This window comes from Narcine bancroftii, chromosome 6 (genome assembly GCF_036971445.1).
Source record: "Narcine bancroftii isolate sNarBan1 chromosome 6, sNarBan1.hap1, whole genome shotgun sequence".
Taxonomy (NCBI): Eukaryota; Metazoa; Chordata; class Chondrichthyes; order Torpediniformes; family Narcinidae; genus Narcine; species Narcine bancroftii.
Window position 1 is genome coordinate 207,088,365 of NC_091474.1, and position 123,785 is coordinate 207,212,149.

Here is a 123,785-nt window from a genome sequence, read left to right on the forward strand (position 1 = left end):
AGCAAGGGACTAGGAGCCGCTGAACTCAGCGGGGTGCACCACCTCCGATGTCCCTCTTCTCGCCTCCCCTCACGGCCGGAGTGTAGATCCCGGACGAGCCCCCATTTGTCAGAAATAAAACTTCTCACACATGAGTCTCTTTAAAACTGATGACACGACAAGCTTTATTTACAAGTCTGCAGAGTTGGACTCAACTGGCTTCTCACCAGTTAAGCCCCGATACATACAGTGCATTGATTTTTATACCCTTGTTGTTTGCCCTTCCCCTTCTTATTAATACTGTTTTAATTGGTTAGTATTGCAAAAGCATTCTAAGTACAACTGCATTTTTAATTATCACGTTCGTTACGTACGCTGCGAACTCTACATACACTAAATTCTGTTTCTCACCCTTCTTATCAATCTTTTGTCTCCTGCATGTCTCTCACTATGACCATGAAAAGATATGTTTAAAAAAAAAACATATCCAGCTGAACTTTTTGTCCTTGGCTGCTAGTAAGCTCCCTGTCCGTTCTGGCTTCCCTTTTTATGATTAATCATCACATTTTAACTTAAGCCATTTTAACCTAAATTCTCTATCTATAACAACAACTGCAATTGGTTCCTTGACTTCCTCGTCAGAAGATCATGGTCAGCACGAATTAGAAGCAACATCTCCTCCTCACTGACAATCAATACAGGCGAATGAAATTTCCTTTAGTCTGTGCAAGGCAAAAAGTCTCCATTAGTATTGTCTATTGTCCTTACAGTAAGAGAAAGAGAAGTCAGTGTCATTACGCCCTTTCATTCCCAGGCTCTGCCTGGAGACCAGCTGCAAGTGCAGAGGGAAAAATATAAATGTATCTTTCATGGAGCAGAAGGCTGCTCTTGTGTCACGTTCACGTTGAGCAACACCAGAGCCAATGGAGGCATGGCGACTAGAGCCGTGGCGCCGCCTGTCCTAAATACGCGGCAGAGCAATGGCTGTCTTCCCTACCCATAATCCCTCATGCAGTTGGGACTGCTCTGTGTTTCCCAGAACGATCCCAGCTGTGTGCTGGGAATTACTCTGACACGTTTTGAGCTGCTAACAAGTAGCCCCGAAGGCGGAAGCGGACCGGCGAAGTGCCAGGGCAGCCAGCGGGACTGACACGGTCACAGGCTGCCCTGACGGCCCCTGCCCAAGTGGGTCATGGAGGGAGGGTATGAGTGGGGAGATGGGTCGCGGGCTGCCAGTGTCAATGCGAAATCATCAGCCCGTCCCTAGCCGGCAGGTTGCAGCGACGTGTCATTCATGTGAGGCGGTGTACCGCAGCACTTCGCCAATGATCCCTCCCTGAGAGGGATTGCAGTCAGCGCCATGGCGTATTCACAGGGGTAATTCTCCCAATGTCAGGGCGGAGAATCTCTGCCTTTACGTTGGACTTTTTCACTGCATGAAAGGGCCTACTAAGTTCTGTGGATGTCTCCAATGCTCTCACAGCTTCTGCAGCCCCTATTCTATCTATTGGCAACTCACTGATCCAAACCTCCAATACAATCAGGAAGTCTTCATCATCCTAAGCCCTGGTTGAGCCCTTCTTGCCCCCAGCATCCCCTCTAATCCTGGTTCGGATACCTGGCTCCCAGGGGCCAGTCTCCAGCGGCCCACAGCAATGGTGCTCACAGCCCACAAGTGTGTGCGTCCCCTTCGACTGCTGAGCTCCTAACTTGTCAGCTGGAGGGTCACCTCCTAGTCTTTCTCCTCAGCAGGGTTCTCCCCATTTTCTGGCGCCCTGTGCCGTTCCAGTGCTCACCCGGAGGCCGCTCCCATTGCAGGTGCCACCATCCCGTGTGCAGTCCTCCCTGGTTGAGATTTTTAAATAATAAGCACGGTATGATGCACCCACGGGCCGTTGAAAGCCTGTGCGGAGCCGTCGGGATTAAACCCGTACGTTTGGACCCTGCGGAGGAGCGCAGTCTCCCCGCTCCCCCTTTCCCCGGGTCCTGCCGTTCCAACTCATGTGAGTACCAACATTCTTGTTCTGACTGCCATGTCTATTGGGTTCATGCACAGAAATACGACGCAGCAAAGGCCCGGACACAGCAAGCCAGCTAGCGTGTGACATGGCGCAGCCGCGACGCCCTCTCTTTGCGGTCGCTTTTCATTGGTGGAGGCGCTCGAGCCCGTCCTGAGCCACGTTGAAAAGACCCAACAAGCTACTCCGCCTCTCACGTGGGGAGATGCGAGACGCCTCCGCGGAGAGCGAGCGGGCTTCGGGGGTTGTGACGTCGTCACGTCTCGCGAGAGCCCGTGGCCGGGGGTGTCGACGTCAGCAGGATCAACATGGAGGTTCAGTACAACCTGAGAAACCCGGGTGAGTGATGCCGACGTTTTGAATCCCAACCGGTGTTCCTCGTCCTCCTTTCCCGGGTCGATCGATTGCGGGAGAATGTAACTCAATCGACTAGTGACTTCGCTGCCCCTAGTGACCGAGTGGACGGGCCCAGCGGCTGGATCCCTTTGGCACTGGGAGGAGGTTCGGAGAGTCCACCTCCAATCCAATTTATTGACATGTCTCATTCAAGCCTTTCATCTCGGTGACACTTGGGTTCACTTCTCCACGCGGCCTCCTCCGGCTCATCAGGCCGAACAGATTCGCTGGATAAACTTTCAGTTAAACATCTGTGAAGTTAAATCCATTCTCTTCGGTTGTTCCAGCCACTTGCCATCTACTTCCAAGCGTTGATTGGAGTAAACTACCCCCCCCCCCCCACTCTCAAAACCTTAAGTAATCCCTTACTGGAATGCTGTAGGTGCTCCGTGGTTAGTAAAGGATTACTTAAGGTTGTATGTGAGTAGGGGGCGGGGGGTGGGGGGGGAGGAGAGAGAGGGGGGGGGGGGTGTTGAGACCACTGGAGTAAACTGATCACCATATGATCAATTGTAAGGTGAAATTTCGGTCCCATGTACTTACCATAGCCATATAACCACTTACAGCACAGAAGAGGCCAGTTCGGCCCTAATAGTCCATGCCGTAGCAACTTGCAAGTCTAAAGCCGAGTACTTTATATCCTGAGACTTAATTCTTTTTTAAACTTCATCTACCCAATTGTTAACAATATCTTATTGTTTATGAAAGTGTACAAATTTTTGGATACTTCATATTTTGCTTTTGTGCAAAATTTCTAGGAATGTGTTGTTTTATATCTGTCTGACATTTTATCAACCTATTTTAAAAATCTGCTCTCCTCAGTCTTTTCCATTCATCCCTTAGTTTGTTCTACAGTTTTAGAATTTTGATCAATGTTTATTGTCCAAGAGCATAAGAAAATAGGAGCTTCAGCCAGCCCTATCTAGGGAGGAGGGTGGGGGGGGGGGGGGGGTTGTGGGTGGCAGAAATTTCTAAACATCTCAGTTTAGAATATTTGGCTCTTGTTTTGGAGTCTGTATTCTGGATTATTTCACTAGTGAAAACAACTCAATGTCAAGTCTGTCTATTGTCTTGTATGTTTGAACACCTGTCTTATAAACTCCAAAGAATAAAGAGCCAAACCATCCAGCTTCTCTTCCTGGGACAATCCTCTTATTACAAGAATTAGCTTCTGGTGAATACGCTTTGCCTCACGGACACCGTGTACAACACCGATTTTTTTTAACCTTTCTATTCGTAATTTTTCTTAATTACGGATTACATAATTTGCTGCCTAATCTGCCTTCTAACCTTTTGCAATTCATCGGCTAGAATACCTGAATGCATCTGAAATGTGCTCATTTGCTGCTTCTCTCTATTTAGATAATAATTGATCTTTTCTTTTACTAAAGCTCTTGACCTTGCATTTGCCCAGATTAAACTCCAATTGTCAGGTTTTCAACAATCTCCCAATCTTTCTATCTCCGATTGCAGAATCACAATGTCCTCGACACAACATGTCCTTCTCCCGATTTTCATATTTTCTTCTTGAACTTTGCTAAACAGAAATTAATGTTTTAGGTCACTAGATCTCATGGTGAAGCTATCAATAATGCAGTATTAAATGAATCTTACAGTTCATTCACATTATGTTACACTTGAAAAATAAATTATTTTTAAAATGTTCAGAAAAAATTGCTGTATTTTTGCATAGGTTTTATTTTTAGAACAGTACAGAATAGGAACAGGCCTTTTGGTCCACAATAAAGTTTCAGTTTCAAATTCTAATAGAAACAGATGCTGAGAAAACAGTAGTGAGTCATTCACTAATATAAATTTGTCTACATGAGAATAAATTTGATTATGATGATGTTGCAGGAAAATGCATTGGCAGCTTGTAATTGGCAGCTGGAATCAAGCATCTTAATTTTGTTCATTCCAGTTGACTACCTTTCATTTTATTAAATTCAATTAATAAATTGTATTAAGTGTGAGAGGTGAGCAGATCATAAAATTCAGCAAAATTGGATATATCAGAAAAAGGGTTTTAAAATTTTGAGGTGATTTATTAAAAAAAATCAACAATCACCATTTGCTGCTATTTCCAGAATTTGCAATATTTTGATATTTAGTTATTTTTGATATTTCTAATCTGAAAATCTTGTAAAATGGTAAGTTTTTTTATTTATTGCATTTTAGAAATAGTAATTTCTCAATGGAATCTGAATTAAAAGGATTAGGAAGTTGGCAAATGGATTTTCAACACACCATAACCAAGAGATGAAAAAAAAACCCTGGAAATAATTAGAATGCATTATCCAAATATCAGATTTTTGTATGTCCTCTGTCTTGGTATTCCTTATCAATCAGAAGTTGTAATGCTCCAGCAGAGTTTAAAGAAAACATCTTGCTAAATTGACTGCAGCTCAAATAATCAGGCATTGCATGTGCTGCTATTGGGATTGTTGGAATACTTATTTTAAGATCACTCAATAGATAGTGTTAATTGGATGCTATTAGTCCAATAGTAAATTGGTTTCAACATTAGTTTGGTTTAAATTGTCAGGGTACCTACATGACATCACATACAACCCTGAGGTTCTTTTTTTCATGTAGGTGAGGCAGAATTACCACCTATTGGTAGTGCAAAAAAAAACTAATGCAGAATGAAAAAAGATCAATAAAATGCACAAGTAAGAGTCCTTAAATGAGTCCTTGATTGAGTTTGTTGTTGAGGCGACTGATGGTAGAAGGGTAACAGCTGTTCCTGAACCTGGTGGTGCGAGTTTTGTGGCACCTATACCGCTTTCCTTATGGTAGCAGTGAAAACAGATGTGCTAGGTGATGTGGATCTTTGATGATTGCTCCTGCTGTCCAATGGCACCCTGTAGGTGTTCTCAGTGGTGGGGAGGGTTTTGCCTGTGATGTCCTGGCCTGTGTCCACTATCTTTTGCAGGGCTTTACCATCAATAATTTGCTGCAGCTTCTACCAGTTTAAGTCTTGTGAAGAACTTTAATATAGTTTGCGTGTACTGGTTCAGAAAAAAAAGTTCCATGTTGTGTGACTGGTTGGACAATGTACAAGTTTGAGAAGTCTGTGGTCAGCTACAGCTGGAGCTAAGCAGCACAGTATAAATTCTTCAGCCAGCCAAGTTTATTTTTATCCAAGTAAAAATAGCTTTTTGGTAATGATTTTCTTTCTAGTCTAATTGCTGTTGGACATTTTTTTTAAAATTAAAAAAAATTGCATTTGATTAGAAGATCAATATAAAGAAATAGTTTTTCCTTATCCATCCCAATATAACGTACTTCCTCAATATCCAATATAAAGATCATTTGCTTCATTGGAAAATAATTATTCTGAGTGGATTATGTTGGCCACTTTGAATAGAGAATCTTTTGCATTGTAATTATGAAAGAAAGCATGGCCTCATTTGGATACTCAAGTGCCCAGCAATGCAGAAGGCTATAGGACATTGCAAACCTAGCCGCATTCATCACAGTCGTGGAGTTCTTGTCCATTGAAGATGTAGAAATTTTAAGAGAGATGTCAATAATTGTTTTCCTACAGAGTGGTGGATACTGGTATTCTTTGCCAGGGATGATGATGGTTTAATAGGGAGATTCAAAAGACTCTTGGATGGGCCAGAAGACCTATTCTGTGCTGTAATATTCTATGTTTGATAAGACCGTCAACACCGTAAAGGATATCTATCACTGTGCTCAAAATCACTTTTGCTGCCATCTTCAGAAAGATGGTGCAGAAGTACAAAGTCCATTACTTTTAGGATCAAAAACAGTTTTTCAACAGCTAACAAGCTCTTGAACTTTCTTGTTCTACTCTAACCCAACCAGAAACTACTCTACAACTGATTCTCATTGATTAACATTTCAACAGCATTGAACTGTACAATTTGCATTTACCAAGTCCTCTTCATCACATTCCCACCCTTGAGATTGACTTGCTTGACTACCAGTTAATCTATGCTCCTGGATAACCCAACTTTCAGAAAAATCGAAAGAAAAATCTTTATAAATGCCTCATAATTTATGTTTCTCAAATCTATTGAACATTAAAGTAAATTGTGTATAATTGCATTTAAAAGTAATAAGTTTTTTTAAAAAAAAACAAATATAATTACACATTTTTTTTCCTTTGCTGCCATTTTTCTCCGTTCAGATGAATGGGGTCAGTGAATTTGTACCAGATCTAATCTGGTGTAATTTCAGCAGCTATTAAGGAAAACTAGGAACTTTGTGGAAGTTGATAATATCCTCCCTCTTCAGTCCAATGGATGGTTCTGGCGTTTCGGGAAGTAAATTGAAAAGAGTCTTCGTGATATGAGCTGCTCCCAGAAGAAACAGACTAAAAATTTACCATTCCCAAGAATTTCTGCAGGTTTTTAACTGTAACAGGTCTTGAGTATTTGGTAATGGCCTCAACTTTGGATGGCAGTGGAGACACCTTCCTGAATAATCCTATGCCCCAAGAAATAAACCATTTCTTGTCCTAAAATTCATTTATCTGGATTGATGGTCAGTCAAAAGTTTTGAAGACGAATAAAAAGTGTACGAAGATGTTCCAAATGTTCTTCCTTAGTCCCACTGGCCACTAAAATGTCGACATAATGAAGACATTTGTTATACCATGTCCTAAAGCATCCATGACCTGTTGAAATGATTGAGCAGCATTCTGAAACCGAATGGCATTTGTAAAAATTCGAACCACCCAAACGAGGTAATTATTGCTATTTTTGGAATGTCTTCTGGCTCTGCTGGTACTTGGTGAAAGCCACACACTGTCTGTTTTGTAGTAATCTCAGGGAAATCTTCCAGCAGCTTGAAGAATTCATCCACTAGTTTACTTAATGCTTAAAGGCGCAGAGCAGGGGTATAGGCGTCTGCCAGGGGAATAGTCTGAAAAGTAGTTCCATCTCTAATCGATGCCCTTTTAAGTTGACGAGGAATGCATGAGCCTGAAGAAATTCTGCACCAAACAAAGGTTGAGATATTGCTGCTATAATAAACGCTGAAGTGTAGAGATGATTCTTGAACTTGACATTCATCTTCCTGGTGCCAGAGGTTGGAATGTTGGAACTGTTAACTGGTTATAGTTGGATGTCCAAGGTAGGATGGTGTGTGTCAAAACCAGTGGGTTGGAAATACCCTAACTTCTGAACCTGTGTCCACAAGTAATTTTTGCTGGGACAGCTGGTCTCGTGTATACAGTTTGCTTGCAGGTTTCTTGCTAACTGCTGCAGCTCTTACTGGCGGTTGGCCTGGGCATTTCCCGCAAACAGGCAGGGTGGAAGGCACTTGTAGGCATTTACTCCCCAACTCCTGTGGTAATAACACCAAGACAAGGTGTCCCAGGCTGCTTGTTTGTTTTGTGGCATTGCCCGCTTGTAGGGAGTGATGTGCTAAGAGCACTAGAGTGACATGGGGTCAATATTGGAGGGGTTGGTTGTGCAGACTTGTCTTTGATTGTTGTGCTTTTTAGCCAGCCATAAAATGTCTGCCTCCGCTGCTACAGCCCTCGGGTCTTCAAATAAATACTTGGATAACAAGAGTCTAATTTCATCTGGTATTAGCTCTAAAAAGAGCTGCTTGAATAACATATTGGGCCTTTTGCCAGCTGCCAGGAACAGCATTTCATCCATTAGTTCTGATGGGGCGCGGTCTCCCAACCCATTGAAATATAGTAGTTTGGCTGCCCTTTCCCAATGGGAGATGTCATATACATGTAATAAAAGTGTTTTTAAAGTGTCATACTTGCTGGTATGTGGTGGATCCCATAGGAATTTGCCAACCCTCTTAGCAACGGCCAGGTCCAAGACACTGACAAGATGTTAATAACGACTGGTGTCCAATTTGACTTTGCAAAGGTGAAGTTGTGCTTCAGCCTGTTGGAAACACAGTTCAAGCTCAGCTGTCCTGAAAGGTGGTAGCTTCACAGCAATGGCAGCAGAATCCATGTTTGTCCCATTGTAGTCACCTTTTGTGGCCACTGGAATTGCAGTGGACATGACAAAATAACCACACAAGGTGTTTTTAGAGTGAATCAAACAAATTTACTCTTCATCACCTGCTCAACTTTTTAAAAGCCCGAATCACCACTCGACCCGTGCTGACATCACACACTAACATCACATGGCTGGTTTGATGCTTTCTGGGAGTTGTAATGCTGCCATAGCACTGCTACAAGCAGGTATTAAGGAAAATTAGGAAATCTGTGAAGTTGATCATATCCTCCCTGAATAAGGCAATGTGCAATCTCCAGCAATGAACTGAGAAAGTTATACTTCCAGTTTCACCCAACTAACCCAGCATGGTTAGCGCAATGCTATTACATCAAAGAAGAGGTACAAGGACTGCCTAAAGAAATCTCTTGGTGCCTGCCACATTGACCACCGCCAGTGGGCTGATATCGCCTCAAACCGTGCATCTTGGCGCCTCACAGTTCGGCGGGCAGCAACCTCCTTTGAAGAAGACCGCAGAGCCCACCTCACTGACAAAAGACAAAGGAGGAAAAACCCAACACCCAACCCCAACCAACCAATTTTCCCTTGCAACCGCTGCAACCGTGTCTGCCTGTCCCGCATCGGACTTGTCAGCCACAAACGAGCCTGCAGCTGACGTGGACATTTACCCCTCCATAAATCTTCGTCCGCGAAGCCAAGCCAAAGAAAGATTACAGTGCCAAAGTCCTTGGTTTGAATCTGGTGCTCTCTGGAATGATTTGGACATTCTCCCTGTGTCTGCATGGGTTTCCTCTGGGATATTTGGGTTGCACAGGCTGATGGGCTGCAAGTGCCCGTTACCCTGCTGTATGTTTGAATGAAGCAGACAAGGCCACCTGCCACCATTACTTCATCCATCGATAAGAGCTCTATCAAGAGTATCCTGCCCAGCTGCAACATAGTTTCTGCGGAGAAATGGATTGGAGGTTAATCCACAGGACTGTAAGAATGGCAGAGAGGATGACTGGAGTCTCCCTTCTCACCCTCCCCAAAAAAAAATCGATGTGATCTACTGGGATAATTGTCTGAAGAGGGTGCGCAAAATCATTGAGGAGCCCTTCCACCCTGCACACAGCATCTTCCAGCTGTTTCTGTCAGGTAAGAGATACTGGAGTATCAGAGCCAGCACTTCTAGGCTGAGGAACAGTTTCTCTCCACGGGCAATGAGAATGCTGAACGACCAAAGGAACTGCTCCCACGAACCATCCGAAACTCTCATATGTACAAAACAATATTTATGTATTTACATAGATGTACTTTTCCTACATATATATTTGTGATGCTCCAGATTTCTCTGCAATTCAGAGAGATGTAGAATTGGAGGAGTTGATGGGAACATGGGGCAAATAAAATAGGATTGGTGCAAATGTTGCTTGATGGTTCATCTGGATGGTGCACGTTTATTGTTGTATGACTTTTATGACACTAATTAATCTTACTGACATATTTTAGAGGGACTAATAGGGTGGATATTGTTAGGAGGTTTTCCTTATTGGGAAGGAGGAATTTCTTCTGACAGTCAAATTTTTGAGATTCTCTATTTGAAGAGTTATGGTCACAGAGTAATTGATTATACTTGATGAGACAGATAATTGAACTACAAGAAAAAAGCGAGAAACGGGGAGAATACAAATATGTAGTATGGAGGTAAATACTTGATCAGCAAGATCCTGGAAGTCAGCCTGAAGAAAACTGAGGTCCTCCATCAGCCAGCTCCCCACCATGACTACCAGCCCCCCCACATCTCCATCGGGCACACAAAACTCAAAACAGTCAATCAGTTTACCTATCTCGGCTGCACCATTTCATCGGATGCAAGGATCGACAACAAGATAGACAACAGACTCGCCAAGGCAAATAGCTCCTTTGGAAGACTACACAAAAGAGTCTGGAAAAACAACCAACTGAAAAACCTCACGAAGATTAGCGTATACAGAGCCGTTGTCATACCCACACTCCTCTTCGGCTCCGAATCATGGGTCCTTTACCGGCATCACCTACGGCTTCTAGAACGCTTCCACCAGCGTTGTCTCCGCTCCATCCTCAACATTCATTGGAGCGACTTCATCTCCAACATCGAAGTACTCGAGATACCAGAGGCCGACAGCATCGAATCCACGCTGCTGAAGATCCAACTGTGCTGGGTAGGTCACGTCTCCAGAATGGAGAACCATTGCCTTCCCAAGATCGTGTTATATGGCGAGCTCTCCACTGGCCACCGAGACAGAGGTGCACCAAAGAAGAGGTACAAGGACTGCCTAAAGAAATCTCTTGGTGCCTGCCACATTGACCACCGCCAGTGGGCTGATATCACCTCAAACCATGCATCTTGGCGCCTCACAGTTTGGCGGGCAGCAACCTCCTTTGAAGAAGACTGCAGAGCCCACCTCATTGACAAAAGACAAAGGAGGAAAAACCCAACACCCAACCCCAACCAACCAATTTTCCCTTGCAACCGCTGCAACCGTGTCTGCCTGTCCCGCATCAGACTGGTCAGCCACAAACGAGCCTGCAGCTGACATGGACATTATCCCTCCATAAATCTTCATCTGCGAAGCCAAGCCAAAGAAGAAGACATTTCTGTCAACCTATTTTCTTTGCCTCTCGTTTCAGCAATGTTTCTTTTCCTCCTGTTTTTATATATCTTCCTATATTTACATCTCCTCCAGACAAATCAGTAACACTGAACAGATCCTGAGCTGTCATCAGCTTCTCTTGTCATGAAGCAAGCTTGATAGAGATAGGGCTTTGCCCTTTGGAGCAATAAAGGTTAAGAGGTGACTCAATAGAGGTATGTAAAATTTATGAGAAGCTTTGATGGGGTAGTCAGCCAGCACCCTTTTGTTTGTGTGTGGCAGGAGCAATAGCAATTACCAGAGGACTTTGGTTTAAGATGTGTGGAGAAAAGTTTAGTGGAAATGTCAGAAGTAGTTTTTTTACTCGAAGTTGTGGTTGCTTGAAATGCATTGCCAGGATTGGCGGTAGAGACTAGTACAATTGGGACATTGAAAAGACTCTTACATTGGCACATGAATGTAAGAAAAATAGGCAATGGGTGTGGGGTTGGTAAAAATTAGATTGTTGTGGAATGGGTTTCCACAGCTCGGCACATCATGGTGGACTAAAGGGTCTGTACTGTGTTGTAAAGTTCTCTGATGGAATGAAGACTTTTTGTTTCCTACCTCCCATTTGCTATATGAAATGTTTGTTTTCCTTTTTGTCCTGGTTCCAATGAAAGGTTATCAATCTAAAATATTGGCTTCCAGATGTTAAAACAGCTGGAGAAACTCAGCAGGTCTTGCAGCATCTGTTGGATGTAAAGATAGCTGCATTCACAGACCTTTGTGTTTTGCTCCCAGATGTTGCCTGACCTGTTGAATGTTTCTTGCATTTTTCTATTGATTTTTCAGATTTTCAGTGTTTTATTGTTTTCATATAATTAGATATAATTTGACCAGTATTTATTTCCTAGTTTTACTAACTTTTAATTTATTGCATTCAGACTGTTAGGAAATAGTATGTGAAATTTATGATTGCTTTGGTATGCTGGGAGGATGGCATTTCAAGCTAAAATGTAATGTTTTTCTTTGCCTATTGTCAAAATTGGCAACAATGACTTGCAGAAAAAATTGATTCTAGGTACAGTTAAAACCCCTTGTATTCATCACTTGTGCAGATTAGTAGATGCTGGATAAGTGAATTTTCCAGTTGCTGAGATTGTTTCACATGATTGTGAATTTTCAATGCTAATTTTAAACCTCTGTATTTTTTACCTATTTATTTTCCAACTTTTTTTGCTGGTTGCTTGAATTCCAGATTACGGGTGTTTTACTGTGTTTAGCATTTATTGACTATGCCTATTTGCTATTGAGAGGGTGGCAATGAGTTGGTTTCTCAAGCTATTTTCAGTCTGTAGTGGTGGTGTTTTAAAATGCTTTTAGATAGCAGTGTTGAGAGCAGTGCTGACTTGGTACCATACCCTCCTTCCTGGGCAACTTGCTGGAAAAGTGCCTTTTTATGAGGGAGTTTCTCTGAAATATGTCCTTGGCCAGCTTGTTATTTGTACCATACATTTTCCAATGATCTCCAACTTTGACTTGTCTTGGATGTAATTCTAATACATGTGATTCCTTTAGCTTTCAATATTTTCACCTTTACTATTCAGCACTGATCAGTTTCCCTTTCTTGAAATCTTTGATTTCATCCATATGGGTTGCTCAGGCTGAAGCTCTTTCACCTTTGCACCTGGGATTCTCTTGTGTGACTTGCAGCTATTTTGTCTCTTTGATTATTAATCAAATCTAAAGTATTTCCTAAACTAATAAATGTAACTGCCTTCTGGGTCAGAATATCCTGAACTCTTTCTCTCTTTGTTGCATTCTATATATCTGTACCTCATAGATCCTTGAGTTGCAGATGCTTAAGATACGTCAAATTTGTTTGCTTGAGAAGTTTGCATTCGACATATTCATTTAGAATTAAGTTGTCCATTTGTGGAAAGTTGGAATGGCTAATCTAGATGTGTTGTAAATGTATTAATTGAATTCAGTCATTGTTGATTGACACTGGCAGTGGCTACAGCTACATCAAAAGTTTTCATTCTTTTGAACCATTGAAGTATCAAGGTGCTTCACAGAAGTATCAAAATAAATTTGATACGAAGCCTTAAGAATATTTCAAAGTTTAGTTGAAGAGGGAGGGTGTCTAGTATTTTGGAAGAGAGAGCTGGAAAGATTTCAGATTTATTGTTAGAGTACATACTTGACCTATCAGAAGTCAAGCAAATGTTTCAAAGCTTGTGGGTAGGAGAACATTGTAGTTGGGTAGGGAATTGAAAAGGAAGAAAAGAAAACATCTCCATTTAAAATTATTATGGTTTTGTGGTGGCCTGCCACTGCGGAGATTGAGCCGGCACATCGCGCGGCCCGTGTGGTAGTAAAACACACTGTCTTCTTCTTTGGCTTGGCTTCGCGGACGAAGATTTATGGAGGGGGTAAATGTCCACGTCAGCTGCAGGCTCGTTTGTGGCTGACAAGTCCGATGCGGGACAGGCAGACACGGTTGCAGGGGAAAATTGGTTGGTTGGGTGTTGGGTTTTTCCTCCTTTGTCTTTTGTCAGTGAGGTGGGCTCTGCGGTCTTCTTCAAAGGAGGTTGCTGCCCGCCGAACTGTGAGGTGCCAAGATGCACGGTTTGAAGCGATATCAGTCCACTGGCGGTGGTCAATGTGGCAGGCACCAAGAGATTTCTTTAGGCAGTCCTTGTACCTCTTCTTTGGTGCACCTCTGTCACGGTGGCCAGTGGAGAGCTCGCCATATAACACGATCTTGGGAAGACGACGGTCCTCCATTCTGGAGACGTGACCCACCCAGCGCAGCTGGATCTTCAGCAGTGTGGACTCGATGCTGTCGACCTCTGCCATCTCGAGTACTTCGACATTAGGGATGAAGGCGCACTGTAACACATCCCTTAACATAGCGAACCAGTGCGGTTGAAAGCTGGAGCAGTACAAGACTATGGTGCTGGCCAAACTGCCCAGCTAACAGATCAGTAACAGGCTGGGAAAGAAGGGTATTCGCATGAAAGAATGTTCTCACCTGCTATTGTTATTCATGTGGCTGATGTCAGCCAATCAAACAAACGGTAGGAACTTCACTGTATAAAAGGAGCCTTTCCAGCCTCAATAAATCTCAGCTTAACCTCTCACACTGTGTGTGTTGTGTGTCTTTGTTCTTTGTAGCAGTCAGCTATAATAAAAAATCAGCTTTGCATGTATGCTGAGTCCTTATGTGAGACAAGATGCAGAATGCTGAACTTTGGATCAATGCAGGCTGGATATGAAGACGTTCAAGACAGCAGCACGATAGTAGCTTAAAAGTACACAAAGATTTCAACAGGGTTAGATGCAAGAAGCAGGACAAACAAGTTAGCAAAGAAGGAAACTTCCAGTTTATTGAGAAATATTTGCATGGTGTCAGTTTATCTATATCAGCAGTATGGCGTAGTTAGAGCTCACATAATTTTGCTTGTATTGATTCTTGTTGGGTTTGAACCGTTTAGAGATGAAAATGGCAGTGTGATATACAGCTAATCCCTTGTAATCACAGTCATTTTAATTGTTTTCTGTTTTTAAATAAAGTGATTAAGTTACCAAATGTATTCTCTTGTTCTAAATCCAAATCAGGCCTTTTTAAAAATAGTGCAGAATTTAGTCTTTAAAATATGATTGAATATTTGGTTAAACACAACAAACTTTCAGTTGCTTATTTGTAGCCATTGTCTAATTTTTTTTTACTTGATGAACTTTAAAAATTTGGATTATTTTTAAGCTGTCAAACGTCTAATGAAAGAAGCACAGGAACTAAGAGACCCCACAGAACAGTACCATGCTCAGCCTTTGGAGGTAAGACTTTTAAAACTCTTGTGTGCATTTAGCTCATGGTATGGAGAAATGAAATTTATGCTCTTGGTTTACAATTGCTAAGTGGTCTAACAGGAGAATCTTTTGTTGTCAGGGTGCTGTTTAAGGTTTAAAGGTTTTGAATGTTTATATTTCCTTTTCTCCTCACGTGTCATGAAAGTGCATCCAGATTTTGTATTTTTAAATTAAAACTTTCATTGGGTTGGTTTGAGTAACCTGCAATGAAGGACATAGTTTATAATTTAAGAATCAGAATTTATCGTCGTGAACAAGTCACAAAATCCGTTAGTTTGCGGCAGCATAACGTAAACTACCTTAAAAATAGTGCACGAAAGGTCAAAGTAAGGCAGTGTCTTTGGTTCATTGATCATTCAGGAATCTGACGGCAGTGGGGAAGAAGCTGTCATTTTGCCATGGAGTGCTCATCTTTAGACTCCTGTACCTTTTTCCCCGATTGTAACTTGGCCTGGGAGGTGGGGGCCCTTGAGGATAGAGGCTGCTTTCTTAAAACACTGCCTTTTGTAGATCTCCTCGATGGAGTGATGTTGCAGACCAAGTTAACAACCCTTAGGAGTTTTTTTTCTTGTCCTGAGGCTTGATGCCTCCATACCAGGCAGTGATGCAATTAGCCAGAATGCTCTCCATGGTAAACCTGTAGAAATTTTCAAGAGTCTTTGGGACATGTCGAATCCCCTCAAGCACCTCACAAAGTATAGCCACTGGAGAGCCTTTTACATGATTGCATCGATATGGAGGCTCCAGGACAGATCCTTGAAGATGTTGACCCCTCAAGGAATTTGAAGTTCTTGACCCTCACCACAACTGAGCCATGGATGAGGGCTGGTTCATGTTCTCCTGACTTCCTCCTGAAGACTACAATCACTTCCTTGGTTTTGGTAACGTTGAGCGTAAGGTTGTTGGTGTGATACCACTCCACAAACTGATCCATCTCCCTCCTGAACACTTCCTCATTGCTGCTTGTTATTCTGCCAACAACTGTGGTGTCATTGGCAAATTTGTAGATGGCACTGGAATTGTGCCTGGGAATACAGTCATGGGTATATAGTGAGTAGAGCAGTGGGCTAAGCACACATCCTAGAGACACGCCTGTGTTGATAGTGTGGGGGAAGAGACATTATTTCCAATTTGTACTGCCTGTGTACTTCCAGTGAGGAAGTCGAGGATCCAATTGCAGCAGGGTGCAGAGGCCCAGGGTTTGGAATATGTTGACCAGCACTGAGGGAATAATGGCATTGAAGGCTGAGCTGTAGTTGATGAAGAGCAGCTGTGTGAAGGAGTTGCTCTTTTTGAGGTGATCCAGAGCTGAGTGGAGAGCCAGTGATATTATGTCTGGTGTGGAACAATTGTGACAATGGGTGAATTGCAGTACGTCCAGTCCTTTTAGTCATTCTTGGAATAATTTAATGTAGACATTTAGCATGGTAACAGGACCACTTTAGCATGGGCCATTCAGCATGGTAACAGGGCCACTTTAGCATGGGCCATTCAGCATGGTAACAGGGCCACTTTAGCATGGGCCATTCAGCATGGTAACAGGGCCACTTTAGCATGGGCCATTCAGCATGGTAACAGGGCCACTTTAGCATGGGCCATTCAGCATGGTAACAGGGCCACTTTAGCATGGGCCATTCAGCATGGTAACAGGGCCACTTTAGCATGGACCATTCAGCATGGTGTCAGGGCCACTTTAGCATGGGCCATTCAGCATGGTAACAGGGCCCATTTAGCATGGGCCATTCAGCTTGGTAACAGGGCCCATTTAGCATGGGCCATTCAGCTTGGTAACAGGGCCCATTTAGCATGGGCCATTCAGTTTGGCAGGGGCCTGTTTGGCAGGGGCCTGTTTGGCAGGGGCCCGTTTGGCAGGGGCCCGTTTGGCAGGGGCCCGTTTGGCAGGGGCCCGTTTGGCAGGGGCCCGTTTGGCAGGGGCCCGTTTGGCAGGGGCCCGTTTGGCAGGGGCCCGTTTGGCAGGGGCCCGTTTGGCAGGGGCCCGTTTGGCAGGGGCCCGTTTGGCAGGGGCCCGTTTGGCAGGGGCCCGTTTGGCAGGGGCCCGTTTGGCAGGGGCCCGTTTGGCAGGGGCCCGTTTGGCAGGGGCCCGTTTGGCAGGGGCCCGTTTGGCAGGGGCCCGTTTGGCAGGGGCCCGTTTGGCAGGGGCCCGTTTGGCAGGGGCCCGTTTTGCCCTATGAGCCCATGCCACCAAATTGACCTACCACCCCCAGTATTTTTCTTTTGAAAGTTGGGAGGAAACAGGAGCACCCAGAGGAAACCCGTGCCGACATGGGGAGTATGTACAAACTCCTTACGGACAGCTCACAATTTGATATCTGGTCCCAGTCGTTGGCACTGACAGCATTGCGCTAAGCGTGCTGCTGTGAATTGTATAGTCTATTGTGCTGGAATATGTTCAAAATTAATTTCTCTCTGTATTTCAGGAGCTATTATTTACAACAACCATTCTCAATGGGGTGGGGGTACAGCACATTTAAGTGAAAGACTGGTTTTCTTTTTACTCCGTGTAACATTAATGTTTTTATGTAGTTGGGAGGAAAGTATGGGGGAAAAAAAACAAAACTTGCTGCTTTACAGGGAAGGGGGGGGGAACGACAAAAATTTAGAGTAAGTTTTAACGGGGCCACAGCCATGAAACAGTTGAGATTGGCTGGCTTACAGGATCATACCAACCTTGTTCAACCTTGTGTTGAAATGTTATTTAATTAGTGGAGATCTCTGTGGATAAACTTGTGCAGTGAACCACAAACACTGCTATGGGAAGCTGTCTTTTGCCACAGGCGGAAAAGTAAAAGCCATGGATATAGCTGGTTCTTGCCATAGTCAGTAAGCTATCTTTGCTGTTTGGATGTACATCATGTGCTCTCTCATTGAGTATCAGTAGCCTCTTCTTCTGAGTGCAAAAATCAACCAAGGATTCCACCACTAATTTCTGAACACTAACTCTGGTGATCTGGATGTGAGCGATTAAAATGTGTTGGATAAATTCTGTATAGCTCGAATTAGTCTACACACAAGATCACTGTCTTGGGAGGGTGATTGAGTGGACAGGGACCACAGAAGGAGAGTGGGAAGCTTGGATCTTTTGGTGCTGATAAATTATTGGGAATTTAAGTTGGTGCTGCCTGGATCATCTGTAGCAGGGGCCATTTGTGAAGCAAGGCCTGGGAGATCCTCCAGGACAGCCATTCTCAGCGGTGGCCCTATGGCTCCCCTGGGGTCACAGCACATTCAAGTCAAAGTCGTCTTTTCGCATCAGTTAACATAAATATTTTGTTTTTGCTGTAGTTGATAGGAGATAAGTAGGGAAGAAACCAAAACTTAGCGGCCTCACAGGGAAGGGGGCCCATAAACTTTGACCAGAGTCCTAAGGGGCCATAGCCAAAAAAGATTGAGAATGACTGCTCCAGAATACTGAGCTCTGAGCCTGGTGTAATCAAAAGATTTACCACAGTGGTTTATACAAGTTAAAGTGGGTATTATTCATCTCCTGAGGTGGATAAATGCTGAAGAAATATACTAAGTTTCTACCTTTAATGACTTTGGCTTCTTGTCACTACATGATGCCATTTGTACCTTATTTTGTTTTTAGGATAATCTATTTGAATGGCATTTTACTGTCCGAGGTCCTCCAGATTCTGACTTTGATGGTGGCGTATACCATGGTCGAATTGTGCTTCCACCAGAATATCCCATGAAACCACCCAGCATTATTCTTCTAACAGTAAGACATTAAGTTCTTCTACATGTTATTCACCTCGTGTCAGCATACCTGTACTTAACACAATTGAACCTTTGGACTATTGCCTGGTTTCAATCAATTAAAGCAGGTTAATTAGAAATGATTCCATTTGGTTGAGGGATCAAACCAGATTGGTGCATTCAGCAAACTCTTTCCTCCAAGTAATATAATGGGATCCTTTACACCTACCTTGACAGGCAAGCTGATTCTTGAATGTCTCATGGATGTTGTGGTGAAATGTTGAGCTATATTGTGTATGCCATATCCTATGTGGGACTTGCTCCCCTATGCATCTGAGGTGGTTACTTAAGAGTGAGAATGAACAGAGGGACTTGGAGTCCAAATCCATGCATCCCTCAAAGTTGTCACACAGGTTGATAGGATAGTTAAGAAGGCCTGTGGGATGCTGGGCGTCATTCATAGGGAGATTGAATTCAAGAGTAGAGCAGTTGTTGCAACTTGACAAATCTCTTGTGAGACCACACTTAGAGTATTGTGTTCAGTTCTGGTCACATCATCAGGAAGGATTTGGAGGCTATGTATGGAGAGGGTACAGAGGAGATTTACTAGGATGTTACCTGGATTGGAAATTAAGTCTTGTGTAACCGGGTTAGCAGAGCTGGGACTTTTTTCTTTGATGTATAGAAGGATGAGAGGAGACTTAATAGAGGCCTACAAGATTATGAGAGACATAGATAGGGTGGACAGCAGCTTCTTTTTCCCTGGGCAGGAATAACAAATACATGGGACATGAGAATAAAGGGAGGGAAGTTTAGGAGAGACAACAGGGGTAAGTTTTTTTTTACACCGAGAGTTATGGGTGCCTGGAATGGTGGTGGAGGCTGAAGCATTAGGGTAATTTAAGAGACTCTTTATGCTTTCACACTTCCTCTGAAAGCCAGTATTTATTTGCCTTTTTTTTTAAAACCATTTCATTTACCTGTTTGAACATGACCAACAGGTATAGGGGTACTTTTCATCCCCTGTACTTACCCACCAAAGTAAGTAGTATCAGAGCCGATGTGTTTTGCATCAGCTCCATTGTAAAAGCTTGCCCGCCTTCCCCGGATGCCAACACTTTAAAGCTGCAGGTTTTGACTCCTTTTGCACTGGGATGGCGGGCCCCTATGTAAAAGATCACCGTGAACTGGCTTATCTTGGCTCAGTGAACTCTCTGATCTGACCCAGCTTTAAACACTGATTATTGCCATGCCAATTTACTGGGATCTCAGTGTGAAAGCACCTTACTTAGACAGGAACATGGATGGAAGAAAAAGAGGGTTACAGGTTAGGGAGGGTTTAGTACTTTTTTAAAGGAATATATAGATTGGCACAGCATCAAGGGCATTTGAGATGCTGTGTTGAGATGTCAGGTGAACCAAACTAACAATTGTTTTTGAAACCTAACCACTTTGAGAGGGTACAGATGGAAGAGATTTAATTTTCTGCTGGCAAAATAGCTGAATGATGATGAAAAATTGTTTTAAAAAAAACAAAATTTAAAAAAAAAAATTATTGGGTAATTTTCAAAAAAATGTCTTCATACGCAGATGCTGAATTCTAGGTGCATTGTATTTGCATTTATTCTAATCAGTATCACTCTTCATGACCTGGTGTATTGTACAGCAGGATTTCAACTGAATTCACTTTCTGTACATGCCATAGTTTGGCCTGCAATTGTAAGCCAGGTAATAGCGCAGTACCCATTGCTGTTAGTTACAAAATTTTTTTTGTTCTAACGTGGAGGATTTATTCAATGTTTCAATTCAAGTTTATTGTCTTGTACGCAAGTATATTAGTGCACCAAAATTCTGTCATGATAAAAAGGTAACCCAGCGAAATCTGATCACACTCTTGTTCATAGACTCACTTGTGTTTTAGTTTTAATCTTTCTGTCACATTATTTAAGAAGCAGGGTAATCTATCCTTTGTATCATTTCCTTGTACTTGCTGGCAATATTAAGTATCAACTGAAACCCAAAAATGGTTCCTGAAGTATCCCGTTAGTTAACAAATATGAGAAAATTCTCTTTTCATCCATCAGAGATTGTGTTGATTGACTTTTAACCATATAACCATTTACAGCACAGAAGGGCCATGTCGGCCCTTCAAGTCCCTACTGGTTCACTTAAACAACTCCACTAGCTCCTCCGCAAACTCCTGAGGAAGTAGAGGCTTTTTTCATGATGCCATTGGTGTGTTGATTGGCATGAGGCTGAGAGGTTTCCAGGGATTATGGTTACAATCAGATCAACCATTACCTAGTTCAAGTTTATTGTCACATGTACCAAGGGTTACTGAGTCTGGAGAATTTGATCAAACAATTGATTCAGCAAATTTTCTAATAGAAATTTTAAGTATTGTTATTACAGGTGCCTAACCTTTTATCCGGGATCGTCGAGACCTGACAACTGCTATTGTTTAGAATCTTCTGGATTTTGGAATCATTTTAATTTCGTCGCTTTAAGCAAAATGCCTCGGTCCTAGCCCCCAGCCCTTTGTCGTGCTTCTTCCCCACCCCCCCAACCAAAAGCTGGTCCTAAACTATTTTGCACCTTTGGCCAGGCTGAACGTGGGGGTGGGATGCTGGCCGGGGTGAGCATGGTTCAATGTGTGCCATACAGGAGGCTCTTGACCAGCGTGTTGGTCAGGTGGAGGTCGGAGTCGGCAGTGGCCCGGGAACTCTTCTGAAAAAGCAGCCATCCTTAGCTGCTCGGAGCCAGTGGCCAAACGGAGCAGAAGGCTGGACACGAGTTGCAGAAGGGGCAGGCCATCAGTACGATGGAGCCGCACGCTGGTGACTTTCAGGCACTCCACCAGCTCATCCCAGCAGCGCAGTACCCTCCACTACCCCCCCCCCCCCCACCCCCACTAAAACTAACTCCTGATGCTGCAGCAGGTGTGAAGAGGCTGGAGTTCACATCACTCTGGATTGTGGCAACGACTCAATGCAGGAGCAATGGCTGTCAGCCCCAGAGTGGTTCTAGCTGTGTGGGGGTGGGGGGGGGGGGGCGGAATTGTAGGTAAGAAAGATTGCTATTGCTGCCACATTGAGCCAGCTGCTGCCTGCTTCTCTCCCACCAGGTCCTGGGAGCTGAGAGTTATCTCCACTGAAGGTAAGAAAGGGCTTCCATGAGGGTGAGGACAGGGACTTATGGGGGAGGATCTCCCACTGAAAACGGAGAATTTGTGGCAGAAAATTAACATTACTTATGTGTAATGCCATCTACTGAAAAAAGTGCTGGTGTTTGGAATCCCTGATAATAAGTTAGGCACCTGTATATTTCTTTGATTGTTTTGGAAATGTTAAAGATAATTGGAAAAGATCAGAAATTTTGCAAAAATCCACCAGGTTCTTTTTTGTTTCAGCCAAATGGAAGGTTTGAAGTAGGAAAGAAGATTTGTCTGAGCATTTCTGGACATCATCCTGAAACCTGGCAACCATCCTGGAGCAGTGAGTATCATCTAAAATCTAAGTTCTAAATGTAAATGAGCACTTCCAAAGATGTTGTATCGTGGGACATGAACATTGTGTTTTATTGTGTTGTAGTGCATCTTTCGTTGTCGATCCTTGCATCCGATGAAATGGTGCAGCCAAGATAGGTAAACTAGTTGACCGTTTTGAGTTTTGTATGCCCGATGGAGATGTGGGGGGGGCTGGTACATTTACCACCGCCAGTGGGCTGATATCGCCTCAAACCGTGCATCTTGGCGCCTCACAGTTCGGCGGGCAGCAACCTCCTTTGAAGAAGACCGCAGAGCCCACCTCACTGACAAAAGACAAAGGAGGAAAAACCCAACACCCAACCCCAACCAACCAATTTTCCCTTGCAACCGCTGCAACCGTGTCTGCCTGTCCCGTATCGGACTTGTCAGCCACAAACGAGCCTGCAGCTGACGTGGACATTCCCCCTCCATAAATCTTCATCCGCGAAGCCAAGCCAAAGAAAAGAAAGTGCATCTTTAATGCTGACACAATACAATTGATCTGCTATAATGGAGAATTACATTTGTGTTTTTTGGGACAAGTCTCCCTTTGTGGTCATGCAACGGTGGGAAATTTAAGAATCAGACAGTTTCTTTTTTGAATTCCCAAAATGCACGCTGTGAGACCAAAAGCAAAACCAAACTTGTGTGTGCCAATATTTTTAATTGCGGTTTCTTTTCAATCACCTAATAGCTTAACTTGTAGAAATTATGTTGTATGTTTATAGCTCTGAAGTTCTAAAAGGAATATGAAGTTACTTTCCAATTTGATTAAAGTCACTGCTTTAAACCACACGTATTTTTTTCCTAGTACGGACTGCATTATTGGCCATTATTGGTTTCATGCCAACAAAAGGAGAAGGAGCAATTGGTTCTCTGGATTACACTCCTGAGGAGAGAAAAGCACTAGTCAAAAAGTAAGATTTTGTTTGATGTACATCATGCAAGAACACCAATTGTAGGACAGTTGCAGGTTATTTGAGAAAAATTGTTGTAGTTGCCCCGCTCTACCCTCTTTTGCTGGAAAAATGTTCTAGGCAGAAAGTGTACATTTGTATTTTTTTTAAAAAACTATTGAATAGAAAAATCCATAAAATGCAAAATTGAGAACCCACTATCAAATTAAGTTTCATTTGAAAGTAACCGAGACCGATTGATGAATTGAAGCATAACACTTGCATATTGAACAAATCCAAATCTGTGGATCATTGTTTCAAGCTTTATTAACTTCAGTCTTGATGATGAATGTAATTAATTGGTTACTTGTTATCCAAGATTATTATAGTAATGAAACTATCAATTTATTTATTTATTTATTTGTGTGTGTGAATACTTGTCCTGCATATGTATTGTTTGCCTGTATGTAAATTCGCACCCACCCCCACCCCCCCACCCCCGGCAAATATCTGCAGGCTGCAGAACCTTACTTCCTTTAACCTGTCTCAAGAAAATCCTGTCCAACGACCACCAGTATGTAACCTGTACTAGAGGTCCCAGTACACTGGATCACTGCTACACCAAGATGAGGGAGGACTACTGTTCTTTCCCAAGACCATATTTTGGCAAGTTGGATCATTTGGCAGTGCTCCCTTCTGCCTTCATACAGACAGTGCCTAAAAAACAAGGCTCTGGAGTTCAGGACAGCTAGAAGGTGGTCGCAATAGGCTGAAGAACAGTTGCAGGACTCCTTTGATTGGGTTGTGTTCAAGGACTCACCTGAGGATCTGAATGATTACACCAGGGCTGTCACAGACTTTATCAAAAAAGCTGTGGATGAGTATATCTTCACCAAATTATTCATGGTTTTCTCTAACCAGAAGCTCTGGATGAACAATGAAATCCAAAACCTGCTGAGATCCAGATCACAGACATTTAAGTCCATAAATCCCGATTCCCTACAGAAGGAGCAAGTATGACCCACAGAAAGCCACCTACCGGTGAAGTGGAGTTTCCGGACGAAAATGGAAACCATGAGGGATACCTGACAACTGTGGCAGGGCTTCCTACTTAACACAGCCTACTACAAAACAAAATCTGGTGCAGTAGAAGACAGCAAGGCTTTACTTCCTGACGAACCTCATGCCTTCTATGCCTGATTGACCACAAGAGCAAGAAAGAACCACCACTATGCACCCCCATGTCCCTTGATGATCCTCTCCTATCTGTATCCAAAGATGATGTGTGTCCTGCGTTCTGGAGAGTGAATTCGAGGAAAGCATCTGGTCTGGACAGAGTATAGTTGTGTATTTAAAAACCTGCTGATCAACTTACCAGTGTATTCATGGATAGCTTCAACATTTCACTCCAGCAAGGTGTGGTACCCACCTGTTTCAAACAGCTGTCAATCGTACCGGTGCCCAAGAAGAGTGTGGTAACCTGCCTAAATGACTGTTGTCTAATGACACTCATCAACAGTGATAAAGTGATTTCCTATCATCTCCTGTCTGAGCGGCAAAATGTATCCATTCAAGTTTGCCTTTCATAGCAACAGGTCTATGGGGGATGCCATCTCACTGGCTCTGCACAACCCTGGAACACCTGGACAGCCTAGATGCATACATCTAGATGCTCATTATCGGCTACAGTTTGACATTTAACACCACCAACCCCACAAAACTGATCAGCATTTCCATGACCTGGGACTCAACTGTGTAATTGGATTTCCTTACTTAACAGACCACAATCGGTGAGGGTTCAGTGGGTTCACAGAGAGACGAGTCTGGACACAAAAGTTACAATCAGACACCACTTTTATTAACACACGAGGGACAAACTAGGAAGGACTTTAAACCGTACACAATTACTAATTCACGTTAGCGTCTATGTAGACATTCACCTCGGACATCGGTTAGAGTCTGACAATGATAAACCTATATTTGACCCCGCTCATGCACTACATACACAGTTTCGCGTAAGTAATGATATAGACGTTGTCTTTGGACATCAGTTATACTCCGACAAAGGTAAACCTCTGTTTGACCCCACTCACACACTATAAACAGGGACTCTTATACATACCTCCAGTTCCTTGATCAAGGAGAGTGTGGTTCTACTGCAAGTATTGATCTATTGCAATACTATGGCTCAGCTTCAGTGTAGTGTACACCTTACCCGTGACCCTTCCAGCGACGTCCATGTTAGAGTCCTGGCATTGAGTGGTGTCTGGGGCTTGGACCACAAGGCAGAGAGGAAGAATGTGCTGTGTGTTGGCGCTATGTACAGTGCTAATCTGTGCTTGTAGCCAATAATGACCCTAGGTGATTTAAATTAGTCAATGGCAAGGTGTGCACTAATGGGTGGCCAGAGACCAACCTTGATTGACAGGTGATATAATTTCCAAATAAGTTGCAGATGGGAAGGACATGCGACCACCCGCAATATGTACATTCCAGACAGGCAGGCAGGCCATGTTTCTTCCATGCACAACAATTAGTAAGAACATCTCCACAATTGCCATCAGTACCGGAGCACCACAGGGCTGTGTTCTTAGCGCCCTGCTCTACTCTCTACGTCTATGACTGTGTGGCTTGGTATGACAACAACCCCAACTACAAATTCATTGATGATTGTACTGTAGCAGGTTGTACAAAAAGGAGTGATGAGTCCGCATACAAGAAGGAGATTGAAAACTTAGCTGAATGGTGCACCAACAATGTCACCAAGCTTGACTTTGCAATTGAAATCTATCTGAGTGCTAGTAATTAGGCATGTCAAGATATTGTGTTGTTTCACTCAATTGTAACCTATTTGGTGTTGAAATTATTAAATAATTTAGCAAGGCAACTTTCCTGGTCTAGTTAATTCTTTGCTCCTAGACACCTTTCTACCCTCTTAAAGTAAGGCCTCCTTAGTATAATATCCATTATAGCTTCTTCATCTGCATCTTTGCTATTTCCAATATCCATTTTTCTGATTTATATAAAAACAAAAATTAGACATACACCACTGTATCAGACCATTTTGGCCCACAAGTCCATGCGTCTAATTAATCTACACCCCAGGTACATTTTGAACAGTGGGAGGAAACTGGAGCTCCTGGGGAAAACCCATGCAGACACAGGGAGAGCGTACAAACTCCTTACAGACAGCGCAGGATTCGAACCCCAGCCTCTGTAAAGACGCTGCACTAACCGCTACGCCAACCATGCCACCGTTTTTAATTTTAATTTCCAGCATCTCTTTGTTGATAACTTCAGATGTGCCCTATTTTGCTTTCAACTATTCCAAAGCACTCTTGCCTGGTTTCCCATTTCAATCCCATGTCAACTCAAGCCCAATTGTTCTGCTGCTCTTACTTGTACAACTACTACCCCTATCCCTGCTGATTTGTATTGAATCATCGTCTTCTAATATTGCAAATTTAAAAATTTCATCCTCATTTTATTTACTGTTGTTGCATGTGTGAATGAAATGCTTTACTCTGTTATGTTAACATGACAATATTCTGTGCAAAATTCTCCAATCTGTTATTCTGTATTAAAATTTTTGCTAAGCCATATTGTTTCTAAGGTTTGAGACTGGATTTCTTATTTCAAATCAGTATATGAAATGTTATTAATAACACTGTACCAAATAATACACAAAAAGGAGGGACAACTTTTGCTGAATAGTTGCAAGGAGTTGCTTTGAGAAAAGAAGCTTGCTAAGGGACCACTTTTTAAAGAATATTTATCACTTCTACTGTAATGAACAGATTGCGGAGTCACGAGCTTATCAAAAATTAAAATTAAAATGTTGCTTAAAAAAAACTTAATTTAATGTTCTGATGATTTAGATCACAGGACTTCAACTGCGACATTTGCGGCTCTCAAATGAGGACTGCGTTGCTCGCATGCACAGAAAGTAGCATTCCAAGTCCAGCTGATGTGGAAGCCAAAGAATTAGCAAAACAAATTAATTTTAAGGTAAGTTGCTTTATAAATTTGACAATGGACATAGAACTACCAGTAATGCATGCATCTGACAAACAAATAAAGGAAAAATTAAATCTGAAAAATCAGTTTGATTACATTTGCATAATGACGCTGTATGTTGTGTGCTAACGTTTTATTGCATTAGCCAGAACCATGCTAGTCAGTGGTATCTTAAAGGAGCATTGGGATTAGGAGAAATTGAGGAGATAATTCCATCTGAAGGTTCTGTAGCCAGTGGTGGAAGAATTAAAATTTGAAATATTTAAGTTCTTAGAATTGTAAAGACAGTGGAGCAAAGACGAAGATATCGTTGAAGGCTTCAGCAGCAGTTGAAATTGGAGATGGAAAGAAATGGTTTTGATGAGACTGCAGTGTTTTGATTCCCAAATGATTCAAATATGCACCAATCATGAAAACAGGCTGTTTTAGAGGTTGAGGGAATAATGAGATAACTGTTGGTATAATTTGTGCAGTTGACGGTTTATCTGAATAATGTTGCCCAGAGATGAGATTTCAAAAGTGAGAAGATAAGGCTTATCTTTTATTGCAAGTGGTAATATGTACTGTGTACGTCCGCATACAAGGCAACTGTATGTTTAAGACGACCCCACAGAATTTCCACTTAAAATGTAGATTTTGAGCTATACTCGCTGCTTAAGACCACCCCACGTCTGGCATTTCCCCATTAGTCTTTTACCAACCATCACACTGACAAGTGGAGAATGCTGTTAATCACACTACAGGTACTAAGCGACACAGTCTTGGATATTTAAAATGTGGACAATTAATTTCAAGTAATGGCAAAATGTCAATTACCTACCATAATATGCATCAAACATTCATAGCTGGTCTAACGTAAAATATTAATGATGTTTCTTAAGTGTTGGTTATTTTATACATGATGAAAAAATGTTACCATTTAATTGAAATTGATTTACTTATGTAACAAATTATACTGACGAGGCAGTGTAAACAAAACACACCCAGGGTCCCTGGCTGATTGTTTACTGTTCGTCAACTGTTAGCTTTGTGTGCTGTTATTTTAAGGTATGTTGGATAGCTTTGTAATCCATTTTTCTTGTTTTAACATAACATTACTATTAATCCAGCTTCCCAAATGCAAGTTTCAGTGGAAAGACTATGGGAGTTATGTGTGTGTTTAATGCTGTTCTCCATTACCATGGGGGATATTTTAAACCTCAGGATATTAAGGTTTGGATTTTATACTTGGTGAATAAGATGATACCTGTTTTGGGGTGACATTTTTAGGGTTCAAATTCTGTCTTGTACGCTGACTAATATAGTAAGCGGTTAAGGGAACAGGAGCTTTATGGCTAAAGATGTAGTAAGCCAGAGATGAGGTCAAGGCATTTTAAATTTAAAATTAAAAAAACATGTAGACATGCAACAGGAATTTTGAATGTAGTTTTGGAGGATTTTTAACCAAGTGGACGAGATGAAATGCAGAAAGTGGCAGGAGCCACTCCTGATCCCAACCTTAATGATGGTAAACTAATAAGGACCTCTGAAAATGATGCTTAAGATTGAAGTAAAGTATATGCCAGGACTGTCTTTGTATTCTATGATCTTGATATAGTGAGTAGTTGTTTTTGAGAAGTATCAGGTTCAATGGGTTCACAGAGAGACAAGTCTGGACACGAGTGTTACAATCAAAGGTAATTTTATTGAACACCTGGGAAACAAACATGGGAAGATGTCAAATGATACTTCATTAGTCTACTACTGAATAACTATATAGACATTCACATCAGGCCCAGGTTGGATTCCGATACCAGTGGCTGCCTATCTTCTACACAGAATGAATCAAAAACTAACGGTGCAAGCAGGTACATCAGGCACAAGGAACTCCGATACCAGAGGCTGTTTACTCTACACACTCTTCTACACATGTACACACTTCACAGACAGGGACTTGCAAACATACTTCCAAATCCCTGAACCAATGGGGGTGTGGCTCTCTGTAAGCACTGATTCATTGCAGTACTATGGCTCAACTTCGTTTAGTGCACACCTTACCCACAACTCCTCCATCGATGTCCACGTAGCAACCTGGCGTGGGGTTATGTTCGAGACAGAAATAAATGTAGCATGATTGATGTTTTTTGTATTTTTCTGAGCTGGTGTCTGGCCAAAGGATCCACTGGATCCTTTAAATGAGCTAACCGTAAGGTGTGCACTAATGGGTGGCTGAGTCCAACCTTGATTGGCAGGTGATGCGATTTCCAATTAAGCTCCAGACAGGGAAGTCACGTGATCCTCCATTATGCTCCGGACAGGGAGGTCACGTGATCCTGCATAATGCTCCAGACAGGGAGGTCACGTGATCCTCCATTATGCTCCGGACAGGGAGGTCACGTGATCCTGCATAATGCTCCAGACAGGGAGGTCACGTAAGAGTAGTTGTGGCAAGAAATTTGCAATATATGTAAGTGTTGAATCTAGCAGTAAATCTGCAAGCTACTTTCTACTCTGTGTTGGTTCCTTTTGTGAATGGTAGGAAGAATCATAAAAAGGGGAACAGTTGGATGAGACTGTGTACTGGACGGCATTTCAGGTGTGGTTTGGCAGATCCTCTGCGAAAGAAATATTTATGGAAGTGGAGATTCAAACAGACACTTGATTTTATGATCAAGTAAATATAAATTTTTTTTGTGTACTCGAAGTACTCGAGATGACAGAGGCCGACAGCATCGAATCCACGCTGCTGAAGATCCAACTGCGCTGGGTAGGTCACGTCTCCAGAATGGAGAACCATCGCCTTCCCAAGATCGTGTTATATGGCGAGCTCTCCACTGGCCACCGAGACAGAGGTGCACCAAAGAAGAGGTACAAGGACTGCCTAAAGAAATCTCTTGGTGCCTGCCACGTTGACCACCGCCAGTGGGCTGATATCACCTCAAACCGTGCATCTTGGCGCCTCACAGTTCGGTGGGCAGCAACCTCCTTTGAAGAAGACCGCAGAGCCCACCTCACTGACAAAAGACAAAGGAGGAAAAACCCAACACCCAACCCCAACCAACCAATTTTCCCTTGCAACCGCTGCAACCGTGTCTGCCTGTCCCGCATCAGACTTGTCAGCCACAAACGAGCCTGCAGCTGACGTGGACATTACCCCTCCATAAATCTTCGTCCGCGAAGCCAAGCCAAAGAAAAGAAGAAAATATAAATGAATGGGGCACGGAATTCTGAGTGGATACAGAAGGAAATGAGATTGGGAATGGGAGCTGATTTTTATGGGGGAAAGGATGTAGAGGTCTAATCTGCAATTCTAGCAATGGAAATAACAATTCCACACGAGATGGAAAGTCAAAGAAATGGAATTAGGATCTTCTGAAATGCTTATGAGATGTTGTTTGGTGCAGAGGCAACCACTGAAGGTATCTTGGTGGAAAACCTTTTGAAGTGCTTTGATCAATAGAGAAATTGAAATGAGATGGCTCGAGGAGAGGTGCTCAAAGCAAGAGGAGTCGGGGTAGAACAGAGAGTCGGGTGTGTAATGGGTAACGAGAGCTAAGCTGTCTCTAGGCACTTTCAGATGGCCACAGTACCCGACTGTAAAGCCGCACATTATTATACTCCTGTGCGGCTGTACTGTGGCCATCTGAAACCGGAGTACCCGGCCGGGAGGTCCACTCACCTAACCCTTCTCCAGTAGGTATATTATCCTGCTTGGAGTATCCTCCGTGGCAGCTGAAAGCAGCCAGGCTGCCAGTGGGCCGGCTGATGACGTCATCAGCCATCGAGTCTTGGTTCGAATAGATGACTGCGTTTCACAACAGACCTCTCACTTTTAACAACGAGTTTTATAATCATTATCTAACTAATACTGGGGATTGTGTAAACTGTATAATACCAGTTCATTGCTATTGTATCTTTGTGAAGTCACGGTATTCATAGTGTGGGAAATCCGATATTGGCAAACTGCTAATCCAGGTGTTAATCAATGGCATTACACACCCTCATTTGCACAATTATATACGTGTTTTGTGTTTGAATCAGTGAGGCAGTTTTGTGTGCTTTGTTTTAAATTTGCTTTCTGTGAATCTACAATGTTGGATCTGTCGTGGTTCTGATTCAGTGAGATACCAATAAAATGTAAAGATCACAACTCTTATAGAAGCCCCGACTCCCCAAGCACCTTTCATTCACTTCTAAATGAATCTTGGACACGATATCTATCCCAGCCCCATGACAGTAAATGTCTTGAGAAATCACTGTTGAGAAGGTCCAGTTCCTGTTGAAGGGCTCAGGCCTGGAACACTAGTTACCTTTAACATCCCATGGATGCTGCATGACTTGTGTTTGTTGCTGTCCGTCTGGTTGCTCCCTTGAATATTTAATGGCAGTGCAAGGAAGTTGCTTTCACAGTTTCTGCTGATATGAACTTGAGTTGCAAATCTTATCTTGTTCCTAAAGTGTTCAACGCGGTGAAGGCATTTCTTCCCCCCCCCCCCCCCCCCTAATAGCTGCGTGATATCACAATGGTTTAATTCCTATTGAAGAGACTGCCATCCGTGCGGTACCGGATGTAAACAGCGTCTTCATTGTTGGGGTCTTTCATGGCTTGGTTCAGCATCATGGTGAAGAAGATTGAAAAGAGGGTTGGTGCGAGAACACAGCCTTGCTTCACGCCATTGTTAATGGAGAAGGGTTCAGAGAGCTCATTGCTGTATCTGACCCGACCTTGTTGGTTTTCGTGCAGTTGGATAATCATGTTGAGGAACTTTGGGGGACATCCGAGGCGCTCTAGTATTTGCCAAAGCCCTTTCCTGCTCACGGTGTCGAAGGCTTTGGTGAGGTCAACAAAGGTGATGTAGAGTCCTTTGTTTTGTTCTCTGCACTTTTCTTGGCGCCTGCAAGCTCACACCAAGACACCAAGACACAAGAGAAACTTGTCCGTGAACTACTCTTTGCAGACGATGCCGCTTTAGTTGCCCATTCAGAGCCAGCTCTTCAGCGCTTGACGTCCTGCTTTGCGGAAACTGCCAAAATGTTTGGCCTGGAAGTCAGCCTGAAGAAAACTGAGGTCCTCCATCAGCCAGCTCCCCACCATGACTACCAGCCCCCCCACATCTCCATCGGGCACACAAAACTCAAAACGGTCAACCAGTTTACCTATCTCAGCTGCACCATTTCATCAGATGCAAGGATCGACAATGAGATAGACTGAGACTTGCCAAGGCAAATAGCGCCTTTGGAAGACTACACAAAAGAGTCTGGAAAAACAACCAACTGAAAAACCTCACAAAGATAAGCGTATACAGAGCCGTTGTCATACCCACACTCCTGTTCGGCTCCGAATCATGGGTCCTCTACCGGCACCACCTACGGCTCCTAGAACGCTTCCACCAGCGTTGTCTCCGCTCCATCCTCAACATCCATTGGAGCGCTTTCATCCCTAACGTCGAAGTACTCGAGATGGCAGAGGCCGACAGCATCGAGTCCATGCTGCTGAAGATCCAGCTGCGCTGGATGGGTCACGTCTCCAGAATGGAGGACCATCGCCTTCCCAAGATCGTGTTATATGGCGAGCTCTCCACTGGCCACCGTGACAGAGGTGCACCAAAGAAAAGGTACAAGGACTGCCTAAAGAAATCTCTTGGTGCCTGCCACATTGACCACCGCCAGTGGGCTGATAACGCCTCAAACCGTGCATCTTGGCGCCTCACAGTTTGGCGGGCAGCAACCTCCTTTGAAGAAGACCGCAGAGCCCACCTCACTGACAAAAGGCAAAGGAGGAAAAACCCAACACCCAACCCCAACCAACCAATTTTCCCCTGCAACCGCTGCAACCGTGTCTGCCTGTCCCGCATCGGACTTGTCAGCCACAAACGAGCCTGCAGCTGACGTGGACTTTTTACCCCCTCCATAAATCTTCGTCCGCGAAGCCAAGCCAAAGAATTCCTATTGTTCGGGTGACAAGGCCTTGCAGACATGCATCTTTGCTGATCAAACAGGCTGTTTCAATTTCAAAGGGCGTTGCAGTGGTAAACAAACAATCTTGACATCTGTGGCGTGCACCGATATATGCATGTGTGAAATACCACAGTCTCATCTGATTGAACAGGGAGTCGAGCGGAAGTGATAAGGACTATAAACCCCGACCAGCTCCGCTAATGCATTACCACGGCCACAGTCAGAAGGAAAGGAATCTCAAACAAAGCATGTTGCAACAAGAGAACTATGCCTTGGTCTTAAACTGTGGAGAACTCAAAGTAGTAACCAAGTGACCTCTTTTCAACTGTTTAGTGACACCTTTGTATCTTTCTAGAGTGATATGAACGCATGGAGTAACTTGGGGTGGAGGGTGTGGAGAACGGCTGGTGCATTCAGCCCGCTGCTTCCTCTATGTATGTGCACACCTTCTATCCAATGTGCCCGGTTGAATGTCCGTCCGGGGAGACTCTTGTCGGTGCCGGTGGGGACACTTCTTCCCCCCCCCCCCCCCCCCTTACCCCCATTGTTGCTAGTCCCATCCCGGGTTTGTCACTACGGCGTTTGCGCTGCCCTCGTCTCCACTGCAACACCACCAGTCCAACCTAACCTTGCCCCACTTTCCCTTCTGTCCTCCATGTTCCCGATTCTGTTGTGTTCCACATCAGCCCGACGCGCTGCAATGGTGTCAAGGCAGCGTGGGCAGGACTAGACCACTGACCCGAGGAGATGGAGTTCGCTGGTAGACGGCTATGTCAGCTGGCATGTTCGTGCCAAAAAGGCGTCCACTCCGTGGCCACCTAAATGTGCCAGCTGCACTCCCCAAGCCGCGACTGCCGGCGCACAATCTTCGTGGGAACCCCTAAAAGCGGCTTCTGAAAGGTTGTGCGCACTGTAAGTTCTGGAAAGCAAAGCCAAAGATGAAAAGTAAAGCCAAAGGTGGTGACCTTTTGAGGAAGATTATTCCAGGATCTTTTGTTATCTTTAAGGTAGAAGTTGATTATTGTTTAATAAGGAGGTGAAATATCAGGGAGAGTAAAGGGTAACAGTTGGATTAGCCATGATCTTGCAGCAGGTGCACGACAGAGTGACGTATTCAGGCTTCCACCTTGTTTGTATAGATGCAATCCAAGTGCTGAAATATTGGCGTGGGTTGTGTGTGGAAACCTGAACTAGAAGGCTTTCAACAGAGCTGTTTAAAGTTTGTAAATGTGTTGCCCATCTTTCAAAAGGCAGAGTCAAATACTCCCACTAATGCTGCAGCTGGACCTGCTCCTACACCAATCATAAATGAAAACCAAGATAGCCAGGCTTCCCAGCAGCCTCCATCTACTGGCACAAGTCTGGAAACAGAAGATACTACTGAGGTATGTAAATCCATTTGTTCCACTTCTTTCGCTTGATCTGCATTGGTTTTCTACAGACATGTGTTTCTGGAGTCCAGTAATTCATATGACGTGTGTTTGTTGAAATGACATGGGGGAAAGAGCAAACAAAATAATTCTGATCTGGCTCATAGATTACGAATTTTCAAGAAATGCGTATTGGGTTTCATGGTTTAAAAACAATTATTAGTTACGGTGATTTTGAATTTTAAGTGTAATTTTTTCCAAATGAATGTATTTGTGATGTGTCTCTGCCTTTTTGATTTGTATGGAACTTTTGTTCTAATGCGACGCACATTTTTGCCATGATGCCACATTGCTGCCAGTGTTGTCAAAGTTTTTGCTCTAAACCAGTTAACCCATTCTGATTTTTGCTGCTTCTGCAGTTATCTTATTTAAGTGATTTTCAGCCATCTCCTAAATTTGGCAGTAGCCCTTTTCCAAAAAAAAACTTTGCGACTATTTGAATTGTGAACTACTTGGTCTCGAAGCCTTCTTGAGTTCAAAAAGGCTTGTTTGCAGTTCACTTAGTTCCTACGAACATCAGTTTTACTATCACTTAAATAAAATCCTGGAACTTAACCACCACTGAATTTAAATTTACACTTGGGTCCCTTCGGCCCACAAGCCTGTGCCAATGATCCCAATTTACTTACAGCCCCTGTACTTTTTGAACAATGGGAGGAAACCAGAGCACCCAGAGGAAATCCATGCAGACACTAGGAGAACGTACAAACTCCTTGCAGACAGCACCGGATTTGAACTCTGGTTGCTGGCGCTCTAACTGAATTTGCCTTGTTTATTCTGATTTGATCAATTTGCATCCTCCAGAATTTCAATACTCTTTTGAACAAATGAAACTTGTTCAAATTAGTATGAGAACATCCAGCATGTCTTCTGTTGAGTTATGATGTTCTGCAGTAATTATTTTCTATGGATTGAACATTTTATGTAACGCACATCTGTTACAAAATGCTGAGGCCTGGAATATAGCCAAGATGGCCTCTGGGTGGTAGGAAGCTTCAACTTGAATTTGCAGATAAATTGTGGTCAAAATCCAGGATAAGCTGTGGTTCAGGAATGACGAAGACGGGAGATTGTTTCAGTAAAAGCATTACCTAATGATAATGATCCATCTGCTCATGTGTTTAACGAAAGAAAAGCCCAAAGGAAATCAAAACCTAAATTGGGAAATGCTATCTGCATGTTTTATTGATATCTGATTAATTGGTTTAATTTATTTTGTACTTTAAATTGGATCTACATGAACAAAATGCATTATTTCTGATATTGTTGGGGCAGCAGTCAATAGTAATTGTAATTAAAGCTTATGAGAAACCTCTTAATCCTAAAAGATGTATTTTTAATAATGATACGAATTGCTGTTTGTGAAGTGCATTGTGTTCTCTATGCCACTATAATTTATCAAGAGTTGTAAACATATTTCTCATGGATTCATTCTGTCTATCCTGATAAATTGTCACTTTGTCTCCTTTTTAATGCAAAATTAGGTAATTTTTTGTTGTATAATAGATATGTGAATAGAGACTAGGCAAAAAAGTGGGGCAAATCAGGCCCTGACAAGGATATCTGTTCATGAGGAAGTGTGGTGTATTTGTGGTAACTTAATAGAGGAAGTTGAAAGCTAGCTGTGAATAGATGATCTGACCGAAATGGGATGCAGATTTGCTGGAGGCCTGTCAGATTAACCTCCGTGATGGGGCATCTTTTTAAAAAGAATAATTATGGATAGATGTAATGGTCATCTTTTATATAAAAAAAATTATTAGAAAACAAAGTAATAAAACCACACTTACAAAATTAAAATATTAACAAATTGTCAAAAACTTTCATGGTTACATAGAGAAAAATCCTAAAGGAATTACAAGAGATTCTTAAAAAAAAAACTAACCGTCCCATCTACCCCTCCCTTTAGCCTCATTCTACCCCCCTACTCACTGAAGAAAAAGGAAACTAAAAGAAAGAGAGATAAGGAGAATAACTTCAATCATTCTTTCACTCTACAATGTGGAGACCCAGCTGCACTCTGAGACCAGCCTCAGATTTTCAAATTAGAATCATCCAAATATGGGCTCCAAATCTTTATAAATCTATAATATTCATCCTATAAATTAATTTATCTAAATAATGGTCATCTTAGTGTGGATTGGGTTGGGAAAGCCTCCATAGATTTGTTAAAGGAAAATTGTTAAATTTGTCAGATGCTTTTATAGTGATGGATGGATGAAATAAATAGTGTTGATGTAATCTGTATGGACATTTAGATGGTGCTTGATAAAATGCCACTTTAATAAAAAGCAGTAGTGACATGAATAGAAAATTATGTGAGAAGAAACTAAATAGCAGCAAATGGCTATTTTTCCAGAGTGGAGGGAACCGTCTTCCCCAGCATTTCATCATTTCATGCTATTGCTCTGTCTTTAATATATTCCAATCACCAAACTGGAAAACCTGGAAACGTAATGAGCTGTAGTGAGTATACTTCAAGGCAATGCAGACAGCAGGCGTAGATAGAAATATTGAAGGTGATGTGTACCATAGAAAAATGCAAAGATTACTAGGCACAATCCTAAAAGAGGTATAAAGCACAAAGATGAGGTTAAATGTACATAAATCTTTGAAAGTACAGGTATTGGAACAGGGTGAAAAAGCAGAGTCCTTTTAAAAGAAAAAAGTAGGTGAAATACCAGACAAGTTGAGACAAAAAAAACCCTGGAAATCTCAATGGACCTTTATGAAATCAATAGACATCTTAATCAACATGGATGAATTGGGCCAAAGGGCCTGTTTCCATGCTGTATAACTTTAAATCTAAACACAAGAAAAATGAGCAAAAGTGAGCTGCCTGGCTCTTTGAAAGTGCTCTGACACTCATCCAGATTATAACTGATCTTTTACCTCTGGTACATATTCTTACACTATTCCCATATTCTTTATTTCCCAAGTTCAAAAATATGTTGACTTCAGTTTTGATTGAACTCAACAATGAAGCCACCATAATCTTTCTAATTTAATCTTTCTAGATTTGCCATCCTCTTGTGGAACAAAATTATCCTTGTCTGTCTGCCTCTACCCTTCGGTTTGTTCAGGATATATAAAATTGTGAATTGACAGTAAGAATATATTCTTAGTAGAAGAATCTTGAATCAGAAGTCGAGGAATGAAAGGGGTATGCAAAACAACAAAATATACAGGGGTTGAAGGTGTAGTTAGACGGCACTGACTTGTGGGGTGGAAGAGCCTGTTACTTTTTTTAAAGATATACAACTCTGTAATATGGGGCAAATTGTTTTTATGTGGTCAGTAATTAGCTGGACAATGCTTGAAGAAACTTGCAGAGTATAGGGTGAAGGTAGAATAATAGGATGGCAGGAATGTTCATGCCCAGAGCTGGCATGGACTTGATTGGCTAAATGACTATCTTGCCATCACCTTTGAATTGTCACAATTTGGCAGGTTTAAAAAAAAGTATTGGGCTTTCTTTTCCTTATTCTTTTGAATGGAGGCCATGAAACCTTCAAATTCTTTTTCCATTATTCAGATTATTGGAGAAATCCACACTGGAAGTCAGGAAAATGTACAAAGCGTGCCGAATGTGACATCTCTCAGCCCTCGACAACGGCGTGCTCAGCAGCAACATCGGGCAAGGCGCCCAACCTCATCATACTCTCAAGTCCAGCAGCCAGCTAATGCGAATCACATAGGATCCACTATTCTTATTGTTGTTTTGACATTAGCACTGGTTGCCCTCATTTTCAGAAGAATTTACATGGCAAATGAATATAGATTTGACTATGAATTGTAATGATCATTGTTTGAGTTTATAATCTATGTACTCTTGCATGCTCCCGACACTTTTATTAAATGATATTTGCAGGGCATTGTATGACCTATCCAAAGATGATTTAAGTTATAGTATGCAAAAGTTGTGCTTAATTATCCTTGGGATAATAACACATTTTCCAATGTTTTACACTGCAGGGAAGCCCATTCAATAATATTTTAATTACATCTCTTAAGTGTTAGTCAAATTTTTGTGGAGGCTATGGTGTTCAAAAATGTATCGTTCTGAATGTGTTTCTAAACTTTTTAAACTGGAAAGTTTATTGGTTATTAACACCAGTACAAGTCCTTTAGAAGTGAATCTGGTTTATTTCTGTTACCTAATACTGTAACCCTGTCAGAGTGTGAATTTCTAATTCTTGTCTGAATTTGAGTACCATGTCAAAGTTTCAGTAGTCAGCAAATTTAAAATCCATATTGAATTCTAAACAGTACTGAAGAGTAATACTAGTTTTAAAGCACCAGGTTAAGAGGAAAACCTTGAACTTAAGCTTTAAAATGTCTCTTCTCAGGATCCATCACCAATGTGATATAAAACCTACAAAAAATTAATCTAAATTCAAGGGGCATCTTGTGATCCTGTAGATAAATTTAACACTTTTTTTCAGAGTGGAAAATCGTATGGATTTAAATAGCTTTCTAATGTTATAAGATCCAATAAAATAAGTAGCGAAACTAAAAATTATTTAGCCCTTGCCGAGAAGAAATTCTAGCCTATCCTTTTATTCTCAAGTAGCTATTTTAATGAGAACTATGAAGGAATGTTACAATAATTTGTGTGTTGTTGTCAAAGTTTTTTAGTATAAATAAGCATAAGAGATATTGGATTTGGGAATAATGCTTGGATGTTATTTGTAGATCCCTTTCTCCCCACCCCTGAGTCAGCCAAGGTAACCAAATACTGCATTTTCCAGCAAGTAATTTTAAAAAAACGCACTTTCTCAATTGTGTTGATTTGTTTCCTTGAGGTATGATCGCAATAACATGTCAGGGTTAGAGGTTGTAGCATTTGTCTGTTAAAACTTAATAATACAATTGTATTATGCTATGCAGATTTTTAATTTTTGATTTAACATTCTTAGTAAATGTCTACAATTTGACAGGGAGTTTGTTTTCATTTGCTGGATACTTTTTGAACAATTTTTTTTGATGTAAACTTTTAAAACAAATCTTGTACAGATGTAACTGTTTAACTGTATTTCCTGCTATAGAATTGATTTTTGTGGGACCTGAATACTTTGTACAACTATCATTATTAGCACTTTACAGTTAAGGGAACAATGTGGTCACTCTTATTCAGCATTGTCACAATGCTCAAGGTGAATGTTTGAGGGGGAAAAAGCATCTTTTTTAATTATTAAGATTTTGTTGGTTTGAAAGAAAAATGGGCATGTCTTTCTGGCAGGTTTCCCTGACATTCATTCCAGAAGTTTCTTTGGAGAGTTTTGTGTTCAAGTTCATTCAGTGTGATATGTTAAACATTTGCCACAAGCACAATTTAGGTCACTAAACAGTGCTTGTACAACAATTCCCATATTGAATAAATAAATTTCCACATTGTTTTTGCTTTTTGCCTTCATTTTTTTTCTGTCATTGAACAGATGATTTGCATACAGTTGGAAATATAGTTAAATTCAGAATAAATTAAATTTAAATGGTGATACCAAATTTGAAAGAGTATTTATGTAGTAACTACAGTATGTACATACTAAGAAAGTACTGCTTAATTACAGAGCAATGTGGAACTAATTGGAGACCATGTACAACATAATCTCATTTTGCTCAGATCAATAATTTCTCTGTTCAGATTGTATTTTTAACATTCATTATCATTTATATGTAACATTTGACCATGAAACTGACTGCTTCTCAGTTCTGCAAATGTTCAGGGTGATTTTGTACAATATTCTAAGTTTCTGTTTTGCATGAAATATTTCTTCCTAATCTTGTGTCTAAACCATGGTGAGAAAAGAGGTCATTTGAATTGAGGTTTAATCTTCATAGAAGGTGTCTGCTTTCCTGGTGATGCGCCTGGCTGGGATTGCTGGTTTTATGGAAGATTAGTTGTCAATCACAAAGCCAGGCAAACACAGTCGTTGCTCCAGCCAGTTGGAGAACAAGTAATCTGAAGTGTGACAACCCAGAATCACTCCAAACTCTCACCAACACTTTGGAGAAGCGACAGCCGACGCGTGGAACTAGAGTAAAAAATTGATTCAATGTTTAAACCAGAAGTGATTCGCACTACAGGGTTGTACAGGACTATTGCTGGGATTGCTTATATTTTGCAAAGAATGTCTTATTTAATTAAAACTATTTTAATAATCTGCTGCCTGACAATAGCTGCTGAAAGCAGAAAACACAGGAAGAAAAGATGGGCATCCCAGGTTGAACACCTCAAACGGGGCAGGTAAGGAGACTTGAAGGAACTAGTAAAGCCTTTATGAGAAAACCAGACAATGACTGTTGTCAAAGTAAGTGATGTCATAATTTTAAGTAAAGTCTGTTCCTTTGAAACTGGTTGAAAATGCTGAATTAGTTCCTTGTTGCTAGGGATTGAAAGTTGGAAAGATTTTGATTGTTTATATGCAAACATTAACACGGGGAAGATTGTGCAGCACCTCATCTGTGTTGTAAATCGTAGCTTGTTAATTTGGTTTCTAAAATTCAAGAAGATCCAAACGTCAATTTAATTTTATAGCGATTAGCTGATTTGGGGGGAAAATATTGATACCAACTTAAAAATGCTTGAAATCTTTGCACCAACAAAATATTGAGTTCATGAATTATTGCCCATTTTTCAAAATACTTTTCTGGTCCCTTAAGTGGTTGATAATAAATTGACTCAAAATATTTAGTCTCAGTACCACCCCCCCCCCCCCCTACCCTGGAGAGGCAGATTAAAAGTGATGTATGTGTATGTAATGAGGAAAAAAGATTTGTGCAAAGTATGAAATAGGACAGCTTTAACAATTTCCTTCCCCCCCCCCATCCAACTGCTTCACGCAAATACAAGATAACGAACCAGGCTTTAACCGTGCTTTTTCTATTCTTCCTTTGATGGACCAGTCTGGAAAAGAATTGTATTGAGAAGAAGCCTTCTCTTTAGTAACAATACATCAATGTAACTGCAATTATATCCAAAAATGGAAGTGAAAGAATAGAAGGTACTAATTTTAAGTACTGAAATGACAGAAAAGAGTAATGGATTTGGTTGAATACTTTTGAAGAGACAAAGAATTTCCAATTTAAACAACACTATGTTATCAAAATAAATTTTACAATAATTCTTTGTACATTCAATTAAATGCACTTTTAGTTAATGTATGATTGCATACTTAAGATTTGGGGATAGACTGATGTCAATCACTGGTATGGAAATCTTAGTAATTGATAGTCAATTTTGGCACCAAGATTTTGAATGACATAATAATTTCCAACATGCTTAATAAATATTCATAAACTGAGTGTCGTTAATTGCTATACAAATTATCTCGGTGGGGAAACCTAAAATTTATGGTAAGGTAGATTTTGTCATGTGTTTGGTTTAGATCAATTTCACAAGTATATTTAGATAAATTATGAAATTCAATCAGATTTTCACCCTATTAAATGTTTTGTGCAGAAAACATTTTTTCCACACTGTTCTATTTTCACCTGTAGGGAAAACAGACCAACTTGGAAGTCATAAAAGTTTCTCTTTAAGAATTATGTTTAGATGGATCAATTTGAATTTTTTTTCTGTGATACATCATGGCCATGATGGGTGCTTTGAAGTTTTCTAGAAACAATGCAGTTTGAAATGCATCTAAGTATCCAAATAGAATTACAAGAAAATAAAATATGGATTTGTACCTCCACAAGACACTCCCCAAGATTGTTATTTGTCAGTCATTTCTAAAGTGCAGTGTCTGTTCTGTATATCAAATCAGATATCAAGTTGTGTAGAGCAAGGTCATGACTACTTAATTTGTGTGATCAGGAGGTTTTAGTTTCCGTTTTTTAAATGGTATCATGCGACATTTTACATCTACTTGGACAGAACCGCAGTTCAACATCCCAAAAATTTCTGAATAAAATTATAATAATAGGTTTATTGTTATAAATGCAATGCATCAAAATCCTTACCTGCCACAGCCAAACAGGTATGTAAGGTATGCCAACTACAATAGTATACATTAAATTGCTCCCAGAACTTAAAGAATTATATATAAAAAATTAAAGGCATAACTAAATATAGTAAAACCCCTGGTATCCTGCACCTATAGGGATAGGTAGATGCTGGATAAGTTAATTTTCCATTCGAGGTATACTCTTATAATGCCTAACTTGTACATTTGCATTAAGAATAAACAGTTTAAAAGACAAAAAATACTTCACTTGCCTGAATATATACACTTTAAAGCATTTTACTTAAATGTTTTCAAAGAATATGACTGACAATAAACTGTCACTGCATCTTCAGGTTCCTCCCCTTCCATAGTGCCGCCTGAAAGATGAACAAAACATTATAAATAATTAACCTCCCCTCCTCCAAGTTTACAGATAAAGCCTCTGACCAGGGCAACTCTTAATAAGCAGGGATAAGGAGACTCACCCCAATGGTGAGTGACATCGAGCAACTCTTCATCCTGGCTGACACCATTTTATTCAAACACACCTTTATTCAAATAGCTGCTACAAGAAAAGTAAGGCACTACACTGGCTGAATATTTGCTCCCATCTTCAAAGGTTTATGTGTTACTTAAGAGATCATTTACTTTTACAATTTTGAATTTTTTCTTTTTGGCCCTTGCTTGAGGATGCCAGTTGCTTGAATTCTGGGTACCAGGAGTTTTACTGTATTCAGAATTACAGTTAGTGCAAGAAAAAGGTGGCATTTCAAAAGTGCAGGCAGGTATTTTTGTAGTTCCACAGAATTATGGTGTAGGAGTCCATTCACTCAATTACAACTACATTGTCTCCTAGAAAAAACAGACCCATCAGTGATGCTTCCTCATTCTTCAATCACACCTCTTCTAATTTCTTTCTCTCCACAGCTCTTTGAATTGCCTTTTGAAAATCCTAATTTACTTATAGTTATAGAATCATAGAGCTGTACAGCATGGAAATAGGCTATTCAGCTCAACGTCTGGTTTCCAAGCAGCCCATCTGAGATGATCCATTCTTGGCCCTTATCCCTCTAACCCTTTTCTGTTCATGTACCTGTCTAAACATCTTCTCAAAGTCATAATTGTACCTGCCTCAGCCACTTCCTCTGACAACTCATTCCATACACCCAGGTCCCCTCAGGTCCCTTTTAAATATTTTCCCTCACTCTAAAGCAATGTCCTCTAATTTTAGATTCTCCTACCTTGGACAAAAGGCTGTGACTATTCACCTTAATTACAGAATATGTGCCCCTAATAATTTTATATTCATCCATAAATTCCTGGTAAACTGAATTTTGTTGCAACCTTTCCAGTTTAATAACATCCTTCCAAATGCAAGGTGATCAGAATTGCAAATGTGGCCTCACTAATGTCTGTGTTCAAATGGATCATTTTATTTCATCTCCTAGGGCCAGTGCCCTGACTGATGAAAGCAAGTAGACCAAATGCCTTCTTCACCACCCTGTCAATTCCCTGCAGGAATTGAGTTCTGGATCATAATTTAAAGATGAGCCTGCATGTAAATATATACTTTTTTTGTAAATCTCCCAGTAAACTCCCACCCATAATTGTAAATCTGGGCTCCCTACACTGTGAACCTTCACTGATGAGATGAGCTTCCTGGTGAGAAGTAGTAAATGTGCTGTCTGGTACCAATAGCTCCTCAAACACTGATCTCAACATTCAGTTCCATTGACTTACAGTGTACAAGAATCAGAATTTATTTTCATGAAGAATTCTCAAAATTTGTTCTTTAGTGGCACCATCACCATGCAAACATTTAGAAAACCCACAATACAAAATAAACAAAAGTAGTGCAAGAAAAAAAAAGCAAAGTAGTGTCTATGGTTCATTATTAATTCATAAATTTGATGGCATAATGAGTGCTCGTCTTCAGGCTCCTGTACCTTTTTCCTGATGGTAGTCAAGTGAAGAGGGTATGGCCTGGGTGGTGGCGGTCCTTGAGGATAGAGGCTCCTTTCTCAATGGAGTGAAGACTGGTGCCCATAATGTCGCAGATCATTAACAACCTTGTTGAGCTTTTTCTTGTCCTGACTGTAAGTATCTCCATTCCAGACAGTGATTCAACCAGCCAGAATGATCTCCACCTGTAGAAGTTTTTCAGGAAGTATAGTTGCTGGCAAGCCTTCTTTATGATTGCATCAATATCGAGGCTCCAGGACAGATCCTTAGAGATGTTGACACCGAGAATTTTTAAATTCTTGACCATCTGCACTGCTGACCCTCAATGAGGACTGCTTTATATTTTGATTTCCTCTGGAAGTCTGCAATCATTTCCTTGGTTTGATTGTGCAAGATTGTGGTTGTGACATCACTCAACGAACTGATCTATCTCCCTCCTGTACACTTCCTCATCGCCATTTGCGATTCTGCCAACAATCGTGGTGTCATTGGCAAATTTATAAATAGCATTTGAATTGTGGCCAGCTACACAGTTGTGGGTATAGTGAATAAAGATGACCATGGAAGACCAATGGAAGAGTTTCAGAAAAGTAAAGGAAACTTGCCTTTAAAATGCCAGTAGCTCTCCAAGTTGGCCTTCATTGCCAGCCACCAGGAATTGACTGAAGAAGGTGGAGAGATGTATGCCCTTGCAGTGTTATTTTTACTTGCATCAGTCGGCATGGCATGGGTACTTCCTGGAAGCTCAGATTGAAATTGTTTGCTTCTTTGAAATAATTGTAATCTGATGGCTTCAGAGGAAGAGATTCTAAAACCAAGCAATTCTTCACGAAATCAAGAGATTACCATTGTCCGTAAGTTAAACAAGCAGTTATAAAGAGCCAAAGTTAAAAGTACAATTATTTCTAAGAGCTTTGTAAATTCAGTGCCAGAATAAGCTTAGTGAGGTGCATACAACTGCAGGCAACTCCAAAGAAGATATTTCAAATTTCTCACATATTTTCCTGAATATTTCATTATGTATATATAATTTCCTTTTAATTCAATTAGTTTACTATTATAGATTTTCTTTATAAATACCTGTTTGGCTGCAGCATGCAAGAATTTTGGGCGTATGTACATTAGACAATGCACTCATCATTAAGATGAACAACATTTGTGAACAGGCTTTATATGTTAATCCACTCAAAAATGACTGATAATCTTTTATGCTGTCCCTGTCATTAATCATTATTTTATTCTTCAAAATTGGAAAATAAAAGCCCAGACGTAGTGTACACAAGGCACTTGAAGCTACAAGACGTCACAAATTGCTCGGTTGCCGACTCATGGAATCTAAATCTCTTTCCACGAATCCCAAGACACAGTTATGGGCCTTGGGTATTCCTGGTGTTTCCTATCTTGAAGCAAAGAAGGTCAGGGTCATCACTACTAGGATTGAGATGCAGACAAGGATTAACTGGATAAAAGAGCAAACAATTTGACCAAAAGGATACTCTAGATTCAAAGAAGCTGTTCAGTTATGTGAGCTGGCTCTCGATGAATCGACATGCTCCATTTGAAGACTTGCAATCAGACATGTTGTATTAATGATGAATTTTACCTATGAAATGAGCTGAATGTTGTATTCTTTGCAGACCCATATTAAAGAGAATTCCGGATTTAACCAAAATTCGACCATCAAAGTCTGAACATCTTCTCAGAGTAGATGATCATGATTTCACAATGAGACCTGCATTTGGTGGTAGGAACAGGTTTTATTTCATGAATAATTAATATTCTAATATGTGCTATTTTGACAGCTTTGACAACAATAATTAATTCCCTAATGTAAAGAAAGGTTTTTGGTATTTTTCTAATGCACTTGTTGCAGTAACTTTTCTGATATTTAAGCAAAAAGGAACAAAAATGGAGAGTGGCAATTAAGTTCCATGATTGAACAGTTTGCACAGGCACCTCTCAAACTGAATTTATTCTGCTCACATAGGATTCACCTTGATGGAACTTCATTTCTGGAACTCAGCTAGAAGTGGCAGTAGCACTAGAATCAGATTCTCATTAAAAAAAAACTCATCACTAGTGCCAATGACTACAAAACTACTTCATGCAGTAGTTGTTAAAACACCAATGTGTCTCAGGGAAGGAAATCTGCTATTCTTAGCTGACACATAAATCCAGAAACCCAATCCAGGTGACAGATGAAATAGCCAAGCAAGCCACTCAGTGATTAGGAATTTAGAATAAATATTGTCCTGATTATTAAAATAATTAAAATAAAGCAGGCCCACGTAACAGAATTATTTTAATGATGGACGCACATCAGCCAGTATCTTTTCTGTCATTAATAGCTTAATGTTTCAACTTCTAAGGCAGTGAAACAAAGCATTTGAATGGTTTTTCCAATTGGCTGATTGCAAAGTAATTTTCCCTCAGTTTTTAAAAAAATTATAATCATTTTTGGCAACTAAGCCAAACTGGGATTTATTGCTCATCCCTAAGTGCACGAGAAGATGGAGCTGAACTGCTTTCTTGAGTAACTGTAGTTCTAGTGAATGTAATCTAACATTACTTTTGGGAACAACATTCCAAGATTTAGACCTAATGATGTCGAATCAACACATTTCTAAATCAGGATGGTATCCAATTTGGAAGGGATCTTTAAAAGGTGGTGTTTCCATGTACCTTTTTTCCTTGCCATTCTAACTGAGGTCTGAGGTTTGAGAGATGTTGTCAGAGTTGGTCTTGTGGAACTTCAGGAATAGAGCACAACTTTTTATCTAGAAATGTTTATGTCACAATTTGTAAGGTCTAAACAGTTAATCATTCTACCCTTTTAGAAAACTCTGTGGGGATCCTGTTTCTAAGAACAATTTGATGTACTTTTAATTTAATTTAGACATACAGCATGGTAACAGGTTTTTTCGGCTCATGACCACATGTTGTCCAATTACACCCAATTGACCGACACCCTTGGTATGTTTTGAATAGAGGGAGGAAACCGGAGCTCCTAGGAGAAAGCCACCCAGATGCAGGGAGGATCGACAAACTCCTTGCAGACAATGCTGGCTCTGTAATAGCATTGCACTAACTATGCTGTCCCAAACACTTTTTTTCTTAAAACAAACTGTTGTTAATGCTTGCAGAATGGGAAGTTATTTACACTGTGGAAGTATTTGGTTTCATTGAGCTTTGGGTATGGGCCTCAAAGGTCATGACAATTTTGGAGAATGTGTTGGTGGTCAGGCCAAAAGTGCAGTTGAAATTTTTGACTCGTTACTATGGGGATTCACATTTTTGAAAAATATTTTATTTTAATTTTGTGGTTAAACAAGTATCCAAAATTAATCATTACAGATACATAAAACAAAGCAAAAAAAAAAATCAATGATACTGCTTGTCCATGTTTCAAGTAACCCCATCACTCCTCTACCTTCAAATGAGTCCCCAAGATAGAAGATAGAAAATAGAAGAGAAAGAAAGAAAAAGTGAAGAAAGAAAAGGTGAATAAAGAAAAAGGAGCTGTTGGATTCTGGAATCCAGCCTAGAAAGTCTACCCCTTTTTCTTACCTGGATCTCAAATATGGAAATGAAGACTTGAGAACAGAATAAGTATCTGAAATATTCAACCCTGTGTTACGCAAATATGGTTGTCATACCTGAAAAAATTATTTCTTTTTTTAAATTGTAAGTAAATTTCTTCAGAAGAATACAACTATGCATTTCTGCATTCCATTGGGCTATGTTCAGAAAGGAATCAGACTTCCAGGTAACTGCAATACATTTCCTGGGCATTGCCAATGGAATTTTAAGAAATTCTAATTGGTATTTAGACTCATGGTCTTATGTCCACGATATAGAAACAATTCTGGACTTTGTGGTAATTGTTTCCCAATTATCTGGTTTAATAAATTTCTTAATTTTTCCCAAAAGGGTCTCACTTTAGTGGATGACCAAGTAGAATGTGAAAAGGTACCTATTTCTTCCGTGCACCTAAAACATTTATCTAATATATTGGAATTTAATTTGTGCAACTTCTGCAGGGTAAGATATAACTGATGCAAAAAAAAAATTCACTAGTCTATATCTTGCATTAATTGTACTAATCATGTAGTCCTGACATATATCAGACCAGTTCTTAGCATCAGTACAAATATTTGTCTGATTCCCATAATTCTTTTGATTTATATAACTTGGTTTAGGAGTACCTGATTGAAGTAGAGAAACATTACTGATGTGAATTTCTTTATGTTCCTCTTTCGAATCGGAATCTCCATTTCACTGCATTCTGGTAACGTCCTAATCCATCTCTGAAAAAAGCTCATAATTGAAAGTAGCAGAAGATTGTATTATTATGAATATTGTATTTTTTTTAATTGTTCAAATGACGTTATTTGCCCTTGTACCTAACAATCTTCTACATAGCTGATCCCTTTACGGGACCACGCATGTAGAATTTTATTATCCATTGTTAAAGGAATTGATCTATTTTGAATCAAGGGTGTGTAGCAGGCCAGATCAACCCCATGCATGATGGGCCGAATCGCTGTAATGAACAGCCAGCGTAGCAGGGCACAGGGAGTTTCCCCCCACCGTTCCAGGCTGCAGGAGCGTGTTGCCAGGGGAACGGCCAGGCCTCGCAGCAGCATTATGACGTCACTTCCCTGAGCCTGTTGCCTCCCCTAAAAAGGAATACGCGTGGTTTGAATAAACGGCAGTTACTGGTTTACTTGGTTGGTCTGGACGATTTTTATTTCAGCAGCTCTGCCTTTAGCAGCGCTACAGGTGTTTTTGGAGTTATTTTCCTTTTTGTGCAGTTCAGCTTCACTCATGAAGGTTTGTCTCTTCCATCAAAGAGGAAAGTGACAAATTTAATCTGGGCTGTCCAATAGTAATATTTAAAATTTGTAACCTTCCCATATATATTTCCAAGTTTATTTTTCCATGGAGGTTCTGGCTAACTTAACTTTCCAGAGAAACTTCCTAATTAATGTTCAGATTTTGAAAGAATTTCAGTGGAAGAGTCTGAAAGAGGTATTGTATACGTGGGAATATATTTATTTTAATACAGTTCCCTCTTCTGATCAATGTCATTGGAAGAGTTGCCCATTTATTTTAATTTTCAATTTCATCTTATAAATTTTTTTAAAAATCATTTCGTTTTGATCTCCAAGTACTTGATCCCATTCTTAGGCCATCTAAAGTGTATATTCTTTTGGCAATTTGAGTTAGTGGTATGATCTCACTCTTGCCCCAGTTTATTTTGTACCCAGTGACCCTCCCATAATCTTTCAGTTGTAAATGCAACCTTTGTAGAGAAGTTTCATGCTCCGTCAGATATATTAATATGCCATCTGTGAAAAGACTAATCTTATGTTCATCTTGGTCAACTCTGAATCCCTTAATGTCTGGGTCCTGTTGAATAATTTCTGGCAGAGGTTCTATGGCTAATACGAACAGAGCTGACAACAGTGGACATCTTTGTCTGCTGGATCTGGATAGTGGGAATGTTGGAGATATTTGACCATTCATCAGAACTCTAGCCTTGGGTTTTTTTGTAAACTTTATTTATAGATTTTAAAGTACATACAAAAAAAACCTTACTTAAAATTACTACCCCTATACAAGAGCCAAAAACATATATCGGTTAATTATCCATTGCTGTGGAGTGTGCCAACCCTTTACATCTTAAAAAAGAATTGCAGTATATCCAAACGCTTATATTTCAAATATGGAGTCCACATTTTAACAAAGAAAGAGTAATTGTTCCATAAGTTGTATGTTATCTTCTCTAAATAAATACGATTTCAATTCATTTTGCCATCTTTGAATATTCAGTTCAATGTCATTCTTCCATGTAATAGCAATACATTTCCTAGCTACAGCTAACACCAAACGAATAAATGCAATTTGAAACTTATCCAATCTTAAACTGGTTGTTAATGTTGCAGTATAATTCATTAAGAAAAGTAATGGATCAAGTGTTAGTTCAAACCTGAACAAATCTTCCAAAAACTTCATAATTTTTTCCCAAAAGGGTTTAACTTTTTCACAAATCCATACTGAGTGTAAAAAAAAGTACCTGTGTGTGTTCCACAATGAAAACACAAATCTTAAGAACTGAAACCATATCTTTTTAACTTCTCAGGAGTTAAATACAGCTGATGCAAAAAGTTATAATTGACTAAACTATATCTCACGTTAATTAATTTAGTTACACTATCTGCGCACATAGGCATCCATTCCTCTGAGATAGTAAAATAGATAAATCTTTCTCCCACTTATTTTTCATTTTATATAAGTCTAATCATCTTCTCTTGCAACAAAGCACACATTTCTGAAATAAACCCTTTTTTTCCCCACCATCAACAATTAAAATCTTGAATTTAGTTTGCCCAGGTAATACCAAATCCCATCCAAAATTTTCTGTTAATAAAGCACGAACCTGATAATCAATTAAAGAATTTGGCAATATCTCAAATTTTTCTTTAAGTAAAAGAAACAAACATACCTGTCTCAAACCAATCCTCTACCAATTTAATACCTTTCAATTCCCAAGCTTTCACATAAAGACTATTCACAGAGAAAGGGATTGTTTTATTCTGATATAATGGAGTCTTGGCTGAAATTTTACTATAATTTTACAAATTCCTATAATCTGATCTCTTTTATACCAAATCTCCATCAAATGTCTCAATACTAGTAACTTTTACTTTTGTAAAAGATGAGGGTTCCATTTATATATAAATTGATGTATATTAATTTCATAAATCTGTGCTAATTCAACTTTAGCTCATATTGGAGGTTGGTCAATATCTAACATCCTGTTAATGAATTTTAATTGTGCAGCTTCATAATGATTCTGAAAGTTTAGTAGTTGAAGTCCTCCTAACGCATATTACCATGTCAATTTTTTGTAATGAGACTCTAGATAATTTACTTTTCAATAAAAAAATAATTGCACTGCCGCATTTAATTCTTTAAAAAAGATATTTGGTATTGAACAAGGAATTGATTGGAAAAGATATTGAATACATGGAAATATATTAATTTTAATACAATTTACTCTTCCTATTAAAGTTAAAGGTAAGTCCTTCTATCTATTCAAGTCAAACTTAATTTTTTAAATAAAGGTACATAATTTAATTTGTATAAATTTTGATAATCAACATCGACCATTACAACTAAATATTTAATTTTATTAGACCTTCTAAATTTTGTAATCTGTTTACAATCTAAATAATTCTCATCTGAAATTAGTAATATCTCACTTTTATTCCAATTAACTTTATAACCAGACATTTCTCCATATTGTTTCAAAAGGTTCTGAAGTTGCCTTAGAGAATTTCTAGGATGTGTTAAATATATTAACACATCATTTGCAAACAAATTAATTTTATACTCTTGCTCACCAACTTTTAATTCCTTTAATATTAACATCCATTGTGACCGGCCTTATTTGCATTGGTTATAGAACCATTGGCTCAAGTTATTAGCCTTAGGTTTGTTATATAGGGCTCGAATCCAATTTGTAAAATTGGTCCTTGTTTATCAATTTGGGCAAAATTTTTGCCTATCTATTGCCAAAGCTTTGGCTAGTATTTTATAATCCATATTTAACAAAACAAAATCGGCCTATAAGATGACTGTTTCAATAGATCCCTATCCTTCTTAGGGATTACCATTTTTGCTGCTGCGAAGGATCCTGGCAAAGTATGTGATCAAACTGCCTGGTTCAATACCTCTATTAAGAGAGGGATAAATAAATTCTTAAATTCTTTATAAAATTAGTGGAAAAACATCTTTGGTGGGAGATTTATTAATTATGCAATTAATTTAATGCCTCCTCTATCTTCAATTGAGTAAAGGGTGCATTTAATTCCATCTGTTCAGCCAAATCCAAATTTGGCAAAGCCAATTGTGATAAATAATAATTTATTGTTGTCTCCTTTAGATTCCAATTTATATAATTTGGAGAAAATTAAGGGCCTCATTATTTTCCTGGGGATTCACATTCTTGGGAGATATTTTGTCTATTACTGTGACACTGTTGTTTTCCCATTCCCTTAATCTCTCATGCTTGATATTTCTCATGATTATGGAATACAGCAACTTGTGGATAAGACCTTCACTCTTAAACAGTGCCATGGTGTGTTGTGATACTACATGATCCCATGTGAAGCTCTGTCCTAAGTGAATGAATCCTGAGCACATACTATCTCACCAGTCTATTGACAACCACCTCACCTAGACCATTGCCCTAATGTGCAATGTGACACAATGTTGACCTCCCCTCTAAATGGGAACCCTTGCAGCTCTACTTGTTAACTTCTCATGAATGCATATGACTTGCCTTTGAGTGTCAGCACCATTGTGCAGCCCGCCCTTCCAGTTTCAAAGGAACACAAGTAAATGAAACAGGAATCTATCAATTAGGCACTTGAGCCTGCTCCACCATTCAATTTGATCGTATTTGATCTTTGCCTTGTTCACCTCTTCAGATTTGCTTCATGCTTGAAAATCTCAGAGGTAGATAATCATGAAGATTTACCCTTGCAAAGTAATTTAATTTTATCACAGCTTTTTTTACTCGAAACAATTGCAAACACAGATGTCGGTGTCAGACGCATACAACCAAAAGCCATAATTATTCATGGACTGGATGTTAATGAAGCATCATGAATGGTAATGAAGCAGATAATTCAACATTCTGTGAGGAAACGATGGTGAGACTATATTTGCTGAGTGATCTTGAGATGATTAATAAAGTTTGATTGGTTACATTTTCAACTGAGTGTATTTACAGCTACCATCACACTTAAAAGAACTGTGGAGAACTATTGTCATGGTTGATTATCTTATAGCGCAGCTGGAAGTTTGCATGCATAACATTGTGGCCATCACACTGAGTTGTGGCTGAAAGAAGATCACAGGTGAGAATAAATATCTGAGGATGCACACTGCATCAGGAGGACAGGAAGGTAGGCTGTGGCGATGAAGTGGTTCTTCTGGTTAAAAATGGAATTAAATCTTTGGGGAGAGGAGACATTGGATCAGAAGATGTAGAATCCCTAGGGGTACAATTAAGAAAGTGGAAGGGTAAAAAGACCTTGATGGGAGTTGTATGCAGGCCTCTAAACAGTAGCCAGGATGTGGCATGCAAACTACAGAGGGAGATAGAGAACGCATGCGAAAAGACCAATGATACAATAGTTATGGGGGATTTCAATATGCAGGTTGAATGGGAAAACCAGGTTGGAGCTGTATCCAGGGTGGCTTCTTAGAAAAGCTTGTGGCTGAGCTGACCACGGCAATGGCAATTCTGGATTGAGTATTGTGTAAGTAAACCAGAATTGATAAGAGAGCTGAAAGTAAGGGAAAGAGGCAGTGATCATAATATAATGGAATTCGCCCTAGAATGGAGAGAAGAAACTAAAACCCGATGTGGCAATACACCAGTGGAATAAAGGAGACTCCAAAGGTATGAGAGAGAGGAACTGGTTAAGATTGATTGGAAAGGCAGGGAGGATGGCAGAGCAGCAATGGCTGGAGTTTCGGTGGGAAATAAGGAAGGTAAAGGACAGGTATAATCCAAAAAAATGACAAAACTGTGACTGAAAAAAGAAGTCAAAACCAAAGAAAAAGCAAAAAATGGGGCATAGAAGGAAGCAACAATTAATGAGAAGATAGAGGACTGGAAAGTTTTTAAATGCTTACAGATAGCAATTAAGATGGTCATTAGGGAGGAAGAGATGAACTTTGAAAGGAGTTTAGCAAATAATATCATACAGCTCACTTAAAGCTTTTTTAAATACAACTCTGATTATCAGAAATCAGATTATCCAAAATTTTCCTGGACCTGAAAGTGATGTCATTTGTGGCCTTTTGAAAAAATTTCAGATAAATGAGGATATCTGAAACAATCAAAAATCCTTAGTTGTTTGAAATATGTTTGGAGCCAAACTGGCATCACAGGTTGAAAGTTGGTGAGAATGCAACATCATTTCATGCTTAAAAAGGTTTACAAGGCTTGTTTAAATACTGTTACAAGTGACTTGCTGTTGCTACTGGGCCATTAAAAAAAAAGACCAGTATCTGAACAGTTGTTTATCTGAAACAGGATGGGTCCTGACCATTTTAAATAATTGGAGTTGTACTGTATATTAAGAGCAAAAGAGAGGCAAGAGTGGAAATAGTACAGATAGAAAATGATGCTGCAGAAATTGGAACGGGAGACAAGGAGATGGCAGAGGAACTGATTGAGTATTTTTGTATCAGTCTTCACTGTGGAAGACATTAGCAATATACCTGACTTTCAAGGGTGTCAGGGAAAAGAAAATCAGAATTTATTGTCATGAACCAGTCACAAAATTCTGTCTTTTCATGAGTTGTTCATGACAATAAATTCTGATTCTGAGTGAAGTCATGATCACCAGAAAGAAGGTGCTTGGGAAGCTGAATGCCTTGGGGTAGATAAGATGCCTTGGGGTAGATAAGTCTCTGGACCAGATGGAATGCATCCTCAGGTTCTGAAAGAAGTGTCTATAGAGATTGCAGAGGCATTATTAATGATCTTCCAAGAATCAATAGATTCTGACATGGTCCTGGAGGACTGAAAAGTTGCAAATACTAATCTGCTATTTAAAAAGGGAGAGAGAAAACAGAGTAAATTATAGACCTGTTAGCTTAACATCGGTGGTTGGGACATTGTTAGAATTGATCCTCAAGGATGAGGTGATGGAGTACCCGAAGATGCATAACAAGATAGGCCAAAATCAACATGATTTGCTGAAAGGAAAATCTTGCCCAACACACCTACTGCAATTTTTTGAGGAAACCACAAGCAGGCTAAATAAAGAAGATGCAGTGGATGTTGTGTATTTGGACTTCAACAAGGTGCTACATATGAGGCTGCTTAACAAGATGAGAGAGCATGGAATTACAGGAAAGATACTAGCATGGGTAGAGCATTGGATGATCAGCAGGAAACCGAGTGGGAATAAAGGGATCCTATTCTGGTTGGCTACCGGTTACCAGTGATTTTCTGCAGGGGTGGTATTGGAACCACTTCTATTTATGTTCTAGGTTAATGCTTTGGAATGTGGAATAAATGGCTTTGTGGTAAGTTTGCAGATGATACAAAGATAGGTGGAGGGACGGATAGGGAGGAGGAAATGGAGAGGCTGCTGAGAGACTTGTTAGTTTAGGAGAATGGCAAAGAAGTGGCAAATTAAATGCAATGTTGGAAAATGTATGGTCATTCACTTTGATAGAAGAAATAAAAGGGCCGACTATTACCGTATATACGCACATAATAGTTGATACCATGTAAAGGTTGACCCCCCCCCCCCTATTTTTGTCCTCAGCTGCTTGCCCATCTGAACACCCGATGCTCCAACCACAGAGTCTTGCCTAGGCCCTGCCCACCCACACACCAGAGCTCATGATGCTTCAACCACGGACTCTTGCCTAGGCCGTGGCCACCTGCCCATCTGAGTTCCCAATGCTCAGACCATAGACTCGCTCCGAGGCCCAATCCACTCACATATCCAAGATTCTAACATCCTGAACAAGGACTTACCATCTGGTCTTGGCAGGCTGCCTATCCAGCTGAGCTTCTGATGCCCTGATCGTGGACACCTGATCCCAGCCACCTGCTTGCCCATCAAAGCTCCTGATGACCTGATTATGGACTCTCACCTTGGTTCTGACCACTCACCCATCCGAGCTCCTGACACCTCAACTGCGGACTCTCACCTAGGCTTCTATTGCTCATCCATCTGAGCTCCTGATGCCCTAACTGGAGACTCTCACCTAGGTTCCAACCACCCGCCCATCCGAGCTCCTGATGCTCCAACCACAGACTTGCAACTTGGTTCTGGCCAAACACCCTTATATCCATGCTCCTGATGCCTGAAACTCAGACTTGTCATCTGGTCTTGGCTGCATGCCTGCCCATCCGAGCCCTCGAGGCCCCGAACTTGGATTTGCCACCTGGTCCCAGCCACACACACCTGTCCATCTGAGCTCTCAACACCTCAAATGGCACATATACTTATTACGGTCAAAAGTAGTATGCATGTAATAGTCAACTCCCTAAATTTTACCCAAAAAATTGCTTCACAAAATTCAATTCTTACATGCCTAGATACAGTATTTAGATAGGGAAACAATGCAAAATTTGGAGGTGCAAAGGACTTGGGAGTCCTTGTGCAGGATACCCGAAAAGGTTAACCTCCAGGCTGAGTTGGTGGTGAAAGAGGTGAATGCAATGTTGGCATTCATATCTAGAGCAACAGATGCAGGCCAGGGATGTGATTTTAAGACTTTATAAGGCACTTGTGCAGCCTCACTTGGAATATGGGATACATTTTTGGGCTCCTTATTTTTTAAGAAAAAATGTGCTGGCATGGGGGAGGGTTCAGAGAAGATTCACAAGATAAGAAGAGAAGCACCAAGAAAATGTGTCCTGGAGCTGCAGGAATGGAAGACAATTGTGAAAAGGGGGAATCTTCAGACGAGCAGGCTGAATCGACTTCAAGTGATGGCAAGGTGAGATCCCCTGTGATAGCTCAATTGACTGTAAAGCTTGGGGGATGTTACGAACTGGAACGGTCGACTATGAAGGGGGAGGTGAATGGTGAGACTCTTGATTGTCTAATAGACTCGGGGAGTACTGACAGCTACATCCACGAGAAAGTTGCCAGAGCCTTAAATTTGCGGAGATATCCAGCAAACTGAAATATATTGATGGCTTGTAGTGTACTTACAAAAACTGTACGGGACAAGTGTAAACTTACTTTAAATTTGTAGGGACATTGCCTTGCTGATGTGTGGCTCTTTATTATGCCAGAGCTCTGCTCCCCTGTGTTAATGGAGTTAGATGAACAGTGTAGAGTTAAATTTCGGTGGGCCACTACCCACACTTACCATCCCCCGCGCTAGTTACTGCGCTCTGTCCGCATTAAAGATCAAAGCTCCTTTCTTTTTCAATGATTTAACCCCTGAGTGTCAGCCGATCGCCACTAAGAGCCGTTCTTACAGCAAAGAGGATCGTGAGTTTATCAAAGTGGAGAGCCAGAGACTGCTTAAAGAGGGAGTGTAGAGCATGTCGAAAGAATCAAAAGCTTGTTGATCCAAACCAAGTCTTTATTAACTAGAAGACTGGAGCATGTCACATGTAGGTCAACCAGTCCAGAATGACCTGGTCTGGCTAGAAGCAACCCTTTAAGACCTGCCAGTAGACGTGGCTATGCTCTCAGCCAATCACAGTCATCCTACACTACAATAAATACATATACACATTGGTGATAAAATCTGTACTATCACAGGGAGTAATTGAACCTAGTAAGAGTCCATGGCGGGCACAAGTGGTAGTTGTGAAAAATCACACTAATATGACTGGCTATTGACTATAACCGTTACACTAACCTGGATGCCTACCACCTGCCATGCATCAATGAAATGATTAATCAGATAGCGCAATACAAAGTGTACTCCACTATCAACCTCAAAACAGCTTATCACCAAATCCCCATTAAGAAAAGGGAATGGCCCTATACGGCTTTTGAGGCTGATGGGGGGGGGAGGTGTTATACCAGTTTAAAAAGGTACCTTTTGGGGTCACTAATGGTGTGTCCGTGTTTCAGAGGGAAATGGATAAGATTGTTAGGACGTATGAGTTACAGGGTACGTTTCCCTATCTGGATAATGTCACTATCTGTGGGAAAACACAGGCTGAGCACGACAACAACTTAAAGAAATTTTTAGCAACAGCTAAAGAACTCAACCTTACATTTAACGAGGGCAAATGTGTGTTCAACGCGACAGAGCTACCCATTCTGGGCTACATTGTCTGCAAGGGTGAAATCTGCCCTGAGCCAGAATGAATGGCCCCCCCCTTAAGAAGTTACCACCCCCAGACTCAGCAAAAGCCCTTAAAAAGTGTATGGGATTCTTTTCCTACTACGCAAATAGGTTCGGGACTACACCATGAAGGCACACCCTCTGTTTGACACTAAATCTTTTCCTCTCCAATGACCTTGAAGGCTTTTGAGAGAATGAAAGGTGATATTGCCAAAGCTGCACTCTCGTCCATTGACGAGGATGTTCCATTCCAAGTGGAAACTGATGCCTCAGATTGTGCCTTGGCAGGAACCCTTAATCAAAAGGGCAGACCTGTGGCATTCTTCTCCCGTACATTACGCGGACCTGAACTTCAACATCCTGCCATTGAAAAAGAAGCCCAGGCTATTATTGAAGCTGTTTGCTACTGGAGATACTTTCTTGCCGGCAGAAAATGTACTCTTGTCATTGATCAGAAATCTGTACCCTACATGTTCAGTACTAAACACAAAAGTAAAATCAAGAACGATAAGATGGCACGCTGGCGAATAGAACTCTCAACTTATAGTTATGAGATCCAGTACAGACCGAGCAGGTTAAATGATCCCTCTGACGCATTGTCACGATCTGCTGCTGGTGCTCAGCTGGAGGGAGCTGATACGAGATCCATAGCAGACTGTGCCACCCAGGAGTCATGAGGTTCTTCCACTACATAAGGGCTAAAAACCTTCCTTACTCTCTGGAAGAAGTCCCTGCTCCGGAAGGGGATTGCCATCAGCCGTATCACGAGCTACAACCCATAGGGCAATAGGCAGGTCGAAAGGGCTAATGGTACAGTCTGGAAGACTGTTAATCTTGCTTTAGAAACACATGGTTACCCTGTTACCCGGTGGCAGGAGGTGCTGCCTGAGGCGCTACATTCTATTCGGTCATTATTGTGCACTGCAACAAATCAAACACCTCATTTCCTAGGAAATCAGGAACTGTGATGGACTGGCCAGCCAGCCTGTTTATCTGAGCCTGGAACCGTGCTGCTGAAGAACCATGCTCGGGTGTGTAAAACAGACCCCCTAGTCCACCCAGTTCAGTTACTGCATACCAACCCCAACTACACTCATGATAAATTCCCAGACGGGAGTACTGACATTGTACCCCTAAGAGAGATATGGCCTCGCTTGGTTCGCCCCTTCCTCACACCCCTACTCAGAGTGAGTCTGAGAGATTGGGCTCCCCCCCCACCCCCTCCACAGCCTGTGAACCCTAGTAAGCTTTCAGATGGCCATGCTGAGACTCCACTGCCTCATGCTGGCGATTCTGGAGTAGGTCCAGAAGTCAGTCCTTCCCACACTACAGACCCAGGAACTGTACCAGTTCCCAAGTTTGCAAAGGAGCCACCTGTTTTGAGAAGAAGCACCTGAAAGGCTGACATATTCATAAAATATATCATTATATTTCGATTGCTTGCTAGATACTGGCGTATTTTGGCTGTGGGGGGGAGTATTCTCAATGCCAAACATGGTATCCAAGTATCACTTGCTTCAGTCTTTCCTAGTAGCTGTCCTTTTGATTTTAACCCTTCTTCTGCTGGGGGAGACTGTGGTGAATGTCTGCCAAGCTGCCTGTCTCCCCTCTGGCGAGCCTTGCTGTACTAACATTGGCTGTGCATTATCTCTACTGTTAAGGACATTCCCCTTGGGTATTACTGTGTAAGCACCTATTGTCTTTCATTATTGTACCAAGAGTTTCTGATTAAAAAAAAGCCATGATTATTGTTTGACCACATTGTCTTTGTCTACTTTATCAACTGGCACTTCACGGAGGAATTTCTTTAGCTAGAGCAGTGGTTCTCAACCTTTTTCTTTCCACTCACGTACCACTTTAGAATTCCCTATGCCATAGATGCACTGTGATTAGAAAGGGATTGCTTAAGGTGGTATGTGGGTGGAAAGAAAAAGGTTGAAAACCACTGTTTTAATCGTCCCTAATTGACTCGTTATGTGGACGGTTTCATAACTCCAAAGGAAATGGGCCAATGACAATTTTTCTCAAGCAAAATATTTCAGTAACAATTGGGTCTAGAATAGTGATTCTCAAACTTCCCTTCCCACTCACATACCACACAGAGTACTGATGGTAAAGTTATTACTTAAAGTGATATGTGAGTGGAAATAAAAAGGTTGAGAACCATTGAGCTAGAGAGTGGTGAACCTCTGGAATTTGGTACCATGTGGAGGTATATTTAAAGCAGAGGTCGATAGATATCTGATTAATCAGGGCATCAAGTGTTATGGAGAGAAGGCAGGGGAGTGGGGTTGAGTAGGAGAATGGATCAGCTCCAATGGAATAGTGGATTAGCTCATGATGGAATGGTAGAGCAGACTCAATGGGCCGAATTGCCTACTTCCTATATTTTATGGTTTTATGGTCTTGTAGCTGACATTTAAAGAAAAGGGGATGTAAAATGGAATTAAAAATATTTAAATGGCGATTAAATGTATTGATAAGGCAATGTGGTTAATGTAGTCCACATGGACATCAGTAAGGCCTTTCACAGGGCACCAATTGGGAGAGTAGTCCATAAAATTAGATCATGTGGGACCCAGGACTATCTGTTAAATTGGATCCAAAATTGGTTTGGGTGATAATGGTACCTTTTTTTAAAAACGTACCAGTAGCCTGCAACACACCGCCTGAATTGGTGCTGGGACTCTTGCTGTTTGCTATATACATCAGTGATTTGGTTGTGAATATAGGAAATATGATTAGCGTGTTTACAGGTGGCTATGAAATTGGAGTCATTTTAAGACAACATTGAATAATTGATAAGATGGGCATAACAGTGTCAACTCAAATATAATCATGATAAATGTGAGTTGATACATTTTGGAGGAGTAAAATGGTTTGGACATACAGTATATAATGAAAGTTAGGGTTCGAAGGAGTATTGACGAACAGAAAGTCCTTTGTGTATATGAATATTCTTCAAAGGCAACAGGCACATCTAGATCTGGTGGTGGAGAAGGCATATAGGATACTTACCTTAGTTGAGGCATAGAATATGAGAACAGAGAGATAATGATACAACTATATCAACATGGGCTAGATAAAATTTGGAATACTGTGTGCATTTCTGGCTACCCCACTCTAGGAAAGACATGATTACGCTGAGGAGGATCACCAGGATTTTGCCTGGATGTAGGATTTCAATCCTGAGCTGGGAATGGATAGATGGGATTTGTTTTCCTTGAAACAGAGGAATCTTTTGGGGATCTGATCAAGGTACAGAAAAATAAGATCATATTTCTATAGAACATAGAACAGCAGAGCACAGGAACAGGCCCTTCAACTCGGGTGTCTTCATTAAACATGGTGCCCAAGTTAAACTAAAACACTCGTGCTGGAATATGATACATATCATTCTATTCACTGCATATTTATGTGTCAGTGTAACAGCCTCTTAAATGATTTCATTCCATCTGCTTCCACCATTAGAATGGCATAAATAGGGTGGACAATGAGCTCCTTTTTCCCAAGGTGATAGAGACAAATACCAGAGAACATCTGTATAAGGTGACAGGAGGAAAGTTTAGGAGAGATGTCAGCGCTAAGTTTTTTTTTACACAGAGAGTAGTGGGTGCCTGGAATGCATTATTACCAGGATGGTGGTTGAGGTTGGTTCAGTAAGGAAATTTAAAAGACTCTTAAGACAGGCATATTGTTGCAGGAAAAATAGAGGGTTATAGCTGAGAGGTACATTGAGTAGGTTTATATAGGTCGGTACAACATTTGTGCGCCAAAGGGCCTGTACTGTGCTGTATTGTTCTTTTCTATTACTCCCTGCAGCCTTTTCCAGTCACATCACTCTGCATAAAAAAACCTTGCCCTCATCTTAAATTAATTTCCTTTGGTATGTGCCTTTTTACCCCAGAAAAAAGATTCTGACTGTCTGCGCTTTCAGTGCCTCTTATAATTTCATAAATTTCTATCACATTTCCAATTACCGAATGACATCTAAAAAGAATATAACCTAAGTTTGTCCAACCTCTCCTTATAGCCCGTACCCGCTAAACCAGGCAACATTCTGGTAAACCTTTTCTGTACCCTTTCCAAAGCCAGAATGACACACAATACAACAAGTGCGGCCTATCAAAGGCTTTGCAACGTAATGTTCTTATTTTTATACTCTATTCCTCAGCCAACGAAATGGAGCGTACTTTCTTCAACATTCAAATTTATTGTCAGAGTACATACATGCATCACATACAACCCTGAGATTCTTTTCCTGCTGGCAAGGCAAAATTTGGTTTATCCGTAGTGCAAATTGTACGCAAGAAAAAAATACTGGCGCAAAAGAGTGAAATATAAACAAAGAAATAAATGTAAACAAACTGTGCAAATACAGTAAAAATCCTAAAATCCAGACTGCTCTGGGATTGGGTTGGTTTGGATTTTCCTGATTTTCAGGCAGGATTTTTAAAATTTATATACAAGGAGAATAAACAAACAAATTTTGATAGTTTATTAACAAAGCATTGTTTCATATAAAATATAAAGTACAAAAATAATTCTATGATTTCTGCTTGGTCACTTATTGCCACCATGCATGTGTGGCGTTTATACACGCACGCACACAAAATGCAAGACTTTTGGAGAAGTCCGGATTCTCGGGTAGTCCAGATTTCTGGCTTCTGAATTTTTAGACTTTTACTATATTCAATAATAAATAATGTGATTTATTTCACTCGATAAGATAGCAGAGGTGTCCAAAAGTAAAAAGTATAGTTTGAAGTTAAGGAGTGCTTGGAGGGAACCTGAGGAAGAATTTCTCATCAGGGCATGGCTGAGTCTGGATGCACTGCCTGATGCAGACTTTCATGATGAGAAAGTATCTCCACAGACACTTGAATCACCAAGACATAAAAAGCTAAGATCCAAAGCCAAAAAATGGGATTAAATTGGATGTATACTTGATGTAATTATGGATTAGATGGCTCAATAGATGGTTGTGTTACAGTCACACCTATCACCACCCCAACATCCTTGCAGACAGATTGCCACAGTGCTGTATAAAGCCGTCATTCTCAACCTTTATTCAGCCATGGCCTCCCCAAATCTGCACTTCCCTGTGAAATAGTTTTTTTCCATACTTTATCCTACCAACTACATTTAAAAAAAAAAATTAGGTTAGGTGAAAAAAAAACAAGGCTTTTACTTAAATGTGCTGTGGTCTCCAGGGGTGGGGACAGGGAATATAGGGCTCCTGTTGAGAATGGATGGTGTAAAGCAATAACCTGCAGTTGCTACCCAAGTCACCATAATGCAAATGACTTTCAAACTGGCTTTGACAGTGCCTGCAATTTAGACAAAATAGATCTGTTCAGCTGTGGATTTGGATTGATCCATATTATCATAATTATTCTAAATTCCAATTCTGATGGTATTTTTAAATCTGGTTGTTGTCCACTCCATCACAATATTGGAGGTAAAACATAGGTTTCTGTTGAGATTGTGGTTAAGTGAAAAAACACACAAATGCTGGAGAAACTCAGCAGGTCAAACAGGGCCTTTATGTAGCAAATGTATACATCACCAACGTTTCGGGCTTGAGCCTTTCATCAAGGTGGGTAGAGCTTGAGAGCAGTAGGGGTGACAGGTGGGGAGCAGTGAGAGAGAGTCCCACAGAACTCACTCCAGAGAACAAAGGCAAACTTCTTCAGGGTAGGCATCCCTTGGAGAGCTTTCACAGTTGTTGTAGTAATTAGAGGTAAAACAGGATTCTGTTCAATGAAAAACACAAATGTTGGAGAAACTCAGCAGGTCAAACAGTGACTTTATGTAACAAACATAAAGATACATCACCAACGTTTCAGGCTTGAGCCCTTCATCAAGTGCCTTTGGGGAAAATACCTTTTCTACTGTGTTTAATTTTAAAATGAGGTGTAAATGCTAGGAAGAGGTGAAAAAAATCATTGATGAAACACAGAAACGGCATTTGCTGGAATCTTGAGTAAACTCAACAGGTCAGGCAGCATCCATGAAATGGTCAGTCAATGTTTCAGCTTGGGGCCCTTTATTGAGGCTAAAATTGGAAATGGAGATATCAAGGACACCAAGGGAGGAAAGAGGGGTAAAAGCTGAGGAGGGGCTAAGAGGTGATAAGTATTGGATAGAAGGTAGGAGAGGTGGAGGGACCTCTGGGACGGGGGTTAGATTAGTGGGTGAAGAAGAGATAGGAATTTGATAGAGGCGGGTACTACCTAAAATTAGAAAAATTGATATTCATGTCATTGGGTCCGTCCTCTGCCTCCTCCATTGGCAGGGAGAGCCAAATAGTAAATTTGAGGAAAGTTTGCTGGCCATTTATCTCCATGGACACTGCCTCACATTCTGACTCCCTCTAGCTTCTCTTTGTTGAAAAAGATCATTAGCACAGCAATTGAAGCCAGAATTTAGGAATGTCTTGATTTTATCACCAGGCCATAATAAATGGCTGTGTAATAAAATGAAGATCTAGTTCACTGTGCAACTGTGGACTGTAATGTTAGCTCTTGAGAACAGTATTTGTTTTCATTCAAAACATTAGGATAGGACCAGTGGTTCATTATCCCGAAATGTAGATTGCATTCCTCGTTACGGTAACATTAAAGCTCACCACTCCTCCCACGCACAGTGGAATTAACACAGCAAATCTTTTTTGGGGGATTTTATCTTTCCTGCTTAGTGCAAACCCCATTGGCTGTGGAATTTGACGAAGCATCTGGAAGCTCAGTGAATGAGGATTAACAAGGTCACTGATGATCATGCAGATTGGAGGAAGCAGCAATGGATGCGTCTGCGGGGCTGCGTCTGCGGGGCTGCGTCTGCGGGGCTGCGTCTGCGGGGCTGCGTCTGCGGGGCTGCGTCTGCGGGGCTGCGTCTGCGGGGCTGCCTCTGCGGGGCTGCCTCTGCGGGGCTGCCTCTGCGGGGCTGCCTCTGCGGGGCTGCCTCTGCGGGGCTGCCTCTGCGGGGCTGCCTCTGCGGGGCTGCCTCTGCGGGGCTGCCTCTGCGGGGCTGCCTCTGCGGGGCTGCCTCTGCGGGGCTGCCTCTGCGGGGCTGCCTCTGCGGGGCTGCCTCTGCGGGGCTGCCTCTGCGGGGCTGCCTCTGCGGGGCTGCCTCTGCATGTCTACATAACAACTCTCCACCGACCTACATTGCAATAATTCTTTCTGCTTAGGGAAATACAAACTGCATAAATTCTGAAAATAGAATGTGTCTAAAATTAACCTGGTTATTCATTAAAATTGACAATTGTATGATTACATTAATATTATATGAATTCACGGTGGCTTAAAGAATCATTAAAATATTTGTGAAGTGTTTTACTGATAAATGCTGTAATATTTGGTGGCTTGATTATTTCACTGGAAGAGGATGTCATCACTATGGCAATTGAGAATAAAGCTCAGTCTACTTGGAAATGTGGAGCAAAAGGGTGACATGGTTAGCATAGCGAATACAGCACCAGCACTGAGTGTAAATTTTTACATTCTACGCATGTTTCCTCCAAGTGCTCTGGCTTCCTTCCCCCTCCCCCTCCCTCCAAGATTGTACAGGGTTTGTAGGTTAATTGGTGTATTTGGGGCGTCATGGACTAGAAGGGCCTGGTTTCACGCTGAACCTCTAAATTAAAACAAAATTGTCAATGGGCTAATTAGGACACAAGTTTGAATGAGAACAGTTACACTGAGAAATTTACCCACCTTATGACAAGACAACATATTGATTTTTTAAATTTCAGTAATGAACAATGTGTTTCTTCTGAATAAGTTTTTCAATATTTTTCTCCCCAGGTAAGGTGGTAGTTCCTTATTTTCAATTATTTATGTTTTAACAGGGTAATTGAATAATCCAGTTCATAGAAGAAGGAAAAAAACACATAATAAAGTATTTTCATGACCTCGAATTATTTAGCATGATATAGTGTAAAAATAAAACTATATTCAAGAAAAAATGCATGTACAAAAGTGAGAAATGTATAAAAAGGAAATAACAGCATTAGCTCCAAAACCACAGGCATATCAAAAATCAAGATCCATCTTAGTAAAATGTTTGAGATACACGACAACCAGTGCACCGGTGGCATCATGAAGAAAGCCTCTGCTTCCTCAGGAGTTTGCGGAGGAGCTAGTGGAGTTGTTCAAGTGAACCGGTACGGACTTGAAGGGCCGACGTGGCCTGTTTCCGTACTGTAAACAGTTATATGGTTAAGTGCCAACTAACTGTGCAATACAGAAAGCCAAATGCCTTTTCGCAACCTTTTTAATCAGCCGTTTACTTTTTTCCCCAGATTCCAGATGAAGGGCTCAGGCCCAAAATATTGATTGCCTTTTATTTCCTATAGACGCTACATGATCTGCTGAATTTCTCTTGCACTTTTGTGTATTGCGCTCGATCCCAGCATCTGCAGATTTTCTTGTTTAACCGCCTCTTCCTCAAGGGGTAATCATAGTGGATTTCAGGGCAGTCCAGTTGCTAAGGGCATTTCATGTCAGTTAGGGGGTGGTCAGTTTGTCTGTGAGACAGTGTCTGAGAAAATCTTCATGGGTCTGAGACCTTCAAACTTGATTTTCTGGTGTCAATGTTGCTATTGTAGTCTTTGATTTGGGGCCAGATTAATAATACATCAGAGAAAATTATGTGTGGCTTGTCCAGTGGTCATCACTATCTATCATCCTCTGGTTAATGTGCATGTTCTTTCATCTTCTCTCCAGGGCAATAATATCTTAAAATGTCAGGGCCTGGATTGGGGCTATTGCCACAAGTCCTTGCGCTTGTCTCTCTGGAAAGGTAGGGGGTCAATTATGACAAGATTATGCTTCAAGCATTTTGTCAGGAGAAAGACTCCAATAGAATTAACTTTCCCTCTTCCCATCCTGTCAATCGCTTCTTGTTAGATGACTGGTGCCTGGCGTATAATAGTATTGAAGGTTAAATGAGGATAAATAAAAGAATAAGATTTGGCCATTCTCCACCTTGACCATGCTTCACTATCCAGTGAGACTATGCTAACTTGTTTCTGGCTTGTACTCCATATTCCAGATGCAATTTATGATCATAATAATAAAACCATGTTGTATCACATGAAATTTATTTTTGCCTGCTGCAAGGCAGACAGATTCTCCACCAGCAGAAATTGGCTAAGCGCCTCATGAATTTCTTACAGTAAGACCTACAGTCAGAGAAAGAGAGTCACCGAGTGCCTCCAGCACATCCACAGCCTCCACAGTCACCCAGAGTCCAGTCCAAAACATTGGCAATTTGAGCTCCAGATCTGAACTTCTGACATGGTCAGGGACCCTTTGGTGCTCTTGCACCCCCCCCCCCCCCCCGACATCCTGCTTCCGATACCTGGTACTCTTCGGCCAGCTCGAGACAGTCTCCAATAGTCCGCAGCCTTGCGCGTGTCTTCCAACACCAGACTCCAGCAGCCTGCAACTTCCATGGGTTCCTCACCTCAAGTCACCAGCTTGCACTGATCCCTCACTGGTCCACTTCCCTGGTCACAGTCCTGTGGGCCGTCTCTTCCACTTCTCCTTCTCAGAAGGAGGGGAACACATGATTTTCCTGACCTGTGGTGCCCTGCTCCAGTCCTCCGTTTCCCCAGAGTCTGCAGCCCCTCATGGCTGCTGCCGATTAATAGGCGTCGCCATCTTGGCCGCCAACCCAGATCTCAAATAAAACCTTTATTGCCCAAAATCCCTATGAACTGCACATATTAATTTCTTAGCTGAGTTAGCAACCTACTGCTTTTGTAGGACAGAATTCTATATTTCAGCTCTCTTTTCAAAATCATTCTTTCCTATTTTTTTTACCTTGTGTACGCCAAGGCTTTGTTCTGAATTCTCCCAGCACTAAAATGTAATCACTATCTAAATGTCCTAGCAATAGCTTCAGAATTTTAAGATCCCAACCGAACATAACCTTCCATATGCCAGGAAGTACAAGCTTCATTTATTGAATCCCTCCCTTCGATATAACCCTGGGAGACTACGTAATATTCTGAAAAATCTGCACCACGCTCCCTTCCGTGGCAGGTTTCCTCTGTGTGTTACTTGGAGCAAATATACAATCCCGTGACGTCAAAACAGATAAATTGCAAGATAGAGAGTACTCTGTATATAAAGCAAAAGTTAGAACTTAATTTGGTATGATGTTCGGTCTAGCCATTGTGGGCCAAGGGGCCTGTTCCTGTGCTATACAGTTTGATGCTCTGCCTTATCTGAGAGTTTTGTTCAGTCTTAAAATTGAACACTGAAAAAAGACCATTTGGCCCATTGAGTCTGTGCAATTGAAAAAGAGCTATCCAGCTTAATCCTCTCTTCCATATCCTTACTGATCACAGGTCTTCCGAGTACGTTGAAGTGTGGTGAAAATTGCTACCTCTGTCACTCTTTCATTCATTGAGTACCAGGCCACTTTTATCCTCTGGATTAAAAAAAAGTATTTTCTCAATTCTCCTCTGAGTATTCTTCTAATAATTTGAAATATCTGCCAACTGGCTTCCAATCCCCACACCCCTTGCTCACAGAATATACCCTTCCAAGTTCTTCTATCAAGTTCCTTCACAGTTTTCTATCCTTCTATTAAGGCTCTCTTCAGCCCTCTCTGCTCCAAAGAAAACTACCTTTCCTCCATCCAGTTTTCCCTCTATGCTCTCAAAAGGTCTGCTCACCAACAAATACTGTGAGGATTTTGCTCATTCAGTCATTTTCTTTTTAACCAGTGAGTTTTGCCCTCGGGAAGTAAACTGAGTATATTATCCTACAGCCTTGTGAATCATTCGGATATTAATAACACCACATCCTGCATTATTGCAGTGTCCAGGTGTGCTTTATTGCTCTGTGTAAAGAGATTTAAATTGATCATGGGCTCGGCCTCATCTCTGCTCTTGAGATTGGAGGGATCAGCTTGAAAAGATGGCAAACTGCCCAGCTGTCCAGGAAAGACCGATTATGTCGCCTCGACTTGAATTAATGAAAAGCTGCCTCAATCCAGTTCCTACTGGGCTTATGCCCATTGATGGCTCTTAGTTCTGCGCCAAATGTTGTTGAAGTGCTGGGTCACAGGATAGCGGCAGCACAGTGACGCAGCTCCTGGAGCTGCTGCCTCAGAGCCCACGCCACTTGGGTTCAATCCTTTCCTACGCTGCTGACTGTGTGGATTTTCCATGTGCTCCCTGTGACTGCATGGGCTTCCCACATCCCGAAATAATGTGTGAGCTGATAGGTTATTTGGCCACTGTCAATTGACCCAAGTGTGTAGGTAGTAGGTAGGAGTGGGGAGAACAAAATTGTTCAAAGTTAAAATTTAAATTTTGGTCTTAGTTTTAGACATACAGGCCCACGAGCCCATGAAAGGTGGAAGGAAGCCTGAGCACCCAGGGGAAACTCACGCAGACGTGGGGAGAATGATTAAATGCCACACAGACAGCGGCGGATATGAACACGGGTCGCTGGCACTCTAACAGCGTTGTGCTAACTGCTATGCTGTCCGTGCCACACAAAATTTTACTTACAGCATGGTAGATGCCGATTCCAGCCATTTAAACCCATGCTGTCAATTATACCCATTTTGACTTACACCCCCAAACAAGTTGAAGGGTGAGAGGAACTAGAGCATCAGGAGGAAACCCACACAGACTCAGGGAGAACCTACAAACTCGTTACAGGCAGCATCCGATTTGATTTTAGAATAGGATTTTTGTGAATATGGATGGTTGATATTTCACATGGATTCAGCAGGGTGAAGGACTTGTTTCTGTTCTCTCTCTGTCAGTTTTCTTTCTTTCTCTGTCTGCCTCTCCTTCTTTCCCAATGGAAGCTGATGTGGGAAATAAATCACATCATTGGGCAGAGCGGCAGGAGAATGTGATGCCCACAGAAGGAGACTCTGGCTTAAATAAATAAAGCACTGTAAATAAACTTGATGGATGTGTGGAGAAATGCATTCTTTTCACAAGAGCTTTCTGCATGTCCCCTTGCAGATATTGACACTCTTTTGTTCTATCAGGCCCAGCAATACCTGTTGGTGTTGATGTGATTGTGGAAAGCCTGGACAGTATCTCTGAGGTGGATATGGTAAGAGGACATACTGAGCTATAATACCATGTGCATTCAATAATGAATTAAATTTTATTTGGAAATCGGTGGGTCAGAAACAAACCATTTTGTTAATATTTACATGCCTGTGCTCAAATCCCTGTACCTGTGCTGCAATGTTCATTTCGCATGACCCTTTCGGCAAGCAGTGCTGTATTTAACGTGTATATGCATTTTTTGCTGAAACTATCTAATTTATCTTCCCTATGTCTATTCTCTCCAGCCTGTCAAACAACTCATCGCTTGAATGCTGCGAGAGCATATTGGCAAACTGCTGCCAGTTGAACGGAGAGTTAGAGTAATGGATTTTTCTTTGCCTTTTTTGGTCCTTTGAGTCATGGAACAATGCAGCACAGACATGGGCCTTTTCAACCCACCTCCTTCATACATTCTGTATTATCTCTCCATCCCATTTACCAGCACTGGACCCACCTGCCTTTCCTATCTGAGTACCTCTGACAGCTCATTCCAGATAACCGCCACTCACTCTGTGAAAAATGTGCCTGTCGGATCTCCTTTAAATATTTCTCGTCACCTTCAACCTGTGCCCAAAGTCAGGGGACTAACATAGGTGCTTTCAAATTGCAGCACCTGGGTAGCCCTCCTAGAACCCAGTGAGATTATTGGGTAGTGTGTGCCTCCCTCTCCTTTCAAACAGCAGCTAACCTACCCGCTAAATCACCAACCCAGTGATTTAAAGGGGAATCCCACTCCTGCGATGACGTGGTGAGTGACGTGTCATGCAGTCACAAGCAGCCTCCTGTGTTCTTTCTGTTCCCTTTCTGTTTAAAGCTTCTGTTCCCTTTGTATTTAAAGTTCTCCTAAATGGCTCCCCTGTCAGTCACCCCTCCCGCTCCCAGCAATCATTCACTACCATCCCTTCCCAGCGACGTGCTGCTGCTGCGATTGGGGGGGGTGGGGGTTGCTGCGACGGGCCACTCCAATTCGTAGTGACGGCTCAGTGCAGGAGCAATGGCCGTCTTCCTTGCCATTGACATGAACTGGAACGGCACGGCTTGGCAGCAACCCCCACCCCAGTCACAGCAACGGCATGTCCTGGCCCCTCCCCGATTGCAGCAGTACCCCCTCTCCTGTTCGCATCAAGTGCACCCCCCACCAATCAAGACAGCATTCCCCCCCCCCCCCATTTGTGGCAGTGGCATGTCAAGGTAGCACCATGACATCATCCTGCATTGAGCCAGCCAGGGGTTTCCCTGTGAAGCACGAAAGCACTGATGAAACCTGAGTAACCGAGTTCACCATTTCCCCTTTCAAATCAGCAGAAGAGGATGCCTGGGTAAGTTTTATTGAGTTCCCCAACCACCTCTGAGATAGGTCTGGGATGCAGATGGATTTTGACCGGGCTTGCCCGGTTTGGCCCTTTCAAATAGCCCTGTACCTAGGTCTTCAACCCAAGTAAATTTCCTGGTTAACCCCATTTTACAAAGCAATTTGAAAGGTCCTACTGATGTAACTAAGATAAGCAATGGGAGGATTGAAGTGGCTCTTTGTTTTTAATGGGCCAGCAGATTGTAGGTTGAGTGTTCCCAAAGTGATGTAAATTTCCATTTATGCATTGATCTGTGATGATGATCTGTGATAATGGTGGGGTAAGTGTGAACATAGAAGAGTACGGCACAGACCCACATAAAACATAAGAGTGGAATTAGGCCATTCAACTCATTGAGTCCACCCCGCCATTCCATCATAGCTGATTTACTATCCTTTTTAATCCTATTCTCCTGCCTTTTTCCTGTAACCCTTGATTTCCTTCCTGATCAAGAATGTATCTGCTTTAAATACCTCCAGTGACTTGGTCTCCACAGCTGTCTAATTTCCTTCCTGATCAAGAATGTATCTGCTTTAAATACCTCCAGTGACTTGGTCTCCACAGCTGTCTACCCGAAGCAAATTCTACAAATTCATCACCATCTGGGTGAAGTAATTCCTCCTCATTTCTGTTCTAAAGCGATGTTTTTGTGCTAAGAGGGTGTGCCTGCACCCTAGGAAACACCACCTCCACATCCAGGCCCTTCAATATTTTGTAGGTTATGATGAAATATCCCCCCCCACCCCTCATTTTTCTAAACTGCAGTGAGCACAACTCCAGAGCCTTCAAACACTTCTCATATGAAAACTTTTTTCATTCTGGGGATTATCCTTGTAAACTTCCTCTGGACACTCTGTGATGCCAACACATCCTTCCTTAGATATGAAGCCCACAATATTGCTCACAATATTCCAAGTGTGGTCTGACCAATGCTTTACAAAGTCTTAACATCACATCCCTGCTTTTATATTGGGAAGTTTTTAAAAACTGGCAGAAGGTAACTAAAAAAAAATCATGAGGGAAAAGATGAAGTGTGAAAGTAGGCTAACAAATAATATCAAAGAGGATAGAAAAGCTTCTTCAAGTACATAAAGAATAAAAGAGAGGTGAGAGTAGATATAGGTCAATGCGAAAATGGTGCTAGAGAAATAATGGGATGCAAGGAGATGGCAGAGGAACGAAATGAGTATTTTGCATCATTCTTCACACTGGATGGCATTAACTGTGTGCCAGTTGTCAAAGGCTATCAGTGCTGGGAAGTGAGTGAAGTTACTATGGCAAGGGAGAAGGTGCTCAGGAAGCTGAATGGTCTAAGGGTGGATAAGTCTCTCGGTCCTGATGGATTGCACCCGCAGGTCCTGAAAGAAGTAGAGGTAGAGATTGTAGAGGTAATGATAATGATCCTTCTGGAATCGATAGATTCTGGTATGGCTCCAGAGGACTCTTTAATCACAAATGTCACCCACTATTCGAGAAGGGAGGGAGGCACCAAAAAAGGACCAGTTAGCCTGATGTCAGTGGTTGGAAGATGTTGGAATTGATTGTCAAAGATGAGCTTATGGAGGGACATAATAAGATATGCCAAAGCCAGCATGGTTTCCTTAAGGGAGAGTCTTGCTTGACATAACTTTTTGAATTCCTTGAAGAAGTAACAAGCAGGCTGGATAAATTAGATGCAGCAAATGTTGAGTATTTAATTTTCAGAATGTCTTTGACAAGGTGCCACACATGAGGCTACTTAACATGATACAAGTCCATGGTATATCAAGAAACATATTGCTGTGGCTAGAGCTTTGGCTGATTGGCGGGAAGCAGAGTCAAAATGCAGGGATCATATTAGCTGCCAGTTGCTAGTGGTTGGTGTAGTGGCTGCTTCTTTTAATGTTGTATATTAATGATTTGGATTATGGAATGAATGATCTTGTTGCCAAGTTTGCAGATGATATGAAGCTAGATGGAGGAGCAGGTTGTGTTGAGGAAACGGAGGCTGCAGAATAACCTAGACAGAGCAGGAGAATGAGCAGAGAAGTGGCAAAGTTGGAAAGTGTATGTTCATGCACTTTGGTTGGAAAAAAATAAATGGGCAGGCTATTTTTTAAATGGGGAGAACATTAAAAATAGCCAGGTCTAAAGACACCTGGGAGTCCTCGTACAGGATGGCCTGAAGGTAAACTTGCACGTTGGGTTGTTGGTGAAGAAGGGAAATGCAATGCTGGTATTCATGTCAAAAGGAGTAAAATATAAAAACAGGGATGCAATGTTGAGGCTTTGTAAGGCACTGGTGAGATCTCACTTGGAATATTGTGAGCAGTTTTGAGCTCCTCATTTAAGAAAGGATGTGCTGAAGTTGGAGAGGATTCAGAGGAGGTTCACAAGGATGATTCCAGAATAAAAAAGGTTATCATATGAGAGTTTGACAGCTCTTGGCCTATACTCATTGGAATTTAGGAGAATTGGTGGGGGGGATCTCATTAAAACATCTTGAATGTTGAAAGGTGTGGACAGAGTTGGTGTAAAAAGGATGTAGACAGGTGTTTGTAGTCCTTCCATGTTTAATTTTCTTAGATGTAGAAAGGTTGTTTCCCATGGTGGAAGTGTCAAGACAAGAAGGCACAATTTCAGGATTGAAGAGCGTGTGCCAAGAACAGAGATGCAGAGGGATTTTTTTTCAGTAAGAGGATGGTTTATCTATGGAATCTGGTGCCACAGGCGATTGTAGAGGCCAAATCATTAAGGGGTTTTAAGGCAGAGATTAATAGGCATCAATTGTAATAGTGTGAAGGCCAGGCAGTGGGGCGAGGTGGGAAAATAGATCAGATTTGATGGGCTGATTAGCCTAAATGAATGGTAGCATTCCATTTACCTTCCTTACCACTGATTCTATGTGCAAGTTTATATTTAAGGGATCTTGCACAAGGACTTACAAGACACTCAGTGCGTCAGATTTCTGAATCCATTGTGGTTTAAAAAAAATGGTCTACGTCTTTATTCCTTCCACCAAAGTACATGAGCATACACTTCTCTACACTGTACTCCATCTGCCATTTCCTTGCCCAATCTCCTCACCCAAGTCCTTCTGCAGACTCGGTCCTTCCTCAATGATATCCAAATTAAACTGAAAATCTTTTGCAGACACTTGATATCCTTCCAAATCCCTTCACATTCACATGTCTATCTAGAAGCCTCTTGAATGCTACTGTTATATATGCTTCCACATTTTGTGCAAAGTATTTGGCCTCCACATCTCTCTTAAACTTCCTCCCACTTGCCTTAAATGCGAGTCGTTCAGTGTGTGATGCTTTTGCCCTGGGGAAAAGCTTCTGATTGTGTTACCCTGTCAAAGTCTCTCCTGGATTTTATAAACTTCTATCAGGTCTCCCCTCAGTCTCTGAAGCTTCAGGGAAAACACCTCAAATTTGTCCAACCTCTCATTATGCCTTCTAAACCAGGCAACATTCTGATAAACCTCTTGTATATCTTTCCAAAGCATCTACATCCTGCTTGTAATGTGGTGTCCACAAGTGTACACAGTATTCAGAATGCTGTCAAACCAAAGTTTTATTTAACTGCAAAGACAAGCATACATATATACCACCTTTACCACCCTACCTACCTGCGTAGCCACTTTCAGTGAGCTACACACCTGGGCCACCAGATCCCACTGCACATAAATACTTTTAAGAGTCTTCGATTTGAGGTCCCAAAGTGCAACACCTCACACATGTCAGGATTAAACTCCATCAGCCATTTCTCTGTTCATATCTTTAATTGATCTACTGTATACCCTGTTGTATTCTTTGATAATCCTCTGCACTGTCAAGAACTCCACCAACCTTAGTTGCAAACTTACTCACCCACCCACCTAATTCTACTTTTTCCTCTAAGTCACTTCTATACATCACACACAACAGGGTCCTAACACAGATCCCCGTGAAACACCACTGATCTTGGGTCTACAGCCAGAATAACACTGTTCCTCATCTATGTTCTGTGTTTCATGGGCCAACGTATCCAAGAATTCACTGTGGATCACATGCATCTGTACTTTGTGGATCATGTACAACAAACACTGAAACAGCCAGCTGCTCAAACTTCCCTTTGCTTTTTTTTATTATTATTTAACCTTCAAGTTATTTTGATACAGTGAAATGCATCAAAAATAACATGAATGCAGAAGGAAAAGCCAGCGGTTGTGGAATATAGCAATAATACTTCCATCTGCTTTCTGGCTGAAATCAGCTAATTTCACACAAACTAGGGGTAAACGACAAATTTTGGATTTTTGAAACACACAAAACTGACCGTATAGTACCACCTATTAGACCACTTGGAAACATCTGTAAGTGCAAAAACATGCCTTGAGATGCATGTTGTGTGTTGGGCGACATGGTTAGTGTAACGGTTAGCACAATGCTATTACAGTGCCAGCATTCGGGACCAGGGTTCATATCCCACGCTGTCCGTAAGGAGATGGTACATTCTCCCTGAGTCTGTGTGGGTTTTCTCCAGGGTGTGGTGGAACACTGTAATACATGCATTGTACTAGTTGGGCCATCCTAATACTGTAACTCCTCTTCCTTGGAATCAGGCCAAAGCATTAAAATATGCCTGTGGGTTTATAGCAATTTAAAACCTATTAATCTCTACTTCTACTCTGTCAGTTCTAGTTGATAGCATGACACAGGCTCTGGTTTCCTCCCGTCACTCCAAAAGTACGGGGAGTTGTAGAGTAATTGAGTGGCATGGACTTGTGGCCAAAAGGGCCTGTTACCATGCTGTATGTCTACATTTTTAAAAAAATTATAGAGGGCCAATACTTTTCTATTTATATATGTCTATGGTTGAATGGAGTGTGTGGCCTTAAAACTGAGGAAAAAAATCCTGCCATGGGGCATTTAAGATAAACTTCAACCACTGAAGCAGGCAAAGATGCCTTTGTGGAGGCCAGCCAGATGATGTGACATATCCTCGATTCTGCGCAAGATATTGAAGTAGAAGCCCTTGTGTCTTGGGTAAACTTATACCTCTCATTTTGTTCATTTTAGATTGGTCACAGTGTTTGAGCTACCGAAAGAAAATAGACACACACACCGAGAGCAGTTCAGTTTATACAAATGTTTATTACTAATTCAAAAGCTGATTTCACACTACAATATGCTAGCCCTTCCCAACTATACTTATCAACGCTTGGACTGGTCCCAACTGCCGAAGCGAGGCAACGACTGCACACTTGTAGTAGGTTGTCAGGGCGCTGGTAGCAGCTTTTCCACCTCCCCCGACCGGGACGTTGCTCGGACTCTGGCTGTTCTTCCTTCTTGACAAGGGTGTTCCCACCCCTCGGAGAGTCTAAACTTCAGCAGCAGGACCACAGGCTTATATACCCCAAAAACAATTAATCATGCGCCTACTCCTTCTAACATTTGTCAGTCAAAATCAAAACTGAATATTATATTCTACAATTTAAAAGATTAATTATTATGGAACCAGGATGTTATGATTTCCTGGTTTATCTCGTAGATACAAAGACTTATTAAAACTTCTCGAGCAAGACAGGTTGTGACCAATTCATCAATTTCAGAGTGTTGCATTTGACAACTGCTTTCCCTGGGCCTCACAGTGGAATTCCATTTCAAAGTGTATCTTCAGATAAATCCCCATGGCTGAGTTTAATTACATCTGCTTGTTCTGAAAGTAAGGTGACCTGCTTGTGGACCCAGTGTCGTCAGTTCCACATAGCAAAAAGCATCTGGGTACATGGTTTTAATCCTCCATTACACCTTGTTCTGGAGTAGGGCTTGCATTCCCAACTATCCAAGACAGGATGAAGAAACGATCTGAAAAGTGTAAACATACAAAATGGTCTTTCCAAAAATATTAAAAGTATGAACATTGCAGTTAATTCTCTCATTGTGATAGAGGACAGGATTACTCATGGAAATAAACTGCTCAACACTTGTACGTGGAGGGATTCTGTTTGCTCTTTTGAGAGCTTTTTGTAACCAACTGCTGCTGTAGAGCCTACTCCATCACTACTGTCTTCCAGAGAATGAAAAGGGGCATCCACATGCAGCAAAAGTTCTTTGGTCATCAAATGAAAAAATCTCAGTGTCACGAACATGTTTTATTTTTACTCAGTGGTCAGGAGGTTACATTTCTTATGATTTCCATATTGTAACTGTTGTATTTAGTTGCGTAGTGGCTTCCATTCAATGGTGTTTTGTGAAACATTAATGCTGAGACACCAAGTGATATGATCAAACTTTCCTAACCAACTATAACATAGTTGCAAACTATATCTTCCTCCACCTCCAATCCAACCCAAGATTTCAGATTTTTGGCCAGTGAGAAATCGATTTCAGATTTTTGGCCAGTGAGAAATCCAGGTGAAAAGTTAAACCATAACAGTAAAATGGCAGAATTGCAAATTGAACATGTCTGAGAGAAAAAAAAACCAAGAACTTTCCTGATGCTGATATTTGTCTCTAAATGCCAGTATCCAAATATCAAAGTACACAAGGATGTTTCTTCCAAATGATTTTTTTTAACCCCTGGCTGCAATACCCACAGCATTAGTTATACATTGACTGCCCTACTTTCTCAGCACCAGCCAACTGTTGTCAGTTCCTGACCAACACCATTGCTGTCTGCAGGACTTCACAATGACCTTGTACTTGCGCAATTACTGGAAAGATGAGCGGCTCTCATTCCGCAGTGCTACCAACAGAAGCATGACATTTGATGGCAGGCTCCTCAAGCAGATTTGGGTTCCTGATGTGTTTTTTGTTCACTCTAAGCGGTCTTTCATCCATGACACAACCACGGATAATGTGATGCTGCGCATCTTCCCTGATGGAAATGTACTGTACAGCATAAGGTAAGAGAAGCTTCTGAATCTTACAGAACCTCTGTGTGGGACCAAAGCTGCCCAATTTCTCTGCTTCTCTGAATGGGATCGGCAATCCGTTCTGAATGATAGGCGATTTAATGGTGCAACTGCATTGAGGCTAAACTAAATCCTTTAGTGCTCTTGCAGCCAGCAAACTGCAGTGAATTGGTTGGAAGTTCTGAGGAAAGGCATTGCCTCCTGGCAACTTCATGATCTCTCACGAAGCATTTCCTGGCTGTTTTGCTTGTTCTGATTTTAAGGATTTCTAAGTGAAATTTGATGAATTTTCTTTTTTTCTCAGTTACTCCATAAAGAATGACAGAGGTTTCACCAGACACAGAGATGCACTCTGACCCCAATGTCTGCATCAAGGTCCACTCAAACTAATAGGGTGATTCACCTGTGGGAGAATGACAGTGAATGATCTTTACAGAGCAATTGCGTCCATCACAATGCCTGGCAGCTTCTTCACATTCTGACCAATTAAAAAATGAATACATTACAGAAGGCACTATTATTTACTTTTAATTAACCTGCAACTGCTGCTTTGGCTTTTCGAATCTTTAGAGTTTAAATTCCACCTCTGATGTCATAGCTGTTTAGCAGGATTAACAGGCACCTCTTAGTAGAAGCAAGACAATGCATTTAGTGGAGATGTGAAATAAAACAGAAATGACTAAAAATGCTTAGCATGTCAGGCAGCATCTATGAAGAGAGAAAAGAGAGGCAAGCTTCAGGTTGAAGAGCTCCTATTCTGAAAGGGTAATACAAGCATTCCTTTGACTGATTTCTCTCATTTGCATATCTTTGGCTTGGCTTCGTGGACGAAGATTTATGGAGGGGGTAAAAAGTCCACGTCAGCTGCAGGCTCATTTGTGGCTGACAAGTCCGATGCGGGACAGGCAGACACGATTGCAGCGGTTGCAGGGGAAAATTGGTTGGTTGGGGTTGGGTGTTGGGTTTTTCCTCCTTTGTCTTTTGTCAATGAGGTGGGCTCTGCGGTCTTCTTCAAAGGAGGTTGCTGCCCGCCAAACTGTGAGGCGCCAAGATGCACGGTTTGAGGCGTTATCAGCCCACTGGCGGTGGTCAATGTGGCAGGCACCAAGAAATTTCTTTAGGCAGTCCTTGTACCTTTTCTTTGGTGCACCTCTGTCACGGTGGCCAGTGGAGAGCTCACCATATAACACGATCTTGGGAAGGCGATGGTCCTCCATTCTGGAGACGTGACCCATCCAGCGCAGCTGGATCTTCAGCAGCGTGGACTCGATGCTGTCGACCTCTGCCATCTCGAGTACTTCGACGTTAGGGATGTAAGCGCTCCAATGGATGTTGAGGATGGAGCGGAGACAACGCTGGTGGAAGCGTTCTAGGAGCCGTAGGTGGTGCCGGTAGAGGACCCATGATTCGGAGCCGAACAGGAGTGTGGGTATGACAACGGCTCTGTATACGCTTATCTTTGTGAGGTTTTTCAGTTGGTTGTTTTTCCAGACTCTTTTGTGTAGTCTTCCAAAGGCGCTATTTGCCTTGGTGAGTCTGTTGTCTATCTCATTGTCGATCCTTGTATCTGATGAAATGGTGCAGCCGAGATAGGTAAACTGGTTAACCGTTTTGAGTTTTGTGTGCCGATGGAGATGTGGGGGGGCTGGTAATCATGGTGGGGAGCTGGCTGATGGAGGACCTCAGTTTTCTTCAGGCTGACTTCCAGGCCAAACATTTTGGCAATTTCCGCAAAGCAGGACATCAAGCGCTGAAGAGCTGGCTCTGAATGGGCAACTAAAGCGGCATCGTCTGCAAAGAGTAGTTCACGGACAAGTTTCTCTTGTGTCTTGGTGTGAGCTTGCAGGCGCCTCAGATTGAAGAGACTGCCATCCGTGCGGTACCGGATGTAAACAGCGTCTTCATTGTTGGGGTCTTTCATGGCTTGGTTCAGCATCATGCTGAAGAAGATTGAAAAGAGGGTTGGTGCCAGAACACAGCCTTGCTTCACGCCATTGTTAATGGAGAAGGGTTCAGAGAGCTCATTGTTGTATCTGACCCGACCTTGTTGGTTTTCGTGCAGTTGGATAATCATGTTGAGGAACTTTGGGGGACATCCGATGCGCTCTAGTATTTGCCAAAGCCCTTTCCTGCTCACGGTGTCGAAGGCTTTGGTGAGGTCAACAAAGGTGATGTAGAGTCCTTTGTTTTGTTCTCTGCATTTTTCTTGGAGCTGTCTGAGGGCAAAGACCATGTCAGTAGTTCCTCTGTTTGCGCGAAAGCCGCACTGTGATTCTGGGAGAATATTCTCGGCGACACTAGGTATTATTCTATTTAGTAGAATCCTAGCGAAGATTTTGCCTGCAATGGAGAGCAACGTGATTCCCCTGTAGTTTGTACAGTCTGATTTCTCGCCTTTGTTTTTGTACAGGGTGATGATGGTGGCATCACGAAGATCCTGAGGCAGTTTACCTTTGGTCCCAACAAAGCTTGAAAAACTCATGCAGTTTGGCATGCAGAGTTTTGCCGCCAGCCTTCCAGACTTCTGGGGGGATTCCATCCATACCTGCTGCTTTGCCACTTTTCAGTTGTTCGATTGCCTTATATGTCTCATCCAGGGTGGGAACCTCATCCAGCTCTAGCCTTAGGGGCTGTTGAGGGAGCTGGAGCAGGGCGGAATCTTGGACTGAGCGGTTGGCACTGAAAAGAGATTGGAAGTGTTCTGACCATCGGTTGAGGATGGAGATCTTGTCGCTGAGGAGGACTTTGCCGTCTGAGCTGCGCAGCGGGCTTTGGACTTGGGGTGAGGGGCCGTACACAGCCTTTAGAGCCTCGTAGAAACCCCTGAAGTCGCCAATGTCCGCGCTGAGCTGGGTTCGTTTGGCGAGGCTAGTCCACCACTCATTTTGGATCTCCCGGAGTTTGCGCTGAAGATGGCTGCATGCGCGACGGAAGGCTTGTTTCTTCTCTGGACAGGACGGCTTTGTAAGGTGAGCCTGGTGGGCAGCTCGCTTCTTTGCCAGCAGCTCCTGGATTTCCTGGCTGTTTTCGTCAAACCAGTCCTTGTTTTTCCTGGAGGAGAAGCCCAGTACCTCTTCAGTGGATTGCAGTATGGTAGTCTTCAACTGATCCCAGAGGGTTTCAGGGGACGGGTCCGTGAGGCGGGTTGCATCGTCGAGCTTTGCTTTGAGGTTTGCCTGGAAGTTTCCTCTCGCTTCGTCTGACTGCAGGTTTCCAACATTGAACCTCTTTCTGGGGGCTTTATTGTTCCTGGGCTTTGGTTTGAAGTGAAGGTTGAGCTTGCAGCGAACCAGCCGGTGGTCAGTGTGGCATTCCGCGCTAGGCATGACCCTGGTGTGGAGCACATCTCGTTTGTCACTTTCTCGCACCAGGATGTAGTCCAGGAGGTGCCATTGTTTGGATCGGGGATGCATCCAGGTGGTCTTAAGGCTGTCCCTCTGCTGAAAAAGGGTGTTTGTAATGACAAGCCGCTGTTCTGCGCAGAGCTCCAACAGGAGGCACCCATTGTCGTTGCACTTGCCGACGCCATGCTTGCCCAGGATTCCTGGCCAGGTTTCTGAGTCTTTGCCTAATTGCCATATTGGAGTGCCTAATATATGTTCCCCAATGGACTGGGTGGGAAATTCCCAACATGGTGGGAGAGCTGTTGGAGCAGCCCTTCAGGATCTCTTGTCAAATTGCATTGATCTAATTTGAGGGACAAGGCTCACACATTTGTCTTATTTATGACAAGAAGCAGATATGGAGATGGAAAGCTTGGGGTTATTGATTAGAAGTGAGAACTCTTCAAATGAACAGGTGGGCCGGAAGTTCTATCTATTGATTGATCAGAACAAATAAATTATTTTAATATTACTCATCACTGAAGGGAACATTTCCTGATTTAGGGGATTGTGGATTAGTGGACAGAGCACTTCTTAGGAAGTGGGACAAACCCATCTAGATTTCACATAGTTACTGTACCCAGAGACATGGGGCCAAGATAATTTACCTGGGGCTGTTTCCTTTTTTTCCAAAACAAAGCAGTTATATAACTTTTCATTAGCAGGAATTTTTTGGGGAATCATGGAAGTAGAATTCTGTGAAATGAACCAATCAATTCCAATAGGTAGGTGTAAGGAGATTATAAAACCTTGCTTAATGCGGTGCCTGAATTCAATGTGCAACATTGTTAAGATGAGGGTATTTGAACAACATTATGAGTAAATCTACTTGATTTGCAGGGTTACAGTGACGGCGATGTGCAACATGGATTTCAGCCGTTTCCCTCTTGACACACAGACCTGTTCCCTGGAGATTGAGAGCTGTAAGTTGTGTGCACCCGACATTTGTCCAACGATCTGACTTCTTATCTAATCTAGGCTTCCTTGAGGAAATATTTTTCTGATTCTAATTCTCTTGGGTGCAGGTGAAATATATGTGGAAAAAGTAAGTAGGTTATTGAAATTTATTTTACAGGCATTCTATATCACATGCTCCACAATTTTAAATATAAAATAACTGATGTACCTTTTGTTCTACCACATATGGAATAAACTAAACCAAGATTTCCATTAAAAATCCAATTCTCTAGTTTCAGGAAGAAAATATATTAACATTGATTGTGTTCACATTTAACTGGTTCTTTACCTGTTAGCAAAGGTTCAGTAAAAATTGTCAGTGCTGTTCAGGTGTGTGGGTGAGGGATTTGGGTACTTGTGATAATACATAAAGCTGCTCCCTTGATGTTAGGAATGTGTTTTGGCATGGATCCAAATTCCCAGCAGCCAATGTGGGTCTGATAACTGCTCCTCTATGTTAGAAGGGCGAGCCATTTACAAGAATGCAGGGAAAGGAAGGGGAACAGCGAGGTATGGGGGTGGTTTAAGGAAGAAGCTTTGGGCCAAGTTGTTCAGATGTCATTAAAAGTAGCTTGCTCATCTCTGCCAACCCAGAGCCTCATGGTTTATCCCTTGATGTAAATAAAAGTTGAAGGCCCAATGAGTACAACACTATGTGCTGACTTCCACTATTGGAAAAGCCTTGTCTGCCTCAACTCTTAATCTTGGTGGCTGGATGAGGGTATCTAAAAGAAGCATCTCTTCTTCCATGCCGACTCTTCACAGATCCATTGCATGGGAGTACATTTACACACAGACAAATCATGTGAGTCAGGAGCAATGAGACAGGCTGCTACTTGGGCCCTTAAACCTGCTCTGACATTTCATAAGATCACGGCTGATCCCAAATAAACTTCAGTCACATGTCGTCTCCCAAAGGTAGTGTTCAGCCTCATCACTTAACAAGAATCTATCTACTTCTCTCACCTCTGCCATCTAAACAAGTCTAGCCCACCTCCTCCACTCTCCCTCCCACCTGCCCATCATTTCCTCAAAGATATTAAACCCTATTCTAATCAATCTACATATTGATCCATTAAACCTACTTCAGCAGCTTCCAACGTTAACAGCTTTTAATGCTATATGTAACAAATAAAACCTCCCTACTTTTTTTTATTCAATCCACATATCAATAAATATTAATATCCATTGATTTATATCCATTCATTACACAGAACAACCTAGAAACTGCCTGTTTAGTCCATGCACTCAATGATCTTGGAGCTTTTAACCAGTGGTCTTGCTGCTGGACTTCAAGGTCCATATTACTTCATAAGGTGTGTATGGGCAAGATATCCAAGAGATTCCAGCCCCACAAAGAATTGGGGTCAGTGTGTTTACAAAGGGAAGTATAATTAATTGAGGGGAGGAAATATAAGGGAGAGACGTGGGGCAAATAGTTTACCCAGGGAGTGGTAGGTGCCTAGAACAGACGACCAGGAATAGTGGTGGAAACAGATGCAACAAATAGTGTACAAGAGGCTTCATGTTAGGGATGGAGGGATATCTATCAGGTGCAAGCAGCATATTTTTTAGCTTGATTTGGACATCATGTTTGGCTCAGACATGTGGACTGAAGGGCCAGTTTCTGTGCTGTACTGTTCCATGACAGGAAATACAAAGAGCTCTTTGATCAGTGAAGGTGAACAACACCAATTGATCCTGTCACTGATAAGATGGGGTGAATAATCAAGATGAGATAAAGACTGGCTTGTCCCATGCTTGCCAGGCAAGGTGAGTTAAACCTGATCCTATTGTAAACACACTAATGTCGTCAACCTGCTGCATACTGTTACCCAGAGGTTGTTGTGTGAAAAGACCAAGTACAAAACTTTTTCCAGACTGGAAGTCCAATTTGTGATTCAATATTTTGAACCGAAAAAGAATGGTGAATATGTATCAGCACAGTTGCTGTACTGCTTTAGATTTTGAGTGGAGTACGATCAAGGAATTTGTAAACGAAGGCTATGTTAGAATATTAGCTGTAAAAATCTGAGTTCTTTCTCTCTTTGCTCCCATCACGATTGTACGTCATGATGCCTTCTCACACGTGGTAGACGCTTATACTGACGAGGACCTTATGCTGTATTGGAAGAACGGAGAAGAGTCATTGAAAACAGATGAGAAGGTCTCCTTATCCCAATTTCTCATACAGAAGTTTCACACTACCTCCAAATTGGCTTTCTATAGTAGTACAGGTGTGTATCTTTGTGTGAGATCTAAACTTAATTTCATATAATTTATTTGGTGTTCCTACAGAGAGATTAATACAGTAAAACCCCTGTTATCAAGAGTTCAAGCATCTGGCAAAAAAAATCATGGAAAATAAATAGGCAAAAAATACAAAGGTTTAAAATTGGCGCCCCAGTAGCTGGTTCATTAAAATCCGCACCAACACGCAATCTCAAGCAACTGGAAAATTCACTTATCTGGCATCTACCAATCCCTATAGGAGCCGGATACTGGGGGATTTACTGTATGCGGTACAGTGAATACAGTTCAGTACAGGACAGATCTGGTATATGCATTCACTAGTTTTAGTTAATTTCCTCACATCTCTCCTTGATGATCTTTTGTGGTCTTTAATTCACCAGGTGGCCGATCTTCAGTTGTCATGTCACACTTCTTTTGATGCAGCATACTTGTACTTGATTGAAGAACCAGTCCCTGAAAGAAGCACACGCCTTACAGCATATAGCCAAAACTACAGCTGAACACGAAACCCTGTTGAGATAAAGTAAATAAGTAGTATGAGAGACCCATTCATGGCAAGGATACAAGTATATTCTGCCAAGAATAATAGCTCATGATGTTATTGTGGATTTCCCACAAAAAGAACAATTTTATCATATTGACAAAACACAGTGCCAATCATACGTGGAATACATTTTACTTTACACTTTACAGAACACTGTAAGAATTAACAGTTGTACATAATTCTAAAACTCTCTCTTCGTTAAATATTTTTAAAAAATCTTCAGGGTAATTCTTTACATATCACCACTTTGGTATGAAATCATCTTTGGAGACTCTGACAAGAAACTTTAATCCAATGCTTACCTTTGTGAATAAAATTAAATAATTAAAATAGGGGTAAATTAAATGAAATATATTGAGGTGACTTACATTGGAAGTTTGAAGTGATATTTTTTAATCAATGATGATTCTGTAGTGGCCCATGGCCTGCACCTTGGGCTGACACAGGAAATAGCAGTCAAACGCGGTGACCAGCAAAGCATCATGTGGGCTGAAACGTCCATTTCTATAGGCCGCCGGCAGAACAGTGAAACTGGCCAATCACTGCCAGTGGATTGCAGGGGGCCCAATCGGGGCCTGGGCATCTGAGGTAACCAATCAGCAACCAGCCCCCTCAAGCCATGGTGGTGACATGGCTGAGCTGACTATAAAAGGCAGAGCTGACACTGAATAAACTCAGTGTTGAATACACTCTAATGGTGTGTGTGTCTTTCTTCTACAGATTTGAGCTGTAGCTGTAGTGACCTCCCTACAATTCCCTTTTTATGTCTATCTATAACAATTCAGTCATAACAAAGAAACAGATATCTCACTCTCGACAAGGAAGCTCAGTAGTACTGACCACTGTAAACAATCCTTTGGTGTGTGAACTTTATTACAGTCATTGCATCCAAATTTTTACAGCATTGAAACAGCCCTTCAGCCCAATTTGTCCATGGTAACCTACATAATCTAGTCCCATTATGGGGTTTGGCCCAGATTCCCCCTAAACTTTTTGTATCCATGTACCTTTACCACTTCCTCTGGCAGCTTATTCCATATATATATATACGACCCTCTGTGAGGAAATAGGTGCCTTTTAAATCTTTCACCTCTCACTGTAAATCTAGTTTCTTCTATCTTGGGGACTATGACTATTCATCTTATCTATGCCCTCACAAATTTAAGTACCTCCAGAAGATTACTCTTAAGCCCCTGTAGCATCTTGTGAATCTATCCTGCACCCTTTCCAGTTTAGTGGGATCTTTCCTGTAGCTGACCAGACCTTGGTCAAACCAGACTACAATTGTTTCTCAAATAAAAGTGAGTGAAATACGAAACTGCAGATGCTGTGATTGTAGTAAAAACACTGAAATGCTGGAGGAACTCGCCAGTCTTTCCAGTGTCTATAGGAGACAAAGATATATTGCTGATGTTTCGGGCCTGAGCCATTCTTCAAGGAATAAGCCTGAAGCAGGAAGTCTCAGAATTCAAACAATGCAGGAGGAATCCAGACCAACAAAAAGTTTTAATTGTATATGATAAGGGACAGGTAAGAATTTAGGGAAGGGGAGACGAGGGGAAGAGAGGGGAGGTTAATGATAGCCAGAGAAGTCGATAGTAATGCCATCCGGTTGGAGTGTGTGCAGTCAGAAGATGAAGTGTTGTTCCTCCAATTTACAGGTGGTGTAATTCTGGTAGTACATAAGACGATGGAAAGATGTGTCAGCAAGAGAATGGGATGGAGAATTGAAATGGGTGGTGTAGAGCTCGTCGAAAAAATCAAAGACTTGTTGATCCAAACCAAGGCTTTTATTAGCAAAAGGCAGGAGCTCTTCACAGGTGGCCGACCAGTCCAGAATGATCTGACCTGGCTAGGGACACAACCCTTTAAGGCCCAGACAGTAGGCGTGGCTTAGCTCTCAGCCAATTGCTGTAAGCACAGTCTAGATACTGTAACTACATACACTATATACATTGGTGATAGATCTGTACTATCACAGGTGGCCACTGGGAAATCCACGCTATTGCAATGGACAGAGCTGAGGTGCTCAACAAACCGATCGGCCAGTCTGTGTCCAGTCTCTCTGACGTAGAGAAGACCACAATAGCAGCATCGAACGTAGTAGACGACCCCTGCAGATTCACAAATGAAATGTTGCTTCACTTGGAAGGACTGTTTGGGGCCCCGAATAGTGATGAGTGAGGAGGTGTGGGCGATTGTGGAGCATCTGCAATCGCAGGGGTAGATCCCACAGGGACGATTGGTGGGGAGGGAGGAGTGGACAAGGGAGTCATGGAAGGAGTGGTCCCTGCGGAAGGCAGAGAGGAGAATGTGTCTAGTGGTGGGATCACGTAGTAGGTGGTGGAAATAGCAGAGGAGGATGTATTGGATGCGAACGATGATGGGGTGGTAGGTGAGGACAAGAGGAATTCTGTCCTTATTGTGCATGGGGCCAGGGGAGATTTGCTTCTTAAAGAGCCATCCAGAATTGAAGATCAAACCATGTCAAAAAAAATGCAGAGAAATATTAAGAGATTTTGATCGATTGTTGGTGAGAAACTATTTACAGAACTATGTGAGGTCATTGTTTTCAGATTCTGAATGAAAGTACAATGGGTAAATGAAAAATGGTTAAATTAAAAATTTGTGAATTGCAATATATTGTCTAATGAGTGGTGAAAGCAGCAGGGAAAGGCATAAGGAATATTTGAATTGCTTTTTCAATAAGATTGTATGGATATGGTGGGCTGAATGGCCTCTTGCATTCATGATTCCATTTAATCCTTAATTTTTCAAATTCAATGGTGAAAACTTTGCAAATATCAGCATTATTTGTTCTGATTTGGAATTTAGGAAGCCTCTTAAATGGAGGTCAATGTCCAAACAATAAATGAGAAATCATAGAGACCAGAACTGACTTTTTTGGTTCAGTTATAAAATGAGATATGTGAGATAAATTTTGAAAAGGATAAGCCCATAATAATCTGTAACAGGAGGGAACATATTGTTGAGAAATGAATGCTTTTGGCATCAATGCAAAAACACCTTCACAATGAAACTGACTTCCATGGAAAAGCAAGAGTATCTTTGTAACAGTGGAAGTGACCAATTAGTCTTGGGCAGATGCAATATCCATTGCCGCCACCTACTATGCAATCCTACATTTCCAAGCTCAAGGATCGAAAAGGAAAGAGATGTTCTAGTTACATCAATTATTCTTCATTCAGAAGAGATGGCAAAGAGTGGGTTAAAATAATATTTTCACTTGCACATTCATTAGGAGCAACATTTGATGTTCATTGGAGACAAAATTTAAACACCAATAATAAAACTGCCAGAGAAATCAGACGCCACATGGCAAAAATATCTTTAAAATATATTATCCCATACCAGTTGCTCTTTGTAGCTTTTCTGCTTAAAGTAGAATGAAATGGTACAATGACTCAGGAGTCGTATAGTTTTTTTTAAGTGATAGGATATGATTTGACCAGTATTTGTTTCTTTAGTAAATGTAATCTACTTTTCAAGCCCAATAATACAACTAGGCCTGTGAATACATGCTGATAAACATCTGTTTTCACAAATAGGTTGGTACAATCGTCTGTATATTAACTTCACCTTGCGCAGGCACATCTTCTTCTTTTTGCTGCAAACCTACTTCCCAGCCACTCTGATGGTCATGTTATCCTGGGTGTCATTCTGGATTGACCGACGTGCAGTACCAGCCAGAGTTTCATTAGGTAACCAAGTATGTCATTGTTAATACAAAATATCGCTCATTAACTTCACACCAAAGTTCTTGTCTAAAAGGCAATCTGCTTGGGAACTCAGCGGGCCAAGCAGCATCAATGGGAGAAAAAGAGAGGGCCAAGAACCCTTCATCAAGACTGGGAGTGCAGAGGGGAGATGGCTGGTATAACGAGGACAGGGTGGGAAGAGTTCGACAGGGATCAGTGGGGATGGCAGGTACCAGAGAAGGTGGGGGTGGTGTTCGGTGGGGGAAGACGAATCACACAAGATGGGGCTGGAATCCTTGTGCTGTTGCCCAAAGAACAGCTCCCTTCATCTGGTGGGGTGAGGGAGGCTGAAAAGTGGAGACAAAGGCTACCAGTACTGGAAGAAGTTGTTATTGGATACCCTGTAGACAGCATTACTATATTTATTCTCACTAGGGGTGTGTGAAAGGTTCCCAAGGGAAGTGAACTAATATTGCAGGGGAAAGAATCATAAGGGCTATAACTAGTAAAGAGGGACATGGATGATGCTAATGTAATAGGGAGCTGAAGACAGGCCCAAGAAAGGAGCAGTGACCACAGCCAGGTTTGTATTGTCACTGGTATATTCCCAAGATTGGGAAGCAACCATCCAATACACGTTTGTTCTTTTCTAGACTGGAGGAGACCAGATTATGAACATGCCACTCACTAAATTGTTAGTAGTATTTGATGTACAAAAGAAGGTAGGAGGTTAAAGAGCAGATGTTGCATCTCCTCCTTGGAGAGGTTGTTCAGTTGACTTTGAACTAATTTTGTCACTCCAAAACTTGCAGGAATCATGTTGAAACAAACTCTACAGTGTACTGTGAAAGTTTCAAAACATTTCACTGTAAAAACTCAAAATCTTAACAAACCAGAAAGACATTTGATTCTTCATGTCCTAATACTCTTGGACTGAAGAAATTGATTTAAAAAATGCTCATAATTTTATTCACTTATTTTTAAAAAGGGAATAAAACACCAATAAAAAAGATGACTGGATGGAGAAAGGATTTAATTACTTTGATGGTTCAGAACTATTTTCACAACCAAGTCAGTGGGTCAAGACTACCTTTGGGACAGCGTGGTTTGCATAGCTGTTAGCACAACGCTATTACAGCGCCAGTGACTTGGGTTAAAATCTGGCACTGTCTGTAAGGAGTTTGTACGTTCTTCCCACATCTGTGTGAGTTTTCCCCATGGGTTCCAGTTTCCTCCCACCCTTCAAAATTACTTGGGGGTTGTAGGTTAACTGGGTGGCATGGGCTTGTGGGCCAAAAGGGCCTGTTACCATGCTTGGTAGAGAATTCCAGAGATTCATCACTGATGTGAGAGAAAGTTCCTACCCTACTCAGTTTTAAATAACCTTGAATTTGTATTTAAGTTTATATACAAAGTCAACATTATCTGAAATAGAGTAGGGAAGGAACTTTCTCTCACATCAGTGGTGAATCACTGGAATTATCTGCATAGAGTGTGTGGCAGTTAGATCATTGCAGATACATTTTTGAAAGGTCAGTGTTATGGAAACTGGGACTGAGTAGGAGATGGGACCCAGGACAATTGAGCCATAATCATCTTGAAAGATGGGATAGATTTGGGAGATCAAGTGGCCTACCTCTTTTATGTTCTTCTGTTCAAATGGAATTGTGATTAAGAATGGGTACTGTATATTTTGGCATACAAGTCGACCTTCAGATAAGTCGGGACTCCATTTTCAGCCTCATTTTCATGGTTTTATCAATAGCGGGTGTATAAGTCGACCCTTCAATTTTCTGCAAGGAACGTGCTGGAGGCTGGTGTCTGGATCTCCCAGCAACAACCCAAACTTTGTTACAACACCCCAATCACCAAGTAACAATCTGTAAATTAAGCAGGCGTTTAAAAAAAGTTATAAAAACCTTTGCTTTTGGCCAGGAAGATGCCAAATGATGCTGGGTCTAAGTCCAAGAGTTTGCAACGGTGACTCCATTCTCAATATCGAGTATGGTGCCATGAACATTGAAGAAGTCGGCTTGCTCCCCTAGTGTGGTCGGTGCAGTAACCACAGCAATGTGTCAGATCCTGGGCAGGAGAGGGAACCTTGGGCTCCCGGGCAGGAACGGGGACCTCAGGCTCTGCAATTGTAAAATGTCTGGGTGGGTTATGGTGACGGTGGGGAGCAGTGGCGCCGGCAGTGGGGAGATGCTTCTGGGTAGTCTTGTATGCTGAATCTATGTCGAGCAATTTTTTTAGTTGAATTTAAGATCTAATTTTTGTATCTGGGCATATAAGTTGACCCCTGATTTTTGAGTTCTTTTTGAAGGTTTCAAGACTCAACTTGTAATGCTGAAACATGCAGTAATTGGGTTTATCAATGTTGACTGAGCAACAAACATTAACAACACACCTGATAACTCCCCATCTCTTTGAAATAGAGCTGAGGACATTTACATCCACCTGAGGGTATTGCCAGAACCTTCGTTTAAAGTCACATCCATCTCTACTAGGGCACTAGCCACTTAAATTTTCTGCCTCAAGTCTCAGAAGGAGTTTGCTAGGAATGAATAAAATTGATGGGAAAAGCATCTGAATCTTATGTTCTTTTAAAATTAAGGTAAAATTGTGCCAAGGTTGTTTGAGGTAGAATTAGCCAATATTTTTTTCACATTTTCTCCATTTCCAGGTATAACAACAGTTCTGACCATGTCTACCATTATCACGGGAGTGAATGCTTCTATGCCAAGGGTGTCATATATTAAAGCTGTGGACATCTACCTATGGGTTAGTTTTGTGTTCGTCTTTCTCTCAGTGCTGGAATATGCAGCCGTGAATTACATGACGACAGTGCAGGAGAGGAAAAAAAGGAAGCTCCACCAAAAGGTGAGACAAGCAGCACATTTAAATCCCATCATGATTATTTGCCCCATTTTATCAACGTCAGGACCAATTGGCATTGTTCATCTTCACTGATCAAATAACTTTTTGCATTTCCTGTCCGTTTGTCCTGCTGTGCGCACTGCCCTGCTGGCAGACTTTTCTGGGCCAGAACCCGCTGACCCATCACTGCAGTTTTCACCAGCCTTGTAGCTAATGGGTGACTGAATTCAAAATCCATGTCATTGCTTTCAATGTTCTGTTTGGCTTGGCCACACTTTATCTAAATTAATTTCTATAATTGTCATGGTTTGCTGATCAATAGACATTTCAGAGTTAAAGACTCCAAAGGACAGGATGAAGATATAGTGTTAGGTAAAAACATCATGAGCTGGGAATGTAGAGGGAGTCACCCAGTGCTGGGCCGTAACAAGATGCAGTTGTGACCTTGTACTCTCGAGATAAGAGTGGGGATGACAAATTGATGTGCAGGAGGCTAGCAGAGAAGGATAGCAACAGTTTATTCATTGGACAATGTCATGGTATGATAATTTACTAAGTACGTATCCTAAGGTATATAAAAAACACCACTTGCTGATAACGGCAGAATGCGCCTTCTCCAACTAACACTGTTAGTTGCAAGTGTTACAATCCGGCAATAAAGAACAAAGAACCTTGATTTCGACTCAGTCTGGTGTTTGTCTCACTCATTCATGAACAAAGCAGACCTAACAATTGTAAGGAGCAGATTTTCCTCTTACTTTTCTGAGTCAGTGTTAAATTCCAGTGTGGATTTAATTTAGAAATCTGACAAATCCTAGGAGTACAACTGTCATAATTTTGATGTGGCATTAAGGATGCGCTCAGTGTCGGTTCTTCTTGAAATGTCAAATGATTATACATTGGTCCAATGGAATCTTTTTGGGACTTAATAATAATGATAATAAATTCATAATAATAATTGTTATTACTGCATTATCATTAATTATTACTAATTTATTACAGTGCACCTGAGTCTTTTCCAGAATTGCAACTGAGTTTTTCTAGGAATCCCACTGCTATGTCCATGAAAGGCTTAGTGTCCCGCCCTGCCTCATGCTGAGTGTGGGATATTAGAGAACAAGCTCTCCAGGAAAAGAAGTAGTGATGGCAATTAGGGACGACGGGAGGTGTGTTGGCAAACCTGGGTGATGTGAGAAGTTTCAACGACATGCTCCACATAAGTGAAGTTCCTGAGAATGAATAATGTTCTCTCAGGAACAGAAAGGCAGTATGCGAAGAGGCAGTGTCTTACGAAAGTCACCTCTATCCTCAAAGACCCCCACCACCCAGGCCAAGACCCCTTAACTCTGTTACCATTGGCAAGGAGGTATCAGCCTCAGGACAAACACCCAGAGGCTCAAGGACATCTACCTCCCCTCTGCCATCTGAATGGACAATAAGCGACACACACTACCTCCCTTTCTCTTCTTTTGCACTAATTTATTTATTTTTAAATAAAATTTGTACTATATTTGCACTGAGACGCTGCCACAAAACAACAAATTTTATGCCAAGTTCATGACAATAAATCCTGATTCAGAAGAGGAAGACAGCATTGCTGTGGATGGTAGGGCCAGAACAAGGGAAATACTGGTGAGTTTGCTCATTCAATAAAGAATGGATGAGATTCCTGAAAGAATGTTGTCAAAGTCTTGAAGGAACATTCTTAAAACATTACCTCTTGAAGTTTGTGGAAGTAACAAGTTTAGTATGGCAACTAGAGAAGGAAGGCACTGGTTAAAAGGTTCCCAGTCTCCTTTCCTCCAGCTTCTCCCCCCGTCTCCTTTCCTCCAGCTTCCCCCTCCCTTCCCTTCCTTCCCCCATCAGTGAGCTATCTTTCTTAGCCCACTGCTTTCTTCCCATCACGTCTAAGCTTTTTTTTTCTCTTCTATCCTCCTGCCTGTAACCACTCTTACATGTTACCCAGTGCCTCTCACCCTCCCCCTCCTACCTCACCCCCTTTCCCACCTTTTTATTTCAGCATTTGCCTGATTTTTCTTATAATTGACGAAAGACTCAGCCTGAAATGTTGGTTACCCTTTATTTTCCTTGGATGCTGAAGTGGTTTTTCTCCAGCACGTTTGTATAGTGCCACATTCAGGTCTTTTGTTTTAATCTTCAGGCACAGAGCCAACTTTAACTAGACAGAATGCAAATACCTAAAGATGAGGGGACATTAGGTCAATGCTTGTAACTGATGCACACCAAAAAGAGGAGGAAGAGATGAAGAGTGAGAGTGGAGGGATGTGACTGGAAAAGTGATATTCACAGATGAGGGGTTTTGTGCAAGTTGATGATATCAGTGGAGTCCTCCCTTCAGAACACAAAGAGAACGCTGTGTGCAGTGAATGAATGTTTTCGGCTTTTGCTATTTGACTGCCTGCCATTGAGGGCAGTGGTCATGTTTACTTTAAAGAAAGACAGCGAGTAAAACAAGACAGCAAATTACAGCACCACTGAGAGACTTGGAAAACAGACAGACGACAGTGGAAGGATCTGAGGAGGTTACCACAGAGAGAAAGGCAGAGCATCAAGTGAATCAATGAGATGGCCCTAAAAGGAGAACAGCTCATTTGGACCAAATTAATGATGAAGTTTTATTTGGACTGTGATGTAGCATTTTTGGGCCAATGGAATTATTCAGTCTTTGATAACAAATGGTTTAGAGGAAGGGTCTTTAATTGCTTGGACAATGTGAGATAGCTGGTTCATCAGAGTGTCAGGATGACAGCTATGCCTGTGCAAGGATCCATGGAAAAGGAGAAAGTGAAGAGCTCAGCACAGACTGTTACAATGCATTAGACTATCTGAGTCTTGATGTCTACAGAATGTCCATTATTAGTAGAAATGCTGAATAGGTTGAAACAGATTGAGCAGAATGCCTTTAGAGAATGCTGTGTTGCAATGTGAAACCTACTGGAAGAACTGTAAAGGACCCATTAGCAAATTAACCCCAATACCGTATTGCGAAGAGAAGCTGAACGCAATCGTAGACTAAGTGTGAATTTTGAGATCAATGCAAAGTGAGAAGGCCAGAGAGGGATTTCAGTAGAGACTGCAAGAAAAAACAAAGGTTTCATGTCCACAGGAAGTCGAGATTCAGGGCAGAAGCAGAGATGAAGAACTTTAAGGAGCTGGAGTTGAAGGTGATGGCTGGGTTACTGAATGCTAGTTGCAAACTGAAAATAATGTGCATTGTAGTAATTAAAAAATATTATCAGTTTATGTTTCAACTGAGGTTTATAACGTCTTATACATAATGTATGGTTATGTTTACTAGAGTTAACAATTATAGAATAGAATGTAAAATATGTTACACTTGAATCTTATTTGGCAAAGTGACATGAGAAAGCTTATGATTGAGATGTTATCTTTAGAATATAAAGAATTTTGAGCTAATTTGGAAACTTCAAGTACATGTGATGTATGAATGGGTTTTACAATTTCTCCATTATATTTATCAGAAACATCTTGTTTTTCTACAAAACTATGATGATTGTCTATAATTAACCTTTCTTTCCAAGTCATTCTATGTGATGATGTTGAGGAATTAACTTGTTCCATGTGTAAGGATGCCCAGGCCATGGCTGTCTTAGTCCTGTTTATGCCTTTGAACAGATGTATAATTTTGGTAACTCTCCAAGCCTCTTGTCCAACTTCATTTTAGATGCAGTGCAAAAGATTACGATCAGAATTTTGGATGCTAGAGAGAAAAAAAATAGTAAAAATCTCCATATCTCTGGAATGTTATGTTGGACCTCATAAACAATTCTCCAATATTTGGGTGTGTGAGTTTAAGGTAGATGAGGTCACTTGGCTCCTGAAATTTGCTCTACCATTAATTAACATCATGGTGGATTTAACTGTAACTTCAACTCTACACTTCCAGTCACCCCAGTAATGTTTCACCCACTTGCTTCTCAAGAATATATCTAACTCTATTCTTCCGTAAAACAACTCAAAGGCATTATTCTACCATCCTTTGAGGAAAAGAATTCCAATGCCTCAAGGTCCTCTCTCAGAAAGAAAATCACGTATCATAATGATTATTGAATAAACAAGTCAGGTCATGAATATAATTCTGGAATTCCTGTTTTATCTTTTAGACATTGGAATTTTCTTTTCTCTTTTTTTCCAGTTCCCGTGTACATGTGGAATTACCAGCACAAAGGCCTTGATGTTAGGTGATACCTATAGTGAAGCTGATGCCAACAATCTGGCTGGATTTACTGGAACTCCAATAATAACTCAGGATAGAGTCAAACAGGATAGAATGGTGGTTCACTTATCCATTGATGGAAGATCCAATCTACAAAAGAAGAAACCCCTTAGGAAATTTGTTAGCAAGCGAATCATTAAAAATACCCACTCGATTGATAAATATTCCAGATTGGTGTTTCCAGCATCTTATATATTTTTCAACTTGGTGTATTGGTCTGCATATCTATAGGTACTACCTTGAATGAGCTTATTTCACCTTTAAAACCAACACTGTGCAATCATCATTTGTACAGTAAACGGAACACGTGCAAAGAAAATGAATGTGTGGAATATTATTGTATTTGTTAAAGAATTTGTTGAGTCTTACCTTGCTTTTGAAACTCTACCTTGATATCAACATACATCTAACAGCCTGAACATAAATATTTATTTTTCTGCAAAATAAAATCTGTTTAAACTTAATCTTCAGGGGGAATTGGGTTGCTCACTGATGACCTTTCAACTCTTGAACTTGGGATCAAGTTAACTAAGAATGATCTGATAGGAATTTTTCTATCTACTTGGTAGAATTGATCCCATGTGAAACGAGCTTTGGTAATCCTGTTCTATATGTGTTTTGGCCACTCAAACAGTTCCTAATTTGACATGAGTAAAATACGCAAGTCTGCAAACACCACGGTTGAAGTAAAAACACAGCGCGGGGGAAGCTCAGCTGGTCAAATGAAGATAAAGATACATAACCAACCTTTCAGGCTTGAGCCCATCGTCAAGACCTAATTTGAGATGGTTGGGAGACCTTGACGTGGCTGCAAGGGGAAATAGCAAAATGCCAGACATCTGCAACAACAGATGCTCTTCTGAGTGCGAAGGTGTGAGGACCATTATGGGATCACAGTGGACACTAGTGTGTGTTTGATATTGCTCTGGTAATAGAGGCATTCAAAATGAATGATAATGCAAACAGAGTGGAAAGATGAATTTAATCCACTGGAATCCCGTGATGTATTTTCAAGACTGGAGTGAATGAAATGATGTAATAATTAACAGTAATTTTTGAATTTTTAATATTATCATTAAATTCTGTCAACTGAGTGGTGTTTCAGCTATTGGGAATGGACCCTGTAAAACTACATCAAAATATATTTGTCATTGCAAATACCTTTCATATAAATAAAAATTTAACAAATTAGAGAAATGAAAATGAATTATAATTACATATTTTGTGTTTAATAATAAAACAATGTTTCTTCTTCAACCTCCTGTGTCACATTTAAATTAAGTATGCACAAATTAGACAAGTTTTCAAAATTATTCCAGTCATTATATTTAACCATTTGCCACACATTCCAACATAAAAATATTTTTAAAAAATGAGATTATGTCTTTAATGAAAAATTTCCCAAGATTTTTATTTAAATAAACAAGATCAGATGTTTTGTGAGAGGTATCCAATTTTTGAGACCCACTGACTCGCTTCCACCCAGCTTTGGTGAATTCTGAGATGACCAATGCAACCAATGTAGAACTGCAGCTTCTTCAGCAGATGGTGCAGGGCATGGCCTGAAAGTACAAGTGAGTAAGTGGCTGGTGAAGTGGTATGCTCCTTCTGCAATTTATACTGGGCTTCTGTGTGCTCCCAGTTCTCAAAACCATCCCAAATGCTGGCCCTTCGCTTTGACTGGTCATGGGCAAGGGATTCCCAAGAATCAATGTGACTTTGTCCTCTGGTAATCTTTTTCCATGACAGAGTTTGGAATAGAGTCTCCTTCAATACTTTGGTCTTGGAAAAACAAATAACAGTCTGCTTAACAAAGCCAAATGAGTGCTATTAGAGAATGGTGACAGATCATTGCAGCACTCTACAGGCCATGATGTTGTGCTGACCTATGTAAACTTGCTCCACAATTAAATATTCATCATAGGAATACCTTATTCTTACCAGCATTGAATTTCCAACCCAGCCCAAATAGCAAGTACATGGAAGCTATCAAATCTCGAGGTTTGCATTTTCTCCACCAACCTGATGTGTGTGAGACCTGCAATGTATCTTCTTTAAATTTTTTTTTCAAAATTTATACATAGTAACATTTTAAATATGCAATATATTAAACTTTTTCCTCACAAACACAACAAACAAAAACAGAACACTCCCTCCCCCCCCCCCCTCCCTTTCCATTCACACAGATCTGTTCACTGACAGAGCTTACAGATATTTTAAGTATATAGAGTACAGTTGGGGAAACTGTTTTTGTATAATAGTTACTTTTGTATGCTTTTTTTTCCTGTTTATTACTTTATCTGGGCCCCTATGTGGTCTAGGTATGGCTGCCAGACCTTTACAGAAGTGTCATATTTATTCTTTAAGTTATATGTGATTTTTTTTTCCATAGGTTTACAGCTGTTTATTTCTGCAGTCCATCCTGCTATAAGTAGAGGGGAGTCAGACTTCCAAGTGATCGTGATACATTTTTTGCTACTGCCAGTGCTAGTTTTATACATGAGATTTGATAGTCAATTTCCATGAAATTACCTGGTAGATATAGCTCCGGGTCGCCCATGAAGGCCGCTCCTGTTATCCTGCTTCATTTTACTGTGATGTCTTCCCAAAATGGTCTCACTTTCATACATGACCACATGGCATGTAGAAAAAGTTACAATGTAAATGGATTGAAAATAATTGCAGATTTGAAGTATTCTTAACCATATAACCATATAACCACTTACAGCACAGAACAGGCCAGTTCGGCCCTACTAGTCCATGCCATAGCAAATCCCCACCCTCCTAGTCCCACTGACCAGCACCCGGTCCATACCCCTCTAGTCCCCTCCTATCCATGTAACGATCCAGTCTTTCCTTAAATGTAACCAATGATCCCGCCTCGACCACGTCTGGCGGAAGCTCATTCCACATCCCCACCACCCTCTGCGTAAAGAAATTTCCCCTCATGTTCCCCTTATAATTTTCCCCCTTCAATCTTAAACCATGTCCTCTAGTTTGAATCTCCCCCTTTCTTAATTGAAAAAGCCTATCCACATTTACTCTGTCTGTCCCTTTTAAAATCTTAAACACGTCTATCAAGTCCCCTCTCAATCTTCTATGCTCCAGAGAAAAAAAGCCCCAGTCTGCACAACCTTTCCCTGTAACTCAGACCCTGAAATCCTGTCAACATTCTCGTGAACCTTCTCTGCACTCTCTCTTTATTTTGTTTGTAAATAAAATTTAAATCCTTTCACTATAGACTCTAACTCTAGACCAGTGGTTTTCAAGCTCCCTCCCAAAAAAGACCTCATATTCACCTTAAGCAATCCCTATGCTATAAGCATTCTGTGATTGGTAAGGGTTTGCTTGAAGTAGTATGTGAGTGGAAAGGGAAGGATGAGAATCACTGCTCTAGACCCAATTGTTACTGAAATATTTTGCTTGAGAAAAATTGTCATTGGCCCATTTCCTTTCACATACAAGTCAATTAGGTACGATTAAAACAGTGGTTTTAGACCTTGCCCCCACTGCCCTACCCGAACCCCACCAGACACCTGGTCTCAGTAACTTTGTCAGTCTGAAGAGACCTGGATTGTAGCACTGTGGCCTGAGTTGTAGCGATGCTACTAACACAACATTGAAGAAGTCCTCTGAAACATGTCGGAAAGCATTGCTAGCTGTCAAAGGTGTGAGGGCTTGTAACAATGTCTGATATTTAAAGACATGAATTACACTGGACAACAAATGTTTTCAAAAGGTTTGCTTCCTGACAAAAATCCTGAGGATTATGATGGACACATTCAAGATGAACATAAAGATAATTTCAGATTTGCTGCATCGTGTAAGAAGTTGGAGAAACATTATATTAACTTTTATTGAATTTAGCATGTATAAGCACATAATGATGCTAGCACATTGTGTAAGTTCAAATGACCTAGAAATATTTTGCCATTGATTTTTTTTTGTACTCAGCATCTGATGCCTCTTGTGTCAGTGTCCAACAATAGTCAGCCAGCATTGATGGATTCCAGTTGCCCTGATCCCGCTTTTCCATGGTCGCAATGTCCTGGTGAAACGTTTCACCATGTTCATCTCTGACTGTACCAAGATCAGCAGAGACGAAGTCCAAGTGCAAATGCAGAAAATGAATTTTCAATGACATGTTGTGAGCTTAATTTTAACATTTAAAAGGAATTTAGACAGGTATGGGAGAGGTATGGAAAGCTATGGACTGAGTGCAGGTTAGTGGGACGAGGCAAAAAAAATGGTTCAGCACAGACTAGAAGGGGTGAAGAGGCCTGTTTCTGTCCAGTAGTACTCTGTGGTTTTATGTTGCACTTCATCGATTTGTATGTTTGAAGTATGTTAAAAAATATGATAGGAAATCACTGAAATAGGTTATATCTAAAAATGGTACATGATAAGAAAATTTTAAGGTGGTCAGCAGCCCAAAATCCATAAAATACACCCAAAAATGTTCAGGAAGCAAAATCTTTGTTGACCAGTGTTATTAAAAATGTGGTAAATACCAGTAATTACATTTTATTTTCAAAAATAATAAATAAAATTAGCTTAAAAGGCCATGAATAATTAAAAGCATTAAATTAACTTGCCCCTTTCATATCCAGAACCCTATAAACTTCATTGAAATCAATGGAATGTTAATCCTCTGCAGATCTAATCTGATGCAGGATGTAAGAGCGAAATCCACAGTGTAAATGTACAAGATTTTGAAAGGTGAACTCTTATACTTTCAGTCAATTTTTTCTATCTCAGTCAGCTTCCTCTCTATCTCTCAGTCCCATCTTTTCTTCTCTTCTTGAGTTCACGTTGAATTTAATATTCAGACTGACATTTTCCAGACTAGATACTGCACAGCCACTTTAATGATTCTTCAGCATTTTGAACATGGAATCAGCAAACAGTTATTTGCCCCTATTCACGCAGAACCCAGAAGTATAGAATACAAGAATACTGAAAACAGAACAGGAGCTGGAGTAGGCCACTCTTCCCCTTGAACCTGCCCTGAAATTTAATATGTTCTTGGCTGATCCATGCTGCCCTCAAGGCCCCTTTTGCACCTGTTCCTCAGTAGCCTTAATTCTTCAATCTTGCAAATATGTAGTAATCTCCACAATACATCTATCTAATGGCTTCACCATCCTTGGGGTGGAAAATTGCTGAGATTCCCTACCCTTTCGGGGGGGGGGGGGTGTGAAGACCTTCCTACTCACTTCAGTTCAAATGACTGCACGATATATTGTAGCTCTAACCCTTTGTGATGCTTCCACCAGCAGTGGCGGATTAATCATTAGGCTGAAGCCTCGGGGCCTGGAAGATTAGGGGGCTGTTATGGGCCCAGAGGACCCCAAAACCCAGCAGCAATAGAAATTCACCAAGGCAAATTGTTACATAAACAAAAGTGCTTTTAATTATCTTTAAACATGAAAACAGGATCAAACTTTAGCTTATTACTATTAACTTAACCCCCTTCTAATTCTAAGCGCACGTTTATTTAATGTGTGTATAAGTTCAGAAAAGTTATTTAATTCACAGTCCAATCTCACGTCTCACTCCTCTAAGTTCACCAGTATCAGGCAATTCTTATATTGTGCACAGAATTTAACATTTATGAATTTTACTAGGCTTTGGTGCTTGAAAGATAAATGGTTATTTATCAGCAAGGTTCTTGTTAGTTTTCAGAGAGAGATTTGTTGCTCGTTGGACACAAACCGATTCCTTCTGATCAGCCACATCAGTGTATTGCCAAAGAAACTTGCCCCATTAGGGTTTTCCAGATGATAAGCTCTTTCTTTCAGGTCACCACAGAGTTCCTTTTCTGATTCCCTTATCTCAGGTGAAACATTATACAGCCAGCCATCTCCTCTTGTATGGACCACAAGGGCTTTGACCAGGCTGAATTAAGAACTCACAACCTGTCTTCAAAATGGGGTTTTTCCACAAGCTTGCCAGCTTGCCATATTCCAGTCCCAGCTGCTGCTGTTTCTCTCTCTCTCCTCCCCCCCCCCCACTCCCTGAACTGTCTGGCTTGAAAAGAGCTCTGGGATTTTAAATTAGATCTATGTTGTGAAGTCTTTGTGACCTAACTAAAAACCCCACAATTTATCTCCTTTAAAACATATCTATATGCAGCATAAAATATAGCATAATCTGTCATAGAGCCCATCACAACCACTGGTATACCAGTTAACCACTTGTCAATATGGGCTTGCGTTAGTCCTGGGTCCACCCGTCAATCAAGGCTTGCAGAAGTACTGCATTCACCTGTTAATCAGCAGTGAGGTTTTAGTTCCATCTATCAATTTGGGATCCTTAACAGAGGGAAATAAAACTATCCTGCACGTATGTGTGAACAAAATCTAGCACCCAAGAAACTGTAAGTCAGTTAATGTGCAGGGAAGTAGTTTTCACACAGAGTCGCGGATGGAGTCTGGAAGAGGCAGATGGGAAGTGATGGAAACGGACACCAAAGCAATATTCAAGAGACTTCATAGTATGCAGGTCATTGTGAGATAAGGATTGTGTGCAGGCAGGGTAGATTTTGTTTAATTTGGTATCATGGTCATCAGAAACATCTGTTAACAAGGAGTGCTTGGTTGCTCCAAGTGTGCAGTGTAGTGGGTTTAAAGGAAAGAAACGTACCTTGTCTTATATGTGCTGTGATCAATTCATTCCCAAGTCCTCTGCCCCGTCATTAAAATCCCATCGGCAATAAGCAAAAATACAAATCCAAACCCCAGAGAGTGGTGAGGATCCAACATTGACAGATCAATGAGCCGGGAGGTGGGTAGAGTAGGGTCGTGGGGTCACTTCTTTCTGCATTAGTGAGATGACATGGAAACCCCACTGTCTGGAAATCCTCAGGGAAAAAAGATTACAATGCTATTGAGAGAAATCAAATGAAGTAAAAAAAATAATAGCATAGCTTGAAATCAGTGACGGTATTCCGAAGCTTGACATGGAATAGGTGACCTGCACTTTTACTGGCCGCTCTGTGGTCTGGCCAGGTTTTTGGCAGGAGTTAGTTTTGTTCAAACACCAGCGACTGCTGCGGCATTATGGGCACTGAACAACCTTGGGAGAAACCTCCACTTCTGCTGAATGCTGCGGCAGGGCAGCCGAGATAAATGCTCTGTCTGGAATCGGCAGAGAGCACTCAGCCTCAGCGAGTCTGGTCACACGCGAGAGTGCAGAGGGAGCGGACTGTTCAAACCAAAAGACCCAGTCCCTTCCTTTTGAGGAAGGGAGTGCCAGGATCCAGGACTAGCATAGACGAATGAGACAGCAAACTCTTCAAATGAGCCGGAAAGGAGATCTAGGTGATTTGGGCTAACAGAACCTGAATTTAAACAGTATGCCAAATCGCCAAGGTTATTCAGAATCAGAATTTATTATCATGAACAAGTCACAAAATTTGTTGTTTTGCAGCAGCGTCGTAATAGTGTAAACATTGAGATAAACCACCTAACAAAATAATTAAAAATACTGCACAAAGAGTCAAAATAAGGCAGTATCTTGGTTCATTGATTATTCAAGAATCTGATGGCAGAGGGGAAGAAGCTGCCCTCGTGCAACTGAGTGCTCGTCTCCTGTACCTTTTTCCCAATGGTAGCAAAGCGAAGAGGGCGAGGCCTGTGTGGTGGGAGTCCCTGAGGTAGTCCGCCGGTCTCAATGCTACCTGTCAATCAATGCTCGCCTTTGTACATGAGTGCAAGTGTGAGGCCTGTCTCCTGCAGCAGAGCTCGGCTCATGAAACGTCGTGGGAGGTTTACATTTAAAAAAAAAGACTCTCCCTTCTCCTGCGTTATTTTATATCGAGACAGGGGTTTTTTTTAGGACTGGTATTATCTATCCTTTTGTAACTAACAGAATTTTCAAATTATTTGGGGCTAGCAGACAGCTTCTGTAAGGTAAAGTTTTGTTTGATTTTAATGAAGTTTTTCCTCCCCTCCTCCAACCAAACACCAACTGGTGTATTCCCAGCACATATGTGAGGGCATCATGCCAAAGGCTTATAAATGGAACAATTTCACTTTATTCAATGAAGGGTGGAGGCCATGGGGCAGGCAGGAAAGGTCAGGGGGAGCCTTACTAAAGCTCAGCCTAGGCTCAGGTGGTAGTTAACCTGCCACTACCCACCAGTGAAAAGAGGAGGTTTGTCTTTTTTGGTAAGGCCATCAAAAACCAATGGCCACTCATTGTCAATAAAGTAACTTTTTATTGAACTGGGAACTCTACACAAAAGGTAGGGTCTGGTGTTCTCTTCTTGCATTAAATTTTATCAGTGTAAGCGCAATGTCCAAATCTCCGGTCATGTATAAATTATGTAGTATAGGTTTGCACTTATCCCACATGGGATGTATCAGTGTGCAGCATAAAGCCAAGTCTTGATATTTTAATCTACTGTACTTGTATAATATAAAAAGGGCATGGTAGTATAGTAATAATCTTATAGAGTGTTAAACATTTTCTGACATTATCAACCTTTTTGTAAACAGCAGCCTGCAATCATGTAGTCCACTTTATTTCATTATCTGGCATATTAGAACTTCAGCATTATTTGCAAGGCTGGCATTTAATTGTCCATCTTAATGGTTGTTGAACTGTGTAGTTTGCTAAATAATTTCATAGGACAACAGAGAGCCCACTATATTGGTTGTTCAGGAGTCACATGGGTAGAGATGGTAGATTTCCTTCCCTGAAGAACAGTAGTGAATGAGAAGGCTTTGACGCGTAATCTGGTAGATGTAAGGTTACCATTATTAATGACTACCAAAAAAATCTGCAAGTGCTGGAAGTCTGAAGCAAAAATAAAGATTAACGGTCAGTACTTTGGGTTTGTAACCCTCTGTCAGACTGGGAAAGAGATGCAAGTTAGTATTCAGGTCTCTGGCATGATCTGGTTCTGTGGGTAAGAAGGGAAGGGAGGAGAAGAGGAAAGTTGCAGTGATAAGGGATTCCATAGTTAGGGGGACAGATAAGAGCTTCTTTGGAGGAGATCGACTATCCCAGATGGTATGTTGCCTCCCTGGTGTCAGGGTCCAAGATATCTCAGATCGTGTTCACAGCATTCTCAGGAGAGAGGGTAATCAGCCAGATGTTGTGATCCATGTAGGGACCAATGATGTGGGAAGGAAGGGTGAGATGCTCCTGCAAGGAAAGTTCAGGGAATTAGGCACTAGGTTGAAGGATAGGACCTCCAGGGTAGTGATCTCAGGGTTGCTACCCATGCCCCGTGCTAGTGAAGTTAGAAATAGGAGGATAATGCAGCTTAACACATGGCTGAAGACATGGTGCAGGAGGGAGGGCTTCAGGTTTCTGGATCATTGGATTCCCTTACAGGGAAGGTGAGACCTGTTCTGACAGGATGGTTTGCATCTGAACTGGAAGGGAACTAAACCTTGCGGGCAGGTCTGCTAGTGCTGCTCCAGTGGGTTTAAACTAGATTTGCAGGGGAGGGGAACCAGAGTGCCTGACCAGATAGAGGAGTGGAGGAGAGAAAAGATGATGTTAAAATTGTATGCACTGTTAGAAGACAATGGGTCGAATGAGGTGCAAATGTTCTCAGGTGCATCTATTTCAATGCAAGGAGTATTGTAGAAAAGGCAGATGAACTTAGAGCGTGGATTGGCACATGGAATTACAACAATGTGGCCATCAGAGAAATGGTTGCAGGAGGGCCAGGACTGGCAGCGCAATGTTCCGGGCTTCTGTTGATTTAGATGTGATGAAATGGGGAGGAATAACATTGCTTGTCAGGGAAAATATCACAGCTGTGCTCAGGCTGGACAGACCAGAGAGCTCATCTACTGAGGTTGTATGGGTGGAGCTGAGGAATGGAAAAAGTATGACCGCACTCATGGGGTTGTATTATAGACTGCCCAATAGTTAGCAAGAATTGGAGGAGCAAATCTGTAGAGAGACAGCAGAGAGCTGCAGGAAACATAAGATTTTGATAGTAGATTTTAACTTTCCAAATATTGATTGGGACTCCCATTCTGTAAAAGGGCTGGATGGCTTGGAGCTTGTCAAATGTGTTCAGGAAAGTTTTATAAATCAATATATAGAGGTACCAACAAAGAGGTTGCAATACAGGCCTGGTGACAAAGTATGTGTAGGGGAACATTTTGGGTAAACTGATCATAATCCCATTAGTTTCATTAATTATGGAGAAGGATAGGTCTGGGCCTTGGGTTGAGATTCTAAATTGGAGAAAGGACAATTTTTGAGAAATGAGAAAGGATCTAGAATGCATGGATTGGGATAGGTTGTTTTCTGGCAAAGATCTGCAAGGTAAGTGGAAGACCTTCAAAGGTGAAAATTTGAGAGTACAGAGTTCCTGTCAGGATCAAAGGCAAGGCTAGAAGGCCTAGGGAACCTTGGTTTTCGCAGATATTGGAGATCTGGTTCAGAAGAAGAGAGAGGTGTATAACAGGTATAGGCAACATGGAACAAATGAAGTACTTGAGGAGTATAAAAAATGGAAGAAAAACCTCAAGAAAGAAATCAGGAAGGCTAAAAGAAAACATGAGGTTGCTTTGGCAGACAATGTGAAGGAAAATCCTAAGGGTTTCTACAGGTATATTAAGAGCAAAAGGGGACAAAATTGGTTCCCTTGAAGAGTGGTCAGTTTTGTTTGGAGCCATAAGAAATGGGGGAGATCTTAAATAGGGTTTATTCATCAGTATTCTCTCAGGAAACTAGCACAGAGTGGTATGGGAAATAAGGAAAACAAGCAGTGAGATCATAGGGTCTACACAGATCAAAGAGAAGGAGGAGGAAGTGCTTCCTTTCTTAAAGCAAATAAGGCTAGATAAATCTTGAGGGCCTCAGAACTTGAGGGAGGCTAGTGTAGAAATTGCAAGGGCCCTGGCAGAAATATTTAAAATGTCTGAGGCTACGTGAGGTTGTTGGAGGATTGGAAGGTAGTTCATGTTCTGTTGTTTAAAAACGGCTTTAAAAGAAACCCCCAAAAAATTGTAGGCCAGTGAACCTGATGTCAGTAGTAGGTAAGTTATTGGACGTGTTCCTAAGATCGGATATACAAGTATTTGGATAGCCAGGAAATTATTAAAGATAGTTAACATGGCTTTGTGTGTGGTTGGTTATGTTTAACTAATCTTACAGAGATTTTTCAAGGAGATTACCAGCAATGTTGATGAAGGAAAGACTGTGGATGTTGTCTACATGGACTTTAGTAGGGGTTTTAACAAGGTCCCACATCGGTGGTTAGTCAAAAAAGTCAACTGGATTCAACATTGGCGACACGGGAGAAGCCAGAAAGTGACAGTGGATAATTGCATCTCTGACTGAAGGCCTGTGACTAGTGATGTGCCTCAGGGATCAATACCTGGACCATTGTTGTTTGTCATCTATATCAATTATCTGATGATAGTGTGGTATTTTGGATTAGCAAAATTGCAGATTATACAAAGATTGGAGGTGTCGTGGACAATGAAGGAGGTTTTCAAAGCTTGCAGAGGGATCTGGACCAGATAGTAAAATTGGCTTAAAAATGGCAGATGGAGTTTAATGTAGAAAAGTGTGAGGTGTTGCATTTTGGAAGGACAAACCAAGAAAGGACATACAGGGTCCTGAGGAGTGCAGAAGAACAGAGGGATCTGGGAATACAGATACATAATTCTCTGAAAGTGGCATCTCAGGTGGATAGGATTGTAAAGTGAGCTTTTGGCATATTAGCCTTCATAAATCAAAGTATTGAGTTCAGGAGTTGGGAAGTCATGTAAAAGTTGTATAAGACTATAAGGGCAACACAGTTGGCGTAGCGGTAGGCGCAGTGCCAGTGATCAGGACTGGACATGAATTTGAATCCCGTGTTCTCTGTAAGGAGTATGTATGTGCTCCTCATGTCTTTGTGGGTTTTCTCTAGGACCCTGGCTTCCTCCCACCCTTCAAAACGCACAAGGGACGTAGTTAAGTAGTTTTCTCTACTTTCATAGGGTGTAAATTTGGTAGCATAACTCATAGGGCAGAATTGGCCTGTTACAGTGCTGTATGTATAAATTTAAATTTAAAGACATTGATGACGCTAAAATGGGAGTATTGTGTGCAGGAAAGATATCGATAAGATGGAAATAATGCAGAGAAGATTTTACTAGGATGTTGCCCAAACTTCAGAAACTGAGTTACAGGGAAAGGTTAAACAGGTTAAGACTTTATTCCCTGGAGTGTAGAAGATTAGGGGGAAGATTCTTAGAGGTATTTAAAATTATGATGGGGAGAGACAGAGTAAATGCAGATAGGCTTTCTCCACTGAGGGTAGGTGAGATACAAACCAGAGGACATGGGTTAAGGGTGAAAGGGGAAAAGATTAGGGGGAACATAAGGGGGAATGTCTTCTCACAGAGAGTGGTGGGAGTGTGGACTGAGCTCTCAGCTGAAATGGTGAATGTGGGCTCAATTTTAACATATGAGAAGAATTTGGACAGGCACATAGATGGGAGAGGTATGGAGGACTATGGACTGGGTGCAGGTCAGGGGAACTAGGAAAAAAATACTTCAGCACAGACTAGAGGGGCTGAGGTTGCCTGTTTCTGTTCTGTAAATGTTCTTTGGTTCTATGGTTCTAATCAGGAGAGAAGTTTGATATGTGGAGCAAAGAAAATATGTATGATCTGAAACCACTGATAGATCCATTTAAAAGTTTTAAATACAGCAGGAAAGACGCTGTCCTTGAACCATGTGTTTGTGTTTACTCTCTTGTGCATCTTCTTTACCTGACGGAAGGGTGTGGGGGTGGGGGAGAGAAGGGAGAATGATTTGGTTGGGATGTAATAATATCTTGGCAGCTTTTCCGAGAGGGAGGTATGGACAGACATGGTTGGCATGATGCCCTCACAACCCTCTGTAGTTTCTTGTCATCAAGGCCAATTCTCATACCAAACTGCGGTGGATCTGGACACTTTCTATGGTGGACCTGTAAAACTTGATTTGAGGAATGAATTGTGAATGCTAAGGTCATGAGACCTGCCTAGCAGACCAGACTTTGATAGATTTGAAAGTTTGATAAGAAAATCTGAGCCAATATGATCTAAAAGCAGAAAATGCAAATTGCTGTAAAACTAAATCAGTTGAGTACATCTGTAGAAAGAGCCTTCATTAGACCTGAAAATAAGAGAAATAAGTTAGTCAAGATAACTGGGAAATGTGGGTGAATCAAAGGAATTTTCTGATCGAATGAAGATGTGGCAGGTGGGATAAGGTTAAGCTACTATGGCTGTGTGCTGTGTTGGCTCTGACATACACATATCCTGCGAATGAATATAAACCGCATGGGTATTTATTCTGTATGTTAATATAAACAAGTGAAAGCTCAGCCAAAAGATGGTGCTGTTACAGAAAGGAAGAGGAGCTGCACAACAAGCAACCTCTGATTGTTTTTCAATGTTCGTATTTAAACAATGTTATTAAGTATCATTCATGTACAATATCCTCCTTGCAGGAAAAAGATTTAAAGGGGACCTTTTTCCCTTTATCACACAGAGAGTGGTAGGTATGTGGAACAAGCTGCCATTGGAGGAAGTCACAGAGTCATACAGAATGGAAACAGGCCCATGGCCCAACTGTCCCTTGCTGACCAAAATGACCCACCCACCCTAGTCCCACCTGCCTGCATTTGGTCCATATCCCTCTCAACCCATGTATCCATCTAAAATTTCTTAAACATGCCTGCCTCAACCACTGCATCCAGCAGCCCATTCCATACACCCACAACCTTCTGTATAAAAAGTGGCAGAGGTGAGTATAATAGACGGGTACGTGGATAGGAAAGGGATTGAAGCCTAAAGCAGGGAAATAGGATCACTTTAGGTATTCAATTTGGACCCTAATGATGCAGCAAAAGGAGCATATGGTGAAGGCATGGAGGCTACTTTCACAGCACATGACTTACAGCATATAATTATCATCCTTCCTCTTTGCTCTCATTTAAATTTTGTTATGACCTAGACCAGCAGCAATATAAATTCACCAAGACAATGGTATATTCAAAACAATAATTTTTATTAATAACTATTAATAATATAAAATTTCTCACTTAATTTTAAACTTAACCCCACTATGCACAAATGTTGTGTATGGCAGATCCCAAACCATTACAGTTCAGGCACTATTCTGAAAAAATCAAAGTTCAGTCTTATAAATCTTGTGTTGAAACTCAGGATCTTTAAATTGTTGTTCAAAAGTAGTAATGGAGTAGTAATTTCTGTAGAGTAGCTTTTAGAGAAATATTCTTTCAAGCAAATGATATTTTTCACAATTCCCCTCTCTTGCATGGAGGTTACAGGATCTGTGATTTCCACGATGATTTCACAAACCCAGCAATGGTTTTAGATGAAATGACCATTTCAAATGGCCCCAGTAACACTCTTAACAAAGAAAGACAGCCGAAGTGGCCGTTTTTTTCCGAAGCTACTTTGATTCTGTATTCCTCCCTTGACAAGGAAAATACAGTAGCAGGTCTTTTCTCACAGAATGTTACTGCATGTCTGTCTTCAGATGAACCTGGTGAAATACTTAAAATGCCGTTTTTCAAATGTCTTTAATCAGATGACTTGCTTTGATCATCACTGGCTTTTTTTCTAAAAGCATGACGCATGGCAGTGTTCTCCAACTTGTCTATACAGGTCATGAAGCAAATGGCTGTTTAAACAGGTGCCTCTCTCAGCAAACACTCCATTGTCTCTAAATTCAATGGAACTATCATAAGGCTTTTCATTTCTTCTGCTTGACTTTGAATTAGCAGACACTTTGCCTTTGGAAAACCTTTCTTAACTGATAACATAAATGTGTGAGGTGCAAGTGTATTCTGTTCATCACACTAAATAATTTTACCAAGATATATATAAATTTAACCTGAAGATTAATAATAACACAAATATGTTATAATTGAGACCTGGCTTACCTTTTCCTTATTTTTCCAGGTTGCTGAAATGTATTTTTGCTATTTGTAATCTACTAAGTCTTTTTTAATGTCTGTTCTGGTGTACTCCCCACTCCTGAACTCCGAAGGAGTTCCTGTTAGTTTTCCATGCCCACCATCACATACAGGTGCAAACCATATCCAATATCTGATGTAAAAACACAATGCTGGAGAAACTCAGCAGGTCAATCAGCATACTTTATATAGCAAAGATAAAAAAAAACATAACCAATGTTTTATGCTTGAGCCCTCATCAAGGTATGAGAAAAATGTAGGCAGGTGTCTGAATAAAATGGTGGGGGAAAGGGGCAGAGGGAGGAGCTCAGGGTCACAGGGAAGAGAACATAGGTGGATAAGAGAGAGAGGGCACAACAGCAAACTGGGGGGGGGGATAGGATAGCTCTGTGAAGACCTGTCTTCACTGTGAAAACCAGTAGCACTAACTTCTACTGTGATTAAATGCTTTGAAAGGCTGTTCGTGGTCAGAATTAACATGTACCTAAGCAAAGATATGGACCCAGTACAATTTGCCTATCGTTACTATCACTCCACAGCAGATGCAATATCGCTGGCTCTACATTCAGCTCTGGATCACCTCAGAAACAGCAACTTATACATACGGCTGCTCTTCATCAACTACAGCTCAAACTTCAATACCATTATTCCCTCAATGCTGGTCAAGAAGCTACAAACTCTAGGCCTCTGTACCCCCCTCTGCAACTAGATCCTTGACTTTCTCATTGGAAGACCACAGTCAGTACGAATTGGAAACAATATCTCCTCCTCATTGATTATCAACACAGGTGACTCCAAGGATGCGTGCTTAGCCCACTGCTCTACTCATTATACACCCACAACTGTGTGGCCAGGCCCAATTCCAATGCCAGCTCCAAATTTGCTGATGACACCACATTTGTCGGCAGAATCACAAATGACAATGAGGAAGTGTACAGGAGGGAGATGGATCAGCTTGTTGAGTGGTGTAACAACAACAAGCTTGCACTCAACATTAGCAAAACCAAGCAGATGATTGTGGACTTCAGAAGGAAGTCAGGGGAGCTTGGCCCAGTCCTCAGTAGTGGAAAGGGTCAAGAACTTCAAATTTTTGGGTGTCATCATCTCCGAGGATCTGTCCTGGAGCCTCCATGTTGATGCAATCACAAAGAAGGCTCACCGGCAGCTATACTTTGTGATATGTCTGAGGTGGTTCGGTATATCACTTCAAACTCTCAAAACCCTCTACAGGTATACCATGGAGAGCATTCTAGTTGGTTGCATCACTGTCTGGTATGGAGATGCCAACTCACAGGACAAGAATAAATTTCAGAGAGTGTGGTGATACACCACTGGCCTACTGCAGGGGGGAACATTTGTACCTGCAGGAGTGTAAGGGGTCAGGACAACACCTGGCTGACTGTCATTCAGTCGGCCTGAATGGATCAAGCCCCACCTGGTCGGGTGTCAATCACCCTCCGGGATATAAGCCTGCGCCGGCCTCCCGAAGGCTCATTCAGAGTTACTGGAGCTATAGCCAACCTGGCTCTGTGGAAGTCTTTGTGGATTAAAGCCTATTGTACAATCTTTTCCTTGTGTGTGTCTGATTCTGGCTAACAGCTCACCACAGCTTGCGACAGCACAAGCACCAGTCTTCATTCCATTGAGGACATTACATGAGGTGGAGTCTTAATAAACAACCTCTATCCTCAAAGACCCCCACCACCCAGGCCACACCCTCTTCACTCTGCTGCCATCAGGAAAAAGGTACAGGAACCTAAAGATGAGGACTCAGCAGCTCAAGGACAGCTTCTTCCCCACTGCCATCAGATTCCTGAAAAATCAATGAACCAAAGACGCTGCCTTACTTTTTGTGCACTATTATTTTAACATTTTTATTTATAGAAATGTTGTGTGATGGTTCTGATATGTATGTTTGCCCTGTGACGCTGCCGCAAAACACTGAATTTCATGACTTGTTCATGACAATAAATTCTGATTCTGATTCTGAATGGAGAGGGAAGGGGGTGGAGAACTGGAGGAAAAAGACAGAAAGATGGGGAAGAGAGGTAGAACAGGAAGTGGTCTAGCAGAAATCAGAGAAGTTAATGTTCATGCCACCTGGTTGGAGAGTGTCCAAATGGAATATTAAATGTTGCTCTTCCAGTTTACAATTGGCCCTGGTTTGGCAGGGCATTGAGGCCACTGCCAGACATGTTGGCGCATGAGTGGGACGCAGAATTAAAATGGTTGGCCACTGGGGGATTCCTGTCATTGATGCAGACAGAGAAAAGGTGCTCAGTGAAACGATCTTTAAGTCTGCGTCCAGTCTCTCTGATGTAGAGAAGGCCACAATGGGAGCACTAGATGACTCCTGCAGATTCACAAGTGAAGTTTTGCTGAGTTTCTCCAGCATTGTGTTTTTACTTCAATCACTTTCATGTTTCATTCCAATATCTGATGTATTCACACAATAATAGTTTTTGGTAGATTGCAACCCAATAATTCGGCAGAAGTATATAAAAATAAACTATCTTCAATTGGATCTTGTTTGGAAAATGTGATTGGAACTTAGAATATAGAACATTACAACACAGGACAGGCCCTTCAGTTCACAATGTAGAATCCTAAATAAACCTACTCCATGATCAGTCTAATCCTTCCCTACCTTATGCCCATAAGCCATTATTTTTCTTACATTTATCTGCCTATCTAAGAGTTTTTAAAAATGTCCCTATTGTACTAACTTCCAACACCACCCTTGGCAATACATTCAAGGCACCCACCACCCTCTAAGTAAAAATCTACCTCTGGCATCTCCCCTAAACTTTCCTCCAATCATTTTAAAGAATTGTTCTTTTGTATTGGCTATTGACACCCTGGGATAAAGCTGCTGGCTGTCTAGTCTATCATATTCTAATACACCACTATTAAATCACCTTTGTCACTCCAAAGAGAAAAACCCAAGCTCTCTCACCCTTTCCTCTGAAGCCAAGTTTTCCAATTCAGACAGAATTCTGGCAAATCTCCTCTGCATCTCATCAAATCTTCCATGTCCTTCCTATAAGCAGACATTTAGAACTGAACTGATATTTTAACTAGTTTTTAAAATTGAAATTTATTGTCATCCGATTGGACAAATACAACCTGATGAAACACTTGTCCCTGGTGCAAAACCATGCAAACACATATCCAGACATAACACACATACAGATAAATTATACATATGCAGTATACACGCACACACAACACACACTCTAACACACACACACACACACACACACACACACACACACACACACACACACACACACACACACACACACACACACACACACACACACACACAGAGAAAAATAAATATCGTTTAATAAATAGTTGAGTCTCGGAGGGTTTTGTAAGAGCAGTTCATTCAGTCATTTATCAGTCTCGTGGGAAGAAGCTGTTTCTCAGCTGCAACATTACCTCGAGCTCTTAAACTCAATCCTTCAATTAATGAAGGCCAACATGCTGTACACATTCTTAGCCACCATATCAACTTGCAGAACAACCTCGAGGGATCCATGACCTTGGAGGTCAAGATCCCTCTGTTCCTCCACACTGCTAAGAATTCTGCCATTAGGCATGAACTCCACATTTGGGTTTAACCTTCCAAGTGTCTCATTTCACATTTTTCTGGGTTGAACTCCATTTGCCCAACTCTGCATCCTGCCTATATCATTTTGTAACCTGCAACAACATTCTACACTATCCAAAACACTTCCAACCTTCAAGCCATCTGCAAACGTACAAACCCACCCCTCCACTTCATCCAAGTTGATAAAAATTACAAAGACGAGTGACCTCAGAATGAACCCTCCAATGGTCACCAACCTCCAGGTAAAATATACTTTATCTATGTGATAGTACAGATTCTATCACCAATGTGTATATGTACATATGTACAGATGGTAGTGTAGGATGAATGTGATTGGCTGAGAGAGTAGCCACACCTACTGGCAGGTCTAAAAGTATTGCTCCTAGCCAGACCAGGTCATTCTGGACTGGTCGACCTACTTGTGATATGCTCCAGTCTTTTAGTTAATAAAAGCCTTGGTTTGGATCAACAAGTCTTTGGTTCTTTCGACGCACACTACAATTTTATTAACAAAAACTTTTGAAGGGATGGAGCGTATCCTACGGCTGGAACGTCTCAACATCGACCCACAGTCAGCTACAGCCTCGAATGACTTTAAGCACTGGGTAAGATGCTTCGAAACATACTTACAGCTCTTTGATCCTGCCGTGATAGAGGACAACCATCGACTATTAATATTGATGACTATGGTGTCCCAAGAGTCTACCAGAGTGTCCAGGATGCGACCACTGACAATGCAGCCATGAAGGTGCTGAAAGGGCTCTACGAGGGACCAGTGAACAGGGTCTATGCTCGGTACAAACTTGTTACAAGGAGGCAACAGCCCGGTGAGTCCTGTAAAGCTTATATTCAGACACTAATGGGCAATGGGCAGGGACTGTGCCTGCACAGACAGAAATGCTGCGGAGACCACAGACGATCTCAGTCGGGATGCCTATGTTGCCGGGGTTTGATCGAATGAGGTGAGGCAGTGCCTGTTAGAGCACGGGAGAGAAAACCTAGAGGACGTGATCTGAATCACAGAGTTGAGGGAGGCTGCGGTTTTAAGTATGGACATGTACTATCGAGGCTGGACCCCACACTCTGATGTGAGTAGGATGCCCTCCCTCTACCCTACTACTGCTGCTACGCTGCCCAATGCAACCCCAAAGTGTTATTTCTGCGGGAGGAACAAGCACAGCAGGTCCTAGTGCCCTGCGAGAAAAGCCAGGTGCCAGAAGTGCCTTAAAAATGGCCACTTTGCTGTAGTCTGTTGCTCCAAAATGGCCACCATCAAACACAGTGCCTCGTGTGAAGCCAAATCGCCACTCTCCATTTCAAACGCTTCTTCCTCAGAGCTCTCGTCCAATGAGAGCAAGGACTCCACTGCGCGGCAGCGCCTGATGTCACGGGGCAGACCCCGAGTGCAGAAGGTACAACCCACCCTTGCCGCAATGACGTTCACCCTACTTCACGAAGCAACGTCTGAGCAGGCCCCAGCCCTGACCTCAATGCCCGCCGCCGTTGCCGCTACTGACCAGGGACCCGCCACCACCGCTACCGACCAGGGACCCGCCGCCGCTGCTGCTGCCAACCGGGGACACGCTGACGCTGCCAACCTGGTACCCGCTGACGCTGCTGACCCAGTACCCACCGACGCTGCCGACTGGGGACCCGACACTGCCGACCAAGGACCTGCCACCACTGACCGCCCCACCGCTGTCCACCCCACTGCCGACAGCAAGCAGCGACCCCCAACACTTACCTTTGGCTGCAAGCAGCAACACCAACTCCCCGACACTGTTTTTTCAGGCCCAACTGTTTGCGTGACATCATCACGCAGGACTCCACTGTCTACATTACAAGTCTTTGCATCCATAACCCTCCACCATAATCCCTCACAAAAGCAATGGAACTGATTAAAGTGCATGGACACTATACCAATTGCTTATTTGACTCAGGGTCAACTGACAGTTTTATCCGCCGAGACTGGGACCACCGTTGCAGACTGGCTTATCTCCCCACTGCACAGAGAATTTCATTGGCGACCAGATCGCTCTCAACTGGGGTAAAGGGGTACTGTGTGGCAACCCTGAAAGTCCAGGGCATCACATTCACAGACTTCAAACTATTAGTCCTTCCCCAATTGTGCGCCCCTGCTCTGCTGGGACTGGATTTTCAGTGCCAGTTTCAAACCACTTCCCTGCACTTTGGGGGACCTCATGCTCCGCTCTCTGTCTGTAACCACTCCACCCCAGAAACCTCCTGCCAGCGGCAGGCTGAGCCACCCGGCCCCGTGTCCCAGGGCCTCACCTGTAGGCTCTCCACCCTCCAAGTTGCTCTGCCAGCACTTTTCGCAAATCTCACCCCTGGCTGGAAGCCTGTGGCCACCAAAAGCCGGCAATATAGTTGGAACACAGGAAATTTATCACAAGCGAGATGCGCAGACTGCTGGATGAGGGCATTATCAAACCTAGCTCGAGTCCATGGAGGGCCCAGGTAGTGGTTGTTAAAAACAGGGAGAAGTGGCGCATGGTGGTTGACTACAGCTTCACGCTCCTGGATGCGTACCCCCTTCCACGGATCACGGATGTGGTGAATCAGATCACCCAATACCGTGTATTTTCCACCATTGTCTTACGTTCGGCCTATCATCAGCTCCCGATCCGCCGAGAAGACCGACCTTTCACGGCCTTTGAAGCGAATGGGTGGTTGTATCAATTCCTCAGGGTACCCTTTGGGGTCACAAATGGCGTCGCGGTATTCCAGCAGGAAATGGACTGGATGGTGGACCAGAATGGGCTGACTGGTACTTTCCCATATCTGGACAATGTCACCATCTGCAGCCATGACACGGAGGATCATGATGCCAACCTTGAGAAATTTTTCAGACTGCAACTCGGCTGCACTTGAGCTACAATTTTGACAAATGTGTCTTCCGGACCACTTGGCTCGCAATTCTGGGTTGTGTGGTGGAGAACGGGGTGGTCTTGCTGAACCCTGACTGCATGCATCTCCTCATGGACTTGCCCTCCCCCCACCATACCCAAAAGGCACTCAGACGCTGCCTGGGTTTTTTTTCTTACTATGCCCAATGGGTCCACACTATGCCAACAAGGCATGGCCACTCATCAAGACCACCTCCTTCCCCCTGTCAATCGAAGCCAGAGCGGCCTTCAACCGCATCAAATTGGACATCGCTGCTGCAATGCTGCACGCCATTGACGAATCCATTCCGTTCCAAGTCGAAAGCGATGCGTCTGACTTTGCACTGGCAGCCACTTTGAACCAGGCTGGCTGGCCGGTAGCCTTCTCCAGAACCCTCCAGGGTCCTGAGAGCCAACATTCCTCTGTCAAGAAGGAGGCCCAGGCCATAGTCGAAGCAGTACGTCTTTGGAGACACTACCTCACTGGCAGGTGCTTTACGCTGCTGACCGATCAACACGCGGTCTCCTTCATGTTTAGCAATACCCAGCGAGGTAAGATCAAGAATGACAAAATAGCCACGTGAAGAATCGAGCTCTGACATACTGTATCGGCCAGGTAAACTCAACGACCCACCAGATGTGCTCTCCAGGGGGACTTGCGTCAACATACAACTGGACAGGCTGCAGAGACTCCACGAGGAGCTCTGTCATCCAGGGGTCACTAGGTTCACACACTTTGTCAAAGCTTGCAACCTGCCCTACACAGTTGAGGAAATTCACTCCATGACCCGAGCCTGCCCAGTGTGCGCTGAGTGCAAGCCCCACTTCTTCTGACCAGAGAACACCCACATCATCAAAGCCACCCGCCCCTTTGAGCATCTCACCGTAGACTTCAAGGGGCCCCTACTGTCGACCAACCGTAACACCTACATCCTTACTGCCATTGACGAGTACTCCATTTCCCGTTCGCTGTGCCCTGCATGGACATGACTGCCTCCTCAGTTATGGAGGCCTTGCACAGCATCTTCACCATCTTTGGATACCCCAGTTACATCCACAGTGACAGGGGGTCCTCGTTTATGAGCGCAGAGCTGCGGCAGTACCTTCTGGAGCGTGGTATTGCTTCAAGAAGGACCACCAGCTATAACCCACGCCGTAATGGGCAAGTTGAAAGAGAAAATGCTACCGCCTGGAAAGCGGTTACGCTTGCCCTCCGGTCCAAAGGTCTCCTCACCTCTCACTGGCAGGATGTGCTCACTAGTGCCCTACACTCCATCCACTCCCTCCTATGCACCACAACCAATGCCACCCCCCATGAAAGGATGTTCTCTTTCCCGAGGAAATCTGAGTTGGGTACGACCATACCGGCATGGCTCACGGTTCCCGGTCCAGTCCTTTTACGATGCCAGACTGTCGACAACGCAGTTGGGGAATTGAGTGAAGCAGTGGCCACACCCTACGGGACTGCCGGCGACATGACTCCAGCGACCCCAATCCCGGTGCCACGGCGGTCACGCCGGATGGTCAGACCCTCTGACCGGTACAGCCCCTAACCTCCATCCACCCTGGGGTTGGTTCTCAAAGAAGGGGTGAATGTGATAGTACAGATTCAATTACCAATGTGTATATGTACAGATGGTTGTGTAGGATGACTGTGATTGGCTGAGAGTGTAGCCACACCTACTGGCAGGTCTTAAAGGATTTCTCCTAGCCAGACCAGGTCATTCTGGACTGCTCCATTCTTTTAGTTAATAAAAGCCTTGGTTTGGATCAACAAGTCTTTGGTTCTTTCGACACGCACTACAATCTACTATTGCCCTCTGCCTTCTTCTGGCAAGCCAAATCTGAATCCATGCAGCCAAGGGTCCATGGTTCTCATACCTCATGACTTTCTGGTTGAATCTACTATATGGAACTTAGTCAAAACACCGCATCCACTGCCCAACCTTCATCAAATTGTTTTGAGCTTCATCAAAAATCTCAAATCGGCTTAATCTGTCCCTCAAAGCTCCTGACTATAGAAGTAGTCTCCATACTATTTTCCGCAGCTTTTATTTATCCCAGGAAAACAAATGAAATTGCTGAAGCTGGAATCTGAAGCAAAAACAGAGGGGCTGGACAAGGGTCTGGAAATAATATCCGTGCAATTAGAAATCCTCTAACATTTCAGGTTGAAAACACTTCATCAGAACATTAACCATTTCTCCCATGTCTTTCCCCATTCAGCAAACCTATGTGTACTTTGATCAGTGTTCCCATAACACTTGTCTGGAAATAAAAAACTCCAAATGCTAGAGGTATGCAATAGAAATAGAAACAGCTGGACAATTCTCCCCAATCCTCTTTGTGTCCATTATAGTCCCTTATTACTTTTTCATTTCAGTGTTTATAAAAGGGACCTGGTTATCTATAACAGTTGAAAATAAATGATGATGTCCTATTCGAGTACAGAACAGGATATTTTTCTGTACGAGATGTGATTAGCGCCTGATGGAGGAAGGTTGCAATTCCCCTCAAGGGTTCAACCTGTCATCTCTTGCTGCAGAGATATCTTGCACAGATTGTGAAAATGCCTTCGCCAATGAATGCATATTACAGGACTTACTTAACAAAATATCTTTGATTTAACTTTCTTTTGCACAAAATGTCATATTGATAATTACAAACAAGAGCAATTCATTGTGTGGCAGTTCTATTTCTCATGTTCTCTACAGATGTAGTATGTGCAGAAATGCCCTAAATCCTTTAATCTCAGAAGCTCATTATCGCTTTTTAATGTAGGCAAATGTAGGGCAGTCTGTGTCCTTCTTTTTAGTTGCACGAATAGCATCCAATAGAGATTTTACTGGTAACAATATTTAAATCAGTGAGCAAAACCGCAGTGACTTCAGGTCCAACATTTTCAGTACCTGACGAATTACAGAATGCAAGAGTAAAATGGCTTTTTCAATCACTAGCTCTTCTTAAAAACTGAAGGCATAATTAGGGACTTAATCTGCACAGTTAGCAAATTTCTGGTCATTTTAAGTTCCAAAGCACAAGTTGGCTGTCTTCTGCTCAGGTAACTCCTCGGCTTGAGTTTGGCTTGTTGCACTCCAGTTATGTAAGTCCTGGAAAGCTGATGAGACCAATGTAGGACACAGATCATGCTTGATCAGAGGGGGAGATCAGTAGTTTTGGGGGGGGGGGGGGGAAACAGTATACTCCCCCCCTAAACATTTTGTGCTCCTGATAAAGGGACTTGAGGTTCCAGATGTCATCCAGAATGTTCTTTCTTCATTTGGAGCAGGGAGTCCCATGAGGTAGCAAGGATACCACTTATTTTTAAGGAAGTTTTTTGAATATCTAAAAGGTTGCTTTGACAAACAATATGAAGGAACATCCTAAGGGTTTCTACATGATAATTAAGAGCCCAAGGATAATAAGGGACAAAATTGGTCCCCTTGAAGATCAGAGTGGTCGACTATGTATGGAGCCAGAAGAGATGGGAGAGATCTTTAATGGGTTTTATGGATCAGTATTAACTCAGGAAACAGCCACAGAGTCTAGGGAATAAGGGAAACAAGCAGTGAGGACATGGACCGACACATATTGGAGGAGGAGGTTCTTGCTGTCTTAAAATAAATAAGAGTGGATAAATCTTTGGATAAGATTTGGGCAGCACAGTTGGCGTAGTGGTTAGAACAATGCCTTTACAGTGCCAATGAATGGGACCAAGGTTCGAATCACTCGCTGTCTGTAAGGAGTTTGAATGTTCTACCCGTGTTTGTGTGGGTTTTCCCCGGGGTCTCCAGTTTCCTCCACCCTTCAAAATGTACCGGGGGTGTAAATTGGGCCACATGGGCTTGAGGGCTGAAATGGCCAGTTACTGAGCTGAATGTTTAAATTTAAATTTAAATCCTTCAGTCCTGAGGGCCTTTGGATAGTCCTTTGGATCTTGAGGGAAGCTAGTGTAGAAATTGCAAGGGCCCTGGCAAAAATATTTAAAATGTCCTTATCCACAGGTGAGGTTCCGGAGGATTGGAAGTTAGTTCATGTTGTTCCGTTGTTTAAAAATGGCTCCAAAAGTAATCCAGAAAATTGTTGGCTGGTGAGCCTGACAACAGTAGTAGGTAAATTAATGGAAGATGTTCTTAGAGATTGGACATACAATTATTTTGATTAGAGATTAGAAATAGTCAACATGGCTTTGTGAGTGGTAGGTCACGTTTAACCAATCTTATAGAGCTTTTCTTGGAGGTTACCAGGAAAATTGATGAAGGAAAGGCTGTGCATGTTGTCTACATGGACTTTAGTAAGGCCTTTGACAAGGTCGCACATGGAAGGTGGGTCAGAATGGTTCAGAGGCTTGGTATTCATGATGAAGTATTAAGTTGGATTCAACACTGGCTACATCAGAGAAGCCAGAGAGAGGTACAGGTACACAATCCTTTATCCAGAACCCTTGGGGGACAGTGTGTTCCGAAATCCGGAAAAATCCAAAATTTGGAAAGCCAGATTTAAGGCCACCTGAATTGTGCTGCCGTCTCCCCCCTCCCCCCCTATCTTGCCCGCCTGACTCATGCTGCCGGCCTCCCCCCCCCCCACCCCCGCCGATTGCCCGACTCGCAAAGCCGGTCACCCGCCTGCCCGACTCACACTGCCGGTCTCCCGCCCGCCCGACTCACGCTACCAGTTTCTCCCCCTCATCCGCCCGACTCGCGCTGCCATCTCTCTCTCCACTTGCTGGTTTTTGGGGCTTTCCGGATTTTAGATGTCTGGATAAAGGATTGTGTACCTGTAGTGGTTGATAGCTTTTCGGACTGGAGGCCTGTGACTAGTGGTGCACCTCACGGATCAGTGCTGGGATCATTGTTATTTGTCATCTATATCAATGATCTGGATGATAACGTAAATTGGATCAGCAAGTTTGCAGGTTGTAGTGCGCGTCGAAAGAACCAAAGACTTGTTGATCCAAACCAAGACTTTTATTAACTAAAAGACTGGAGCATATCACAAGTAGGTCGACCAGTCCAGAATGATCTGGTCTGGCTAGGAGCAATCCTTTAAGACCTGCCAGTAGGTGTGGCTACACTCTCAGCCAATCACAATCATCCTACACTACAATCTGTACATATGTACATGTACACATTGGTGATAGAATCTGTACTATCACACAGGTGACACAAAGATTGTAGTCATTGTGAGGAAGGCTTTCAAAGCTTTCAGAGGATCTGGACAAGCTGAAAAAATGGGCTGAAAAATGGCAGATGGAGTTTAATGCAGTTAAGTGTGAGGTGTTGCATTTTGGAAGAACAAATCAAGGTAGGACATACACAATAAATAGGAGTGCAGTCTTCTTTGGCTCGGCTTCGCGGACGAAGATTTATGGAGGGGTATGTTCATGTCTGCTGCAGGCTCGTTGGTGACTGACAAGTCTGATGTGGGACAGGCAGGCACGGTTGCAGCGGTTGCAAGGGAAAATTGGTTGGTTGGGGTTGGGTGTTGGGTTTTTCCTCTGTCTTTTGTCAGTGAGGTGGGCTCTGCGGTCTTCTTCAAAGGAGGTTGCTGCCTGCCGAACTGTGAGGCTCCAAGATGCACAGTGGCAGGCACCAAGTGATTTCTTTAGGCAGTCCTTGTACCTCTTCTTTGGTGCACCTCTGTCTCGGTGGCCAGTGGAGAGCTCGCCATATAACACGATCTTGGGAAGGCAATGGTCCTCCATTCTGGAGACGTGACCCACCCAGCGCAGTTGAGTCTTCAGCAGTGTGGATTTGATGCTTGCGGACTCTGTCAGCTCGAGTACTTCGATGTTGGTGATGAAGTCACTCCAATTAATGTTGAGGATGGAGTGGAGACAGCGCTGATGGAAGCGTTCTAGG

The 123,785-nt window shown here is 41.9% G+C and overlaps 2 protein-coding genes across 2 annotated transcripts; both read left to right on the plus strand.

Moving 5' to 3' along the window:
• The first annotated feature begins 2,227 nt into the window (after nucleotides 1-2,227).
• On the plus strand, nucleotides 2,228-39,746 carry ube2j1 (ubiquitin-conjugating enzyme E2, J1). Its single transcript, XM_069887338.1, has 8 exons — nucleotides 2,228-2,336; nucleotides 14,720-14,793; nucleotides 18,434-18,565; nucleotides 21,953-22,037; nucleotides 22,881-22,986; nucleotides 26,844-26,973; nucleotides 34,170-34,304; nucleotides 37,885-39,746. The coding sequence occupies exons 1-8, from the start codon at nucleotides 2,306-2,308 to the stop codon at nucleotides 38,146-38,148; spliced, it is 957 nt and encodes a 318-aa protein (XP_069743439.1). The 5' UTR covers nucleotides 2,228-2,305; the 3' UTR covers nucleotides 38,149-39,746.
• A 94-nt stretch (nucleotides 39,747-39,840) lies between these two features.
• LOC138736996 (gamma-aminobutyric acid receptor subunit rho-2-like) lies at nucleotides 39,841-97,558 on the plus strand. Its single transcript, XM_069887339.1, has 9 exons — nucleotides 39,841-40,596; nucleotides 45,898-46,004; nucleotides 70,151-70,218; nucleotides 78,220-78,443; nucleotides 82,676-82,758; nucleotides 84,889-85,029; nucleotides 89,159-89,311; nucleotides 91,992-92,188; nucleotides 96,363-97,558. The coding sequence occupies exons 1-9, from the start codon at nucleotides 40,406-40,408 to the stop codon at nucleotides 96,672-96,674; spliced, it is 1,476 nt and encodes a 491-aa protein (XP_069743440.1). The 5' UTR covers nucleotides 39,841-40,405; the 3' UTR covers nucleotides 96,675-97,558.
• Nucleotides 97,559-123,785: the final 26,227 nt, after the last annotated feature.

Bases quoted from the DNA above. Each gene is read 5' to 3' on its own strand.
- LOC138736996 (XM_069887339.1), top strand. From the start codon at position 40,406: ATGTTTAAACCAGAAGTGATTCGCACTACAGGGTTGTACAGGACTATT. The intron at 46,005-70,150 runs GTAGGAACAGGT...TTGTTCTATCAG, and splicing joins AATGAGACCTGCATTTGGTG to GCCCAGCAATACCTGTTGGT. The intron at 70,219-78,219 runs GTAAGAGGACAT...TGCTGTCTGCAG, and splicing joins GTATCTCTGAGGTGGATATG to GACTTCACAATGACCTTGTA.
- ube2j1 (XM_069887338.1), top strand. From the start codon at position 2,306: ATGGAGGTTCAGTACAACCTGAGAAACCCGG. The intron at 14,794-18,433 runs GTAAGACTTTTA...TTTTGTTTTTAG, and splicing joins ACCATGCTCAGCCTTTGGAG to GATAATCTATTTGAATGGCA. The intron at 22,038-22,880 runs GTGAGTATCATC...TTTTTTTCCTAG, and splicing joins CTGGCAACCATCCTGGAGCA to TACGGACTGCATTATTGGCC.